This window comes from Rattus rattus, chromosome 5 (genome assembly GCF_011064425.1).
Source record: "Rattus rattus isolate New Zealand chromosome 5, Rrattus_CSIRO_v1, whole genome shotgun sequence".
Lineage (NCBI taxonomy): Eukaryota > Metazoa > Chordata > Mammalia > Rodentia > Muridae > Rattus > Rattus rattus.
The window spans coordinates 149,244,007-149,388,185 of record NC_046158.1 but is presented as its reverse complement, the minus strand read 5'-3'; the positions used below and the strand labels follow the sequence as shown (position 1 = coordinate 149,388,185).

At 51.1% G+C, this 144,179-nt stretch overlaps 2 protein-coding genes across 6 annotated transcripts in view; both read right to left on the bottom strand.

Moving 5' to 3' along the window:
- Positions 1-26,271: 26,271 nt before the first annotated feature.
- Positions 26,272-131,884, bottom strand: Atp9a (ATPase phospholipid transporting 9A (putative)). The gene is made up of 28 exons (XM_032904735.1): positions 131,753-131,884; positions 102,259-102,403; positions 98,870-98,983; positions 97,896-98,004; positions 82,244-82,302; positions 80,629-80,680; positions 78,486-78,580; positions 71,647-71,727; positions 70,012-70,087; positions 65,164-65,240; positions 64,250-64,410; positions 63,846-63,988; positions 62,088-62,200; positions 57,457-57,669; positions 54,007-54,168; positions 46,295-46,387; positions 45,624-45,707; positions 44,597-44,767; positions 42,013-42,111; positions 41,069-41,158; positions 40,814-40,958; positions 39,941-40,005; positions 36,362-36,517; positions 33,119-33,183; positions 32,126-32,234; positions 31,387-31,444; positions 29,640-29,843; positions 26,272-26,737 (listed from the first exon to the last, which is right to left on the bottom strand). Exons 1-28 carry the CDS (start codon positions 131,818-131,820, stop codon positions 26,601-26,603), a joined length of 3,144 nt encoding a protein of 1,047 aa, XP_032760626.1. The 5' UTR covers positions 131,821-131,884; the 3' UTR covers positions 26,272-26,600.
- Positions 131,885-139,326: 7,442 nt separating this feature from the next.
- Positions 139,327-144,179, bottom strand: part of Sall4 (spalt like transcription factor 4) — a 15,960-nt gene continuing 11,107 nt past the window's right edge. For 2 of the 5 annotated variants that reach the window (XM_032902468.1, XM_032902469.1), the window contains exons 2-4: positions 142,506-144,179; positions 141,870-142,156; positions 139,327-139,770 (exon numbers count right to left, since the gene is read on the bottom strand). The exon at positions 142,506-144,179 is cut by the window's right edge and continues 696 nt beyond it. In XM_032902468.1, the coding sequence (XP_032758359.1) occupies positions 139,327-139,770; positions 141,870-142,156; positions 142,506-144,179 (2,405 nt within the window). The remainder of the gene's footprint in view (positions 139,771-141,869; positions 142,157-142,505) is intronic. The other 3 variants (XM_032902470.1, XM_032902471.1, XM_032902472.1) reach the window with 3 other exon arrangements.

Here is a 144,179-nt window from a genome sequence, read left to right as displayed (position 1 = left end):
TCTGCTCCACCTTCCCGCAAAATGTCAGCTCCCCCAGGCCGGGGCTCTGGCTTCACCGCCTGGCTGTGTCCTCAGCACTGGGAGAGAGGCCTGGCCTATGGCCTGCCTCAAAAATGCTCGTTGAGTGAATGACAGAGGGCCAGCTTGTCTCGTCTGTTTTGTTTACTGGTCATGAGTCATCTTCCCACCAGACTAGGAAAATAGGGGCCTGTATGTCCTCCTCGGGGCTTGGCGAGACTTCTAGAACGGGTGGTCCCTGCTCTGTAGTCCTATCTCATGTCTACCTCAGAGCAACTCTGGCAGGCTCTCCCAAGCCCGCCACACACAACTCATTTAAGCCTTTCATAACTCTCTCAGATGAAGCCTCCTATGAACCCACCTATTGCCAGAGAGGAAACTGAGGCACAAAGCCCCAAGGTCACCGAATGGTAAGCAGCAGACCGTGAGGATGTGGGCAATCTCGGTATGGCTCCAGAATTACACTGCTGAGGCCAGTGGATATTTGTTGACTGAATAACTGACAGCCAGCTAGGCATGACTGTGTAGTCAGCCACCTGCTCAGCTGGTTGCAGGGGACCCCAAACATCCACGGCCCAGGTGTGGCTGGGTGAGATGCTCCTGGGGCTGGCAAGGAAGAGGGAACAGGCGGAGGCTGTCCCCGGGGGAGGACTTCCCCAAGCCGTGGGATGGAAAGGTTCACCTCATCTGGAAAGAACTCCCCGTTCTGTGGCTGCAGCCTCGAGTGAGGTGTCTCCCCAGCCCACTCCTTGCAGGACGCATTGTCTTGCTTTTAATAGTTCCTCTAATCTGCACTTGGAGCGGCTCCTGACTGACTATTCCCAAAATAATCCTCGGTGCCACTTTTTCCAGCTCGAAAATCCTGAATATTGCTACCCTCCCCATCAGCCGTCGGTCCCAGGGTCCCCAGGCAGGAATGCGACCCAACGGGAGCTTGCCGAGGGATCTTGGAGCGAGCCTGGCTGCCCCCGCCAGATCATGGGCTGCTGACTGTGAATTTCCCCCCTCCACAACTCCAGCCTGCAGAACTGGGCTGGGACAGCCCGCCAGCGGCAGCCCTCCCTCGGAATGCCCCGGGCTCCCCCTCTGAGAGATGGGAAGATTTTCCTAGAAGCTGGAGACTGCTGCAGAGCTGACGTGGAGGGAAAGGAAACTGGCTCGTGGTCAGCTTGCCTTTCTCTCTCCTGCCGTGGGCAGAGGAAAATGGTGACCGGGGGAATCTCCTTTGCAGAGACAAGAGACTTGGTGGGGGGCTACAACGGGGCCTCATGTAGCCCAGGCTAGCCTTTAGCTTGCTACATAGAGCTATGGCTGACCTTGAACTCCTAATCTTCCTGCCTCTACCTCCCTAGGGTTGCAGGCGTGAGCCACCACACTAGGTTTTTGCAGAGATGGGAGCTGAACCCAGGACATTGCTATGCATGCTTGCTTAGCTTGCAGTGGAGGACAAAGCTCAGCAAGGATTTCTTAGACTGAGGTGTCTAGAACTGGAATTTCATTTTTTGAATATTCGGTGCTCTGTGGAGCTTCTGTGTGTGTGTGTGTGTGTGTGTGTGTGTGTGTTTTCATTCAATAAACATCCTGGCACACCTCCAGGAGGCTAGGCTAGACTGGGGATGCGGCCGTGAGTAAAACAGGCAGCGGCTTGGCCCTGCTGAGCTGGCAGCCCAGTGGGGGACACCCAGAGGAAATACACAAACACTGAAGACACCACTGTGCCCAGAAATGGCCACAGAGGGGAACAAGAAGACAGAGCAGACTGAGAAAGAGGCGGCCTCAATCAGGGGGTCTGTGGGGTCACAGAAGCCGAGCTGAGCACTGCCGTGTGAGGCCACGGCACAGCCCATGCAGACATCCAGGGGTGCATGGCCTGAGGTTGAGGAAGTTCTCTCAGAGGCCAGGAGCAGCGTTCGATCCTTCATTCATAGGATGAGTTCCCCAGGTGCTCCATACAGCGGGAGAGAGGGGTCACAGGCAGCACAGTGCAGGGTTCTGCTGCCTGGGGAAGACTTGGGGAGCCTCCCAACATGTGGGGTGGTGCGTAGCCTGGTGGTGGGGGTAAGAAGTTCTCGTCACAAACAGTAATAACCACCAAGCTTTCTTATGCAATCACACTGTAGTTTGATTTATTTTAAGCATTTGGGCACATGAACCTGTTCAATCCTGAGCCTTAGAAAGAATAGGTAACAAAAAAGGCCAAATGAGTTGTCCCAGGTCGCACGGTAAAGGAACCAGAAATCCAGCTCTTAAGAGGGCAGGCACAGCCTTCACTCTCCCTCCACTCTTCCTGGTAAAGTAGGATTTGATGGTAGGAGCCATTTTGGACCATGACGTAAAAAGCACGTGAAGGAAGGCAGAATAGAGGCCTCTGGTGATCATGGAGTCTCCATAGCAACCCCGAATCTCCTGCCCAGACTCTGTTGTAAGAGAGAAATAAATAAGCAATTTGTTTAACCCACTGCCATTTGGGGACTTGACTAGGACAATTACGGCCACGATTGCACCAACATGGGTTTTATCTTAAGAGTCCCGGGGAGGCATCAAGGAGGGTGACACTGAAGGATGTGATCAGACATGCCAGTGACAGGAAGGCAGCCAGAGTTAGGGTTCAGCCTGTCTTCAGGGAGGCTGGCCTGAGTAGAAACCCCAACACTGGCTCTCCCTAGGTTTTGGGCCCATTTAACTGGTGTATGCCTCAGTTTCCCAGTCAGCAGAGTAAAAGTGCTATTGTCCAGGTAAACAGGCACATTGGGGGTTCATAATGGGGCTTCAGATAGCACAGGCTAGCCCAGGAGATGTCTAAGCGGGGAAGTGCTTGCTGTGCAAGTACGGGGGCTCAGGTTCGGAACTCCCTACAGCACCCACTTAGCAAGCCAGGCATAGCTGCTCATGGGCGTTACCCCATGCTGGGGAGGTGAAGACAGGAAGACCCCACCGCTGGGGTTCCATGGCCAGCCCGTCTAGCTGAATCAGTGAGCTACAGGTTCAGTGAGAGGCCCTGTCTCAAAAAAATAACAGGAAGAGTCATAGAGGAAGGTGCCTGACGGTGACCTCTGACCTTCACCTGCACACACACACTCACGTGAACACCTATTTACACTACCGCCAACACCTATCCCTTTCCCACATACAACGAGGTGCCCACTAGGCGCTCAGAGGTCAGGGAATGTGGGCTCATGAGGTGTCTAGGCTTACGCCCTGCACTGCAGAGCTGACCAAGCCTGCCCTGAACCCTGCTCTCAGCAGTTACTTGGGAGAGCCCGGCACTTCCACCAGGCCAAGGACACAGCCCGAGGTGACCCTGAATAACACTACCCAGAACCTGGGGCACCTGCTCACAGAAGGAGGCCTGGGCTGAGACCAGACCATTTTGCAGAACACTGTCTCTGTAGTCTAGCCCAAGATATTGTTACTGGGGGGAGCCACACAGAGGTGGGCGGGCACCTCACTGAGCAGCGTGCTGCCTCCCCACGGGCCCCTGGAAGATAAGAAGCCATACTTCCCCAGGATGCACTCGGAACCTCCTGCCAGTTCCTCTACACTTGGCAAAATATTGCTTTGTGGAGCCAACCCTGTTTTTCCATTAATGAAAGTATTTTTGGGTTCCCAGCAACAATGAGTGACTGTTACAAAAGACGTAGACCCTTCCAAGGTAAACAGAGCCTTCCCCAACCCAGGCTGGCTGCTCAACCACTGAGCTGGGTGCAGCTGTTCTGGGCTCTGAGCCCTACTGGGGTCTGCAAGGGCCAGCCTGGGGCCTCCTAGCCTGATGAAGACCCAAAGCCAGGATGAACTATTTAGGGTACCCTGGGATTGTGAGGGCCAACACTCTACCCTGGCCAGTGCCTCCAGTTGACCGGTTAATCTATACACATGTGGGTTAAGGTCTTGCTCTGACCCCAGCACTCCCTGACAGAAAAAGACTAGTTTTTATCCTGTGGTAGCACAAACCCACAAAGCAACAGGCATGGAAGAAACTTACTTCCGCTCCCTTCTGATGAGTGGATGGATGGGTGATGGATGGATGAGTAGGTGGATAGACGGATGGGTGGGTAGATGATGGATGGATGAGTGGGTGGTTAGATGGATGGGTGGATGGATGAGTGGGTGGATGGGTGGATGGGTAGATGGTGGATGGATGGACAGGTAATGGATGAGAGGGAAAGTGTATGGATAGGTGACTAAATGGATGGATTAGTGGGTAAATGGGTAGGTGGATAAGTGGGTAGATGGATAATGATTAAAAAGAAGAGTCAATGGGTAGATGGATGGGTAGATGGGTGAATGGTTGGGGGATGGATGGATAGATGGATGAATATGTGGGTAATGGATAAAATGAAAGGTTAATGGGTTGGTGGATGGATTGATCAATGGTGGGTTGGTGAATGGGTAGGTAGATGGATGGGTGGTAAGGATGAGAGGAAATGTCAGTGGGTGGGTAGGTAATGGATAGGTGGAAGAATGGATGGGTAGATAGGTGGGTAGGTGAGTGGGTGTGTCCATGAGGGGACAGGTAGGTAGGTGATGGGTGTGTCCATGAGGGAAGATGGGTGGGTAGGTGAGTGGGTAGGTTGATGGGTAGGTGCATAGGTAGATGGATGAGTGGATGATGAACGGATGGAAAGATTGAGCCCGTGTGTTGATGACCATATTAGCAATCTCACACAGTAAATCTCTCACTTTGAACTCTTAGGGGAACAGTAAACACTCATTCTCCCTGCAAGTCAGCCCCAGCACTGCTTGGTTGAACTGAGGATCCTATGACATACTGGAATCAAGATGGCAGCCAGGCAATGGGCCTCTGAGGCTTGCCGGTGGCCAGAGGGTCCTCTTCAAGGTGCCTCCTCACCCTCCCAGCGCACCTGTCCTCCATGTTGCTTGAGTGTGCTCACAGCATGGCAACTGCTTCTCAGTGAAGGGAAAGAGCAGCTAAGTAGGCTGAGACTTCACCAATCATGGGGGTCTCTCCTAGCACATCCTGCTCCTTAGGGATGAGTCGCTGAACCGGCTCCCCCATGGCCTCCGGAAAGGAAAAGTGATCAGCAACTTACCAGTGTCATTTCACATCAAAACAGCAGCCCCTCGATAGACCAGAAAAGACACCCCAGACCCAGAGTATGCATCAAGAAGGCCCATTATGTGAAAACCTGGAATCGTCTGGACTGTGAACAATCAGACCTGCGCTGGCAGGGAGGGTGGTGATCACCCGAGAGGGTGACTGGGAGCAGATGTGCTGTATTGCCTCTGAGACATCTGTAAGGACACAGGCCTTTGCAATGCCCATTACTTTGTCTGTGAACTAGAATTTAGGAGAGTTGGTCTTTTAGAATACCAGTATCCTGGCTTGGGGGGGGTTATTAAATATTCCCTCTTATTTCTTTCTTGTTTAGCTGTGCTGAAGATGGAACCCAGTAGGTCTAACATGCTCGGCTAAAGTTCTATCACTAAGCCACGCCCCCATCCCCTTCTGGGAGGACCCTACGCAGCTGCTCTGCCATTGAGCCACGCCCCCAGCTCATCATTGGAGATTTACAGGCGACCACTCTAGCTCGGAGCCACACCCCAAGGCGCTCACTGAGAGATTCTAAGCTGAGCTACAACCACCTCGTCCTCTTCTATTTCTTCAACCTAGTCCTGAGCTCCTACACATTCTAGCCCACTGCCTGTTTTTTATAAATAGCTTGTTGGAACCCAGGTATGTGTTTGTTCACAGGCTGCTGTTCTCAAGCGGCGGTAACGAAATGGGAAAATAAAGAGGTAGCAATGGCGCCCATGTGGTCTGAAACAAGCACTTACCAGCTGGCCCTTCCCAGAGTGCTCACTGACCCCTGGCTCCGGAGAGCTTAAGGCCCATTCAGATGCATCTGTTTTGAGGGCCGATCCATGCCAACTTCTTAATCTCCTCCTAAACCAGCCCAGCCCCAGCCCATGTGTGGACAGCAACTTCTCCCAGCAGGGGACAGATGTGGGCAGATCCAAGTCCTCCCACAGGGTCCCACGACAGCCCCATTTGGGAACCATTTAACGTGATCTTACATGTGCCCACCCTTTGATGTAGGAGCCCTGAGCCGAGCTGGGAGATAAAGGAAAAGGGCCTCGAAGCGGAGGGGTACTGGCAAGGGGCCAGGCGGTAGGTACTTTAACAGAAATTCTGTTTGCCTGCTTGCAACTTCTTTTCTTCCTTTATCCCCATCCCCACCCTGTCACCTCAGAGCAACCTACCAACCAGGTTCTCGAACACTGGTTTTTGTATCAAGTGCCCATTCGGTATGTGGCAGATATTATAACCCTGCACAAGAGCGAAATGAACTAAAATACATGGTGGGATCCTCCTCACGAAGCCGTGGGCTCCCTCCCAGCTGCCTGCCTAGACTTAGAAGTCCAGGCTTGAAGGAGGCGACCAGGCCATGCTCCTGATAGATGCCTGCTGAGGGAGTTTTGCCTCTTTGTGTAGTCATTGTTTTCGTCTCAACCCCATGCCCCTTCTATAACCCCTGCTTCCAGGTTTACTAGGACACAAGGCCGTTCTGAGACCCTATTTAAGGGGTTCGGGAAAGGCTGACTCCACCCCTTCGGTCTTAGCGAATCAGAATCCAGAGTGACTGGCTCCAGCCAATAAGAATAATCAGCCCTGGGGTTGGGGGATTTAGCTCAGTGGTAGAGCGCTTGCCTAGTAAGCGCAAGGCCCTGGGTTCGGTTCTCAGCTCCGAAAAAAAGAAAAAGGAAAAAAAAAGAATAATCAGTCCTGGGACTGGGGACGAACCTTATTCGGCACAAGATCATTTCGTGCGTAGGGGTTTATTTGTCTCGTTTATTGAGACAGGGTCTTCCTGTGTCGCCAAGGATGACGGTGACTGCTCTGCTTCCAACTTCCCAGTCCCCATATTACTGACGTGGGCCTTCTTACCAGGCTGAAGGCATCCCTTGTTCACTTTTTTTTTTATTTTTTTATTTTTTTTGGTTCTTTTTTTCGGAGCTGGGGACTGAACCCAGGGCCTTGCGCTTCCTAGTCAAGCACTCTACCACTGAGCTAAATCCCCAACCCCCCTTGTTCACTTTTGACACTTTCCAATGGTGATCTGTGACTGAGTCTCGGCACGAGCATATCTGTGCAATGGTTGGGATGTATCATTATACATCACTATGCACATGAACGTCCCATTTAACTAGATGCCCCGGGTTCTACCCAGGATCCCACCAGTGTGGACCACGTGTTCAAACTTGAGCTCAAGCCCAGCCCAGCCCTTCAGCAAAGGCATAAGGGTTTCCAGGGCTCTGTCACCTCCATGGTCCAGAGGCTGTCTGGCTCAGGACATGATTTGCCCTCGGTAAGGACTCGGTCCCAGCAATAAATATCCAGGGCCCGTAGGCTTAACAGACGGCTCAGCGGTTAAGAGCACTGGCTGTTCTTCCAAAGGACCTGGGTTCGAATGGCAGCGACCACATGACGGCTCCCAACTGTCTGTAACTCCAAGATCTGACCCCTTCACACAAACATACATGCAGGCAAAACAGCCATAGACATTAAAAAAAAAAAAAAAAAAGATTCAGGACCTGGCCTCACAGTAGGAAATGTCTACATGGCCACCCTGTGGCTTGGCTCTTAGAAGACCTCACAGGTGCAGGCTCAAAGCCTGCGCTCTAGCAGTCATCTACAGGGCAGGAGGGCCAAGAGAAGGCCTGGCTCTCTCAAGTTAAGACTTCCCACACAGCCCCTGGGGCCTCTGGCTAAAGGCCAGGGCCTCTGAGCCATATGTCCCACGGAGAAAGGGAGGAGTCTGCAGGCAGCAGAACAGAGGACTCCTACCCCCAGGCTGGGCAGATCCAGCCTCAGATAGCTTGGCGGAAGCTCAGGTCACCTAGAGCAGGTGCCTGCCTCCCACCTCCGGCTCCCTGGCCTTTCCCAGGCCCTAGTCCCGGTGGCTCTTCACTTCCTGGCTTCTGTTTTGTTTTCTTGTTTTTCTTTTCCTTTTTTTTTTTTTTTTTTTTTTTGGCTTTTAAAAAAGTTTCCTTTGTTGTTACCACTTAAAGTAAATAAATAAATAAAGCAAACGAACAAAGAAGCATCTGGAAAGCTTTGAGGGGAGCGGCACCAGCTCTGAGGGCCGCCCAGCCCTCCCCTGGGTCAGGGCCCTGGAGCCTGGGATTCCCAACTGGCCCCCAAATGGGAGGCTCTTCTGTTCTCCCAAAGGCCAACTTCCCCTGGAGGAAGTTGATCCATCCGCTAGGGCTGCTTACACACACACACACACACACACACACACACACACACACACACACACCACCACCACCACCACCACCACCACCACCACCACCACCACCACCACCACCACCACCACCACCACCACCACCACCACACCACCACACACCACCCCCCCCTGACCAAGAGGCCAGTAGATTCTTAGGACCTCCTACCTCCTGCCCAGGGCAGTCAGGTCCGCCTCTCTTTTCGACCCTGGAAGTGGATGTTCTAGATCACAGTTCCACCCATGACCTGTCCCCAGTTCCTGCACTCCAGGCGGATCCTCCCTCCTCCTACGGCTCCCATCACAAGCCCACTCCCCACTGCTCAGCAACCCTCCGTGGCGCCCCACCGTCTCCTGCAGCTGGTAACTTTCAGGCTACTGGGGTCTATTATTTGTTTCCCAGCATGCCTTTCTTTCTTAGGGGGCGGAGCATGTAAGCCACTTTCTGTGCGGTTCTTCCAGGTATGGCGCAGGGAATCTCAGGTATTCAGCTCTGGGTTCCTGAGGTTTGGAGGTTTACTCAATCCAGCTCCTAAAGTGGCACTTCGATGGATCCGGGCAGGAGCGGCAGCGGGTCACTTTGTCACCCCACGAGAAGATGCCACTTAGGAAAATCCGTGTAGAAGAACCAGATGAGGCTATCATTTCTTGCCCCTCCCAAGTCCCTGGATGTGGCTTTGCCTAAAGCTGGTTCTACCCATTGACTACATCCCTGACAGCCAAAGGATTCCTAATGGCAACAACCCTCCCTCCACAAGGGGGTTTGCCTTGCTTCCCAGCTTTACTCTGACCTTTTCTCACACCTCTAAGAACACTGCTTCTTGACCAGTGAGTAGAAACTGCCCTGTGTTCTGACCCCTGTGTCTTTTGTGAGTGCCCTACTCATGTGACAGATACGCCAAGGATGACCTCGAACTTTTGATCCTGTTTCTCTACTTTCTTGAGTACCAGGAGTGCCGGCCCGCACCATCACCCCAGTTTATGCCGTGCTTGAAGTGGAGCCCTGAGCCTCAAGCACGCTAGGCAAACACTCCACCAACCACGCCCCACCCTTGGCTGACAAATCCTCCCTGAAGTCCCTGTGACTGAGGACGTCACAGCTTGCTCTTATATCCCTCCTTGTGGACAGGCGTTGGGTGGACGAGCGGCATCACCGCTTAGCTCTGTCTGGGCAGTGCCTCCCCTAAGCAGACCTCGGGTCCCTCTGGACTCAGCAACCCTGCCTAGTGCTTCAATACGCATGCGCACCATGCCCTGACTTGAGTGCCTGCTGCAAGTTGGTTACCCCCTCTTCTTGCATCAACGCCCTGCTGTTCTCTATGGCTTGCTCCATCTCGCTTTCCCTAGGGGCTGAAGTAAAAAGACCTTCACCTCCCTGTGGCTCCTCAATGTCGTGTGACCAGGAACCCCATGGTGACTCGGATTGGATGTGTAAACAAGGCCTTTGAATCCACACCTAGAGGTTTGCTGACACCACCGAAAAACCCGGTGAGCTCTGGTTGCTGATGGGGTTGAGGCGGGGCAGGGCCCCAGAAAGCAGCAGATAGAAACCCAGAACCAGGAGACAGTAGTACCCCTGATACAGCCATGCCTGAAGCTGGAAACGGCTTTTTGCAGAAACTAATAAAACCCTTAGTGGTCCTGCCTTCTGTTGCCTGTACCGCCTTTGTCTGCCGGCATACGCTCTAAGTCTTCATGTGTGTGTTAATCAGAACATATATGTATGTTAATTCAGAACATACCTGGTGGTCACTAGTTGCTTCCTTATCACATAACTGTGGACAGGGCTGCTTCTCAGCCTTCTCACGGGCCCTCTCCTACACCCCAAACTCTTACACCACCTGATGCACATCCTAGCGAAGTCTCCTGCCAACAGCTGGGCCTCGGAATACTTCGGGGTTCCCTTGAATGCATAAACTAAGTATTCTGTGTTTGTCACCCCTTAAACTGCAAATTCGATCAGACCAGATAGCATCAGGTTGTCGAGGGCCAGCACAGGGTCTCTCCCACACACTCAGGTGCTCATCGGACAGCCACAACTTAGGAACCAACTACAGGGGTGGGAAACCAGGTTTCTCACGTGGCTGAAGCAGGTGCAGCATGGCTGGAAGCTGGTCCGCTGGCTGAGTTCAAAGACACTCAGCTTTGAGAAAGACCTGGACAGACCCCTCCTGTTCCTGCAACTTCCCTGCACTATTCGAATCATTGAACAAGATCAGAAAGCCCTACCCAACCGTGATTCATTCCCCAGGACCCTGACCACGCCCTGAAGCGAATGTCAGATTTCACACATTTAATGAACCCCATGCTTGAAATCTGTGACCTGTAAAATCTGATTTACACCGCCATTAAAACCCTCGGTGTCTACAAGAGAATTTGAGACGTATGCTGTGTGCGCAGAGAAGGAGCCTTTCTTCCCCGCAGCTCCCCGAGACGTTAATTCACTGCACAGCCTAGAAATATTCCTAAGAGCCTTATTTCAATTACAGAATTTCTTTCGGCACCTCAGATTTACTGGCTCCAGTTTGCAGCAGGTTACACAGGAGTAACAAAGCCCGACCACGCAGCCGTTAGCCCCGTGGAAGGCAAGTGGGGCGAAGACTGAGGGGAACTACCCCGTGAGGACAGAACACAGTTCACCTGGCACAATAATTAAACCACGCCTCAGCCAACACCTCGTGGCCATGGCGGGGCCGCAGCCTCCTTGATTTATTGCTGGTAACACCTGGCGTGGGTGCACAGTTTTGTCTCTAGGTCCACAGTTCCATTTAGACTCTGTAGTTTTAATTCCATGGGGGTTGCTTCACGGTTGGGTGACCGGTGAGCTCCACTCAGTCGCCCCAGGGAACCGTGAAAACACAAAGCAACTCTAAGTAATATTCTAGAATGAAGATCTTGGGGGCACCTGGACACCCTTTTCCCATTGGCTGAGGGTTCTGACCTCAATCAGAAGCAAGGCCGCCCCACGGCCTGCCCACTCTTGCAGAGCTGAACACTAAGGGCCACCCTGATTGGTCCACGATGTATCCCAGCATTGACCAATGAGTGGCAAGAGGACTTTTCAAAGCCAATCGGGCTGGTCAAGTGGCTCAACGGGTAAAGGAGTTTGCTGCTTTAATCAGAGTTCAATTCCTTCCCGAACCCAATACAGATGGGAAGAGAAAACCAACTCCACGAAGTTGTCATCTGACTTACACATGCATGCCATGGCACACACACACCCATATTGCACATACACAATAATAATAATAATAGTGATCATAACAATAACAATAATACATTTTTAAAGTTTTCAAAGCCGGGGCTAGAGAGCTGGCTCGGTCATCTTGTAGAGGACAAGGTTTCAGTTTCCAGAATCCACATAGCAACTCACAACCGTCTAGACCTTCCGTTTCAGGAAACTAACACCCTCTCTGACTTCTGCAGACACCAGGCACACATGTGGTGCACAGACACACATGCATCCAAAAGAGCCACATACAAAAAAATTTTTTTAATCTTTAAAAATTCATACTTTAGAAAAATTTTCAGAGACAGTGAAAGGAGCGGCTTATAAGAATGTGCCTTCTTTTACCCAAGGTTCTCCCCGGGGATTGGGAGAGCCACTGGCCGAAAACCCAGCGGCTGCCTTTGACAGGGTGGGGACTGGAGCCTATGAGACCGCAGGCTGCTGCAGACTTCAGTGGCAAAGCCAGCATCACCACAACAGGGGACCAGAGCATCCTTCATCTTCGCCCCCAAGGGAAAGCAACCAAGCTCTTCAAGGACCCTTAGTCTATGGCAGCTGGTCTAGGGGGAACTGCTAATAAAGCCCCTTACCATGTGACCCAAGCTTCAGATTCTCACACTCTGAGAACAATCCCAGTGGGGACAAAAGAGTCTCCAGGGTCTGGCTGTGGGGGAAGGCACATCCCCTACCTGCTTCTCCACTGGTCCTTGCAGCCTCTCCCTCCTCCACAGTCCCAAGCAGGAATTCCTGTTGCTCTGGTGCAGGTTTCTGCTTTATGCAGCCAGAGCTGCGACCAGTTCAGACGTGACATGTGTGAACTGTAGCCACCAAAGCCACTGGGTGTACACCACATGGGTGTACAGTGGCCACCAAAGAACAATTTACTGGATCACTGGCTTGCTCATTCAGCAACCTGGCTTATACAGCTCGGGGCCCAGCTGCCTAGGGATGGCACCGCCCACAGTGGACTGGGCCCTCCGACATCAATTAACAACCAAGAAAATGCCTCACAATCTGACATTTCTTGAGGTGAGGTTCCCTCTTCCCAGGTGTGTGTCAAGTTGACAGCTGAGACCAGCTACATCTTAGTGGACAGTGACACCCCAGGACTCGTCAGCATCAGTCACAGTGTGACTTTCTAGTCCTTAGTGCTCTGAGCTCTCCTGACCCAGGACAGTAGCATAGGCTTTTCCCTTTGCCTGGACACATTCCTCATCTCCACGATACCCCTCTGATATTGCTAAAAAGCCACTTCCTCTGGATTGTCCCCCATAACTACCAAGTCTTTTTTTTTTTTCTTTTTTTCTTTTTTTTCAGAGCTGGGGACCGAACCCAGGGCCTTGCGCTTGCTAGGCAAGCGCTCTACCACTGAGCTAAATCCCCAACCCAACTACCAAGTCTTAAATAGCCTCCCCCATCCCCTACCCCAGACTCAACTCAGGTCAGTCTCCCAGAGGTACCCTGACGTCATCTTGCTGTGTAATTGCTATTACCTAGTTTATTTTCTTCTTGGTGTCACATCTACTGAAGACTCACTATGCACTCTTGCTCCTACACACCAGGAATCCCAAATGTGTCTCACCGCCATCTTCACATCTCCGTGAATGATGCTAAAGCCAGGTGCCCCCTGCAAAAATCAAATGAAGGGGTTGACCAGGAAGTCACAGGACTCCCCAATGAGGTGGGGAGGTTGAGGACGGCCACTCAGAAGGAGAGGCATCTGGGCAGAGACCTGAGGGAGGCTTGCTGCCCTCATACCCTTCAGATGCTCTAGCCTACGGGGGCAGGGCTAGAACTCTCGCATTCCCAGAGCCTGGAAGCTTCTCTATACCCAGAAGCCTTCAATAATGCTCATACAGTAAGTGCCAAGCATTGACTTCAGACAGCCCAGGGGCTGTCCTCCCCGGAGTGACGGCACTCCGAGGTGACTCACAGTGCAAGGCATGTGTCCCGTCCCGAGGTTGGCTCTGTTCGTAATTAGAAGGTGGGAATAGCCACAATGACAGCAACTACCGAGTGTGGCAATCCCTCCAGGGACCATGTTGGGTATGGAGGCAAAGATGGGCCCCAGAGAATTCTGGGAGACAGCGAGATGGAGCATCACTGATGGAATTTCTCAGCCTCCTGAGACATGCCAAGGAATGCAGCTGACTGGCAGAGGAGGACGTGGCGGCTGTCACCAGCGGCCTTGAAGCTGTGCCAGGGGATGCTGCTAACCTCCCCAGCACTGGTCTTTACCTCAGAGAACACGGACCCTCTTCAAACCACTCTGTAGGACGAGCACATTCATGCAGCTACAGTGGACAGTGGGACAACCGGGACCCACAAGCCAGACAGAGAAGCAAGCCGATCCAAATTAAAACTATCACGAGACACCACAGCATGGCCTCTAGGGTGGCCCAGCTCCAAAATATGGGTGATAAAGAGGATGAGAAGAGAAACTACAGGAAGGGGTGGGTGGGACTCACATCTGAGAACATCTGTATCTGGAAGCAAGAACTCTCTTGACACTTGACAGTAAGAAAACAGTCTGGTTCTGGGGTTTAGTTTTGTTGTTTGTTTGACAGGGGATCGTCCGGTTTGGAACTTGCCATCCTCCTGCCTCAGTCTCCCAAGTGCTGAGAGGACACCATGTCCATTTACAATGTTTTCAATGGACGAAGGAGACACCTCATCAAGGGAAGATCTGCATGGCTTTCAGCTGAGAACCAAAGGTGCTGCATTTTCTTCCTCAGGTAACACACACCTGTTAGGATGGGTGGAAACCAGGGCTTTCTGGAGCAGCGTTGTTGAGAGGTCTATATCCACACACCATAGGGTAATGTGAAATATGTAAACCGCGGTCAGGGTCAGTAGTTTCGGGCAAGCTTATAGCCTTGTACAGTCACTGCAGAGGAAACTCAGTGCCCATCCACTTCCCTTGATGACTAGCTGCTTCTTTCCACAGATCTACCTCTTCCGACATATCATGTAGTATACGCGGGTTCTTCCACGTCTAGCTTTGTCTACTCGCATTGTTTTCAAGGTCCCTCCCTATATAGAATGCACCATGTTTCGTTACTTTTCATTGCTGAATGGTATTCCATTGTATGGACATACCACATTCCATTTACCCTTTGGTTAGTTATGAGGACTGGCATCATTCCCACTCTAGGGCTCTTACGGATATTGCTACTGTAAACATCTGCAAAAACCTTTCTGCGTGGATGTGATTTGGTTCCTCAAGGAGGGCCATTAACTGCTGGCTCTATGACAACTCTGATTTTAACCATTTAAAGTATTCCTTAGTTCACGGTACACGACTTCGATCTCAATGGAACTGCTATTTATTTAAAAAAAAACTCTGCCAGGCCCATTTTCACAGTGACTCTTTGCACTCCAGCCCAGCCACATGTCGGGAGCTAGGCCCTCTGGAGCAGCTCCGAAATTGCCAAGCTGGTTTGTAAAGTAATGGGCGCATCTCACACCCAGGAGCAGAGTGGGAGTCCTCACTGCTCCACATCCTTGCCAACACTTGCCACGTCCGTTTCACTTTAGCCATCTGTGAGTACAAGGTGGAGTCCCACTGAGAAGGGGCAAGCCATTTCCCCCTATGCAGTTGAAAACAACTGAAAATATTGTCAAAAATTTTGAGCTCCAAGAGCGAAGGGAACGTCTTTGGCCAGGTCGGGCCTGTGTGTTCTAATTTCTCCAGTATATGAACACCTCTAACATACAGGAAAATGTCAGTTGTACTGCAAGGCTCCTTGGACCCCCCTATCCCCTCCTGCTCTACTACTGTTCACCCACCTGCCATCCCTGACTACCTCAGAAACTGGGCCTCACTGAGTAAGGCTGCATTCCCAACCTTATTGCTATCTAGGTGTAGCAATGGGGTCGTTTGACCAAGGCGTTGGCAGAAATGACCCATGGCGGAGACTGGAGAAGGTCCACATCTCAGAGAACACCCATTTCCTTCTCTGCTTCTCTGCTGCTGAACCGTCAGAGACTCCCACAACCATATCAGATCACAAGGTTGATGGCCCAGCTTGGGTGTCTGTGGTGGTCTGAGTGAGAATGGCCTCCCTATACCTGAATGCTTAGTCATCACTCAGTTGAACTGTTTGGGAAGGATCAGGAGGTGTGACGTCATTGGAGGAAGTGTGTTACTGAAAACAGGTTTTGAGATACCAAAAGTCCACTCCAGGCCCAGCCTCTCTCTGCCTGCGGCTTGAGGATCAGGAGGTAGCTCTCCACTACCTCAGTAAGTTGCTGTGGTCATGGTGTTTCTTCACAGCTATGCAACCGTGACTAAGACAGTTTCCAGTGACAATCCAAGCCTGCCCTGCTCCCACGGACTTCCTAATACCAGACTTCTTTTACATAAGACATGTTCCAGGTCACTTCTGTTGCTGTGATAAAATACCTTGGCAAAAGGCAACATAGAGGAGAAAGGGTCACAGTTCCAGGTCACAGTCCATCACTGAGGGGAGGCCAAGATAGGAACTCAAGAAGCTAATTGGTCAAGAGCAGTAGGAATGGGTTACAGTCATACCACCCAATTGCTTGTTTGACTCAGCTGGCTTTCTCCATCTTACATAGTTCAGAACCTGCTGCCTAGGGAATGTGCCTCCCATAATGGACTGGCTCTTTCCATATTAATTAACAATCTAAATAAACAATCCCCCATAGACATGCCCACAGGCCAGCGTGATCTGAACAATTGTTCGGCAAACCTCTCTTCTAGGTGGTTCGAAATCGTGGTAAATTGACAGTTAAAACTAACCAGCTCAGGGAACCGGTCCCATCTGATTTGAGTGTGTTGTTAGGGAATTTTCTATGATGTCACGGCAGGTATCTTCCTCTTGGGTATGTCTTCTTAGTACTACGTGAACTTGTTTTGCCTTCGATGTTTGCTCATCTACAGTGAGGCTTGGGATACCTGCTCTGTGAGGTGCAGGTGTTTATGGGGGAATGAACCCTGCAGATGTGACATAGGACAGAAAGGTAGAGCCCCACTCAAGCTCCTTCGTCGTCCCCCCCCCCACCCTGCTCTCAGTTCCACAATGTAATGCCTGAATCGCATGATTTAAAGTAGTAGCATGGTTTCCTGCTGTGCATATTTCACTAGACTTCATAAACCCCAAACTAAGCAAAGGAATAGTGTCAGGGAGGTTTGCGGAGTCCCTGCCCTGGGTCAGACACTAGCAGCTAAAGGATGACCTGGGATCCAGTGCCCCTGTCCCCTTAGGGAATCCAGGAGCAGAAGTTAGAGACAGAGCTACCGTCCCCGTGTGGGCATCAGCCAATCCGTCCCCATCTCGCCTCTCAAGCTTTGGAATTTATTAAACTCAAGCAAATTTTGCCTTCTGTTTTATTAATGAATGTTTTAATGTAGAAAAAAAAAAAAAACGAAAAACTTTGAAATCCTTTTCCAGTTTGATTATTTCCATGCGGTCTCTCCCAAAGCCCTGAGTACACAGATTCTTTGAAAGGCAACTTTTCTGTGGTCACATGGGCCTCAGCCCTGCTGGGGACTGTGCCCCAGCTGGGTGCCCAGACAGCCCAGCACGCCAGAGGTGAGGAGGCATCATCTACCTTGGAGCAAAGACTCTCGACCACAGGCTTGATAACCTGCAAAGCAAGGCAGATGACGTTCAGAGTCCCAGACAGATAGAAGCCAGTTCTGACAAAAATCATGGAGCTTTGGGGGACTCGGGGGTGGCGATGTCTCTGTCTACCCACTTGAGCTGTCTCTGAAAAGAACCTTGGCGTGTTTACACATCCAGCCCTGTCGCCTCATTCCTGACTCTTAGAAGGGGTGAGGAATCGAAGCTCAGAGAGGTCAGGCAACAAGGCCCAGGTCCCTCAGATAAGAAGTCAGGGAAATAGCTGGGGTTCTATCAAGCCCCCTGACCTCTGACCCTTGCCCTTTGCCTCCTGCCCCCAAGGCCAGTGTGCCCCCAGTATAACACTGATTTATTTCCTTTATACCGCTGTTCCATCTCACTAAGAAGTGTTGTATTGCGTGTGTCTGGGGAGCGGGGCACACTTGTACACATAAGCACACACATTCACATGCTTCTGGGTGGCCCCAGCAACACCGGTGTCTTCCTTTATGAGACAGGGTCTCTCACTGAATCTGGGGATTGCTGATTCTCCTAGGCCGGCCGGCCAATGAGTCCTGGAGCTGCCACCTTCTTCCGCCCTCCCCCACAGCGGTTACTCCACGTCTGCGGCTGCTGTGCACAGACAGCTCGTACCAAGGTTCTGGGGGACCAAACGCAGGTCTTTAAGCTTGCACGGCAGTCGCTTTGCAGACGGAGCCAGCTCCCCAGCTCCAAGGCAGGGCTTTGGCTGGCGCTCCTTCCATCAAGGCTGCCCTAGAAGAGCAGGAGGCTCTGTGTGCGCTGGCCCAGCTCTCGGAGGCCCTGGGCCATTTTCTCTAATGCGCCTGCTGATGAGCTGCCTGGCAATGTTATGCTAAGTTATGCGCATACAAAGTGCCATCTTAGATTCCAATTACCAGCAGCGTCTTTGAAGGATTCCTGCCTCATTTCCAGGGCAATCACCCACCTCGGTGTCTCTGGCTGATGAGCTGCTCCGGGCCAACCGACTGCCCGGCCCAGCCCCCGTTGGAATCCACAGGGTTCTGGGTGTCATTAGCGACTCCGATTTGCCTCTTTACGAATCTGTTTCATATATAAGGACAAACGAAGACACATTTCTGCCCGTCTTTAGGACACTCGCCGCATTCTTCCCGCAGCCCGCTCTTCTTCCTTCGGGGAGGGAGGGGGGATCTGAACTCGGCCTAGGCGCCGGAGTTCTGACCTCACAAGGCTTTGCTCTCGAAACTTGTCCCCAAATGAGCACACTGGGGACAGGGGCACAGGGGTTGGGGTGTTCCTCTGCATGCCCTTCCTACACACCATCCTTAATTCCGAGCGGCTGATCCTCTGCATCACAACTTGAGAAAGAAGTCACCTCAGCCCCCTGCCACCCTGGTTGCAGGCTGAGCAAGGCTCTCTTCCTGTCGTTTACCTAGAAAGCAAGTACACGTCTCTCTCTTCAGAACCCTCGATTTCATAGTCAGCCAGGCTGGCGTGCAACACCCGGTATGGGCAGGACAGCCTGCAGAGATGGTCTCCTGTGAGCCCCCTGCTTAGGGGTGTGGATGGGACAGGGGGGGGAAGAAGGAAACCAGGACACAGCTCAAGTGCAGAAGGCTATGTCTGTAATGATGTAGACCTCCTTGGCCTGAAGGCCAAGTTCTGTGAGCCCCATGATTCTCTCCTACTGCGGGCCTTTCCGACGTGCCTAGTGCTTCCTACCCCAGGACCTTTGCATATCATTGATGGACACGCTTCCCTGCAGGGCTTTCCATGGCTCCCTTCTTGCCAGGTCCAGGTAGCTGATTCCCAGCAGCCCTTCTCTGCCCCTCATCACCTCCCATCCATTACACTTTGCCTAGATCTGTCTTCTTTACTAAGCCTCATCTCTACTAGGTACTAGAATTGCATGTCCATGGATCATGTGCCTGTACACACACATACACACACACACACACACACACACACACACACACACACACACACACACACACACACACACACACACACACACACACACACACACACACACACACACACACACACACACACACACACACACACACACACACACACACACACACACACACACACACACACACACACACACACACACACACACACACACACACACACACACACACACACACACACAGAAAAAATGGCGCCATCCCTCCGAGAACAAGATCAGTGTTACCTCACACACAGTAGGTGCACTATCCACACAGGGTAGAAAAACTGTACCAAAACTTCAGCATAATTTATCCACCCTCCGCCCCCTTCTCTACTTTATGCCAGACTTCCCAGTCTTCCTCCAAGGGAAGATCCTCAGGGGCATAACCCAGCAAGAGACAGTCTCAGTCTCTCTCTCTCTCTCTCTCTCTCTCTCTCTCTCTCTCTCTCTCTCTCTCTCTCTCTCTCTCTCTCTCTCTCTCTCTCTCTCCTCTCCTCTCTCTCTCTCTCTCCTCTGAACTCAGAACATCAAGTTCTTCATATGGACAGATAGAGCCCATAGCTAAGAAAGGGACCTGGCTCGTGCCCAAGCCCAGGTCGTGGGTGACTTCATGGTGACTCAGTTACCCTGAGTTCTAGGGGATTCTGTTTCAGAATCAAACCTCAACGTGGAGAAGCGGGAGGAGCTCCGCCCTGGCACCCACTCCAGCAGTCGAGTCTATAAAGATGCTATGGAACAGGTCACTCACAAAAGGGGGGTGGGGGCGGGGCAGGGAGAAACCCCAGCCCTGTGCTTTGAAGGAAACCCGATCTGGTACTTCGTGATCCTCCAAAAATTCACCAGCCCCCCGAAGTGCTGAAACTGCCCCTCCAACCGCAGCCACATGGGGATGAAACCAAACCCCACGGAAAGATTTGACTTTAAAAAAAAAAAAATTATGCAATGTTTGGGTGAAAAAAAATTGGGGAAGTAAAAGGAGGTATCAGAGAAGGGGGGGAAAATAACCGACTCAACTTTTTCCCAGAGCCCAGCAGGGTTATTTCTGTCTTTTAATGATAGATTCCCCATGGCTTCTAGGGTAGTTTGGAGAGGCGCGAAGGCGGGGCCCGCTAGGTTATGTAACCCATTTAAAGTCAGAAATTAGCAAGGCCTGAATGAATCCTGTTACTGTATTCCGACTTCTGGAAGGCCTGGGGCCCGACGGTTCTATTTTGAGGTGAACCAATCCATCACTCCTAGGTCACCTCACAAACACCACCGGGCCGCCTGTCACCCTGCAAAGTTTCATAACAAAAACAGCTGAAGTGCTCAGGGTATCGGAACATTGTGTCTCTAAACCAAATCGCCCCGACGGGGAGTTGGCATGGCTGCCAGATGCCAGTGGCTCAGAAATGCAAATAGTTAATACCAAATTAATATTCACCGTGGCCCGTACCCTCCCCTCCCCTTCCCAGCCATATATAATTTTAATGACCCTAAGCACAGCAAAATAGTCTATACACCAACATGAAAAGAAATGTCTGTTTTTAACGCCACCAAATAAATTCTGGAGGCTTGAAGGAAGCGGCTGGAACTTGGGCAGCGCCTCGCAGGGCAGCCAATGACTGTCAGTCCTCATGCGCCCCCTGGTGGCTGAGATGTGCAGGGGCAGCCTGGACAGTAGTATCCCCTTGCTAGTGGGTCCTGAACTCTTCACTTTAGGTGCATGGGACCACTTTGCCCAGGGCAAACATGCCAACAATTAAGTCGCCATTTTCTATCTGACACATAATGAAGAATGCCCTTCCCGGGACCAAGCTGCTGACTAAACTGGCCGTCTGGATATTAGAACGCACTTCCACAGAGGGCCGTTTTACATTGTCATACAGGCGGCAACCTGCCACGAGCCTATTAAATGAGGCTGTGCAAGTTCAGCAGCCTTGTCATTGGAGGCTGGGGACAGAGTGTGGGGTGCCCTGTGCGCCCTGACCTCTGCCTCCCAGGAGCCAGGAACTATTCACCAGCTAAGCCTCTGGAGGGTATCTTCTGATAATGTCTCACAGCTCCCAGGGACATAATCTCCCCTGATTGGAGACTGGATTATGCTAATGAGATACTAAATTCTTTGTTTATAAACCTCCCGTGTATGAAAACAGAAACCTGCTCCTGAAGCTCCTCTCCTTCAACAGAAAACAACAACAACACTCAAAAAACAGAAACCCTGTCATGTCGCCTGTTGAAACGTGAAGCTTTAGACTTTTTCCTTCATTCTTTTTTTTTATCCATCAGGTTTGAAATCTGCTCTGTCACACAGTGAATCATAGTGTAGGGTAAGAATTGATGTGCATGGAACATGGTGGTGCACACCTTTGATCCCAGCCCTTGGGAGGCAGAAGCGGGTGGGTCTCTGTGAGCTCGAGGCCAGCCTGGTCTATGAAGTGAGTTCCAGGCCAGCCAGGGCTACACAGAGAAACCCTGCCCTAAATAAGTAAGTAAGTAAATAAATAAATAAATAAATAAATAAAGCAAGCAAGTGTGTGTGTGCACACTAACTAGTATTTGAATAAATGCAGGTGCGTGTGCAGACATGTGTATGTGTGCATCTGTGCGTGCAGACCAGGAGCTCACATCGACTGCCTCCCTCCATGTTTTTACTCTATTTTTGAGATAAGGTCTCTCACTGAGCTCACTGATTCAGACTGGATGGCCAGTGAGTCCCAGTGAGCAGTGTCTGTCTGTCTGCCTATCTGTCTGTCTGTCTCCACATCCCCAGTTCTACAGTTATGGATGTGTACCACTCTATCTGGATTTTATGTGGGTACCTGGGGTTTGAACTCATGTCCTCAAACTTGCACAGCAGCTGTATCCCCAGCCCCCCCAAATAACTTTCTAACTGGGAGAAGTTATTTAGGTTTGTTTGGCCGTGAGAGAGGCACACAACAGAAGCAGGGTCAGACCTGCTTCGTGTCTCATCACCTATACAGTAAAACGACCCCCAAAGGCAGAGAGAACACGGGCTTTATCGGACAGCAGGAACAGGCTATGCTGGCAAACAGAGAGGGATCGCACGGACAATAAGCCGATCACACGCGTCACCACAGAAGCAAGAATTCGCAGCGTCTGGATGTCCCTGCTAAATAAATGGAAGCACACTGAGCTCAAGTGTCTCCAGTCAGCAAGCAATGTCCCAGTGAGCACCTAGTTCATCGCACACACGGCAGTCCGTCGAGGGAGGCGTGAGGTCCTGGGTGAGCGAGCCTCTGGTTCCCCAAACTCAGTGCTGCTATTCTAAGTACGACCGGCCCATCTCACCCACAAACACAGCAGTGACTGACACAGCCCAGCCTGCCCTCAGGAACCTGCTCTGAGCACATGGAGACAGCAGGGATGGAGAGCGGGAGAGGCCCCCATGATGTGACCTGAGCAGGCCTCTGGCTCTAGGTTGGAGTGGTGACCTAGTATCCTAATGGAGTCTCCTTCCACAGTGATCCCCACCCTCCAAGAAGTGGATAAAAGTGTTGAAAATAACCCAAGATCATAAAGGCAACGAAGGGTGAGAAACAAAGTATACTGTGTTTATGCAGTTCCCTCCTTTCTTTCCCAAGTGAGAAGAGGCCTGAGGGAGGCGGGATGTTTGCGTTACGCTCACGGGGCGCACGTAGGTACATACGTACGCTGGTGCACATGCATTTGCGTGTTTGTGTAGAAGTCAGAAGTCAGACTCTGTGCCGTCCCCCTAGCTTTCTGAGGCAGTCTCTCACTGGGACCTGGAACATGATCACTGGGTTAGTCTGGCTGGCCCGAGAGCCCCGGGGATCCTGCTGTCCCCAGTGCCCGGATGTATGAGTTCATCACCATGCCTGACTTCTGTGCCTCAGCTCAGATACAGGTCCTCACGCTGACCTGCCCAGTTCCCCAGCCAGAGAGGCGGAATTTAAAGGAATGAAAACCAAGTATTTTGGAAATACTTACTGCTCTTCCAGGGGACCCGAGTTTGGTTCCTAGAACCCTGTAATTCCAGCTTCAAGAGATCCAGTATCTCTGGCCCCTTCTGGGTATTTACATACATATATACACGTACACGGGCATGCACACGCGTGCACACACACACACACACACTTAAAAATAATGTTGAAAAGAAAACCAACTATTTCTGTAAACACTGGGAATGGTATCACTGACTTATTCAAGTCAAATGCCAAAAATAGTTCAAAACAATAGCTGTGGGTCTTTGCACACGTGTGCATGTGTGTCCACGTGTGTGGAGATCACGAGACAACTTTCAGGAGTTGTTTCCCTTCTTCCACAGTGTGGGTCCCAGGGATCAAGCTCGGGGTGTCAGGCTTGGCCGAAGGCACCTTTACCCACTGAACCATCTTGCTGGCCCGGGTAGGGATCCTTGTTAAATGGGATGAAGCAGAAGAATGTGTAGATTTGAAATTTTGGCAAGACTTTAAGATGCTGTCCTTGAGGGAGCCTCTCTCCCACCTTCCATCCCCCCAGGAGACAAAACAAATCAGAACAAAACTACGGAGGGGAAAATAAGCATGAACTTTGCAGTGAGCGCAAAACTCGAAATACATTAAAAAGCATCGGACACACCCCAAATTTCAGGAGTATGGGAATACAGATGTTGGCAGAGAGGCGCTGGTGTAGAGGTGTGGAAGAGCAGCACAGAGGCTTTTCCCAGTGGGGAGTGAGGCTAGGACCCGTGGAGCTCTCAAAGGTGAGCCCAACAGTCTGCTCTGTGCTCACAGTGTCCCCAAACAGAGACAGGGTGTCCCTGCTTGCCTAGTACCCTAACAACTCATGTGTGTGCATGAGCTCTGAGCACGGGTATGAGACAGACATAGGGGCTGACTGCTCTCCACATCTTGAAGGAGAAAGAAGAGAAACTAAGGCAAACCTGCTTGTCCTGCCCAAGGCCATCATCATAACTAGACAGATAGAAGGCTCTTCTCAGAGGAATTGCTAGGGCCGTCTGGTGGAGCTATTCGTATTCCAAAGGGAGTGACTGCACCCTGAGGCCCTCTGACTGCAGGTTAAATGCTGTGTTGGGGACACGGGACCCTTGGTGTTCCCAGGCGAGGGTGCCAGTGGGATGTAACAGAAGCTCACTTCAAATGGATGGACCAAGGAAAAGGCCTAGCGAGCCCTACTGTTAAAAGGCTGCAAACAGGGGCTGGGGATTTAGCTCAGTGGTAGAGCGCTGGCCTAGCAAGCGCAAGGCCCTGGGTTCAGTCCCCAGCTGCAAACACAGGCTTCCACCTCTGCTCTTTTGCCATCTGCTCTCTGGGTTCTTGGCTGAGGTGGCAGTTTGATGTGTGTGGGAAAGAGCTGTGGTCCTTTGGTCGCCACCTGGCCCCTGTCTCTCCAGGTCTGAGAATGCATATGACATCATGTTTACAAGTCCTCAGCTGCTCAGGGACATCCAGGCAGTGGTGCTACCAAGCTGCTGATCACACGGAAGCCCTGCAGGGTTTCAGTCCTTCATGCTGTTGACCACCTCCCAAGAGAATGGGGCCTCACAGGGGACATCGTCCAGTATCCGAGATGTCAGGCATCAAGTGAGGTTTGAAGCGCTGGGTCCATCCAAGGGAGGAGCGGCCCCCTCCAACTGACAGAGGCGGCCGTCCTTCGTGCAGGGCTAGGCCCAGGTTTGCAAACACAACACGGATTTATCTGAAGACTTCCAGTTTCCCCAGAGACTCCTAGGAGGACAGCTCGGGACACTGGCGAGACACCCTCCACCCTGAGACACGGGGTTGGCTCCACCTCTCTCAACACTGGGGTGACGACCTCATTCCTGAACCGTCTGTCATTCACGTGTCCTGACCCATCTTCCCTGGATACCTCTGCTCTCCACAAGGAGTGGCTACAGTGGAAGGGAAAACATCACCAAAGCACAAGATCTTCAAAAGAAGGGAGGTCAAGAGGTAACTGGACGTTTTTAAAAGAAGAGCAAGATACAAGGTCCGATGTCCAATGCGCTAAGCCAATGCTGGCCGTGCTGGTGAGGAAGACCCAACTCCTGGCCTCCCCTCAGCCTCCTCCAGGGAACTGCTGCTCATGAAGGAAGGGCAAGCTTAGGAGAAGCCTCAGCCTGTCAGCTGGGTCCGCCCTCTGTGATTCCCCCTCCCCTCAGGAAAAGGGCTGCTGGGGAAGAGAAGGTCCTAGGGCCCTGACCTCTCCACCCCGGCTTCAGAATATCTGAGTCACAGTCACCATGTTGTCTAAACAATGAACAGAGCTCTTATCTCGCTGTCGACACATTAAAGGGCTGTCCGGCTGCTACTTCCACTTAGAGCAGCTCTGCTCAAAGTGTCCACACCCGCCACTGGCTGTCAGCAGTGGGGTCACGCCGCTGGGACTGTTTTATGAGGTGGTAGCGATAGTCGACTCAAGGGCGGCTGCAGGCTGTCAAAGTGGATGGAGCCTAGCGGCCTAGCGTGCAGCCACCAGCACCCTCTCTCCCTTCTTCTTAGCCTTTCTTCCTCATGCCAGGGGTCCCTGCAGCTCCATGGGTGGGGCTGTCTGAAGGGACTCAGCTTCTCCCTTCTGAGAGGAGGACTTCAGGACAAATCTTCAAATCGAACCCTCTTCCTCCTCCTCCACCTACACAGACAGCGTTGTGTTTTTACTTTTGTGTGTGTCTGTTTGTGTGTGTGTATGCATATGTGTGTATACATGAGCATGCATGAATTTTGTGTATGTGCCTGTGAGTTTTGTATGTGCATGTGTGTATATGTGTGCGTGTGTGTATGTTCGTGCGTCTATGTGTTTGTGTGCATGTTTGTGTTAATGTATGTGTATGCGTTTTTGTGTGTTTTGTTCATGTGTTTTTGTACATGTTTGTGTTTATGTGTGTTCATGTGTGTTCACGTGTGTGTCATTATAGCAGTTTCACTACAAACCCTGACTAGCCTGATACTCACTAAAGAGTGAAGGCTGGCCTCAAACTTGCAGTAATGCCCCTGCCTCAGCCTTCTGAGTACTGAGATTCCAAGCATGCACTGTACCCAACTTCTGAACTTTGTATTTTCTGAAAACACTTTTTCTGTTTTGGAGATAGGGTTTATGGGGCCCTGGATAGCGGACTGGAACTCCCTCTGTTTGAATTGGCCTGAAACTCACAGGTCTGCCTGCCTCTGCCTCCCGAGTGCTGGGATCAGGCAAGGCAGGCGCCTCTTTAAGGGCAAGAGCGACGTGAAGAGTGCATCCGTGGTAAGACTGTTTAAAAATAAAAAGTCTGCAGCCTTCGAGACAGAGACTTTATCACATGACAAGAGGTTCAAACCATAAAGAAGCTTGCACAGTGACCCACACAAACCTCAGACGGGCCACCCAGTCCCACGTCTTCACCCTCAATTCAGCATAGCACCCAAGGTTCTGACAGGTACAGCTCTCAGGCCCCTCCCTCCCATTCTGTCAAGTGTTACAACCCCGCTAGGTGCCCAGTCTCGCCTCAGTAAAGCCTCATGTGCCAGCCGTGACTGCGCCGTCCACCTGAGGTGGCTCATGCGCCTGGAACTTGACCTCCTCCAGGGAGAGCGCAGAGACCGGAGGCCCTGCTGCCGCCTTGCAGCTTATGAAGTGAGCTTGGAGTAGCTGGGGGGGGAGAACCGTCTCCGCAGGTACTTGAGGACGTAGAGGGGGAGACAGCTGACCAAGGTGATGACGGACACCTTCCAGAGGAACGACAGGGTAGCAATGAAGTAGACATCTGTAAGTAAGAAGATGGTCGTGACAGGAGCATTCTGCAAAATGTACACGAGGCCACCAAACAATGCATTCTGTGTCCCCCCTGTCCTATGTTCTCTTCTGCAGAGGGCCTGCCTCTTCCCTCTTCTACCTGCCCCCCACATCTGGTGAAATGTTAACTTTCAACAGCCAGGAGAAGGCCCTTCCGGAAGACATTCCCACAGGTGTTTTTGATTCTAAATGACAATTAGTTTCTTCTGAGCCCCAGAGCACAGAGAGTGACATCCGATGCATGGCTCTGCTCGTCGGTGGCTATACAGGCTCAGTGACACCACAGAAAGTCAGGAGAGGAATCCCCAGGGCTGGGTGGGCAGAGGCCACTTGGTGAGATTGGGCTCACTCGGAGCAGGGCGCTCTGTCCAGTGCTGGACATGGAGAAGTCGGGAGCTTTGGGGAGCTTGGGAGTGGGGGGACCTGTGGACGCCACACAGGGCATTCGGGGACAAGCCCTTCCTAGTCTGAAGCACAGCGTGGAGGGAAGATGTCGCCAGTGAAGCACCTACTATGTGCTGGGCTCAGGACCCACTGCTGTACCTTTTTCATCTTCCTGTTCAGCCTCCAAAGCCACCTGAGGCTCCCCAGGCAGGGACCACACTTCCGCACTCCCTCAGACCCAGACCCTCAGGCACATAGTTAAGTGCTCAGGAAGCCTCTCTGAACAGACACCAGTGTCCACTAGCCTCCCTTTCCAAGGCGATGTTCTGTTTACCTTCACTGGAGGCTTCACAGGATATGGTGGGGTTGGGAGAAGAGCCTGAGGCAAAGGCGGAACTGGGAGAGTCTGAGTATCCCAGTTCTCCTCACGATGCCCCCTTCAGTGCTACCCATTAGCTGTGTCTGCTGATGACACTGAAATTTAATGCAGGGTTTCCCTGCCCTGGTGGTGGCTGTCTCCCATGACCCTCCCAAAGGCCACTGGCCTCCTGCAGGCCTCCCCATTTCCCTGTAACCAACTGGAAAGTCTGAAGGGGTAGAGCTGCCATAGGAGTGGGGGGCAGGGAAGAGGCCTGGGAGCTAAGCTGTGCCCCGATTATCAGACGTGCCCTAGGGGCGTCTGAGCACGTTCAGGTCCTACTCGAACCATCTGGAAGGCAGACTCTCCCGATTGGCCTTCTGGGATGACACCGGCCCCTGGGACTTCACGGCCCAGAGGTTTGAGTCCGCCCTGGCTGAGTGGCAAGGGGGCCCAACAGAGAAAATGTTGGGCTGCTGGAACTGGATCCACTCCAGAATTGTACTGGGGGGAGCTGGCGACGGGTCTGGGAAAGAATGGGACGGAGCCAGCCTGGTGGCTCGCCATGCATGGGTGAGCAGTGGCTGAGCTGACCCAACCTTGAAGTGTCCTAATGCAGGTGTGAGCTCAGTATAGAGCAAGCATGGGCTGGCCCCTCAGGTCGGCATGTCTGCTGCTGTCCCCCCACTGTCCAAACTGCCCCACACTTCCCTTCCCAACTGTCCCTATGCCCATGCTGTCCCTGCTCCCCAACACTCCCCTCTACAACCTCTGTCCTCCCCATCCACTTTACCTGCTGTCCTGTGCTGTGTCTCCTCTTCCCCGTGCCCCTCCATACTGTCTAATCTATGAACTCCTGGGGTACAGTTCACTTGGGGTCCACCTGGGTCCCTCTCACTTCACCCTCGTTCTCTCTCTGCATCTTGGATCCCATCAGGTGCCCACAGGGTGTTCCCATGTGTCCTGCACCCTCTGACCAGAAGGGGCACTTGTCCTGCCACCGTGGCCCAGGGCAGGCACTCCTAGTGTATCAAATGGGCTGACGCCCACTGCTGGGAGCTGGTGTCACAGCTCTTACCCAGCCATGACAGGAGTAGTTCTCATGGAGCCTATGGTGGCCCCTGAAGAGCAAGATCAGGACTACTGAGGCAGAGGAGAGCTGCCTGGGGCATGATCAGTCCAGGTTTCCCGGGTGCTATTGGGCCACACTGCCCTCACGGGCACAGAAGGAATTTCTGATTGAGGTTTCACAGGAACCAAGGGGCTCTTGATGCAAAAAAGTAAAAGGAAGGAATAAAACTTTGAAAAGTCCAGCTTAGCCAGGAGGCTAATGAGGATCCATTGCCTTGGACCCAGGAAACTGCTGTTATTTATCTCTGAAGGCGTTCTAGACCCCGGGGACAGCCACTGGAGAGGCGCAGCAAACACAGCCATCTCTTCGTACCAGGGAAGCAGGGCAGGGCACAGATAGACTCCTTGAGGGCTCTGGTCCTCAGGAAGAAATGAACCTTGTGGGCTGGAGAGATGGCTCAGTGGTTAAGAGCACCGACTGCTCTTCAGAAGTCCTGAGTTCAATTCCCAGCAACCACATGGTGGCTCACAACCATCTGTAATGGGATCTGACGCCCTCTTCTGGTGTGTCTGAAGACAGCCACAGTGTACTTATATAGAATAAATAAGTAAGTCTTTTAAAAAGAGAGAAATGAATCTTGTTTTCATAAGCCTACACATGCTCTCTGTATGTGCCGGGGAGACGGGCAGCAGCAAGCTCTGAGCATACACTTGCTAGATTTTGCTGATGAACAAACCACAAGTCTGTGTGTTGCATTCACATAGTCTGGATGAGCAGTGAGTCAAATCTGAAGGCACGGAGCCCACAGACAGAGCGGCCCACTGTGCTTGATGAGTTCATCAGAGACCCCCCTTCCTAAGCCAGCCGGCTCTGTGGAGTTCAAAAGCAGGCATTTCCCAGATGTGGCAGCGCACGGCTTCAATCCAAGCATTAGGGAGACAGAGGCGGGGGGCTCTCTATGAGCTTGAGGCCAGCCTGGTCTACACAGTGAGATCATCTCACATAAAACAAGAGAGGACACGTCTGTCCTGAGGCTAAGGTTCGGTCGGGGGGTCTTACCGATGAACTCGTGGAGGAACACCAGGGAGGCGATGTAGCAGGCCAGGCTGAGCAGCTCGGCCACTGTCATGAGCCAGTGCCACGTCTGGATAGTGAGCGCCACCATCAGTAGCTCGGTGAGGATGAGTGACGTGAAAGAGATAGCCACGATGTGTACAAACTCCGACTCGAACAGCAGCAGCGCCCCGTACATGATGGTGCTCCCTGCAAACACCACAAGCAGCGATGTGGGGGGGAGGGGTGGACCTGCTACAGGTCTGACACCCAGGGAGCTTCCTAGTCCGAGGCGAGGGTGGGAGGGGCAGGACCTAGGGACAGAACTGCACTGTCACCTGGACAAGGGACTCAAACAGTAAAAGGAACTGCCAAGGAAATTAAACACCAAGCTTCCTAAGGGGCTGTCTTTATGTTCATGGTCTGTTTGCTTCTGAGGTGGGTTTCATGTAGCAGAAGCTAGCCCTGACTTTCTGATCCCCCTGCCTCCACCTCCCTCGTGCTGAGATGTCAGGAGTGCACCACACCTGGCTCACGTCAAGCTGGGGATTAGATCCAGGACTCTCTTTGTGCTAGACAAGTGCACTGCAAGAAAGCTGCATCCCAGTCTGTGACCGCCTTTACAAACACGGTGAGGATGCGGAAGGTGAGGATGCAGGAGGTGAGGATGCAGGGGGTGAGGATGCAGGGGGTGAGGATGCAGGGGGTGAGGATGCAGGGGGTGAGGATGCAGGAGGTGAGGATGCAGGGGGTGAGGATGCGGGAGGTGAGGATGCGGGAGGTGAGGATGCGGGAGGTGAGGATGCGGGAGGTGAGGATGCAGGGGATGAGGATGCAGGAGGTGAGGATGCAGGAGGTGAGGATGCAGGAGGTGAGGATGCAGGAGGTGAGGATGTAGGGGGTAGAAGGGAGGACCGCTTACTGTCTTTTGATTGATATATGCCTTACGCTCTGACACAGCTTTAAACATCAAAGAAATGTCTCCCTGACAGCTTCATCCCCTTCAAACTCCTGAGCCCTAAACATTTTGACTATGTCACCCATATGGATCAAAACAGGAAGGACCCAAGCCAGCAGTCATGTTCACTAGTAAGTTACTGTGCTCTAACACACACACACACACACACACACACACACACACACACACACACACACACACAAAACCAGAATTCTGAGAGGAGAGGGGAGAAAATGAACACAAATGGACAACTTAGATATTCGTATATAAAAAAATCACCATAAGCAAGTCCTTCTTGGATTTTTGTCTGTTTTAGTTTTGTAGAGAGAGTGTGTGTGTGTGTGTGTGTGTGTGTGTGTGTGTGTGTGTGTGTATAGATGTGTGCAGCATGGTAGATGTGTGGGGGTCAGAGAATAATTTGGGGAGTCACGTGGGTTGCAGGGATGGAACTCAGGTTTGTCAGCTTGGCTGCAAGCCCCTTTACTAACTGAAACTTCTCGCCAGTCCATAAGCGAGCACTTTGTTAGTGGACCTAGGCATGTCCATTTATCTTATATTCCATGTGCTTACCCGGAGGTTAGGACTCAAAACCTGTTGTGTTTGAACATTTTTGGTTAGGGGGAACTGTTCAGGCTTCTCTCTGGCTTTACCAAGCCAAAGTGTGCTGTGCTGCGGACCCCTGCTGTGCTGCGTGCCCTGCTCTATCTTAGGTCTGCTTCTCTCTCCATAACCGCCCCCTCCTTTCAAAGTCAAGGTTAAACAAAGGACAAGTTAGTTCTCCCACTCTGACCTCACCTTGATAGATGCTGATTAACACCCAAATTAAGAACGTCTTGTAGGACAGTGGCCGCCCCTAGATGAGAAACAGGAAGAGCACAGGTTAAGGCGGAGGCTGGGGCTCTACCACCCACTACCAGCTTTTATCACAAATACCCCTAAAGCCCCCATGTCTCCCCACCCCACCCCGGCGGTGTGAAATAACCATGCCACCTTTCAAAGAGAACCCAGAGTCGGTATACACCTGTCCTGCCAGCTATGCTAAGGACACGAAAGCAGGAAGGTTGTGGGTTCAAGACCAGTCTGGGCAAGTTATCAAGATCACTAGGAAAGAAAGCTGGGGTGGGGCCTTCTTCAATCCCAGCTCTCAGGAGACAGAGGAAGGTGGATCTCTGTGAGTTCCAGGCCGGCTGTGAAAGCAGCGTGGCATTAGGTCACTTGCCTAGCCTTCTCGAAGCCCTGGGCTTGTACAGAACAAAACCAAAACAGCCGGAGGGAAACCCCGCACTGCAGACAGGAAGCCCCTGCCTCTCCAGGAGCACGGCTGGCGGCTACAGAGCGGGTCTGGTGACTTCAGAAGCACAGATGCTGGCAGTTCACACCGGCCAACCCCGCAGAACCCTACACCTTCCACCCCAAAGAAAGGCCGCCCCTATGCCTCTGCCCGTCAGACAGGAGGAGCAAAGTGAAGGAAGAGGAAGAAGGGAAGGCGGTGGGAAGAGGTGAGGGAAGAGGTGGAGTGGGGAGCCTGGGGAACCTTGAGGAGGTCCTTGTAGAGCTCAGGATACAACATGGCAACTTCCGACTTCACGTCTTTGTCCAAGACCAGGGAAAACACGGGAAACATGGTGTAGATGGTAGAATACCTGGAGGGGTGGTCACCACAAGACACTGCTCACCACCCCACCCATGTGGAGGGCACCGCCTCCCTCCTGCCCGCCCGTCTACTCCAGCCTGTCTACCATGCCCAGCTCTTAGCACTGGAGACTCCAGGTATAAGATAGAGGTCGGAGGTCACGTGTTCTAGTCTCTGTCACTAAACAAGAGAACTGGGCGTGTTACACACAGTGCCAAGGAGAGTGGCAGGATGGGGGGAGAGGGAATAAGGTGTGTGTGTGGTGTGTGTGTGGCGTGTGGTGTGTTTATTCGATGTATGTATGCATGTGTGTGTATGTATGTGTGTAGTATGTATATGCAATGTGTGTGCATGTGTATGTATGTATGTGGTGTGTGTATATGTGGTGTGTGATGTATATATGTGATATATGTATGCATGTATGTATATGTGTGGTGTGGTGTGTATATGTGATGTGTGTATACGTGTATGTGGTGTATGTGGTGTATATATGATATGTGTGTATATGTGGTATGTATATGTGATGTATGTGTGTGTGATGTGGTGGATGTGGTGTGTGTCTGTGTATTGTGGTATGTGTATGTGGTATGTATGTATGTAGTGTATGTGATGTGTATATGTATGTGCGGTATGTGTATATGTGTATATGTAAGCGGTGTGTGTGCACATGTGTGTGGTATGTATATGTATATGTGAGGTGTGTGTGAGCATATGTTTGTGGTGTGTATGTGTGTGTGTACAACTATGTGCCCCCATTTGGTGAAGGTGCAGAAGTATTAATTCAAGGGGCCTCAAAACCAGAAGCCAACGTACCACGGAGACTTCCCACGTCTCTCCCTGAGGGATGTTTTCGGGACGACAGAGAAAGTGAACTGCCTGCCAGCAGTGACTTACCCGATGATCAGGAAGCCTTGGTAGAGAGGAACGGATGCAAAGTAGAACACGGAAGAGAAGACGGCCTGCGTGAAGGAGGGAGCGGTGTCACTGAGAGTCATGGGGGGTGGTTAGTGGGTGTCACTGAGAGTCACCAGGGGAGCGGATGTCACCAGGAGTCATGGCACTGGCCTCACCCACGTACTATCGTGTGCCTGTTACAGGGGTCCCTGCGGCCCTCACAACACCCTAGGCGGTCTGGACTATTCAATCATCCCCATGAGAGGCCCAGAGAGGGTCAGGGGCTGGCCCGAGAGCACACAGCTCAACTGTGAGAGGCCAGAGGCAGAAGCGAGCACCCACAGCCAGACTCGGCCTCTTCTGTGAACGTGGTGTCCTGTGTGCTGGGGTTGGGAAGGCCACACCCAGGTCCTGAAGTCACAGCAGGCCCTTTGGGAGTCAAGCCAGGTCCTACCTGAGGAGCCTACGTTCCCAACAGCTCAGAATTACAGCTTGCGAGGCGTGTGCCCAACAGGACACTGAAGCCAAGCTGGGGACACAGCTACCCATGTTTCCACAGTGGCCATCTTAGAGGTCAGGGTGGAGGACACTACAGTTTGGAATTTGGAAGAAATTGTATTTGAATTTATTTTTGCAAGGCTCGGGATCAGACTGAGGACCTTGTACCTACTGGGTGAGCATGAGACACCATCACCGAGCTGTGCCCTCAGGCCACACGTAAGAAAAAATGTTTTATCAAAGCGTGTGACTGACTAGTGTTTCAAATGAGAAAAGGCAGTAAGGACTTTTAGCAGCTCTCACTGAGTGTGTGCTTCTAACTTTGGCAAACAGTGCGTGCTGGGAAGACCTGCTGGGGAGGCCCAGTGCTTGCTGATGCCTCCTCGATCCTAACATCTACACATTAACAGAGGGCTGTGGTTTCCAGGTCCTACCCCATAGGGCAGCAGGTCTCAACCTGGAGGTCACGACCCCTTCAGAGGGCCCCATATCAATCTTTGCATTGTGATTCCTAACAGTAACAAAATTACGGTTATGAAGTAGCAACAAAGTAACGTTATGATCGGAGGTCACTGCAATACAAGGAGCTCTACTGAAGGGTTGGGAGAGTTGAGAGCCACTGCCCCAGTACAAGCCCAAGGAATGCTGGGAGTGCTGAGTGAAGGCTATTTATAAAGATTTAGCCGGGCCACGTAGGGTGGTGCACGCTGTGATCCCTGCATTTCTGAAGCAGAGGCAGGGAGATGGAGGGGTCAAGGACAATCTCTGCTATATAGTTTGAGGCCAGCCCAGGATGTATAAGACTCAGGATCAAAAACCAAACCAAGGGGTTGGGGATTTAGCTCAGTGGTAGAGCGCTTGCCTAGCAAACACAAGGCCCTGGGTTCAGTCCCCAGCTCCGAAAAAAATAGAAAAAGGAAAAAAAAAAACCAAACCAAACCAAACAGAAACAAAAACCAAACATAAGACCCTTAGCACCAAGAGAAGCTTTGCGGCAGGCGGAAGTGCCTCTCCCCGCACTGAGGAAAGTCCGCTTGCTGTAGTACTGCTGAGCACCACAGCCCCTGGCAGCCTGGCTCCTCAGACACACTTTTACAACCTCATCGTGGGGGAAGTCACCTTCCAGCGGCTTCTCATCCGGCTGCACTGCACGGACGTGCGGACCCGGAGGTTATTCTGAACATTGGCCTCAGAGCCCCTTCCCATACACCAGTCATAGAGCCTACACGTAGACAAGGGTGCTCACAGGAAATAAATACACTCGGTCTTGTTCATCAGAGATCATCGTGGCAAGGTGCAATGTCACGGCCAGGGGCTAAAGCTCCTCACAAGCACAGGGAAGAGGGCCAGCCTCGCTTCAGAACCTTCCAGAACCTTTGGGTGGATGCCAACGGGAATGCCTAGGTACTGCAGATGCTGGCCCAGCTGTCTGCTTTTGTGTATGTGCTCAAGGACATGATCATTAATCTCCCAGTGATTAAAACCACAGCCCGGCCTAGGCCCGTTGGTGAATTAGCATAACTGTCTGATGATGAATTAGCATAAATTACGAGGACAGATGCAGCCTGGAGATCCGCAGCAGCTGTGTGGCTTTAGAACGTCTCCCCCTTTCTGCACTAGGCCAGAGGGGAGCATGTGAGGCAGGACAGGCACCTCTCGCATGGTGAGCCACCTTCCACGTACGGCCACACACCTTTCCTACAAACTACATTTATGTGTGCGTGCAAGCATGCGTGCAAGCATGCATGCGTGCCTCTATTTAGTGTGTACGCACACACCTACGTGCCTGTGAGCTCTCTACAGAACTGGGATGGAGGTCAAAGGGCAACCACGGGAGTCAGTGCTCTCCTCCTACCTTGTGGTCTGGGACTGAGCTCATGTCATCGGGCTCGGCAGCCTGACCCACTCCGCTATCTCCCCCAGGCTGCCTAATGTTCGGGAAATGCCCTGCTTGGGTTTTACCGATGATGGTGAAGGTGCCTTCAGCTTCAACTCTTGTTTTCTGAGTATCAAGTTCAAGGAGGCAAGGCTGATCCTACCACTTCACTTCACTGGGGGTGGGGGTAGGGTGTCAGCTCCTGTAGAGGGGCTGGGGTAGGAAACCCTTTTCCTTCGAGGTTTGAGTCTGAAAGGCAGGCTGTGTTGCAACCTCCCTAGGATGAACGGATCTCACGCTGATTCAACCTCAGTCTTCCCACCTGTAAAATGGGCTCGGCTAGTGTGAAGCCGACGAGAGATCCCGACTACACTTTGCCAATAGCCAAGGGTATAGGATGCACGAGAAACCAGGGGTGGTGGCATGTGACTGTAGGCTGAGGCAGGAGGAGCACATACTTGCTCACATGCTAGCCTGGGTTACTCGGCAAGACCCTGTCTCAAACGCATTTATTCTTCTGATGTGGCTGCCACCCCTCAGTCCTTGCCTGTGTACATGGAAAACAGGAGCCAGAGCACTCATTTGACCGTAACCCCGCCTCTCCCTCTGGGGAAGCAGTGGTGAGGTGGGGGAGCCCGACTAAATGCTGTCGGCTGGAGATTTAGACTGGCCAGGTGGGGCCTGCACTAAAACCCACTGTCCAACTGCTGGGCTTTCCATGACAATGACTGTCACAAGCACCTGGGCACAGGGCTAACTGCCGCCCACCTGGGCAGTGCACCCGTGTGCACCCGTGGAGAGGTGACTCTGGGAGGAACCCGGCGTGCACCCGTGGGGAGGCGACTCTGGGCGGTACCCCGGTGGCGCACCTGCATGGTACTGATGCAGAGGCTCCTGTGGATGACGAACTGGCTGAGAGCCGCCGAGCGCTTGTAGCTGTTCCGGCCGTGCACCATGAGTAGCCGGCCGAGATGCTTGAACTGGGTGATGGAGAAGTCCGCGGCCAGCGAAGCCTGCTTTCCTTCCTGCAATCCGCACACAGGGGTCAGGGCGCATTTCTCTTTTTAATTGAAACAACAGGACATGACAAGGAGACCTTTGAAGGCACGCAATGAGGAGACTCTCTGGTTTCAGGCTGCACACAGTTGGTGGTCCAAGCCAAATTTGATTTAAAAAGAGGAATTTACTTAAATAGGAAACATACTAAATCACGGATAGCTGTAATTTGGAGGTCAGATGAATCTGGTATTAAGTTCGCCCTCCCACCCCTCAGTGTCTAAAGAGAAGAAGCAAAAAAAAAAAAAAAAAGCATCCAATAGGTGCTTTGTAACATTTGGGGCCCTGAAGGGTAAAACGCAGGAAAAGCCTGATGCTAGTCACAGTGGCAGAACATTCTGGAATGATTCTGCACGCTCGTGCACGTGGAGACAGCTCACAGTGCACTCACACAGTGGCGTTCAGGTTTTTAAAGGACAGGCGTTAGACACAGGTATGGATAGAAGGGATGTCGGTGCCTAACCACGAGACCGGAAGATACAAAGCCCCCACCCCACCCGTAACACTCTTGCCACACGGGCCACTCAGAGCGAGCTGACCCAAGGGTCTGACGTTCTGAATACCTCAGAAACATCAACGGAGGGCCGGCAAGATGGCTCAGCAGTCAAGAGCGCTTGCCGCCGAGCCTGATGATCAGAGCTTGAGCCCCAGGACGCACATGAGGGAAGGAGAGAACCGAGTCTCACGAATCGTCCTCTGACCTCCTTGCACGCTGGGCCATGCACACGCATACGCATGTACTCACATCCAAATAAATAAGTAAACGTAGTCTGTATCAATGGCATAAATATCAAACACTCCTCGAAAAGAGATCAGAGAAGTGTTTTACATTAAAGAAGATTAAAGAGACACGAGCGCACGCTAATACGGGGAATTCGGGGGCCTTGATTATTTCCTGGAGCTTCTTTTGTTCTTTAAGCTACAAAGACATTTTAGGGACAATTGGGCAAAATGCCCATGAATCATTAGGTCAGCGTTACATCTGAGGCCTGGGGGTGGGGTGGGTAGGAGGGTAGAGCACAGCTGCCATGCTGATGCAGGGGGATGTTACTTCTTAAGGTCCCTGCTTAGTATTTAATGTGGAACGTGTGCAATCTACTTTCAAAGGGTCCAGAGGAAGAGAAAGTGGTCGTCAGGGCAGCAGAAAGGAAGGGAAGGGCGATGGAGCTCACTGCCAGACTGCAAATTTCTCCAACAAAAGACATTTAAAAATATGTACAATTAGAGTATATGTGTGTGTGTTTGTGTGCGTGTATGTATGTGCATGCATGGATGTGTGTGCATGTGTATGTGTGAACAGCTGTGTGTGTGCATGAATGAGTGTGTGCATGCATATGTGTGCATGTATGTGCGCACGTGTATGTACTTTGAGTGTACAGCTATGCATGCCCATGCATATGCATGCTGTACGTGTTCTCAGGCATGCATGTGTACGTGTGCATGTATGAGCAGTCGAGTATGTGTACTTGAGTGTACAGCTATGCATGCCCATGAAGATACATGCTCCCTCCAGAGCAGGACACCGAGCATCTCCCTCTCCCTCTCCCTCTCCGTGCACTGACACAGGGCCTCAGTGAACCAGAGCTCTCGGGACCCACCAGTCTCCATCCCCCAGTGTTAAGATACAGGTGCACCCAAACTTGCTCCATGTTTTATGTGGGTGCAGGGGATGTGACTCCAGGTCCCCGTGCTTGCAGCACAAGCTCTCTCACCATGGAGCCACACCCCCAGGTCAAGGAGGCGCTTTTTCAAAACAGAAAGCCACAGCACTGAGTTTCGCTGGACTGGGAACAAAGACTTTAGGCCGGGCCCCAGCTCGGATCCCCAGCATCCAGGGTGAGTTCCGGTGCGGTAAGCAGCGTAAGCAGCGTGCTGTGCTGCCGAGGACGGTTCCCATGAGCCCCGAGGTGGTGACTTAAAAGCACAGGCAATACGAGATTTCAAAACACAGTGATAAACTGGAGTGGGGGTTAGAAGCGGGAGCTGTCCCGTCTGCTGGAGGAAGGAATCCGAGGTAACAGATGAAGCGAGCTGAGTGATGGAGTGGGCGGTGTTTTTAATTTAGAAGTATACAGGAAAATGATATACACACATGGGTAAAGTCTGTGTAGACAGTACCCATGACAAACTCCCAGCACCAGCACTGCACAGAAAGGACTTCTGGAAGACTACCCAGTGCTGCTAGTTTGGTGCAGCTAAGAGGCAGTGGGGTGAGCCCAACTTATTTATTTCCACTGTGCTAAGTACTCGCTGCTTTTAACCATGAGGCCCAAAGGAATCACGGCGTAGCTTTTAACGGAAGGGAAAACGTTTGATTTGTATATAGCAACCAATAAAAGGATTCTCCGAAGCACAGGTGTCTTTAGAAATCTGTTTTATCTTTAATTCTTCGTGTGTGTGCATAGGGGCTGGGTGTGCGCGATGTGTGCGAGACCACGTGCGCCCTGAGGACAGAAGAGGGCTCCGCATTCGCTGGAGCTGGGGTTACAGGCAGCCATGGGTGTGAGCGGCTAGGTGTGGGTGCTGGGAACCGTAATAATGCAGCAGCAGCAGCAGCACACTCCTTTTGGTTTTCTGAGATAAAGTCTCGCTCTGTGAGCTGCGGTTGGCTGGGACTGGCCGCAACTTTCTGGCCTCTATGCTATGAGCACTGGAATTAGAGATGTGAGCCACCACAGCGGGCTCAATTGTGCTTTTTTTTTTTTTTTTTTTTTTTTTTTTTTTTTGGAGCTGGGGACCGAACCCAGAGCCTTGCGCTTACTAGCAAGCACTCTACCACTGAGCTAAATCCCCAACCCCTCAACTGTGCTTCTTAAACCTACACTTAAGAAATCTATACAGGGCTGGAGAGACGGCTCAGTGGTTAAGAGCACTGACTGCTCTTCCAGAGGTCCTGAGTTCAAATCCCAGCAACCACATGGTGGCTCACAACCATCTGTAATGAGATCTGATGCCCTCTTCTGGTGTGTCTAAAGACAGCTACAGTGTATTTATAATAAATAATTAAATGAAATCTGTACAGATTCTGGATATAACGTCTCCCCCAGGAGTGTGGTGGGACAAGCCTCAGAGAAGCAGGAGGAGTTCATGGTCGCCCTCAGAGCAGCCCACGGTACATAAGACACTGATTCACATAAAAGAATGAAGTAGGGGATTTAGCTCAGTGGTAGAGCGCTTGCCTAGCAAGCGTAAGGCCCTGGGTTAGGACCTCAGCTCCCGGAAAAAAAAAAAAAAATACAAAATAACAAAATAGTAGATAGTCACACAAAATTTATACACAAAAATTATTGTGCTACTGCCCAATAAAATCATTTAAAAGAATAAATAAAAGAATGAAAGAAAACTGACTAGGACCTCTCGCGAGGGAGGCAGAGTGGACGCCCCACACTCACCTTGCCCTCCACGCCCACGCCGCAGTCTGATTCCTGGATCATGCTGACGTCATTGCCTCCATCCCCTGTACAGCACACAGAACAGAGGAGAGGTAGGAATGTGGAGACGTGAGAGAGACGGCTCACACACGGCGTTCTCAGAGTTACGGTCCATGTCCTCCTGTCCTTCACAGAGTGTGGCCTCTGCCCCGCACAATGTATCCAGCCATCCTCAAAAGTGTGTGTGTGTGTGTGTGTGTGTGTGTGTGTGTGTGTGTGTGTCAGAGACTGGGTTGCCAGGCTCAAGCAGTGGCAGCCGCCAGCATCTACAACCACGCAGGCCTCCTCTCAAGAGGAGTGTGCATAGCTACTGCCAGTGGTAAGTGGTCCACAGGTGTCCCCAGTCACACATGGGTGAGAAGGCTGCCACCATCTTCCCCATCCTGCTGAGGTGCAAATGAAGGCCCAAGAGGGTAAAGGAAGCCACTGAAGGGATAACCTGTCAGTGACCATCAGGTTGAGAGAGAGTTGAACCCGGATCTGAACTTCAGCATGGGGTCTACACCTCTCTGGAATGCCACGGCCATCTGCCACATGCAAAGACCCTTCCCTTTAGGCACATTCGTCTCCTTTCTTTCAAGGGACAGACTAACAGGAGCCACAGAGGGGACGCTAGCATCTGCAACCTAAGCCAAGTCTGAACTCACAGCAGCAGGACTCAGGCGTCTTGTGAAAGGTAAGCTCAGAGCATCTTCAGGACAGGATGTCACAGGACTGGGCCAGCAGGGCAGGGCCTCAGGCGACTGACTGCCACCACCCAAGCAAGCCTGACCACTGCCCGGGCAGGCTCCTCCTCCTTCCTAGGGGCGCCTCCTACCACCCAGGCGAGCTTACCTACTGCACAGGTGAGCTTTCCGGTGCGTTCCTGGAGCAGCCGAACGATTTGGGCCTTCTGGGTGGGGGCGCAGCGGCAGCACACCACGGCCGGGCACTGGCAGGCCAGCTCCATGAACTCATACTCATAGTACTTGAGGCAAACCTGGGCAAGAGGTGAGGGCGCGAGCAGGGGTTGGGGGTCAGCCAGTGCTGCCACCTGCCTGCAGCCAACAGCAAGAAGAGGTACCCCACTCATCAGTGCCCAGCGCTGACCTCCAGAGAGTCTCCAGAGATGACCAGGGCACAGTCGTGCTTCCTGCGGAAGGCATTCAGCTCCAGGTGTGCCTCCCCGCGGTTGGTCACCTGAAAGGGGACAGAGGTGGAGAAGGTTCAGCTCCCTGGAAATGGCCGGACAAGATGAACACTGGCCTCTTAGAGCTGGTGTTGGGGCAACGTCCTTCTGTCCCGTCACCAGCTAAAGGATGCTGTGGGCCCGGGAGCCTATTGTATGATCTAATCCTTTGCCCCTTTCCAAGGACTAAAACCTTCACACAGTCTGATGGGACAGGGGTACTGTGAGGACACCCTGAATTTACTCTCAATCTGGCACCTCGGGGAGACTGAAGCCAGGACATGTTGATCCTGTCAGGAGTTGTTCAACCACAGCAGCCCTGGGGCCCAGGCACCTGTATCACTTTTTTTTTTTTAAACCATTTAGTTATTATATATAAGTACACTGTAGCTGTCTTCAGACACACCAGAAGAGGGCATCAGATCCCATTACAGATGGTTGTGAGCCACCGTGTGGTTGCTGGGAACTGAACTCAGGACCTCTGGAAGAGCAGTCAGTGCTCTTAGCCGCTGAGCCCCCTCTCCAGCCCCTATATCGATTTTTACCACAGATGCTGCTATAGGCTTTGGCCGGCGTGCTTGGCTACTGGCAATACCAAAAGCAGGTCTGGGACCTAACTTTCTTCTGCTCCCCGAGGCAGAGCACAACCACTGAACAGGGTGGGAGCACGGCAGAGTTCAAAGCTGCGTGGGGGAATTCCACAGCGCTAGCTGAAGGAATGGAGCTTGCCTGGGTCCCCCAGCCCTGGTGACCTACACAACCATCCGAGGGCCCCAGTGGCTGTCCCTGCTCCCTCTAGAGGCTCACTCCAGGTTACAGGACAAACACAAACGTCACCCCGCAGGGCCCCAGCACAATGCTTTACCAGTCGGAAAACATGGATGTCTTGGTTTCTGGTCACCAGATGTGCGTTCTTGGCTGTGCACGTGGCTGTCTCCAGCTTGTCCCCTGTTAGCATCCAAACCTGAGATCACAGCAGGCAAAACGAGGGTTGGGGCTCTGAAGCTGGCCTGTCCCTTGGGGCAGTGAGGCTCCCAAGACCACCAAACCTCCTGGGATGCAGAGTCCCTGTGATCCCCAGGGACAGCCCACCACAGGGCTGGGGGATACGGGTAGTGGAGCAAAGGCTGACTGACGGAGAAAGAGCCAGTTGGAATGGAGTGGGGGGGGGCACAACTATCATCCTAGCACTCAGGAAGCTGAGGCAGGAGGATTGCTATGAATTTAGGGCTAGCCTAGGCTACATATCAAGAACACCCACTCCCTCAAAAACAAAACCAAACAAAATAAAAGTAAACTATTGGCAGTAGACACACTGGTAAAATGTCTGTAAACCCAGCAGTCAGGACAGAGGCAGGAGGGTTGTGAGTTCAAGACCAACCTGGGCTGCATCTCGAGAGACTACCTCAAAGAGCAAAACAACTAAAGTGACCTGCTGCACAGAGGCTGGGTTGGTGCCAGGAAGAGCATGAGCAGTGAGGGATGACCAGAGGGATTACGTTCTGGAAGAACGGACTATCTGTGCCCCCACAGAGCCTGTCTGTCATGGGAAGACAGGAGGGATCCAGAGGGAGGCTCATGGTCTTAGGTCCCTACCTACCTCCCTCTGGTCCCGACTGATCCTGCTGGCCACTTCCTTACAAAAAGCTTGCAAGCTGGTGCATAGGTGCTGATCCACAGGGAGGGAGACAGACAGACAGACAGACACGCATGTACACACGCACGGTGTGAGGCCGGCCCACTACCCAGTGTCTGCTTGCTACTGTGGGACCACCATCTCCTCGCCCATCCCTGTTCTTTTGAAGATTTATTTTTATTTATGTGTATGAGTGTTTTGCATGTGTGTAGGCCTTTGAACTATGAGTGCCTGGTGCCCTCAGAAGCCAGAAGAGGGCACAGAGTCCCCTGGGATTGAAGTTAAACTGCTATGTGGTTGTTAGGAACTGAACCGGGGTCCTCTGTAGGAGCGGTCAGTGACGTCTGGGACCCCCAAATGACAGTGACCCTATAAGATTACAATGGAGCTGAGACCCTCCTGTCGCCGAGTGGCACAGGAGCCAGTGTGATGTCAGGACCCAGCACACTCTAACGGGCACTTGTGCTACAGTGGGCACATTTACTGCCATCTGTCACGTGCGGCGCTTACTAATTGACTGTGTAAGAACACAGCTTAAGTGCCATGCTATGGTCCTGTTAGAGCACCTAAACTTTACAGAGAGTTTCCTCTGTGGTCAGAGGTAGTAGCTTCATCCATCTATGCTGTGTCTACTGACAGGCTGGCGCGAGGCAGCGAGGCAGGTAAGAGCGTCTGCTGTGTCGGCACCACAGAGGAAGCTGTGTGCAGCCCTGCATGCCTAGAACCACAGTGCTGGGGTCAGGGGAGTGGCAGAGACAGGAGGGTCCCTGGGCTTGCTGGCGGGCAGTCTGCCTCCAGGGTCAGTGAGAGACCCTGTCTCAAGAGAGTAAGGTGGAAACTGACTGAGGAAAAATGCCTCAGTCCTCCCCCTCTGAGTCTACATACTCATGGGTATATGCACCACACACACACACACACACACACACACACATACACACACAATCACACACAGACACACACACCACACTCACACATGCACATATACACACACAACACACATACATGCACACGTGCATGCAGACACACATGCCACACTCATATGCACATATTACACCACACACACACACACACACACACACACACAGGCTGGAGCTGGGGCTCACTGGGTTGAGTGCTTGCCTAGTGAGGTCCATCCCCAGGACCACATAAAAAACAGACACACAGGTACAATCCCAGCACTTAGGAGAAGCAGGGAGGGTCAGGAGTTTGAGGTCAGCCTGGGCTACAAAGGTCCTCTGAGCAATGACCTGGACCTTCAGAATCAAGTGCACTCTCAGGCACTCCCTCAAGGGCTCACAGGTCCTCAGACGCCCTCTACTGGCCCTGTGGAATAGTTGTCTGGATTGTTTCCACCCTTAGCAGCTTAATACAGAAGTTTCTCTGCTCTTGCGGGCTGGGCGTCCCTTTCACACTGGACCAGAGCAAGACCTGCCACTAGCCGGTCATTCAGTTGAATCACACTGTGCAGTGGAGACAAGGCTGCTCGAGGGACTAGGAGACAGGTGCCCCTGACCTTCAGGGAGAGGTCTTGTGGGGAGGCAGCCAGGGAAAGCATGACCATGTAAGGCATTCCCCCAAGCCAGGCCATCAGCGGTGGGGCGCTCTGGTTTCCCCTCCCGCCTTCCACCTCTTCTTCCATTTCTTTGACTTATCCCAGGCTGGCCCTGAACTTGAGATCCTACCACTGACTCCCACGGGCTGAGGTACCAGGCGTGCGGTACCAATGACCGGCCTTCGGCCCTCAAAGTCTCGCAGAGTGTTGCGCTGCTGCGGGGTCACTGCCTGCCGAGCTCTGTGTTACGGGCAGCCCTACCTTGATGCCGGCATTGCGCAGCGTCTCCAGCGTGGGCCTGACGTCGGCCTGCAGCTGGTCCTCCACGCCTGTCAGGCACAGCAGCTCCATCTCCATCTCCAGGCTCTCGATCACCGTGGCCACCTTCAGAGAGCGGTCATGTACGCTCAGCTTGGCCTGGACGTAGCGCGCCTGGGGAATGGAGAGGGGGAGGCTACAGCACGCCGGGCAGCGCCACCCTGGGGTCACCTGGGCCTCTAAAAGGTGATCACCAGCCTCCTGAAGATGATAGACCTCCCCAACCTGACCTGCTCACTCCCTTTATCTGTGAAGCCAAAGGGAAGCCCAGCCTCCCTTCACGGGGCAGAGTGAGCAGTCGCAGCACGTACGCATGGAAGACACCCGATATCCGATGTGTTCCAAACACACTTGAGGGACAGGGACAAGCCAACTGCTGGGGATGGGCAAAAGAACCTAGAAACCTATCCATAAAGTGCCCACGCCCTGGCACTCATGAGTGTCACTGTGGACCAGGTACCAGGGACACAGGCGTTAGCCAGACGAGGTCCTTCTGCTGGGACGAGAGAAACGCCAGCAGGACAGAGTCGGAGCACAACTCTTAACCTGCTTATTTTATAGCTCAAAAGTAGTCGGGTGGCTCATGGTTCAAATCAGTCGTCTCGGCCCTCGGGAAGCTGAGGTGGGAGCATCCCAGGCCAGCCTGGGCTATAAGCAAAACCCTGTCTCCAAACAGTAATGAGACAGCGGCAGGGCGGGAGGTGAAGGTCAGGTGATCCACTTTCTGACACAGCCTTCTGACACAGGCTGGTCAGACAAGAGATGAGCGGGAAGTGACGGATAAAGTGAAGAAGGCGGCCCCATGCGGAGCGAACGGCGTGTGCAAAGGCCCCCGAACTAACGGGGAAGCTGGTGGGCTCACAAAGACCAGGAGGCCGGAGTGGCAGAGCGAGAAGCTGTGTCCCTAGGAGAGGGGACTAAGGAGGCAGGTCGGGGATGCAAGGCGAAGAAGGTCTCACGAGCCACTTACTTCAAAGTCTTGGTACTGCTCCTCTGTGAGGGACTTCTTGGCCACCACCAGCACGCGCAGTCCCTCCCGGGCCATGTTGCCACACTGCAAAGAGACGGTGATCAGCGGGGAGCTGTGCTGAGGCTCAGGTCAGAGACTGCTCTGGGGAAGTCCATCACTGCCTTCTTTCCCCTAGAGCTGTAGTCCCCAGAGCCAAGCTTCTAGCTTGGAGGGGCAATGGGAGACTGAGCCTCGTACATGCATGGGTTTTCTGTGGTCAGCACGGTGTGTTCCAAAGCCAGGATCCACGCTGTATGGTTACACACAAGCATGGCTGGCTGGCTGGCTGGCTGGGCTGCCGATGCTCCTTTGTGCAACCCCAAACACGGTGCCACAGCACATTTCGGACGGGCTGACCATGATAAAGTGCAGCCCCATGGGAGACACAGCTGGGCCTGCTGTTCATCAGGGTGCCCCTCCTGGCCCTGTGGGCATCTTGTCTGCAATCCCCTAGGAGGAGACGTCATTGCTGAAGGGTGGGTGTGGGCGCTTGCCTGAAGCTGAGGGTTAACCTGCTAACATCCAGCAGCGCACCTCCCTCCGAGGTAGGCAGTGCTGCAAAGACCCCCTCACTGGCCCCTGTAAGGTTCGGCCTCCACAGTACAGGCTCCCAAGACCCTTCCTCAACTCACCTCCTCCTCCAGCCAGTCATTGTACTGGACAATGCCAGCCATGACGACGTCCGCTCCCTTCATGTAGAAGGTGATCTCTCCGGTGGACTCATCCTGAAAAGAGGGACAGGAAGTGAGGAGCTTTCGGGCAGACACCAGTCCCCCGGGTGTCGTTTGCTTTCTGTGACAGGCGGTGTGCACATCGCTTTAAAGAGCCCCACACTTTTAGATGGTTTTTGCTTGTTTTTTCTTTGTTTGTTTGTTTGTTTTGTTTTTTTTTTTTTTGTTTTTTTTCGGAGCTGGGGACCGAACCCAGGGCCTTGCGCTTCCTAGGCAAGCGCTCTACCACTGAGCTAAATCCCCAACCCCTGCTTTTTTTTTTTTAAATATATATTTTTAATTTACTGATTTTGTATGCATGGGTGTATGTCTGAGTACTACATCTATGCCTGGTGTCTTTGGAGACCAGAAGGGCACACTGGGTCCCCTGGGACTGGAATTACGGACGGTTCTGATCTACATGTGGGTGCTGGGGATTGAACTCATGTCCTCTGGAAGAGAAACCGATGTCTCCCCAGCATCCCAGAGCTTTTACACTTGGCCAAAGATAAAACATCAAGAGGGCGGGAGGGGTAGCTCGCTCGGGGGCAAAGGCCACAGAAGGCAGACGCAAGCTCAGCTGGGAGCTTTTGGAAAATGGCTAAGTGATAAAGCAAGATCAAAGAGAGCCCAGACTCTGTTTGGGAAGCTGTTGCTGACTAGAACTACCCGCACGCACGCACACTCACGCTCGCAGCGGCTTGTTTCAATTGTACCCGTGGGCTGTGTAGCTCGGCGGGGACGGACTGTGCTCCATAAACAATAGGAAGACAGAATGCACAGATCCGGGTCCTGCACAGCTCAGCACAGTTTGCTTTCGGGGTCAGCCTGGACCTAGCAGGATGGTAGGCAGGGATGGGGCCTCCACCAGCAGCATCCAGGAGTGGCCCCTCGTGACAACACATCTCTCCAAACACCAGGAAATGTCCCCTGGGGAGACATCCGATCTCTCCACACTGAGACTGTCATCGAGGATGCGTCAAGTCCCTTTCCTGGCTATCCTGGACTCCTGTGCCCACAGGTCTCAGGCTGGACACACCACAGAGCTCAGCATGAGAAGGAGCACACCGACAGACAATGCCCTCTCATATCTTGGTTCCCCTGACTCTAAGCCTTGACAGGCATCAAACACTTGGGCTCACACCCAGATTCACAACAGTCGAGATGGGACAGACACCATCATCTGCCACAGCTCTGTGGGTAGGCTGCAGAGAGGCCCTGGGTGCCTCCCCAGAATACCCAGGATGGCCACACAATGAAGAACTCATCATCGTGCTCCACACTCCCGCAGCTGAGGTCAAGGTGCCGGCTCTCAGTAATGCTGGAGGGCAGAAGGCGGGGACGCTGGACGTGAAGAGCGCAAGTACCAACACCTTGTGCACGTCTTACTACACGGGAAAGCCCCACAGTGCTGCCTGCAAAGTTGCCTCTGACTGAATCACAGGAGCTCAGGAGAGGCCCTGTGGGTGAAGGGCTTGCTACAACCACAAAGACCTGAATTCGGATCCCCACAATAGATGTGAAAGAAAGAAAGGAAGGAAGGAAGGAAGGAAGGAAGGAAGGAAGGAAGGAAGGAAGGAAGGAAGGAAGGAAGGAAAAAGGCAGGCAGGCAGGCAAACAGGCAGGCCAGCCATGAGGACTTGGGGCTGCAGTCCCACACTAGGAAGGCAGACAGTCCTGCTGCTTGCCGGCCAGTCCTTGGGAGCGAGATGATGATGATGAATGATGAGGTCCAAGTTCACTGAGAGAACCTGTCTCAAAAATGAGGTAGAGGGCAAATGAGGCCGGTTAAGGGCACCAGTCCAGGGCCTCCACATGAGTGCACGCACATGTGTGCACATTCACAAAGAAGATGGGCTCCCCGAAGTTAGCTAAGGGTGCGGCTCCCCCTTTAAAAAAAAAAAACAAACCAGGGGCTGGAGAGATGGCTCCATGGTTAAGAGCACTGGCTGCTCTTCCAGAGATCCTGAGTTCAATTCCCAGCAACCATGTGGTGATTCACAGCCATCTATAATAAGATCTGATGCCCTCTTCTGGTGTGTCTGAAGACAGGGACAATGTACTCACATAAAATAAATACATCTACGAAAGGAAGAAAAAAAAAGAATCTTGGAGTGCCCTTTAACCACAGTCCGGCTATCAGAGCAACACCCGGATTCACTCTCTTCCTCCAGCCAAGCAGAGGCATCTACACTTTGTGTACGGTCAACTGCACGCTCAGCCCAGGAAGGATAGCCCGCAGGCCAGGAGAACATGAAAGCAGCGTCAGGAGTTTTTAATCCCTTCCCCTTCCTGAGAGTGGTGCTTAACACTGAGGCTGCAGGAAAGGCTGCCCCCACCCAGCTTCCTCCACCAGAGGGGCTCTGGCCAGCTCCACCATTCGGTCCAATATAAATACGCCAGACATTATCTCCTCGGTGTGAGTCATCCCCTCCCACCCAGTTCATGCCCAGTTTACCGTGTTCCCATACTGTGGTGAGACAACACCATAAACACACAGAGGTGGGCTGCTCAAGTTGTGTTGCCCTGTCCCCTCGTAGCCTATCTGGCACCTGGTTACGGGCCTCATTGATTCAATGGCAATGGTGTCCTCTGGCAGTGATCCACTCCACGAGGGAAGCAGGGAGTTGAACGGGACATCTTGTACAGTGAGGGACACCCAGTTCCTTCTGAGAGCTGTACAGAAAAGTCCAGGAGCAGCAGGCTTCCCTGACCTTCCCTGACCCCTCAGGAGGCATGCTCTCAGACAGAGGAGGAAAGGGGGACTGTGGGAATAGGCTGCGAGCACACGGAGCTCACGGTGAGCTTCTCACACCAGCCTGAGAGGCTGGACGAGCAGATGACATTAGCCAGACACAGTTGGAGGCTCACGCCTGTCATCCCAGCTCCGAGAGGTGGGAGGCTGACGCGGGAGGGTTGCTGGGCCCGTGAGGCCAGGCGGGGACCCAGTAGGAGGTATGTGACAGGCCCGTGACTACAGCACAGAAGAAGATGGATTCTCAGGTTCTGTACGACACACACATACGGCTAGGTGCCACTAGATGCCAGCAGCATCCCCATTCTTGGATTGTGACAGCTGTAAAAGTCGCAACTTTCAAATGTCACTACAGCGAGAGGCACTGCCAGGCAAGCAAGCATGGTATGGTCAGTACAAAGTAAAGAAGCCATCCCAAAGCCAGCAGTGGAGGGACAGGCAGGCGGGGGTGGGACATGAGTTCACTAGCAGGTATTTTCCAAACGCCAAGGCATCCTTGAGAAGATATATGCTCCTGGCATTATTATTGATAACCAAAGATGAGAAACAGCCTATTCAGAAGGAGAAGTGGGGACCGGCCAGATGACTCAGTGGGTAAAGACACTTGCTACCAAGGCTGACAAGTTGGATTCCTAGGACCTGCACAGTGGAAAAAGAAAACCAATGCCCACAAACTGTCCTCTGACCTTCACAGGTACGCCATGCAGTTTTAAAAGAATGAACATTCACGGTTAATAACCTAAAACGCACAGGCTGGAGAGAGGGCTCCACAGCAAAGAATACTTGCGGCTCTTGGAGAGAACTCTGGTTCGATTCCCGGCATCCACATGGTGGCCCACAGCTGCCTGTAACTCCACCACCCTCTTATAAGCTCCAAGGGCACTGGGCACATTGTATACGTTATGTAATTGCGAGCAAAACACTCTCACATGCAGAATAAAATACACCTTCTTAAAAACAGAAAATATCTAGAACAGACACGTATGCACACATGTAATTTAAAAAACAAATCAAAAGAAGTAAATGAAACCGAGGGGTATCTTCCCATCAGAACTCCATGTACATTAAAATCAGCAAAGGTGTCTTGATGGCAGAATAAAATGCCTACTGTGTGCATACACATAGACACATAGACACACACACACGCACGCACGCACATTTTAATAAGGAGACAGCGAGCTAGCTTGAGATAAAGCTACAGGTTAATTTGATCAAACGTATATTGGTATCTACACTCATGTGCTTAAGAAAAAGACTGAAATGAAGGCCCTTGGTGTGGTAAATTGCTGGCCCCAACTCATGGCGATCCTCCTGCCCCAGCCTCTGAAGTGTGAGGATTGCTGGTGTGATCTGTGCCTGGCTTGACTTCCCTTCTTAGAAGACCCTTAACTGTGAAGGCTGAGCCTTTTAAAAACTGAGTGTTGATTAGAATGATGGTGATGACATCTAGGCAGGGTGAGGGCCGTGCTATCCTCAAATAAAAGCCAAGACTTGGGAAGCCAACGGGACTCTGTACCTTGCGTGGGAGGTCACGGCCACTGCTCACAGAGTATGATACATGTCTGGGAACAAGATTCCGTCACAGCTAAAGGAAGGGCGGTGTGTGCGGCTCCGTTTGTTCTCAGAGCGGGCCTTTGGGGACTATCTGATGAGTCAACTCTCAAACGACCTCGGCAGAGTCCACGGCCCTTAGAACTTGAAAAATACTGGCTGGAACCAAGTGAGAGTAGCTGTGGGCAGCGCTGACTAACTCCGGGAAATACCCACCATTCAGTGGCTGATATCCTCGAGCTCAGACGTGTCCCGGAGCCCCAAGGGTCAGGCCAGGTGCAGCCAGGCCTATGCCATGCTCTGCTGTGCAGCTATGTGGGAGGGAGACACCCTGCCTGACATTTCCCAAGGACATGTGTCCCACAGGGTCATAAATCCCAAGTGGCATCTGGGATCTAAGTCAGCTCAGATGAAACAGGACGTTTCAGAGCACACCCACGACGTGTCAATGGGTCTACAGAGAAGCGGGTCACGGAGCCACTGCATCGTCATGGTCCCCGGACAGAAGCAGCCCCATCCCCAGCTCCCTGGAGATGTGCTGGGCCCACAACTCTCTCTTGTCAAGAGAGCAAGGCTAATGGGATGGCCCGTCTCCTGAGATGGCTCCTGAGGGTGGCTTCCGGCTTGCTCACTCTCTCGACAGGGTGAAGCCAGCTGACGGGGTGCTAACCCAGGGAGAGGCCCACAGAGCAGTAGCGAAGGGCGGCCCTCTGTGTAACTGTCAGCAAAGGACGAAGGCCCCATACTGCAGCCCACTGAAGCGGTGGGTAAGTGAGCCTTGTCCCAGCCTTTGAGACACTAAACCAGAGGAGTCCCCTACCCCTCAAGCTATACCCAGCCTCCTGGTCCTCGGGACCTGTCAGAGAACACAAGCGTTGTGCTTTAATTCACCTGTGGGGCAAACTGGTAGCACGCACAGTTAACACAGCACCCCAACGTGGACCGAGGGCCATGGGCTTCTCCATGTCCTTCCTGTCCCTTCTAGCTCTAAGCATACACTTGGGAGCCTGGCAGCCCGGGGCTGAACTCTGACCTATGACCTCCCTGTGTGAACTCAGGCTCTCTCCTTCAGGCTCTCTATGCCTCAGTTTCCTCTTCTGTTGAACGCAAATCACACGACTAACCTGTAAGCTTATGGTTAGTGAGACCCCAGTCAGCTTACGCCAGGCCTGCCTAGCTGCTACCTGTGACTGTTATACTGTTGTTCCCCTTACCGTGGCCACCTCACTGTTAGAACCACCCTAATGGCCACCACTCCTGCTGGATGCTGACAGCCTCTCTCCCACTGCTGATGGCCGCCTGGCCACAAGCCCCCCACCACCACCCCTACCCCCGAGATGCACCTGCCTCTGCCTCCCTCACTCGGGGACTGCGAACACACACTACCACACCCAGCCTTTTCACAGGGGTTGTGGGGATCAAACTCGTGTCTCTGCACAGTGAGCACTTCGTCTACTGAGCCAGTCCCCGGCCACAAGCTTCAGAATTCTTTGTGCATCAACAAAACACACCATGAGCATAAGATTCCCCACCTGGCTCAGTGTGTAGTCAAAATAAAATGACACTAAAAAAAAAAAACAAAAACAAAAACAAAACGATGCCTGAAATCGCCTGAGGGCTGCTGTGCGCAGTAAGTGTAGGTGAAGTTCACGTTAGCATTTGGGGATCGTCCCTCAGCTAGCCTAACATCTAAGGCAAATGTCCCATGCTGGTCACAGATATTCTGTGGAAAGAGGAGTCAACACTTATAGACATACAATGAAATACTACACAGCCACAAAAAAGGAAAGACCAGTATACACAATAAAATAAATGCACCTTGAAACCTGTTGGGGGGGAGGAAGCAGAAGGCCATATACTACACAATTCCTTTTGCAGGAAGTGGACAAAACAGGTAAATCCACAGGAGCAGGAAGCAGACTGGTGGTGGCAAGGAGCTAGAACAGTAAGGCAGCTTGACAGTTGCAGGGTTTAATTCTTTTTTAAAGTTCTTTCTATCTATCTATCTATCTATCTATCTATCTATCTATCTATCTATCTATCTATCTATCTATATTTATCTGTGAGTGTTTTGCCATCATGTATGTCTGTATAACATGTACATGCAATGTGCTCAGAGGCCAGAAGAGGGCGCTGGATCCCTGGAACTGGAGTTCCAGATGCTTGGAGCTGCCATGTGAGTGCTGGGAGCTGAACTTGGGGACTCCAGAAGAACGGACAGTGCTCTTAACCACTGAGCAGGCCCTCCAATCTGTTCTTCTCTCTTTTTCTTTCTTTCTTCCTTCCTTTCTTTCTTTCAAACTATAGCAGCTTTTAAATGATTATGGAGGTTTGTTTTTTTAAAGATTTATTTATTTATTTTATATATATGAGTACACTGTCGCTGTCTTCAGACACACCAGAAGAGGGCATCAGATCCCATTACAAATGGTTGTGAGCCACCATGTGGCTGCTGGGGTTTGAACTCAGGACCTCTGGAAGAGCAGTCAGTGCTCTTAACCGCTGAGCCATCTCCCCAGCCCCAGTGGTTATGCTTTTATCGGTTATTCTATGCTCTGTGATTGTTTTCTTGCACACTTGTTATTGGGAGGCTGGGTCTCGCCCTGTATGGCACACTAGTCTTAACTCTACCGTGATCTCCCGCTTCGGCCTCCCAAGCCCTGAGTCGCAGATGTGAACCCGATTGGGTTTTATCTATGAAATACGGGAGGCAGGCTGGGGAGACAGCTCCTGTTCTTTCCAGAGGACCTGAGTTCTGAGAGGGAGGGAGAGGGAGGGAAGAGAGAGGAGAGACAGGGACTGGGAGTTTGACTCGCTTTTCGTATGTGCAGTATGCTAGACTCCCACATATCAGAATACACAGACAGAGAGCAAAGGAAAACTGTGAGGACCAACAAGCTGGCCCAGCTGGTCAAGGGGCTTGCTGCTAAAAGCCTGACGGTGTGAACTTGAGTCCGGGACCCACACAGTAGGAGAGAACTCCTCTAGGTTGTCCTCTGACTGTTACACACAGAGAGCACTTTCTTCCCTGACTCCTGCTCATACTTGTTAAATAAATTTAAAATGTACCTTTTTATGACTGAGAATGAGAAATGTCTCACTGAGAGCTCCTGATATGTGCACGCTCAGTGCTTCACAGCCAGGCGCGCCGTAGGCTGCTGGCTGAACTGCTGTGCCCACCGAAAGGGCTCGTTTTCTTCCTGAGCAGGGAATCACACTCCCTCGCTAGCCTGGGTGTCAGCAATGAGGCCCTGGCAAGATGTAAGGCCCCCGATGCACACTGGGGGGTGGAAGAGGACGCTGAGGGGCGGGAGAGGACCGGACTCACCCGCACGATGATGCCCATCCGCTTGCTCTCATAGGTGAACGGGAAGACCTGCAGGATGGTGAGATTCAGGATCTGGTCACCAGGGGTCCTCAGCTGCATGGAAGACTGGTCTCGACCCACCAGCGTCAGTCCCACGCTTTCTGTCCACTGGACCAGAGCCACCTGGAGATAACAGGGCATGGAAGGTCAGACACCCAGCACCCAGCACGTGAACACCGAAGGAGGAGGGAACATGGGGGCAGACACTGCCCTGAACCCCATTACCACACAGTTATCTCAGGAAAGCTTTGAACCAAGCCTGCTACCCGTATGGGCAAGAAAGGGCAGGGTGGCGGGGGGGGGTCTGCACCCCTGTCTTTTCTTTGGCTGGGTACACGTCCATGAGACATGTTCTAGTCTTTAGTGGGGTTGGGAAAGGAAGGAGAGTGCAACCGTCTGGAGCATTTGCGGCTATCTCGACTTGGAAGGAGATTCTACTGGTAGCCTGGAAGCATAGCCCAGGGACCTCGATGATGACTGCATGCATGACACAGCCCCCCAAAGACAGAGCCAGGGAGGACTGGTCCACCAGCCAGGAACACAGACTCCCAAAACTTCACGGAACTGCCCACAAGTGAAGGAGAAGTGGCAAGGGCCAGGCCAGGAGGCAACCTATATCTTATCTGAGTCAAAAGTCCAGGGCACTCAACTCCTGGAGGCCACTCCAGTCTCCCTGAGCCCCAGGCAGGCCAGATCTACCTTAACAGACTCACAGGAGGCCCAAGGGAGAATGCCAACCCCAGGCCAGTCAGAAGCCCTTCCCGAATCATGTAAGTCTGTGTTGCTGGGACCCACTGCCATGTAGAAAGTTGACGGTCTCTGAAGCTGAGAAAAAAATTCCTTCCTGCATTAAGGCCTACATCTCCAGGGTCCCAGTATCTACTGAAGACCAGCCTTGTGGACTGAATAATTACTGGGTTTTTGGACCATCAGTGGGGAGACAGCCAGCTGGACTAAATGGATGCGAGCCTGCGAGCCATTCTAACAAATCCCCTTTCAGTATAAATGTATCCAGTTCTGCAGGGCCATTCTAACAAATCCTTTCTATACCAATGTATCCAGTTCCGCTCCCTGGGAGAGCCCTGACTACACCTACAGCCTGGAGGGAAGTACACTGGCGACAGGATCAGACAGGAGCCGGGTTGCTGCGCCTTAGACTGATCTGATGTCTGAGACCTGTCAGACACCTGTCTGACCAGCAGAGCCGGGCTGTGACAGCTCCACACTAACTCACAGCCACTCGACTGCTGGCAAGGCACAGGCAACAAGGCAAAGGGCTTTCCAGGGCTGGAGGTGGCTGGGCTGGCAGAGTGTGTGCCCCGCCCAAATGCATGAAGCCTTGGGCTTGAGCTCTAGCACTTCATAAACTAGGCATGGTGGGAGTGCCTGTAATCTCAACAGATAGGAAGATCAGAGGTTTAAGGCCAGTCGCTTGAGGGAATCTTGGGCTGCATGAGAGCCTGGTGGTGAGGAAGAAAGGTGCCTAGCTTCTCAAAAAAGCTTAGTCTTAAGGGGACAAGTCTTTGGAGAGGGTTGACTTGGTAACTGGTTAAACTAGGAAAGGAGACACTGGGTCATCTGCTAGACACTTGGTCGCCCACTGGAAATAAGAGGAACCAATCGTAACTGTCAGACCCTCACTCCCTCAGGGTTTGCTCCCTGCTGAGCCTTGCTGATGCATGTGGAAACTTTTGTTCTTAAGAAAAAAAAAAAACACTTTGGCCTTTGCTGTTTGGTCAGTGGGCGGTTGTTTTCGTCCTGAGAGCGTAAAGTCGTTTTTCCACTGTTCTTCCTGAGTTTTACCCGACTTGGGGTATATATTCTGTGAACGTCAGTAAAGCTTTGGCATTCTTGTAGCACGAATGACCTGAGTCTCTGTCTTTTGTTAAATCCCCCAGGCCTACGCCCGGTTCTTGGTACCGTGGCGGCGTGGGCGCTGTCAAGTGGAGGTCCCACCGAGATCGGAAAAGAGAGGAGGCCCTGATGGGATGGTTCCAGGAAGCTGGCCGGCAAAGTGGAAGGAACGTATTGGGCGAGTGGCACAGAGTGACAAACCAAAGGTAAGTTTAGTTCACAGTAAGTAAAAGGGTCACGCCATGGGAACCTCGAGTTGCACATTACAGCCAACAGATCAGAAAAAAAAACAACTTCAGAAAAGACTAGTCCCTGGTTTGATCATATACTCTATACTTAAGTAATTTCAAGCAAGTGAGTTCTCAACTTGCAAGATCCTATCCTCAGGGAGGGAAAGGAATGGCTCCGAGGTTAAGAGAACTTGAACCAGGTTCGAATCCTGGCACTCACATGGCCACTCGGAACCATCTGTAACTCCAGTTCCAGGAGACATGGAGCCCTCTCTTCTGGCCTCCTTGGGCATTGGACACACATATGATGTGGACGTGCATGCAGGCAAATGCCCACACACATTTTTTTTTACTAAGAGAATTCACTCCTATCTTTAGACATCTTGACTCGGATGTCTGATCCAAACCGGACATCAGATCTTAGGCTTGGTTTCCATTTGTGGAGATCAGATCCTCCCAGACTGTGGAGGGCTCCCAGAGACTCAAATCAGAAACTTGGAGAAACAAGACGGCGTGAATCCCGTTGAGAAGAACGGACGACGGGACCGCCTTGGAACACCCTCCCACAGGGACCCTCAGCAGACCAGAGGCTGACAGGCTGGACCTGAGGCTTCCACAGCTGGCAGAGCAGACACCGTGCAGAGTGTCAGTATCTCAAACTCAAACTCAAACGTCATCACACGCCCACACATCGTCCTGGTCCCCAGTCACAAACTACCAAGAAGAAAACACCGTCCCTTCTCACAGCCCAAACACCGGAGGGTCCCAATTCTGCTCCTGAAAGAAGATGAGGTGCAAAGGACCGAACCCAGTGAGCTGCAGAAGCAATGATGTCATCACAACAGTGGAGCAGAGCCCGGCCCTGCTCCCCATCCACCCCCTCCACTTACACAGGGTCCCCACGCTTGTTTTGAGTATCAGTGGTCATGGACAAGCAAGGCTTTCTGGGTTGAGCTACCCCACACACGGCACCACACAGACTAAGAAAAGTCTTCCCCAGGGAGAAAGTGACAGGTCTCAAAGGTAGATATCCCAGGTATCCCTTGACTTATGGCTCGAAAAGGTTTACACAGTGCTATATCCCAGCCACCATGGGCCACGGAGCCCTGGTACCTTAGAGGCCACACCAAGCTCAAGCTACATGGGGCACTGTCTCCAAAACCAGAAACGGTTCTGTAGTCAGAAGCCAAGTGTTGTGAGCAGGAGGGACCGAATCGAGAAGGCCAGGCCCGGGGCGAACGCAGATAGTCAGGGCCACACAGACCTGTGCCTCCGGTCCAGGGAGGAAGGAAATGGCGTGGCTAAGACCCTCCCCAGCCAGGGTTACCTCGTCTGGGCTGGATGCCTGGTACACACGGCAGGAGTCCTCAAACTGCTTCTCAGCCTCCGCCTGGTCGGTCACGCCGTTGCACTCATACACGGGTGTCACGTTGTGGCAGAGCGCGATGGCCTTCACGGCCTCGTGGACCCGGCTGCTCATGGTCCTTCGGACCTTAGTGGTGACTGTGGGGCCCTTCTGAGCCGGTGGGTCCTGGGACGGCTGTGGAGAGGAGCAGAGAGACAAAGGGTCTGGACATGGTACGGTAATGGTGGTGAGTGTCCCCCTCCTGCTGTTCAGCCCGTAGGACTCTTGGCTTCTCCATGCTTAGGACCCTGGGTTCATCCCCAGTACAAAACAACGAGGCAACCAAGCAAGGTGGGAAGCAATTGAGGGAGATGCTGAGGTCAACACACACACACATCATGTGGTTTAGCGTCGGACTGGCCAAGCCCATCTCTCCAGGCTCCAACACCATCTTCCCTCCCTGCTCCACTCACACTGACAAAGTTCTCCCCACCTTGGAGCCTCTGCCCTTCCACTACCCTCTGCCTGCAATCCCGTTCCCTCTGGAATTCTGCAAGAGTGGCCTGCCCAGTCTCACCACACAGGTCTGCATTTGCAGGTAAACTCAGAGAGGCCCTAACGCTCTCAGCCCCATCTGCCCCTCACAGCAGACAATGCTTGCCATTCCCCTGTGTCTCCATGTCCTGTCACCCACCAGCCCCAAGGACAGAGGCTGTCAGTGTGAGTTCATCATCATTGTATTCCCAGCAGCCAGAGCCGACAGGACAGGACAGGACTGGTGTTGCCAAAAGAATGAGTAAACAAAGTATCTACTTCTGCACTCAGGCACAGCACGGTGTCTGCCCAGCATGCAGGAAGCCCTCAGTCCCATCCCCACCATCCCATAAAGTGAGGTGCGATGCACCTGTCTTCCCATCACTGGAGAAGTAGAGCTAAGAGAATCACAAGTTCAAGGAGGCTAGCCTGGGCTACATTAGCCCCAATCTCATGTAAATAACAAGTGCACAAACAATCCCTAGGGCAGGGAGAGCACTCAGCATGATTCTCCTCTAAGACAACTAAACGCTAAGGCCCAGCAAGATGGCTGGGTGGGTCAAGGTGCTTGACAACAGAGGCTTGACCCCCAGGAACCTACAGAATGCAGAGGACAGACTCCTGAAGGTTGTTCTCTGACTTCCACACATGTGCCCTGGTACATGTACACACATGTATACCTCACACAGGTATTAAACCATTGTCCTGTGACCTCCACACATGTGCCCTGGCACATGTACACACATGTACACCACATACAGACAGATATTAAGTCAGTGCCACTGAGCAGCTCAGAGTCGCCATGCTGGACCAAGGGTTGCCCATAACAGCTAAACAGGAAGCTAGGAACACTTGTGGGGTTCCTGGATCCCACATTCCACTGAAAGCATGTACACCCAGCAGGATAAAAGGCATGTGAGACTTTACAATGCATGATGCTTAACACCTATGACACATGGTTCGCCCAAGCCAAGAACACATGGCCCAAGAAACAAGAAGGTGGCATCCATTTAAATTTTAATACTATTTTTAGTAGTGGCTGTTAAGACTACTCCTTGGATAATTAGACAATCACTAAGTTATTCTGGTCACTGTGCGGACTCACAGGGCTCTGACTTCCTGCTCTGTTAACCTCTGGTGTCAAGAGCACACCAGTTGCACTTCCAGGTCAAAGGGCACAGCGTTGTAACGGTAATTAGAGCGAGGGATCAGAACTCCGGCTTCTACAGCTCATTAGCCGAGTGCTTTTAATTATGAAGAGTTTTAACTTTAAAATTATCCGGGGGCCTGAAGGTTTGCAGAGACGCTCCCTCTGCTGGAGATGACACTACCGGTCTGTAATTTACGTCCTAGTCAAGTCAAACTTTCAGTTTTGCCCACAGCCCTGGGCACCTGGCCTGGATTTACTTCAGATCGGAGTCAACAGTGAAGCCTCTGGTGAGGCAACCTCTGGGGCTGGAGAGCGTGAGCAGGGAAGGCCAGGGCAGGGGCAGGGGCTGAGTGAGGGAACTCATCAGATCTCAGGGTGCGAGGCTACCTCAGTGGAGCCAGCAGATCCTACACTGGAGCCAGCGCTTCTGCTACTATTCGGGAAGAGGGATGACTACCAGCTGTTGGGGGCTGTGCTCTGGGAGACCCTCCCAAGCCAGGCCAAGAGAACCAGGACAGCCGGGAGTCCCACAGAGGCCGCCAGCCCCAACCAGAGAAGCAGTCCTCCCGAAATCAGAAGGTATGGAAGGCGGTGGACCACGCAGTCCACCTCCATTTCCTACCTTCCCACACCAACGTCCTCTCCACTTCCCGGTAAGATGTCTCAGGGTAGGGAAGAAATGACCGTGAGGGGAAGGGAGGCATGAGGGTGCATGCCACAGCATGGGTGTGGAGGGCAGAGAACAGCTTGTGGGCGGTAATCCTCTCCCTCTACCACATGGACCCCAGGGATGCAACTCAGGTCTCATCGGGCTTGGTGGCGGCGACTGTGTGTGTGTGTGTGTGTGTGTGATATGTGTATAGTGTATATGTGTGTATATGGTATGTATGTGTGTGTAGTATGTGAGTGTATGTGTTTATGATTTATGTTTAGGTGGGGAATGGGGAGTATATGTGTGTGTATGTTTGTGTATTGTGTGTGTTTCAGTGGGTGTGTTATGTGTATATACGTCGTGTGTGTGTGTGTGTGTGTGTGTGTGTGTGTGTGTGTGTGTGTGTGTGAGAACAGCTGCATACCCTCATACGGAAGAGTTTCACTCCTCTGACCGTGTTCATTGGAAGCCTCTGCCTCACAGACCCCGTAACCCCCACACATTTCTTCTTGCTTAAAAAATACCAAGGGAAAAACAGACACAGACACAGCACACAGGCATAGGCGAAAGTTCTTTCTGACCTGGAGAAAACTCCCCAGTTCCAGTCTTCCTACGGACGGAGAAAGGCAAAAAACGCCAGTGTGCGTGCGTGCATGCGTGCGTGAGCACGCATGTATGCATGTACTTAAAATATGTGTGTCTTGAAACATTGGAGGAGCTGGTGAGGTGGCTCAGTGGGTAAAGGAACCTGAGTTCCATCCCTAGACCTCATGGTGGACAGAGAACCGAACTAATGCCTGCAAATCAGCCTTGACATCTACATGCTCACTCCCCACCCCCCAAAAATAAATAAACGTTTTTAAAAGTTTAAAGTGTTATTGTATAGGTTTTAGATTATAGTTCAGTTTTTGTAACGGTATTAATAATCAAGCCGGGGGACTTCCTCCTCTCTCCCTAGCCTGTAGGAGTTTTACCTCCTGATGAACTGGCTGTTTGCGTCTGTTTGCTTGGCCTTGTGGTGATAATCTAGAGTTTCCCTTCCACAGTGTTTGAGACTACCACTCTCTTTATGAGGTGCACTTAGCTACAACCGTACTCTTTACGCAGCTCACCTGGGCGCTCGTAAACCTCCGCCTGTAACTGGACGCGCAGAAGATAAACAAAGGTAGGATCCCGGCTCCTTCTGCAGGAAGGACGCGTCAAGGACCGCACCTGACCAACTCCCATCTGGTAAATTCCACGGAGGTCCTAGGGTCAGGCTTGCAAGTCTTAGGGAGAGGTCAGTGTTGTGTGAATTTCCGAGGTGGGCTGTCAGGTAAACACACACTGGCCTTCCCTCTCCGTGGCCCGTGTATCATCTTGTGAACACTGCCTTGTGGCCGGCAGGTTACACACCAAAGCTCTCGAGAGTAAGGAGAGACTGAGCCTCATCCGGCTGTGCTCCGGTGCCTGCTCTGCCCTGCGTGGTCACCGGGTTCGCCTGCTCAAACGGGTGTGCAGCCAACAACCAGGGCTTCCAGCTCTGACTCGAATTATCTGGTTTGGGGCTGCAAATGCCACCCTTAAAGACTGAGGAGGCTCAGCGCACGTGGCCTGGTTCCCAGAGCCCACATGAAGAAGGAAACAAGACCAAAACCAGCGAGATGGGGAGGCAGCGTCAGGGGGACCACGGCAACCTCAAGGATAGGCTGGTCTACACTGGGAGTTGCTGGCACCCAGGGGTACAGCGAGGCCCTTTCTAAACAAACAAACAAAGCAAGCCAGCAGGACAAGGCCCGAGGAACAACGGACATGCCGCAATTCGCCAGTTCTGGTGACTCCTAACTTTACTAAAACTTGCTGAATTTGTACCTTTCAACATGGCTGAATGTTTTGGTATATAAAGTCTATCTCAGCAGTCATTCAAATACGCAAAGTGGCTGGGCAAGCAGATCTCTGAGCACAAGGCCAGCCTGGTCTACATAGTAAGACCCTATCTCAAAAACAAACATACATACATACATACATACATAACATAACATAACATACATGTATATATAGGAAGTCATCTGAGCCTGGAGTTCAGTGGGTAGAGAGCTCGCCTAGTACACACCAAGTCCTGCGTTCAATTCCCCAGCACCACATAAGCCGGATGTGGAAGTACAGACCCTGTAATCCCAGCACTTGGGCCGTATGTGTGGATGAGGCAGCCATGGACATCTGTGCTCAGGTAATGAGTTGTGGCTAGTCCGGGCTAAGCCAGTTAGTTAACACCTACAGCCACGGGCAAAGCTTTACCTGGGTGTAGATGCTGAAGATGTGACTCTGCACTTCGTCCATCGAGTCCAGGCCGTAGGCCACCGTACCCAGGTGCAACCGCTTGAACACCATCTCGTTCTGAGTCAGGGTCCCTAGGGCACAAGAGGCGAGTGTATTCCCTCCTCTCTCTGAGAGTCAGCGTCAAGTGCTTTCCTCACGGAGGAGATGGGAGAGGGACCTAACTCTTCTTTTGAAAAGAACATCCTAGTTTCGTGGGGAGAAGACTGTACCCACTCCCCGGGGCTGTCAACCAGGGGTGCTTGACTGTTCCCTCCATTAAGACGGTGGTGGCGTATGGCATACACTGGGCCCATCAGGCCCAACAGGAAGAGACACTGATAGGTGGGCAGACACACATGACCCCCATGCCAGCCCCACAGACACTGCTCTGGGGGCCTGGTGCTGACAGGCCTGAAGCCTTGCCATTTCTCTCCTTGCTGAGTCCTGCCTTTGAGTGTTATGGGTCAGGAATAAAAGAACCCCAAAGGCTCGACTGTGGAGGGGTGTGGTCCCCAGCTGGTGGCACTGTGGAGGGGTGACGGCTCAGGAGGGCACTAGCTTTATCACTTTCTCCACGGATTAGCCGCTGCTGAGTTAACACTGAATTGGGGTGGGGAAAGGGGAGGGGGTCCTCCACCTGGTATACTTCTGTCAACTTCATACAATCTAGAATCACACGGGAAGAGAGTCTTGCTAAGGAACTGTCTAGATCAGGATGGCCCATGGGTATGTCTGAGGGGACTGTACTGATTACTAAATGACACAGGAGGAACCAACCCACTGTGGGAAGCACCATTCCCTAGGCAAGGAGAAGGACGCCAGCTGAGCGCTAAGAATACGCGTGTGTGCACATATTCTCTCTGCTCCTGACTGTGGATGTGCTATGACTAGCTGTGTGTAAGTTCCTGCCTTGGTTTCCCCTGCCTGAGGCTGTGACCTGGAACTGTAAACTGATCAGACCCTTTCTCCCCTAAGTTGCTTTTTATCAGCATCTGACATAGAAACAGAAATGAAGCCTATAAAAATAATTAATAATAATAATAATAATCCACTTTTCCTTCCTAGCCTTGCTCTCAGAAGGACAACTCTGAGACGAATTATTTATTAATAAATGCCTTGGCCACAAGCTTTGGCTCCTTCCCTGACTGCCTTGTAATGTATTTAACCCATATAAACTATTCCGTCTGCCACAGTTACCTCTCCCTCAGTAGCCAAGGCCACTTCCTCCCAGCATCTTCCCAGCGTCTCCTCTAGTGTCTCACTCCAATCTCTCCCTGTCTCCTTATTCTCTATTTCCCAGAATCCTCTCTTCCTGCCAGTGTCCCGCCTCCTATTTCCTGCCTCTCAGCTCATTGGCCATCAGCTTGTCTATTGACAGGTGATGCCTATTAAAGTCTCTCTACAGAAACCAAAACGGAAGTTTATCTTGTCCCTGGATCCTTTCTCTCTGCTTCCTTGTGTCACCATAGACCTAGATGGATGGGGAGCCAGATGTCCAGGGACAGGGCTATCTAAAGCCAGGAACCAAAATAAAGCCTTTCTCCTTTAAGTTTGTTTTCTTGCTGAGCACTCTGGCTGTCCCACACGGGTGTCCCACCACTGGCACCAAACACTCCCTCTTCATCCAACAGTGAGGGGGGAAGACAGCAGCCATCACCTCTCCCACCTCTAAAGGGAGGAGCGAGCTGACTGGAACCCCACCCACCCGGCTCCTGCTGCCCCTAAGAAGGTATTCACCCGTCTTATCTGTGAGCAAGTAGGAGATCCGGCCCAGCTGCTCCGGGATTGTGCTGGAACGGACCACAGTCCCAGGGATTTTGGAATCCCTGCGAATCACCCAGCTGTACACGATCTTGCCCATGTCCAAGTTCACACGCAAGCTGGGTAAGAGAGAGCAAGAGTTAGCAGAACATCTCTAAACCACACAGACGGCGGCACGCGTGAGTGTGCACATGTGGTCAGAACCCCACAGAGAAGCAGAAGACTTCACAGGCCGCACAGCCATTCAACACAGAAAGAGAAGCTTTTCCTCTACTTTGCTGGTCCTTGGACAGGCAAGACCCTGAGGGATGACAGTACTTGGTCCTTGCCTGTCCCCAGCCCACGCTCAGTGTGCTGATGCCCGCCCCGCCCCAGCTCACCTGATGGGAATGATGTTAGAAAACAGGAGCAGGAAGCGGATGATCTGCAGGTACCAGCGGCCGGCGAAGTGCTGCAGGGCCACCATGACCAGCGACACCACCACCAGCGCACCAAACAGGATCTTGGTGAGGCAGTTCACCTCCAGGTCGAACAGGCCAATCTGGGGAGGAAGCACAGGGTGCAGTGGATCATGGTGCAACCCAAGGCCTGGACGGAGAGGAAGTCTGACTTCTGTGAGCCAGCTTAGAGACCGACATCACTGTAGCAACTGCCTGCCTGGGGCTGGGATATAACTCGGTTGCTGAGTGCTGGTCCAAAGCCCAGGGTTCCAGTCGAACGACAGGAAACGTCTGTGTTTGCTATCATGTGTCTCAAAATGCAACAAGTGCCCCAAATCCATAACATCATAAAAATACGGCTCGGCAAAGGGCTCAGACTCCAAGTCAGCAGCAGGTGTAAGAATGATCTTGACTGGAGGCTGGGGACATAATCCATTTGCACAGACCTATACGGCAAACCTTTTCAGAGTATGCTGCTTTGTTTTGTAGACAAAGTCTTGCTCCTTATAACACAGGTTGGCTTTGAACGCTCTCTAGCCAGTGATAGCCCTGAACTCCCAATCTGCCCCTTCCACCTTGGGAACGCCGGGGTGACAGGTTTGCACCCACACCCAGCTTACAACACAATGACAGAAAAGACAGAGGTGGAAGGGGACTGGGAGGGTCACATGTGTAAGAGGAGAACAAGATGAAAGATGTGCTGTGTGCTGGCACTCGCGAGCACGCACACACACACACACACACACACACACACACACATCTGACAATCGGCTTGTGAAAGGCAGATTTTGAACTCAGTCCCTCCCCGCCATTTCCCCCCACTGTGTGGATCAGCATATGCTAGTCTCACATACCTTACTTCTGGGATCGGAAGTATTCATGACACTCCGCAGCTCTCTGCCAGTGTAGAGAACAACACCCACAACCGTGCCTGAAGGGGGGAAATCATGCCCAAATGAAAAGGGGGGAGGGGAGGGAGGGAAGGGGAAGTGGGGGAGGGGGAGGGAGGGAGGAAGGGAGGAGGAGGAAGAAGGGGAACAGGGGACAGGAGAGGGAGGGGGAGAGGAAGGGAGGGGAATGGAGGAAGGGAAAGGAGAGAGTGGGGGAGGGAGGCAGGTTAATAAGCCTATCCCGCAGGCTTGAGGACACTTTTCCCATCCAGGAACATTGAAGATACAGTGTTTCTATGGCTACCTACAGCTCTGGGCAGGGCTGGCCTATGGAAGCAGCGCCCTCTAATGGCGGGTGGGTCACGGGACAGGTGTTTATCTCTTGTGCCTCTAGCCTTAGAAGCATCCACAAACACCTAGAACATTCTATCTGTGTGGAAAACCTAAGCGCACCTTCCTCAGTTCCTGGCGCATTCTCTTGCCCAGCTGCCTTCTGCCCATCTACCAAACTCGGCCCCTTAGAGGAAATTCCTCCCTAGAATCTCCTCCCCCTCCCCCTCCCCCATCTTCCAGATACACCAAGCAAAGCCCTCACTCCCTCTAAGAGGAAAACATATTATAGAAGAAACAGAAGCAGTAACGTGTGTACAAAAACACTCAACCAAGCGCACTCTCAAAGGTGACTGTCATCTGGTGTTGGCCAGAAAGGGGAGAGATGGACACGTTGGGGGCTAGCGTGTAAAGTGGCACCATCTATTTTGACGGAAATTTAGCAGCACGGTCCAAGTGCAACTAAAAATGTTTAGAGCCAGATGATAGGGAAGTCAAGAACCACCTCCATCAAGGCGAGAGGAAGACGCTACACCACCACCCACCCAGCAGAGGAAGGGTGTGGAGAGAGGACACCGCTGTGAGCCCTGTCAGAGCTGAGGGCAGGCATCCAGTGAAAGCTGAAGGTGAGGAGAGTTAGGCCTGCTGGGAAAATCTGAAAATGAGCATCGAGTTGGCAGAGGCAAACTCCTGCCTCTCCCTTCCCTGCCCCTCCCCTTCCCCCTCCCCCTCAGGACCACCGTTGCAAAGGGGTTTAAAGACATCTGTGAGGGGGGGCCCTCTCCACGAGGCAGGGCTGCAACAGGACAAAGAGCAGAGTCTAAAGTGCTCGTGCACGCCTGCAGTGAGCCACAATGAGGTCCTCTCAGAGGCTCGGCAGATGGCTGGGCAGGGGGCTCTGTGCACGGTGCTCAGCAGATGGCCTGCTTTGGGGAAGGAGGGCACCCCACCCTCAGCCTGCTGCTGGAGCAGGTGGTTGGACAGCAGGACCTTAGCCTGAGCCAAGCTGAGGTGGCTCCTCCTATCCTACACAATGTCCCCCTGCCTGGACACCCAAGCCCAAGGGAAAGGACATTGAAAAGGTGCAGCACCCAAAGGGTGTACCCTTATTCCAGCCAGTCACGGGGGGTGTCACCAGCATGGCTCCAATCACCCAGCAATTCCATGTGCTTGGCACCAAAGTTCTGTTCCAACAGACTGGAACCCCTGCTCTGTGTGGCTATGACCCAAGGGAGAGGCACAGTCAGGAGTCCACTGCTGTGCCCCATCTGGTCCCCAGCCTGCCTTCCAGAGCAAGTCAGCCATCATCTTTTTATTAAAGAGTTTCTGTTTTAGAGATAAGATCCCATGTAGTTCAGGCTGCCCTCAAACTCACTCGATAGCTAAGGATGACCTTGAACCTCCAATCTTCTTTCCTCTACTCCCAAGTGCTGGGATTACAGGTGTGCACACCACATCTGTTGTATGTGGTGCTGGGGATCAAACCCAGGTCCTCATGTTTGCTACGCAAGCACTCTGCTGACGGAGCCACATGTCCACCACTGAGACCATGGCTCTAGCGGCACGGCTGTTCCACAGAACCCTCTCACGTGTGCCCTGCACACGATCCAATTTCTGGCCTCTTTCTGTGTCCTCTCTTTCTCTTCCTGCTTCTTGCTCTCCCTGTAGCCTGCAGTCGGTAGTCCTGCTGATCCCCTCAGCCTACCCTTGCTCCACTGAGCTCCCAGAAAGTAGTGATCCTGCCTGATTCCTGGGTTATTTTGTATCCCATTTATTTCACAAAACCAGACACATGCCAAGCTCCCAAAGGGAAGGTCTAAAATAGTCACAGTAACTCAGCATTGCTACAAAATATCCCAGCATGCATGGATCTGGGGTCAGAGCACATGAGCCAGATTGCAGACCAGATGGGCATTATCAGACACAGGGCACAGAGCCCGCGAGTGACTGTGTGCTGGTCACGTGCCAAGACAAGATCACACCACAGACTCAGGAGACAACCCACAAGCCAGCCCTTTGTTATCCAGTCTGTGAAGCAACAAGCTAGAACTCGGGGCTCTGAAACACACGAGCTGCACAGCCCCAAGACTCCCCGCTGCCTTCCATCACCTGGCAGCAAATATCAGATTGCCATGGCAACTGTATCCTCTGCAGATGGATGGTAGCTAAGGCAGCTGGACATTCGGTGCAACCTGGTGAGCTTTCCTAGTCTTTAAACTGGCACCGGATAACAGTGGGCTGGGCAGCATCGGGACAGGGGTTCCACAAGGGACACAGTAAGAGACTCCCTTGCAGGCTGAGTCCAGCGCCACAAGGAAACAGCCTGCGTTCAATTTTGTGTTCACACCACAACCTGAACACAGTTGTCTACCGGGTGGCATACAGGAAAACGGAGGCTGACGAGGAACCTGGGAAATGCCCAGTTAATACTCACTCTAAACATTCACCTGCTGAAGGCCCGGCAGGCAGTACACTAGAGCACAGAATGCCTGCCTGCTCTCTCTTCCCCATCAACACAAAGAACACAGATCACGAGGTCCCGTGAACTGCTTGAAATCTGTCTCCAAGATCCCAGTGTGTCTACACTCTTCCCCAGAGATGGCGCTCCAAGGCTGTGTGACCCTGAGCAAGAGGTTTGCCCACTCTGAGATTCGGTTCCATGGTCCATTAGATGTCTTTATTTCATTTTGTAAAACCAGGACTAGAGAAACAGCAGAGCTCTGTAAAGTGGCTGCTCTATAAAAAGTCTTTGACACTGACTGTCTCCAGGCAACAGAAACTCAACAAAGACCTGCAGAGCGGGAGGACATGCTGGACTGTCACTCTGCCCACCTGCGATGGAGCCAGGAACCACACGGTAAAAGGAGAAGCCCTGAGCTGCCTCTGACCTCCATAACACTACCAGTGTGGAGCACGCTGCTCCTAATTCAATTCCCAGCACCAACATGGCGACTCACAACCATCTGCAATTCCCAGATCCAGAGAATCTGACGCCCTCTTCTGGCCTCACCTAGCAAGTGTCTTTTTAAAAACAAGAAAAAAGAAAAAAGGAATTTGAAGAAATGCAGAAGAAAAATATAAGGACTATGAGGAAAACTGTGCAGAAACAAAGATGGCTGAACCCCCAGGCAGCCCTGGAAATGGCAACATTTGTTACGGTTTTTTGTTTTGTTTTGTGATTTTTGCACTGGCTGTCCTAGAATGCAGACCAGGCTGGCCTCCAACTGACAGAGATCCCCTTGCCTCTGACTCCTGAGTGCTGGAATTGATAATCTGTGCCAACAAGTCTGACCTTGGTTTTATTTTTAAAGACAAAGGCGGGAGGAGAGAGGAGGGGAGGGCTGGAGAGTTGGCTCAGAGGTTGAGAGCACTGACTGCTCTTCCAGAGGTCCTGAGTTCAAATCCCAGCAACCACGTGGTGGCTCACATCATCTATAATGGGATCTTGTGCCCTCTTCTGGCATGCAGGCAGAATGCTGTATACATAATACATAATAAATGTCCTAAAAAAAAAAAAAAAAAAAAAAAAAAGGAGGTGGGGTTCACTGTAGCCCAAGCTAGGCTTGAACTGGTAAGCTCCAGCCATGGCCAGGAGAGCTACTGTTGTTAAGGATAGAAACAGAGCGTCACAGAGCGTCGGGCTGCAGAGATGCTCAGGGGTTAAGACTGCCTCTCATGCAAAGGACCTGAGTCCTGTTCCCAGCACCCCCTCAGGTGGCTCTAACTGCCTGTGACTCAGCTCCAAGAGGGTGGATACCCTGTTTTGCTCGCATATCCACAATTCATGTAAATAAAAACTGCAAAGGAAAGAGAATCTTAAACTTAATCAGTTCAATCATCAAAGCATAAAAACGTCTCAGGGTCACAAGGATCCACCAACGGCTTCAAAGCAGAGGCCTCTTAGGATCACAGGAGCAAAACAAGGGCCTGGGGGGCTCCTGGGGGAAGGGGGATGGGGTGGGGGCGGGCAGGGAGGACATGGGCTGCTGCATGTCCTGTGAAGCCCAGGACACTGCGGCCAGGCCTAGGAGGCCCAGGAGGACAGATTCTTCAGGACCAATCTCTACTTCAGGAAATCCGAGGGCCTTGCAGACTGTGGTGCAAATACAACCTCCCTCTGGTGTTTTCAACACAAAGACCTAGCCTTCCCAGCACTCTCCTGCCTCTGTCCCAGGGTAGAGAAGAGAACAGTCTCCTCAGACACGGCTTCCAACCAGAAGACCCACACCACTTCAATTTCTGGTACTAGGACGTCAACCGAAGTGACGATTATGAGCCTTTCCCAAGTAGATGCTTTAGAAGGCCCATGGGCCACGCTAAGACACGATCAGATGTCACCTCAGGGCCCCAGAAATGCTGGACCAAGTGGGAAACTCCATTTGACTGACAGCTCATTTTCCCAGATGACAGGTCACGAATCGAATTCCAGAAGGACTGCCGTCCCTGTTCAAACAGCTCCCACACTCCTTGGCCAGGTCTTACCTGAGGCTATGACGGTGCCGGCCCACAGCGTGTTCTCGATGCTCAGGCTCTCGCTGATCGGAGGGTCACTGTCTTCCTGAAAAGACCAAACACACATTCGCTGGGTCATCCCTCACTTTCCACGGGGATGAGGTCGGGGACCCCCAAAGACATCGACCTCCCCCGGTGCTCAATGCCCGATGATGGTCAATGCCCGATGGTACGCAAATCCTTTCCGCTAAGTGGGGGGTTTGGTTTAGAGCTATCAGGGGTCACAGAGGCTTGTCCAGCATACACAAGGCCCTGGGCTCCATCTTTAGCATCACACAAGTACCACACACACACACACACACACACACACACACACACACACACACACACACACACACATATTAGGTGGCAGTCTTGCTTACGTGGTATCATGCAGGGTTCTAATCTCCATATTTGAGAGGCTGAGGCAGGAAGGCCCTAAACTCAAGATCATCCTAGATGCCTAGAGAGAGACCTTGCCTCAAAAAAAAAAAGAAAGAAAGAAAAGGCAGTTTTTGGTGGCTGGGGGCGTGACTTTGTGCTAAACCGTTTGCTGAACATTCAGGAAGAACTGGGTTTGCTTCCCCACACCAGAAATGGCAGTTTTTGGCATGGAACTAACACAAGCTGATTCATATAATTACCTTTTTTTTTTTTTTTTTAAGATTCATTTTTGCAGCCAAGTGCTGTTGGCACAAGCCTTTAATCCTAGCACTTAGGAGGCAGAGGCAGGCAGATCTCTGTGAGCCTGGCCTACAGAGTGAGTTCCAAGAAACCCAGGACTACATGGAGAAACGTTGTCTCAAATCCCACCCCTGCCTGCACATACACACACACACACACACACACACACACACACACACACACACACACACACACACGAAAGACACACACACAAGATTTATTTTTGCCCAGAGTGTTGGTGCAACTTTGACGACAGAGGCAGGAAGATCTCTGTGAGTTTGAGGGCAGCCTGGTCTACAGAGCAAGTTGCAGGGCTACACAGTGAAACCCTGCTTCAGAAAAAGAACACAGGCCATTTAGCTTTTGTTCCAAATTTTAATATTTAGAATATTTATATTCTAAAACATAGCAAATTCAAATTTACTTTCTGTTATCAAAGACTTGCAAACAGTTTAAATTCAAAGCTGGCACACAACACGGGGCTTGGTTTCTTTGTGATCTGCTGTGACAGGCTGGCTATGAACTCCCAGCGGTCCTCCTGCCTCAGCCTCCTGAGTACTGGGCTTGTAGGGCCATGCTAATACACTGCTGGCACAGAGGATCTGCACGACAGAAGAGGACCTGCCCGTCTGGAGAAGACAGGGGCTGTGTTTAGACATAAGCGCTGAAGCAGATGGCAGGCCACACCTGCTGCTCAGTCAGGAGAGCATTCCAGCTGTGCTGTCCCCAAGCAGATGGCAGACAACACCTGCTGCTCAGTCAGGAGAGCATTCCAGCTGTGCTGTCCCCAAGCAGATGGCAGGCCACACCTGCTGCTCAGTCAGGAGAGCATTCCAGCTGTGCAGACCCCACAGAGAAGCCACTGTCAGACTTCAAGGTCTGGTAAGAAACCTCAGACAGATACAGCACTGTGCAACCTCGGGCACTGTCAGCTCCACTCACCCTGGTGAAGGTCCCCAGGAAGTTGTGAATGTCGATGTTGGGCTCTTCAGCGTACACATACGACCGAATCTGCAGGAGGTCCTGTTCCGGAGGAAAAAAACACATCGTTAAAAACAGCAGCCAGGAGCCAAGATTTCAAAAGCAAACATATTGATTTCCCAAATAGGCGCTCATGCTACAGAGCACCGGAAGTGAGAAAACCCTCCCTTGGGCCGGTGTAGGAGTTACCTTGTACAAACCCCACATTCCCTGTACAGACATCTGCTGACCTCACCTACCCAGCCCCGGTTACATTGCAGTGAGCAGCCAGGGCAGAGGACTTGGGTGACTCAACCCCTGACCTGCGTGGTGTCTCATCCCAGCGGAACCACCGCTCCCTTCAACAAGAGGACAATAAGCAGCTCCTGTGTGAGGCTCTGAGAAGGACTTGAGGAGCCGCACATCCCTTATGATGGTGACTAAAAACCAGACAGAAAATAACAAGTGCTGGCAAGGACGAGAGAGACAGCACCGCCTGTGTGGGCAACAGCCTGGGCTTCCACAAGGTATTCCACAGAAAGTTACCACAGGCTCCTGAACTCCGTTCCTGGGTGCACCCGTAAAAGAACCAAAGGCAGGCCCTCAGAGAGACGGGTGCTCACCCCTGTGTATTACTCATGACCTCTGAGAGAGACAGAACAACCCAATGTCTGTCACGGAGGAGCGGATAAACAAACGTTGGACACCCTCTCTGTACACGGCACTCCAAACAAGGAAGTGACCCTGCAGCAGGCTGCATGAGGTGATCCTTGAGGTGAAATAAGCCAGTGTCACACACTCCCACACAAAAGACAGCACATGATTCCAGTCGCACGGGGGTCCCTAGAGTAGTCAGAGACAGAAGCAATGGCGCCAAAGGCTAGAGCGGGAGGACATCAAGAGTCTTTGGAGATGGACGGGACGCTGTCACGTTTCCTCAGTAATGGGAATGTGTCTAATGTCCTTATATACGGGTTAAGATGGTAAATTTTAAAGAGAGAGGGGAAATTTTGTGTGTGTGTGTGTGTGTGTGCGCGCGCGCGCGCGCACGTGTGTGCACATGTGCATGTGTGTACACCGTGTGTGCATGCCCACAGGGGCCGAAAGGAGGTTTCTAGGAACTGAACTCGAGTCCTCTGGGAAGCAGTAGGAGCTCTCAGTGGCTGACCCATCTCTCTGGCCCCAAGGTAAATTCCGTATTATGTGTGTTTTACATTTTTTTTTTTTCAGACAAACAAGGACTCAACTTCCTGTAAGAAACAGGATGAGGAAGGCGGGAGAGCTACAGCATGGGAGAAGGCGGCTGTGTGAGACTACAAGGATGGGGAGGGCGGTCCTGCCCCTCTGAAACAAAGAATATGGGACCTGGGCAGGGGGAGTGGAGAGAGGAGAAGGTGATGGGGAAGGCCAGAAGTAGCCATTCGCCATAGGAAGAGGGAGTTTATTAGATCTATTCTCCTTATTTTGTGCGTGCATCTCCAGATGGGACATGTCTGCCTGCCTGTCTGCCTGCCTGTCTGTCTCTGTGTTGCCGGATATTTGATCACACTGCGACTGTGTTATTTACTGTATTATCTGTGTTTTTTACGGTTTGTTGCTGTGGTGTTCGGTGTTTTGCGGTGTGGCTCAGCCCTTGCACACTCTTTAATCCCTGTGTCTGAATGTAGGTAAAGCTAGTTTGTAGAAGGAAGCACCCATGTTTGAAAGTGGTGTCTGATTGAGTGGCAAAGTGACCACTCGATCAGAGAAAGATCTGACAGAACAGGATGTGCCTGACTCTCAGGAGAGGACAGGTGCAGAGAGGGGGAGAGAGAAGAAGCCCTCTTCAGCCAGAGGATGAGGAGTCAGAATTAGAACAGATTGCCAGGGTTAGTAAGAGGCCAAGCAGAGCAATTCAGTAAGAAACTGAGAGAAAGCCAGGTTGAATCAGTCGGCTTGGAGAAGAGTTTGAGCCAGGACAGCTGAGTTGACCCAGCTAGACAGAGCTCAGAAAGGGCTAGAAAGGGTGAGCATATTCAGTTCAGAGGCAGAAAACATTCTAGGTCTAGATAAGATTGTGTGGAGGCTAGACGCCTCCAGGACTAGGTCTAGGATGGAGGCAGTAAGTCTCCAAGATGGCATTTACTTCGAGCAAATTAAGAGGTAATTTTACATGTCCATCTGTCTGTCCATGTCTATCTGTCTGTCATCTCTGTCTCTCTCTCTCTCTCTCTCTCTCTCTCTCTCTCTCTCTCATGCTCGCTCTCATGCACGCACATGCATGCACACACACACACACACACACACACACACACACACACACACACACACACACACACACACACACACACACACACACACAGTGACCGCCTGTAGGAAACGATTCTCTCTTTGGACCCTAGGGATGTAAAGAATGACAGCAAGCGCCTTACCACTGAGCCATCTTGCCTGCCTGCTGGGGATTTATCTTAAACTCATTGTCTCAAGCTTTCGCTGCTGAGATCTGCTCTGAGAACTCAAGTTCCTGGCCTTGGTCAGTCGCCCGCTAGCCACAGGTACAGCCTCGCACACTCAGCCACCATCACCGACTGTTCCTGTAGCCTCGCTCTCCCAGCGATCAGTCAGCTGCCCATCCCAGCTATGGCCCTGCAGACTTGGTGCAAGCCAGAATCTCAGCTCCTTCACAGAGCCATCGCTAGAACCCTTGGCCCGGGCCTCTGTCCCTGTCGTGTGCCCAGAGCCAGCACTGCAGCCCAGAGTACATTAAAATAAGATGTGGAAAGGGCTGGGTCCCATGCCTGCCCTGGTGGCCCTTACGGTCATCATTGTGCCCAGCTGTCCCTCACACGTATTCATCTGATGTGGCTTCTCCCTCTCCTCCTCCCTCTCACCTCTGTGAGAGCATGTGTGTACCAGGTGCACACGTGGAGGTCAGAGGGCAGCTCTCTCTCCCTACCCTGTGTGTCCCTAGATTGAGCTCAGGTCATCAGGCTTAGCAGCAAGTCCTTTACCTGCTGAGTCATCTCACTGCTAACTTCCTCATTTTAACAAAAAAAAAATCTTTAAACGAGACCGAGAGCCAGGCTCTTGCAGGCTGAGGCCACCCGCTAGGTCCTCTCTGGGCCAGGCAAGGCACAGTGGTTGTGTTGCCTACAAATCATGGCTCCTGCCGGGAGCTGCTCTGGGGTTCCCCAGCCTGACCTCTGACAGACGCTTCTTTAATTTTTCTGGTTTTGTGGTGCCGAGGACCAGGTCTGAGGCATACACATATGCAAGCGCTCTGCTCAGGGCTACCCTGACTCTCACCCCTTGGAAAGCTTCTTCCTACCCACCCCCACTTGCTATTTCAAGGGGACACAGAAATGGTGTATGGGGGAAGGGAAACAAGAGTTCTCCTACTGAATAGGTATTGATTTGTTTGCTTATGGATTTACAGACAGGACCTTACGTAGCCCAGGCTGACCCTCAACTCACTATTTAGGCCAAGGATGACCTTGAACTTCTGATCTTCCTACCTCTACCTCCTGTGTGCTGAGATTTGAGAAGTGGGTCACCATGCCTAGTGTATGTGGTGCTGGGGATCGAACCCAGGGTTTCGTGCATGCCAGACGAGCAGTCCACTCCTTATGACAATCCCAGCCCAAGCCACCTTATGCTAAACAACACACGTGGAATACAGCCCAGTGTAGTCACCTAGCACATGGGAGACACTGGGCTCAGCTGAGATACAGAGAACTAAGCAAACCGAGCTACGGAGTTATAAGAGGTCTGTGGATGCTGCTCAGGGACGGAGCACCAGGCTAAAATCTTCAGGGCCCTGAACACGATTCCTAATACTGCTGTGCCTGCCCAGTGAACACATGTGAACACAGTCCCTAGTACTGGCCATGCCTGCTGAGTGCTCACACTATGAACACAACCCCTAATAATGCCTGAGCCTGCCAAGTGCACACACATGTGAACACGATCCCTAATGCTGCCTGTGCCTGCCAAGTGCACACACATGTGAACACAACCCCTAATACTGCACATGCCTGCCGAGTGCACACACTGTGAACACAACCCCTAATAATGCCTGAGCCTGCCAAGTGCACACACATGTGAACATGATCCCTAATAATGCCTGAGCCTGCCAAGTGCACACACATGGAACACGATCCCTAATACTGGCCTGAGACTGCCGAGTGCACACACGTGTAAAGGAAACTGATGCCTTGTGACAGTCTTGCCGGATTATACAAATGTAAAACACTAATAATAAATTTTTAGTGATCTCTGTGACAATTTGAATGATTTAAGACTGGGCATGCCGGCACTTAGGAGGCTGAGGCAAAGGCAGAAGGGTCAAGAGTCTGAGGCTGGCCTGCACTACAAATTACAGTCCTGAGTTAAAGCAGAAAAGAAAAGGAAGGAAAAGAAAAGAAAAGGAAAGGAAAGGGAAAGGAAAGGAAAGGAAAGGAAAGGAAAGGAAAGGGAAAGAAAAGAAAAATAGAAAGTAAATAGTTTCAAAACAACCAGGCTTTAAGAGGACTGGGGACGGCACACAGCAACTGGAAGGGTCTGGTGGCCCCTCAGCCCTTTGGGCAGGCTGCCCCAGCCAGGAGACACTGTGGGTCCCAGGACTGATAAGCAGCAGCCTAGAGAGCTCCTTGTACTCTGAGCTGGGAAGGGACCCACAGGTCCTAAGGCACACATCCCTAAGCACTAAGAAGGACCTGGGAAGATCAGCATCGCTTCACAGAATCCCCTCTGGAGAGAAGACGGGGTGTCTGGGAGAGGCTAGGGAGCAGGGCTTCTTCTCACTGCTCCCCTCGGCCTGCCTAGGTTCCGTTCGGTTTTTAATCAGGAATAGACTGGTGCGTTGCCGGGGAGACTGGCCCTGCTGGATTTCTTCACTCCTGATAGAATTCTTTTCACTCTTAAAAATAAAACGAAATGCTACACCACTGCTCCTCTTGACTCCCCAGGCCCAATAAGGCGATTACTGCCTCCTGAGCCAGAGCCAACAGCATCTTATCTGTTTCTAATGTCCCCAGAGCAGGCCTGGGCCAGCAAAAGGGCAAAGTGATGTCTATGAAACAGGAAGCGCCTCCGATCTGAGGTCCAGAACACTGCCTGCCATCTTTGCTTCCGACCCTGGCACCAAAACCTCCCGGTCACTCTAAGGATCGGGTTCCTTTCTCCAGGGAACTCCAACCAGGAAACAGATCACCCTCTCACAGGCAGGGAGGCTGCCCGGGCTCTTGGAGCACAGCCAGAAACTCACTCTGGCGTTTCTCATTTAAAATGACCTGAATGCGGACATTTGTGACCAGTGAGTGTGGAGGACACGTTTATCTTCCTGGTGACATCACTGAGATGAGGCACCTGTCCCTCCTCTCCTCTCTGAGACCAGCAAGAGTAGCGTTCCACTTAGCCATTCCCGATGCTGCGGGAAAGCTGGTCTCTGAACGTTCACACTGCATTTGGCATGGAGCAGTGAGAAGGCTCAGTATGCAAAGGCGCTTGCGGCCCATCCCAACATCGTGAGTTTGGGCCCTAGGACCGGCATGGTAGAAAATGACAACTGACTCCACAAGTTCTCCTATGACCTCTGCACATGTCCTGTGGTATGTGGGCATGCACGCTTGCACACGTGTGTGCATACACACACAAAAAAAAATAAAAACAAAGGAAGAAAAAGGAAAAAAACCCAATACTAGGTAAACCCAAAATCAATACAGGCACACATAGGTTAGGAGACACTTGTGCACAGAGCCTGTGTGCTGGGCCGGCCGAGATAACTCCTGGGAAAGGGCATCTCTCCTAGAGGAAACTACAATCTAAGGTGGCCACACTTGAGCAAGGGGATGGGGGTGGGGGTGGGGGAGCCACTGAGGTCAGAGGAGAGATGGCGCATGGGGCTGAGGGCAACGGCAAGGTCTGCTGCGTCTTGGTCAGTGTTCTGTTGCTGTGAGGAGACACCATGACCATGACCAAGGCAGCTCTTGTAAAATGAAAGCAGCACTTAGCTGGGGGGAGGAGGTGGGGATACGGCACACACCGTAATGGAGAGACATCTGGGAGCCACATCACATCCCAACCCAGGAAGGCTGAGAGGGACTGGGCTTCTCCAACAAGGCCATGCCACTCCAATAAGGCCACACCTCCTAATCCTTAACCTCAACCTGCGAGACCTCTTTAGGGGTTGTGTATAAGGTTTCCTGAATATCAGATACTTACATTTACGATTTATAACAGTAGCAAAATTAGTTATAAAGTAGCAACGAAATAATCTTATGGCTGGGGGTCACCACAGCATGAGGAACTGTATTAAAGGTCACAGTATCAGGAAGGCTGAGAATCACTGATACAAACTTTTTTTTTAAAACATATGTGACTAAACTGTAGCCATCTTCAGACACACCAGAAGAGGGCATCAGATCCCATTACAGATGGTTGTGAGCCACCATGTGGTTGCTGGGAATTGAACTCAGGACCTCTGGAGGAGCAGTCAGTGCTCTCAACCTCTGAGCCATCTTTCCGGCCCTGACATAGACACTCTTAGCAAAAGGAAAGGCTTTTCCTTACAACCCAGCAAACTGGCAAGGTCACTCTCAGAAGTGTTCACTCCTCCTGTGGGGATGGGGCGGCCTTTGGTACAACCAGGTAAGTGGAATCAACAGGGGCTCCAGGTTCTCCAGTTCCCCTCCAGCCCCACTTCACTTGCCGCCACCACTGCCACCACTGCCACCACCACCACCACCACCACCGCAGCCCTGCCTGACCTCCAGGTACATCTGAGTGTGAGAACCAGGCTGGGATCTAGTGGCCAGCATACGGTTCTTAGAAACGCTACTCACCGCGGCTGTGGGGAGCCTCTGTGTGCAGGCCACGGGGAGCCGAAGCTTCCAGTCTGTCTCTCCATCCAGCTGATCCGTGCGCAAGAAGCAGGACCCTGCGGAGAGATTGGGGCAATATCTGACATCTGCGGTTCAGCTGTGGAGCTAGGATTCCCTCAGCAGCTCTGGGCAGTGCCTGCTGTAGTCCTTGAAGAAACGGCCCGCCAATGACCGGCGACTCCAAGGGCAAATAAATCTCTGCTTCCCACCCCCTCTACGAGGTCTGGGTTCAAATCCTCCCAACCACTCACTCCCTGTAAGATAGGGTTAGGCCCTGGACGTTGTACGTTACGGAAAGGAGATGTGCAGCCCCTTGTAACAGTCCAGCAGGGCGATGGGACAGTGGCCAACACAGCGTGGTCACTCCAGGGTCATTCCTAGGTAGGGGTGCAGGAGTTCCCAGACCCCTCATCAGGACTGTTTTGTCAATTACTGGCTTTGTATCTCAGAGCCTCGGATTCTGGGGAGAGTAGGAATGGAGCCGGTAGGAATCTCCAGGGGTTTTGCAGTGACCAAAAAGCTGACTTGGCTGAGGACGTGGCTTTTGAAAAAACCATGCCAGGGCCTGATCTAGCCATAGAGTGACCCCACTAACACAGAACCCCTCAATCCCCAGTGCTTCAGAATCCCACGTGATTGATAGATGACTGATTTAGAGACAGCTTCTGATACCCCAGAGTGGCCTTGAAGTCACTACACAGCCAAGGACGACCTTGAACTTCTGATCCTCCTGCCTCCACTTCCTGAGTGCCTGGTTGACAGGTCTGTCACACAGCCTGGTTCTATGCACAGCTGGGGATGGAATCCAGGGCCTTGGGTCTGCTGGGGAAGCACTCTACAAACCCTAAAGCCCTACACACCATCCCTAAAGCCCTACACACCATCCCTAAAACCCTACACACCATCCCTAAAGCCCTACACACCATCCCTAAAGCCCTACACACCATCCCTAAAACCCTACACACATCCCTAAAGCCCTACACACCCTCCCTAAAACCTTCTAAGAAAAGCTCTGTACAATAAAGCTTCTTTTCAGACATAAAATCTCAAGCCTGCAGCATTTGTGGTCCCACAAGGGACGCTGCAGAAGATAGGCTTGCACATTCTAGGGACAGGCACCTTGGGCGTGTCATAAGCTCCTGGACATCGGGTCAGACAGGAAGTGAGTCCAGGTCATAGACACGCAGTTACTTCCAAGCCTGAAGAGCCTTCCGGGTCACTTCTATGCACGAAGGCTGGGGAGAGGGTCCAGTGGGTAAAGTGCTTGCTGTGCCAAGTGGAGACCCAAGTTCAGATCCCCAGAACCCACATAAAATGGGATGTGGAGGGTCATGCACTCCGGCCCTTCTTGCTTTAAGAATGGAACGGAAGCAGAGACGGGGGAAGTTCCAAAAACTTCCAAGGGCTGAGGTGGAACACAGAGAACCATGTGAGTTTTGTGTATGATTTTTTGGCCTTTTTTAAAATCAATCAATCAATCAATCAATCAATCAATCAATCAATCAATCTCTATGCAATCCTCCTGCTTCAGGCTTTAGAGAGCTGGGATTACAGGCATAAATCACCATGCCCAGCTTCGAGGTGCTGCTATTAAATGTTTACTACATCTCTTTGCTGTTTTTCTGTGGGGGAGGGTGTTAATTCACAGTGCAGACGTGTATGTGGATGGAAGGACAACCAGTAGGGATCGGGTCTCTCCTTCTACCACGAGGGTCCCAGACTTTGCGATCAACAATCCTGGAGACGAACGCCATACCTGCTCAACCCCGTCGCCGGCCAAACTTCTTGTTTTGTTATTTTATTGTAAGTTTGAGGTTTTGGCTTGAGACGTGGTCTCACTGTAGGTCCCCAATGACCTGGACTTGTTACGTAGAGTCTGGCCTCGAACTCCCAGACTCTGCCTCCCAAGTGTGGGATTGAACCGTATGACACCATACCCAGGCAATTTTTCTGGCTTTGATGACCGAAATTCATGGGCCTACAAGCACCCCTAAACACTTTGAGTTGGGAAGAACCCGTCTACAGAGATGTTCCCGTTCGCCTGTGAGGCCCCACAATGGCATCTACCCTGTGACCTTCCTGTCCCCGCCTGTCATGAGCTTACCGTTTTTCTCTGATGTCCTCAGGAAGATCATGTCGGCAGGGACCCGCTGGTTCTGGGAAAAGGAAGGAAACTGGTTATTTTGACAGCCACAGGCAGGGTCCCCCCTGTCCACTGTTCTTTTAGGCCTCAGTCATGGCTAGGCAGAGGGCTGCTTTGTCTGCAATCCGCAGGACCTTGCATGCTCTTAGCCCTTTACTAATGACCCAACAACGAGTCATCTGTTAAAAAGAATGCCTATTCCTGGGGTTCCTGAACCCTGCCTTCAGCTCTGGAACCTGCAGCCAGAGCCACCCCCAGGCCCACCCTCACCCCATCTACATGCACGGAAGGCAGACCTGCAAGCGCTCTCTACTGCCTCTGCCCCCTCCGGCCAGTTTTTCTCCTCTTTCGTGTGTACACATGCGAGTATGTGTTCGTCTGTGCGTGTGTGTGTGCATGTGCGTGTGCATGCATGGAGGACAGATGTCCTTGGGGTTTTGATGCTGTTGTTTGCCTTTTGTCTTTTTGGGGAGTTTTGGAGATGTGATCTGTCACTGGCCTAAAACCTGCCATGGCACCCCAGGGATCCACCTGCTTCTGCCGCCCCGGTGCTGGGATCACCAGCGCCACTACACCCAGCTCTTTTCACACAAACTTCAAGTCCCCGTTCTGGTGTGGCCATCACTTTAGTGACTAACCCCATGGCCCTGTCCTCTTGTTTGGCTTGCAGCAGGATGTCAGGAAGTAAAGTTGTGAACGGTAACTAAGGTCAGGTGTGATGTGTAGGCCTTTAATCCCCACAGAGGCAGGCGGACCTGTAAGTTCCTTGGTTTACACAGTGAGACCTCATTTCAGAAACATATAATAAATAAATAAATAAATAAATAAATAAATAAATAAATATAATTAAAAACATGGGGGTGGGGGCAGCAGCAGCCTATGCAGCTGTGCTAGGAAGAAATGTGACAGAGGGGCTCTGTCCCCACGCACTCCAGGTTCTCTCAAGTTGACCTTGAGTGCTTGGACTTAACCATCTATTGAATTGGCGCCATTCAACTCCAACCCAAACGGGGTAAGACGGGCTCTTTTTTGCTGACCAAATATGGTCTCCAGACTCCCCAGACCCCACCCCCAAACCTCTCACCTTCCAAATGCAGACAGTAAACAGGTGTGTCAGTGTCTGTTTAAGTGACAAACATTAACACAGACATTTTACCACTCTCTGCACTCTCTGCCCCTGCTCCCCATAAAATGGCTGGCAGGCCCCGTGAGTCAGGACACACAGGTTAACACTGTGACAGTTAAAGGTGAGTTCAATAAATTTTTTTAAGTGTCAATGTGACAAGCTGTCTTATAGAAAAGACATCATCATTAAGTGGGGGGGAGGGGGACACGGAGCAGAAAACCAAAACCATCCCAGCACATGGGTACCTTCGGGAAATCTTTCTGTGTTTGTCTCAGGGGGATGGAAGTTTTTCTTCCCAAGGCAGAGATGTCTGCTAGCATCCTAAAGAATTCCTTTAGGATACTAGCAGACAGTCCACCAGATGCACAGAGCACAGCAGGGCTCTCCCACTCCCAGTGCTCCAGCTCCCACTAATGCCCAGCCCCTGAGAAGTTTCCAGGCTCAACTCACCTTTTCCACAAGGATGAGATCTCCCACCTGGATGTTTGAACTCTTCACCTTCACGGTCCCTGCAAAGCAACAGACCAACACATCACTGTCTTGGACCATTTAGATTCTACTAGGCAGCAAGGCACGCGAGTGCCCACATCCCTCCTCTCTCTCGCTAGGAGGAAGTCTCCCTGCGGCTGCAGTGGCTTCCGGAAGCCCGGTCTCCGCTTTAACAATGCACCAGGAGAACTAAGGCTCTTGAGGAAAACTGGGCTGCTGCCGCCATAACTTACCATTTCTAAATCAACCAGTAATGGAGTACAATTATTATTTACCAATAAGTTACATAAATCATCAAGATAAAATGTACAGGACTGAGGAGACAGCTCAGTGGGTAGAGTCCTTGTCACACAGACATGAGGACCTGAATTCCATCCCCAGAACCCACATAAAAGCTAGAGAGACATCTGCCACTCAGAGCAGTTGCTGTTCCCTCAAAGGTCAAGTTCACTCCCTACCACCAGTCATTCCAGCTCCAGGGGGATCTGGTGTCCTCTTTGGCCTCTTCCATCACCTGTAAATCTCTGTCTCTGTCTCTGTCTGTCTCTGTCTGTCTCTGTCTCTCTCACACACACACACACACACACACACACACACACACACACACAAAGCCTAAGCCAGGCATGAAGCCTGGTGCTGCACACCTTTAATCCCAGCATTTAGGAGCTAGAGGCAGGTGGATCTCTGTGCTCGAGGCTAGCCTGGTCTAGAGAGGGAGTTCCAGGACAGCAAGGACTCCACAGAGAAACCCTATCTTGAGAAATCAAAAGTAAATAAAGATAGACAAAACTTAAAACAAACAACAACAAAAGCAGGTATTACCCTCCTTTGCCTGTAACCCCAGTGCTGAGAGACAGCAGGAGTTCCAGCCTGTCATCAGCCAGCAGGCTGAACCAGGACTTGCTCACCAAGCCAGCTTAGCTACCTCACTAAGCTCCAGGTTCAGCAAGACCCTGTCTCAGGAGACTCCGGCAGTGAGAGCAGAACCTGCGGTCCTCCTGCGCACACTCACCAAACACCATCTGGAGCTCCCCTCCTGTGTACACTCCCCAAACACTACCTGGAATTCTCCTCTACAAAACTTCTAAACCCTGATACAACACATGGACCCCAAATAGCTATGTGGTATTGCTGGGAGGAGGCAAGATCAAGCCTGACCCTGTTTAATACAAGAGTAAGCACTGAAAGCCAACAGCAAGAACACTGCCGCACAGAGCAGAAACAATGTATCACTGAGGCTCCCAAGGGCTCAGCTGGTGTTCCCCGCTAAGCCACTTGAGTTCCATCTCCAGATACACAAGATAGAAGGAGAACCAGTTCCTTCAAGTTGTCATGGTACCTGCCCACACGCACGCGCACACGGGCACACACACACACGGGCACACACACACACACACACACACACACACACACACACACACACACACACACAAACTGCTTTTTCTTTTTTCCTTTCTTTAAGGCCATGAATGGTGGTTGCCAGCTTTTTAATACCAGCCCTTGGGAGTCAGGAGGCAGAGAATCTTAGTGAGTTTCAAGACCAGCCTGGGCTACATTGTGAGATCCTATCTCAAAATAAGCCAAAAAAAAAACTCTGATTGAGGGTTAAACCATTCCAGAGATGGAGAAATTACAGGTATGGGGCCCAAGAGAATTTGAAATGGAGAAATTAGCCTGACCCACTCTTCCTCCTCCACCAGGGGGCACCAACACCACCAGGCAGGGAGGTTTAGCGCTCTGGTGGACTCCAGGCTTAGGGCTGGGGCTCCGGTATCAAAACCTCAGTGTCACACAGGTATCTGAAGCCCTGCCCTCGGCTCCAGTGAACTCTTCCTCAGGAGCTTCATCCCAACTCTACCAAACTTAAAGTCTTTGTGTCATTAGCAGATATATGCCACTGGTCTAACTTTAATGGCCACACCTGGGTTCAGATCTTCGCCACCAATGGTTAAGCCTAACTTCCTGCTAAACCATTGCCTGGATCTGTGAGCTTGACAGAGAACAGGCTCTCACAGGCTTGACAGGGATTCCTTCTGTCAACATTGAGATCTAGTTCTAAACCCTTCCCACCTTTTCTTTTTACAATAAGCACGAGGTAGGCTGTTTTCCCAACTAGAGACAAATACATATAGACATATTTTTATACACACACACACACACACACACACACACACACACACACATTATATTCATAGCTAACTGAACAATTTTAAATGCCCAGCCCCACAGTCTTTTCCTTCCACATCCAGTCCTGAATTATGATCAGTGTATTTAAACTCCCTCAGGCCATCTGCTCTACCTCGGCAAACCCTTTAACCCAGCATGTCCGCAGTTACTAGGTCTTCCCAGCAGGTTAATCCTTCATTGCAAGCGAGCCTACTGTACCTGGCCCAGCCAGCAAGAACTCAAGTGGACCAGAGGGCCACCTGCATTGCTTAACCAGGGACTGTCACAAGGGGGTGGTGGGGAGAATGGGCCACAGGTCAGCAGCTTCAAGAGACCCCCAGATAGGAGAAACGGCTCATCCATGAAGAAACTGGCTGCTCTTCCAGAGGACTATGGTTTTATTCCCAGTACCCACATGGCTAACTCCATCTGCTAACTCTACCGTGTTAACTCATGGTTACCCATCTGTTAACTCCAGTTTGAGGGGATCTGACACTGTCCTCTGGCATCCACAGGCACTGCGTACATGTGGTGCACAGACTCACATGAATGCAAAACATCCAATAAAATAAAATAAAAATAAAAATATGTAAACGAAGAGATCCCTAGATCCACACCTGTTACACCAGCACTGGGGCCAAGCATTGAATGTGTCCTTCCCACCTCATCCATGGTGGGTGGCGGTGACAGTGGTGTGGCATGTGCATGTGTGTGTGTGCATGTGTGTGCATGCACACGTGTGTGGAGGCAGATGACAACTTTCGGGAGCTGGTTTTCCCCTTCTGCTCTATGAGTGGTGCAGAGAGGACATAATCTGTTTGAGCAGCAAGAGCCTCTATCCATCGAGGGCCTCACCAGCCCCATTTCATGAGGCACTGAGGGAGGAGGAGAGAGGCCAGCAGTCGATTTAGAACCCACAACCCCTAAGCAAGTGTGGAGTACTGACTTCCAGGAAGGAGGGAGAGAAAAGGGAAGAGCACAAGGGGGAGCAGAGGACGAACGGGAGGCAGAGAAACAGGAGCCGAACGCATGGGAGCAGCCAGGGCAGGAGCTGAGGATCCTTACTGGAGGGCCAGCAGGGTGGCTCAGTGAGTAAAGGTGTCTGCTGCCAAGCCTCATGATCTGAGTTTGATCCCGGGGACCCACATGGTAGGAGAGAAGTAACTCCTAAAAGTTGTCCTCCAACCTCGGTACACACACACATTACACACACACACACACACACACACATTACATACACACATACACACACGTTTACATACACATTACACACATATACACACATTATATACACAAAACACAAATACATACTAATATATACACACAAACACACACATATACACACTAATATATACATACACCAACACACAAAAAAACATACATATACACATACATATACACACATACATATTACACATATACAAAAACACACATATTACATACACAAACACACAAATACATACCACACACATTACACACATACACACAAATACATACATTACATACACAAACACACAAATACATACCACACACACATTACATACCCAAACACAAATACATTACTACACACATATATACATATCAACACACACATTACACACAAACACACATACATATACACAAACACACACTACCCACATTACACATATACACATACAGTATACACATACAAACACATGCAAACACATTACATACATATACACATACATTATACAAACACACAAATACATACTACACACACATTACATACACACATATACATACATATATACACACCAACACACACATTATACACAAGCACACACACACAGCTCTTAGTTCTTAAATCTGACCATGGGATCGTCACTGTGTTTTGTTCTGAGCCCTGACTGTTCTACAGCTGGCTCAAGAGGAGACAAAGCTTCCTCAGCTTCACTCTGAGAAGTGAAGACCCAGAACCCACCCTTTCCCCTTCTGGGACCCTATACCCAGCATCCACCGCTAGGCCTTAAGACTCCTCCATACACACACTTATTATGTATTTATTCATTGTGCGTATCTGTAGGTACTTGTGTGCCACAGCATGTGTGCAGAGGTCAGAGGGCAACTTAAAGGTACTGGCTTTCTCCTTCATGTGGACTCTTAGGGCTGAACACAAGTCATCAGGATTGGCAGCAAGCCCCTTTACTCACTGAGCCAGCTAGCCAGCCCCAGGCCAGTTTTGTTTGTTTGGGGTTTTTTTTTGTTTGTTTGTTTTTTTTTTGTTTTGTTTTGTTTTCCTTCAGTGTATTGTTGGAGACTCCAACAGAAACTGGAGTGAGATTCTTGTGAAAGTGACATGGAAAATTCTCCAGACACAGTCCTGATCATTAACCAGCTTCTGATAAATCCACCCCACCCACTTTCATCAACTCACGGCAGCAGGCTCCCAGTCGGTGTATAACAGGGGACAAACAGGGCTGGGGATTTAGCTCAGTGGTAGACCGCTTACCTAGGAAGCGCAAGGCCCTGGGTTCGGTCCCCAGCTCCGAAAAAAAGAACCAAAAAAAAAAAAAAACAGGGGACAAACAGCCAATGAGCACAGCTGTTTATTTCCACAGCGCTGGCCCCCGAGCCTTTCATAAGCAAACCGACAGGGCTGAGGCGGCCTTTCATGGATGACAGCCCCAGAATAAGAGCAGCCTGTCTCTGTGGCAGGGAGACGCCAGATGTTTCCCTGGACTGAAGCAAGTAAAGGACGGAGAGATCTGCACATGGTCCACACCACCCCCACCCCCAAAGAGGGAAAACCATCCTTAAACAAATTCCAGGGCACCGGTCTGCGGGGGCCTGGTTTGTGACCCTGAACACCTCGAGTTACAATTCTATTTTTCATGATGAGCCCAGGGCAGGGGCTGCTGTTTTGGGCCGGCCTCGGCGCCCTGGCTAATGGATTACTCTCTAATCTAACTGTGGCAGTGACAAGCTGTAAATTCCACTCGTGTGTGTATATTTCCTGGGGCTGACATCAAAACACCTCTGAGGGGGCCAGAGTTCAGAGGCCTAAAGGTGAAGTTTTCATATTCAAATGGTGGCAGTTCCAAACCAGGAAAAGACTCACTTGAAAAACAAGTCAAGGTTGAGAAGTGTGGTTGGTCATAAAGTACCTCTGTTTAAACCAGTAAAGAACCAGAGAGACAGACAAGAGAGACAGAAGCAGAGACAGAGAGACAGAGAGAGACAGAGAAAGAGACAGAGAGACAGAGAGAGATACAGAGAGAGAGAGAGCTAGAGAGACAGAGAAAGAGACAGAGAGACAGAGAGAGAGCAATTGATTGATTTTAAATATTATTAAGTATATTCAGGTTGTAAGTTATAGAGACATTTCAATAAATATATCTATTGGTTGACAATATCCCCAAAAGACATATAGGCTAACGGCCTGGGAACAGGAAGTAGCTTTTGAGAGAAATCAGCAGTGCAGCGGGGCTCCCGAGGACCCGTGGGGAAAGATGAGAACTCCCCAGAGCGATTCTTTGCCTTCCACGGTGTGCCGGGCACGCCTACAACCACACGCACAAGAAATAAATACATGCGTGTAATTTGAAAAGATTAACCGTACCATTTTTTTTTTTTGGAACTGGGGACCGAACCCAGGGCCTCTACCACTGAGCTAAATCCCCAACCCCTAACCGTACCATTTTAATGTGAGATGTTCAGGGTTTTTTCACCAAACAATGGCTCTATTTACCAATGAACTATAATAAGGACTGAACATTAGCAAAGAAAAATTTCAAGTATTGCTCTCTGCATCTGTGTGACCTCACGAGAGAGTCTGTGTTCAGTCCATCTTAATAAAACTCAACTGAGGAGCTGCTGGCCTTACTGGGGTGGGGCTGGGACAGATTCTTTCTAGGCTTGGGGAACAGCATCGGGCCCAGTCCTGAAGGATCTTTGCAGGGCTTTCGATACCTTAACATCAAGAGGCCAATCACCAGCCCGAGACATGGCTCAGCTGGTAAAGCACTCGCCATGACAGCCTGACAGCCTGAGTCTCACACACACACACACACACACACACACACACACACACACACACAGACACCACACACACACACACACACACCCCATCACACATAATACAAAAACACAACACACACACACCCCACAACACACAAACACACACACCCCAGACACACACACATATACACACACACAAACACACACACTCACACACACACACACCCCAGACACACACACATACACACACACTCACACACACACCCCAGACACACACACACACACACACACACACACACACACACACACACACGCCACGCACGTGTTTGATTGCTTAGCCCACAGGCCCCACACTATTAAGGGGGTGCCTTGTCAGAATAGGTGTGGCCTGTGGGAGGAAGTCACTGTGGCATGGGCTTGGCCAATCTGTCAAATCAAGATGGAGAACGCTCAGCTCCTCCTGCACCATGCCTGCCTGGATGCTGTCATGCTCCTGCCTCAATGATAATGGACTAAACCTCTGATCCTGTAAGCCAGCCCCAATTAAATGCTGTCCTTAGAGGAGCTGCCTTGGTCATGACACCTGTTCACAGTGATGGAAAACCTAAGACAAAGTTTTAGGGCTGGAGGGATGGCTTAGTGGTTAAGAGCACTGACTGCTCTTCCAGAGGTCCTGAGTTCAAATCCCAGCCACCACATGGTGGCTCACAACCATCTGTAATGGGATCCGATGCCCTCTTCTGGTGTGTCTGAAGACAGCAACAGTGTACTCATATATAATAAGTAAATAAAACTTTAAAAAATAAAATAAAAATAGACACTGGGCAGAAGGGATGGCTCAGAGGTTAAGGGCACTGGCTGCTCCTGGAGAGGACCTTAGGTGATTCCTAGCACCCATTGTGAGGACTCGTAAACACCTGTAACAGGTTCCACACAGTTCCAGGTTATCTGTGGCCTCTTCTGGCATCATAGGCACTGCCTGTACATGGTGCACACACATGCACACAAGCGAAACAACACCCATAAACAACATTATAGCCCAGTGAGGTAGCACTTGAGAAGCACATGGGGGTAGAGCTATGTGAGTTCAAGGCCACCCTGGTGTACACAGTGAAATCCTGTCGGTGGTGGTGGTGGTGGTGGTGGTGATGATGATGACAAGTTTTAATTTAAAAACACATAAATTCACATTCAGTCATTAAACACATCTATATCCTGAAGAAAAGCAGGGCTTCAGTGATGATGAACTGAACAAACTCCCATTAAGGACTATACCCCTTCACACTGACTAATGGCAGTGGAGCGGGACCCCTAAAGGGAACACTCAGTTAGAAGGGAGCACCATTGGGCAAAGCATCAGGAAGACAAACACAAGAGACTCAGATAAACTAAAAGATGCATCTGCAGAGGAGGATGAGCTCTCTGGCCCTAGGCACTCTGTAGCTGGGCTAACAGTGCTCGCAGGAGCACACAGAGTAGGAGACCTGAGGGAGACAAGGGACGGAGAGAGGAAAGGGACATATTTAGTATCCAGCGTGACTCTGTGTGCGGGGCGTGGGCCTCTGGCTCTGAGCTGATGGCTTGCCATCTGCCCAGATGTCCCCAGCAGGCTACTGTGCTCATTGTTTCTGCTTGCACTTTCTTTCAAGGCTAATTACCTCAGCTTCATTTAGCCCTTCGTGCCAGGAAGGCAGGCCCATATGAAGAACTGTGTACTCATCTGTGAAAATCCAAGTCCCAGCCCCTGTCTCTCACGCCCCTCACAGGCACATAACCCTCTCCAGCCCTTGCCTCTCACCCATCACATGCACCCCTCCCCTAAGAATCAAATTTACTCTAGAAATATAAAATTAAATTTAAAAGTCGAAAGAGAAATTCATTTGCTTGGCCTTTCCTGACCCAAACTGAATCTTCTGTTGCTGTTCTGCTCTCCTACTGTTTGAGACGAACTAAAATCTTTTTGAGAAACTGGCCTCTGCTGGGCCACCTCCCTCACATCTCTCTCTGGCCTCATTTCCTGGAACTTCTTGAACACTGCTGGTTAGAGAAGACAGTGTTGGTTTGTCAGGGTTTCTCTGTGTAGTCCTGGCTGTCCTGGATCCTGCTCTGTAGAACAGGCTGGCCTCAAACCCAGAGATTCAAGGTTCAAGGTTATCCCTGAGGCCAACCCAGGCTATATGACCCTGTCTGAAAGTAGGTAGGCAGATGATTGATAGATAGATAGATAGATAGATAGATAGATAGATAGATAGATAGATAGACAGACAGACAGACATTGTGTGTGGGGGGGGGACGACCATCCTGAAGATGACTCCTGGTTTTATTCTTTGGCATACATACTATGTGCACTCTTGTGCGTGTACACACACATGCATGCACACATGCACACGCATGCACGTACACATGCATTTTAAAGCCTGAGATCAAGAGGCCTCAGTAGCTCTAGCATTAGGGCTGCACACTGGAGCAGCTGACCTCATCATCATACACGCCAAACCCTCCCTTGCCTCCTGCACAGTGGTCCTGCCTCTAGAGGAGCCTCACCTTCAGGCAGGCCTGGGTTGCAGCCCCTCAGCTCTGCCCTTACCTCATCCCGCTCTCTCAGACACCATGTCTCCCTGCCATCCTAGAGCCTCAGCCAAAGCCTGAGAAATGGGTACAAAGAAGAAACTCTCCCTTCTCTCCCTCTCTCCCCCACTCACCTGCAACAGCTCCCTCCTTGGAGTCACTTAAAACAGCTGACAAGGCTTATGTACCTGGTGCCTGTCTGGCTATGGCTGTGTGGGACAGCGGTGTCCCAATTCCCAATCTGGACATCTTTTCAAAACATGTCACTGCCCCCTCTCCCAGTGGCACGCTCACTCAGGAGTTCACGGAAGCGACCTTCCCAGAGGCTCTGGGCCTCACTGGGTCTGCCCTATGCTCAGCCTGTTGCTATTTTTGAAAACTTTTTTTTTTTTTTTTTTTTTTGACAGAGTCTTATCTAGCAGGGAGCTCCCTAGGTAGATCAGGCCGGCCTCAAACTCACAGATCTGGAGACAAAGGCACGTGTCACCATATCTGGATTTTTTTTACAATTCCCTACCAGGGCTAGCTGAGCATACACCTGGTGCAGGCATGAGACTGCCATTCAGAAGGTCCCATACTGGGTTCAACGCTCCAAGAGAACCATCCTGAAACTCCTTTTGTTTTTCCAGGGCAAGGTGGGGTAAGACAGGGTCTCCCGTGGCACAGTTTGGCTTTAAACTGGTCTTGAACTTCTGATCCTCTGCCTTCTAACCACCATACCCAGTTTTGTTTTGCTTTTTAAAATCAAGCTCTGCCTGTTACTCCCAACTGGTCTTAAACACCTGAGCTCAAGGAATCCTCCTGTCTCCCAAGTAGTTCGGTGTTGTGGATTGGTTCTAATGTTATTTGTGTTAATTTGACCCCCCAAATCACATGGGAATCTGCACGTCCAGAGGGTGAGGGTCCGTGCTCCCAGTTGGCTCTAATTAGTAAATTAAGTGGCCAGCGGCCAATGGCTGGGCAGAGACACAGAGGGGATTTTTAGATTTCCCAGGCAAGGGACCAGGAGAGGAAGGAGGTTTTAGAATTGCCATGAGGGGAAAACAGGAAAGTAGGATTTGAGAGATGGAGAAGAGAGAGCCAACAGCCAACAACCTGTGTGACGAAACCTGGAGGGCGTGGCCTGAGAGGGCTACCCAAGTTAGAATATAGAGTGTAGTAAGTAATAATTCAGGAATATTGGAGGGGAGAGTGAGTGGGGAGGTTTGGAAGTGCCCAGTCGTTGTGCTGTTCAAAGCTGTTAAAAATAAGGTCGTGTGTGTGTGTGTGTGTGTGTGTGTGTGTGTGTGTGTGTGTGTGCACGCATGTGCACGTGCGTCTTTCATTCATGAGTCCAGAGCACTCTGGCACAGCTACCGGCAGGGAGCTTAGAACAATTTAACTCACCACCACTCCAGCTCGGGCTGTAGGGTTAAGAACAGCATCTGCCTATGATTTCCTTCAGGTCCAGGTACCACACCTGTCTATGTGGCTTGCCTCTGAGCTCTCCCCCACGGGCTTCTGTTCTGGGTGCTTATTCCCTAGAGTGTGATGCTATATGGGAGTTGGGGCCTGGCTGGAGGAAGGATCACTAAAGGCTGGCCTTGGAAGGTGACATCTACCGTGGGCCTGCCACCTCATGTTCTCCTCCTGATCTCCCAGGATATAAAGATGCAAACAGCCGCATCTCACACGCTCATGAAAGCCTTGTTAACCTGGGAGAGGCGGCAGCTCTAAGCCAAGGTCCTTCTTTCCTCTCCTCAGTTGTCTCTGTCAGGTAATTTGGTCAGAACAACACAAATCACCAATACACCTGCCTGTGAACCACTCTTCCCCCTCCCCTCCCCCCACACGCACTTTTTGTTTGTTTGTTTTTTTTTTTTTTTTTTCTTCAGAGACTAAATCTTACTGCATAGCTCTGCCTAGCTTGGAGCTCACGATATAGCTCAGGCTGGCCTAAAACGCAGAGCTCTATCTACCTCTGCCTTCCAAACGCTGGTACTAAAGGCGTAAGCCACCATGCCTGGCCAAAACTGGATCTTACAAGCAGACCAGGCCAGACTTGAACTCCCTACTGAACTACCTTAGCCTCCCAAAGGTGTGAGGTACCTCACAGGTGAGAGGTACCACAGCTGCTGAAACCCTCACTTAACTCTGACCACAGGTCTTGTTTTACTTCACCAGGCCCTCTGCTGTCCTGTGAGACTCAGGCTGGGAACGTCTTCCAGCCTCAAACTTCAAGTCCCTTATTTCCTCACTAACACCTGAACCCCACTCACCATCCACAGCACGGCCTTTGCTCAGCTCACACCAAGACTCCACACGAGAGAAACATTTACAGCAATGCACCAGGTGGCGTCTATGTGAGCCCTGGTGTACTCACAGCTGGCAGGACCTGTCCACGAGGCAGGGACAGGGCAGAGCTCAGGCCTTGGAGCCATTACTGCTGATGGTGAGAATCCTGCTAAGAAGCAGGAAAACTGTGTAAAGAGGGGAAACCGAGCCAGGCACTGTGGCACTGCCTCTAATTCTCACACTCTGGAGGATGAGGCAGGAGAATTTTGAGTTTCGGGACAACTAGAGCTACAAAGTAACACCTGTTCTCAAAAGAGGAACAAGCCAGATGTGGTGTGGTTTGAGAATGGACTCCAAAGGCTCCTGTGTTTGAAAGCTTGGTCCCAGTTAACGGAACTGTTTGGGAAGGATTAGGAGGTGTGGCCTTGCTGAAGGATGGGGGGTGAGCTTTGAGGTTTCAAAAGCCCACACCAGGCCCAGTCTTGCTCTCTCCATCTCCCTGCCTCCAACTTGCAGATCAAGTGAGTCCTAAGTGGCACGTCTGCCTACCAGCTGCCCCATCTCAACCATGGTGACCACCGATTAACCCTCCGAAACTGTGAGCAAACCCTCAACTGAATGCTTTCTCCTCCCAGCCACAGAACAGCACCTAAGACCCCGGGTAGGCAGCATATGTGGGGCAGAGGCAGGGGGATCTCTGTGAGCTGTAGGTCATCCTGATGCACGCAGTGAGTTCTGGGACAACTAGTACTATGTAAATAAAATAAAATAAAATAAAAATAAAAAATAAAAACGTAAAAAGCAAGGGGACACATACAGACACAAAGGGATCAACAAGGGTGAGAGAGGACAGAGAGAGTACTCGAGATCAGTAAGATGAATACATCACACGGGTGTAGACACGTAATAAACCCCTCCATGTTGAATAAATACAACCTAATAAGACTTTAATACTTGTATAAAACTGACCAGGAAATGACATCCAGTGTGGGTAAGTAGCATGGCCTGGAATCTACTGACCAAAGTCTGAGCAGTATGCTGGGTGTGGTAGCACATGCCTTTTACTCCAGGCCTCCAGAGGCAGAGGCAGAGGCAGGTGGATCTCTGAGTTCAATGCCAGCCTGGTCTACAGAGAGAGTTCCAGGTCAGCCAGGGATACACTGAGAAACCCTGTCTCCCAAAACAAAAAGCAAACAAACAGGTTGACTATGGGGACTCCATGACATGGGGACTCCATGACAAGGGAAGTCCACAACAGACACGGCTTTCATTAGGTTGCCACCACACTGGGTGGGGATTTGTGGTGATGCAACTGTCTGGGGTTGAGGGGTTGGGGGTCACCCAGGCTCCTGTAAGTAAGTAACTATCCCCTGTGCTCAGTAAGCAAGCCCAGATAAACTCACTGGGATTTCCCATGATGAGGGGTCACGGAGGTGACCCAGCGGGTGAAGGCACTGGCTGTGGCTAGGACACTCACTGGAAGGAGCTGCCCTCTGGGCCCGACTGTGCAGGCCCACACGCATGACACATCCTTAGTGGAAGGAGATCTGAGCGGGGACTCAGGTGCTGGCCCTCAACAGCAGTGCTGCCTTGGAGGAACCATTAACTTAACACTGGGGAGGACCGGCTTCCTGACTTTCCCCTCCAGCGTCTATCAGCCGGCTACCCCTGCCTGAATCTCTTTCCAGGCTCACAGTTTCTTGAGAACTTCCGAGACAAACTGCAGAGAGCCAGGGCCTGGGCTAATGTTCAAATGTGCGTGTTTTCCCTCTGCTGGTGCACTGGTGTGGCAATGGTGGCTGGGGACAACAAAAGGAGCACGTTTTCACGCTAGAACCATCTGCCAAGTCTTCTTAGCATCTTTTCAACAGCTGGGCGAATCAAAGCAGGAGTTAGAAACCGTGCACAGGGGAGGGGCAAAGAATCATTCACCAGAAATATGAAAAGCACAGGTCGGCGAGAGCCTGGCTGGCTGAATGGAATCTGAGGGCCATGCTCTGAAGAGAGCCACTGTTTACCTCTGATGCCTTTGTCTGTCGCCGAGGGTCTGTCTGACTTTACCCTAAGAACGTGTTAGCAAGATATACAAAACCCCAAAGAGCCCCGAGGAGGGCTCTTCTGACCAGCCACACGGAAAGCCACAAGCTCCCTCCTCTGTAAAGACCTTGGGCCCTAAATGCAGTAGCAGTGCCATCTGAAGGGGTTTCCAATCTAACTCAAATCTCTCCTCGTTCCAGGGACCTGAGCTTTTCAGACCACCAACTTGCAAAACGACTTCAAACAAAATACAACATTTCCTAAGCATGTCACCCCAACGTGTTTAAGGGAGGAAATTCTCCTGGGGTCTCTGACTCCCAGGGACAGGCTGCCTGCCAAGCCCACTGTTCAAAAAATAAAATCTCAAAATCTCTCAGGCGTCCAGCTGATCTCTTTCACAGCTCCTGGTTTCCTGAAAACAAGACCCTTTGATTGGCTCTCTCCTGAAATACCTCTCCTTGGCCTAGCGGGTGGTGGCTGGGCTTTAATCCCAGCACTTGGAAGACAGAGGCAAGTGGATCTCTGAATGCACCCTGGTCCACAGAGTGAGTTCCAGGATGGCCAGGGCTACACAGAGAAACACTACATCAAAAAAAAAAATAAAAATAAATAAATAAAAATTAATTAACCTCACCAACATCCTCTCTTGGTAGAGCACACTTGAACCTGCTGCTGCAGTCAGAGCCACTGGCTAAGATCAAGCCTGGGCTAAGATCAAGCCTGGGCTTCTCCAAGGTGAATGTGGGTGGGGTTTTGAAGTTCTGTCATTTAAAGGTGGGTCAAACAGCTCAGTGGGTACCTTGGGTATCCACTGAGTGGGTACAACTTCCATCTTGGAACCAATAATAATACATCAGGAGAAGAGCCCTGACTCCTATAACATAACTTGTCTTCCAAACACATGCACACACACATGCACTTTTTAAATATAATAAAGTTGAGAAGACTGGAGCTGAGGTGGCTCCAAGCTCAAGACTACTGGGCTCCTGCAGAGGATCTGGCTCAATCCCAAAGGCTCAGGGGACTAATAGCGATGTGTGCACAGGCAATATACATACCCAAACACAGAAGGTAACAATTTCAATTTAGGGCTGGAGAGATGGCTCAGCGGTTAAGAACACTGACTGTTCTTCCAGAGGTCCTGAGTTCAAATCCCAGCAACCACATGGTGGCTCACAACCACCTGTAATGGGATCTGACGCCCTCTTCTGGTGTGTCTGAAGACAGCTACAGTGTACTTATACACAGTAGATAAATAAAACTTTAAAAAAATTCTAATTTAAACAAAATTTTAAATATATAATAAAATTAAGGTTCCTGCACGTGACATGTGTCCAGCAAGGGGTCAGTAATGAGGGGCTATTTGGTCACATCTCCTTGGGTGCAGACTTACAACTGGCCACACTCCCAGATCACGGGTTTACGACGCCTGCAGAGGGGCGTGTCTCCACAGGTGTGGCTGCTGCCTCTGTGTAACCCTTAGGCTGCAACGCTACCTTTGGGATGGATGGATGGATGTTTGTTTGTGTGTGGAGGCCAGAGAACAGCATCGAATACTGTTTCTCGGGACCAGTCCTTATTTATTTGCTTATTATCCATCCATCCATCCATCCACCCACCCACCCATCCATCCATCCATCCATCCATCCATCCATCCATCCATCCATTCATCCATCCATCCATCCATTCTTGTGCGTGTGTTTGCCTGCATGTATATGTGTGTACCACATACAGACAGTGCCCATAGAGGCCAGGAGAGAGTGTCAGATTTCCCGGAACCGCAGTGACAGGTGATTCTGAGATGCCACACTGGTCCTGGGAAGCGAATCTCTGTAAAGGCCCTGTCTTCAGTGCTGAGCCATTTCTCCAGCCCCCACCCTGTATTCTGAGACAGTCTCTCACTGGCCTAGGTCTCGTCTATTCAGCTAGGGGAGGAGGTCAGTAAGGCCAAGGGACCCACCTGTCTCCACCTTCCTGACCTTGTGGGGTCACAAGCACACATAGATGATATAATATGTGATATGTTATATGATATAATAATAATCACTCCTAGAGTTTTACATGGGCTTTAAGGCTCCAACTCAGGTCCCCCGGCAGGTCACTGACTGGCCTATTTCCCCCAGCTCCTAAAAGATGGGGCAAGCAAGTAGACTCAGCAGGAAAAGGTTTCTGTTACCAAGCCTAACAACCTGAGATTGATCCCAGGGAACCATGAGGTAGAAGGACAGAAATGGTTCCTGAAAGCTGCCCTTTGACCTCCACATGCACACCATAAGACACTCAGAGTCTCCCCCATACTCCAACACACGCGCAATAAATACATATAAAATTAAAATACAGCTGTTGAGGGATCACGTGACCAGGAAGCACCTTCCCTCCCTCTCAGCAGGTAAGGTGAATGGAAGGGGGGAGCCATCGAGCCAGATGCAGCCCAGGTTAGCTGACAGGACTAATTCTCAGAGCACAGTGCGGGTGGCCTGAGCTTGACCTCTGGTTATCTGAGCAGCTGTCCCAAGCCCGGACCCAGGACGCTCCTCCCACAACCATCTGCAGCACGTGATAAAAGTTCTAAGCATGCCGGGAAGCTCACCTCGTGACGTGAGCCGGCTGTAGATCTGGGAGTTCATCTCCTTGTCACGAACATAGCATCGGATCTCCTCCACTGCCTCACGGATGATGGTGACAGCCAGCACGAAGCCCTGCGAAGAGAAGGGACGGGAGTGAGCCCTGCTGAGACCAACCGTATTCTGCTCATTCATACTTGGGACGGAGAGTAGGACAACAAACCAACCTCCACCTGTGAGAGCCGAGTCTGTCTTCACCCTGTAACTCAAATCTAGAGCCACACCACAGAAAGCAAGGCCGGTGGGAAGGCCCTGCCGAAAGAGCGGGTCAGAGAGTTGACAGCTGAATGAATGCCCGGGAGTCCTGACTGGGCTCTGCCTCAGTGTGGTCTTCATGGTTCCTGAACTGCAGCCTAAATGCTAAGAGTGGGATGCCCAGGGCCTGGCGAGGTGGTGGTTAAGAGCACTGACTGCTCTTCCAGAGGTCCTGAGTTCAAATCCCAGCACCCACATGGTGGCTCACAACCATCTGTAATGGGATCTGATGCCCTCTTCTGGTGCGTCTGAAGACAGCGACAGTGTACTCACATACATAAAATAAAAAGGGTTTTTTTTTTTTTCTTTTTCTCGGAGCTGGGGACCGAACCCAGGGCCTTGCGCTTCCTAGGCAAGCGCTCTACCACTGAGCTAAATCCCCAACCCCAAATAAAAAGTTTTTAAGAGTGGAATGCCCCAGCTGGAGAGATGGCTCAGTGCTTAAGAGGACGGACTACTCTTTCAAAGTTCATGAGTTCAAATCCCAGCAACTACATTGTGGCTCACAACCATCTGTAATGGGGGACAACTACAGTGTACTCATATATAATAAGAGTGGAATGCCCCAGTCTATTGGCTTAAGAGCGACAGGTCACTTAAAAGGCCGCTGCTCAGGCCCCGAAGCCCAGAGAATGGGAACAAAGAACCTTCTGTCTGTCCACAAACCCGAGACCAACCTACTCACCAGAGGAACCCAGTAGGTGTAGAGAGCGCCAAGTCTCATCTCGGGGACAAACTGGGAGCAGGCAAGAAGCAGGAAGTAGAAGTTGAAGAAGTATCTGAACTGACTGAACAACACCTGGGAAGGAGAACGGGGACATCAGCATCCTCTTCTGCGGATGGTGGAGCTGGAGGGGTGGGGAGGGGGCACCCCTGCAGAGAGTGCATGCAGCTGACGTGCTCCACCTCCATGCAAAGTCTAGACAGTTCTGTTCGGTCTCGGAAGGCAGATGTGGGCAACAGAAGCAACGGCTACACAGGCTGGGGGTGTGGCTCAGTGGGTATTGTCCACAGCTGTCATCCCAGTCCCCATCCTGTGTGCTCCCCTCGTCCCTACCCCTACCCTGCCTCCTGCACATATGACATCTGGGGTCCCAATCCCAGCACAGCATAAGCTTGTACGTGTAGAGGTCAGAAGGCAGCCAGCAGGAGTCAGCTCGCTCTCCCCTCCGTGTGGGTCAAGCTTGAGTTGTCAGAACTCAGGCAGCGAGTGCCTCCACCCACTGGGCCACCCTACCTGGCACTCACCGTAGCAGATCAGGTTTTTATGTTTGTTTGTCTGTGTTCCTTGAGTGCAGTCCTGGCTGAACTCTAACTCACAGAGATCCCCTACCTCTGCTTCCAGGGGTGCTCACCATAGAAATTTTTCTTTCATTTTTAGATTTGTTTTATTTTGTGTTTTGCCTGCGATGTATATCTGAGTGCTACATGCGTGCTCAGTGCTCATGAAGGCCAGAAGGGGACAGTGGATCTCCTGGAACCGGGGTTATGCATGGCTGTGAGCTGCTAAGTGGGTGCTGGGAATTGAACCCAGGTCCTCTGCATGAGCAGCCAGTGCTGTTAAGACCTGAGCCTTCCTGCCAGGCATGGTCCCCTCTCCCCACAATAGAATTTCAACAGCACAATGGAAGGCAGGGGAGAGACAGGATCTGTCAGCATTGTACCAGGGATGGGGAAGGGGCCGCCCCTCTCTGAAGAGCTTTCAGGTAACTAAGAGTTGCTGAGAGAGGGAGAGGCACTGGTAAGACGTCCCAGCTCCTTCCTGTAAATAACCCTAATGAGGTTAGTGAGTCACCAAAAGAAAAAGGAAAGAGGCCTGGGAGGAGAGAGGATTCTATCTGGGGACAGGAAGAACCGGTGGGAATGAGAGGGAGACGAGAGAGAGGGCAAAGGGGTGAACGGGACTAAAAGACATTATATGCTGTGTATAATATATGCTCATTTAAAAACAACGCATGGCCAGGTGTGGTGGTGCACAGAGCAGGCTTTTGATGCCAGCACTTGGGAGACAGAGGTGGGCAGGTCTATCTGAGGTTAAGGCCAGCCTGGTCTACAGAGAGAGAGAGTTTCAGGTCAGCCAGAGCCAGAGCCAGAGTTACACAGCAAGTCTCTGACTCAGGGGAGGAGAGGAGAGGAGAGAGGAGGGGAGAGGAGGGGGGGAGGGGAGGGGAGGGGACAGAAAAAAGAGAAGAAAAGAGAAGAGGAAAGGGAGATCCCTTCACACTGCCCTAAATTCCCTGAGCTATCCTGCACGCACTCTGCGCTCACACTCAGCTAGCTCCTGCTTGCCCAAAGCAACCACCAATGCTTAAAGCGAAAACTTTAAGGGTTCTTTGGAAAGTCAGTTGTGCTGGACGGTGTTTTGCTGGGGTAACAAACACATGAAAGAGTGTTTTCCTAAAGCAGATGTGGATTAAAAAAAAAAAAATAAGTCTGACTCATGAGGAACGTTCAGCTGAAGCCGACACAGGAGAGAGGATGTCCTGCTAAATCACGTGAAAGGACACACGATGAAGGATTCTTTGCTAGCGACGCACGTGCACTGGTCCGCCTTACACTGTGTAGCTGAGCTGCGTTTTTTGGGACTCCATGGAGAGAAACGCACCAAAAAAAACCTTCTGGTGGTGTGCTGCAGTTTCTTGCCGGGCTGATTGACAAAGTGATGTCAACTGAGACAGACACACGTAGAGGTAGACACGTGGAGGACATGTGGTGTTTAGAGGGCACTCACAGTGATGGAGGCCGAGCTTGGCTCTTGCTGAGGCTGAGGCCTGGCTGTCTAGGCAGTGCCACCGCGGCTGATTCGTGTTTGCTATCCCGACTCTACTAAACTGGACTGCTGCTGTATCCATGAAGTGTTTGTGGGTGGATGGAGCTGCCTCTGCTGACCTTTGAACTAAACTGCCGATTTCCAGACAGCACAGATAGGAGCTGCTCCAAAGAACCTTTCCTTTTTTTTTTTTTTTTTTTCTTTTTTTCTTTTTTCGGAGCTGGGGACCAGACAGGGGCCTTGCACTTGCTAGGCAAGCGCTCTACCACTGAGCTAAACTCCCAACCCCCAAAGAACCTTTCCAAACAGGTCCACTCCTCCCCCCATCCTTTCTTTCCCACTTCCTCTGGTGGGTGGTGGGCTAAAAGGGAGGTTAAAATGTTTAAAAACCACCATTAAAAATAGGTTTAAGGGGGGTTGGGGATTTAGCTCAGTGGTAGAGCACTTGCCTAGCAAGCGCAAGGCCCTAGTTGGTCCCTATTCAAAAAAAAAAAAAAAAAAAAAGTTAGAAGTTACAGACGCTCATCAGTGGCAATGAGTCTGTCCATGGCTTCAGGTTCATGCAGGATGGAGGGCAACTGTTAGGGCTCTGGAAACATTTGTGGGCATGCGTGTTTACATGTTGCCGTGTGTGTGCACATGTGTACAAGTGTGCAGGGAGACCAGCAGTCAACACTGGTGTCTTCTGCAATCATTCTCTGCCTCTTTTTTTTTTTTTTTTTTTTTTTGAGACGGGTCTCTCAGTGACCTCATCAAAGCTCAATGACTGGTTAGACAAACTACCCACTGAGTGAGCCCCAGGAATCCCGTCTCCTCCCCGAATGCTGGGATTACAGCTGTGTGTCACCATCCCCTGGTTTACCTAAGTGCTACACATGCAAACTCAGGTCCTTATGGTTGTACCAAGTTCTGTCCCCAGCCCTCCTCAAACATTTATTTATAAATAAATAAATAAATTCCTTCTCTTGATGGTAGGATTAAACTTTTCTCTCTGTGCTTTTAGTTCCCATACCTCCTGAGACTCGTCCCCAATGTTGCAGTGATGCAGAGAAACACCATGAGCCCCACTGATGATCTGTTCTGCCATCCTGACTCCTGACTCTAATGCTGTCTCCCAACGGTGAACCAGGAGTGGTCCTGAAGACAGGGACATCCCTTGCTGGTGCAGGTCAGGGAATAGAAGGGTCAGTGATGAACAGAGCAGAGAGAACACTCGGGACCTCTACCACAGGGACTAGAGTCTGCTGACACTGGAAACACAGCATAAAGCCATGGTGGAAAAAGAAAAACGTGGCTGCACCTACCCCGGGAAGAAACGTGAAGAAATTGTACTTCTGGTTGTTGATGACATTTCGAGGGTACCGCTGGTCCCTCTTCTCGGGGTGTCCCAACCAGACAGTACGGGGCCTGGGCTCCCCTCCACCGCAACATCTCAGCCACTCACAGCACCTGTGGGAAAGATCAACCCACAAGATCAAGGCCACGCCCATGTAATTTTTAAAGACCACGCCCATGTTATCAAGGCCACACCCACATCTAAGTCACACCCACATCCTCAAGACCACGTATGCACATCTAAGTCATGCCCACGCCATCAAGGTCATGCCCACAAGTGCCCAAGCCAGAGATTCACATCAAGGCCAAACCTACACCATCAAGGCCACACCCACACCATCAAAGCCACGCCCACATCTGTCCACTCTCCTCACAATGCTCTTCTCTAAAGGGTTCTGGCCCGGGCAGGGCCACAGCCATCCGATCTGGGAGTAACAGTCAACCTTCATTGACCTGAGAGGCAGTGGTCCAAGGTGCTGTGCCCCTGTGGTGGTTACTTGAGAAGATTCACCGTGAAAACATGCCCCTGGGCGTGTCTGTGAGGAAGGTTCTAGATGGTTGGTTAGAACCACCCTAAACATGAGCGACAGCAAGAGCGCTTGGACAGCATCATGGGCTCCCAGACTGAACAAAAGGAGAAATCCAGCTGAGGGACAGCCATTTCCTGGTCTCTGCTCCCTGACTGGACACAGTGGGCAGCTGCCTCACTCTCCTCTGCGATGGCTTCCCACCAAGAGGGACTGAATGTAAAGCCTTCCTCTCTACGCTGCCCGGGTCAGGTATTTAATCACACAGTCAAGAAGTGACCAATGCAGCCCTGGGGCCCAACATTATTTCCAAGAAGCATTCACTTAAAAGGAAGACACATTTAAGTCAAGATGCCTCCTATACCTCGGTGAGAATTACGATCTGCACATTTCACAGACCAGAGCAAGGGGTGCAGAATGAAGCCCACAGCCAGGTCCGACCTTCACCCGTGTGGATCCCGTCCCTGCGTCCCTGCTCAACCGAGACTTTTAGGTAAAGGACAGTAGGGGGTGGGGGGTGTTCCTCTCCGCCCCCAACCGTTCTCTTTTTAGTAAATGTTAAAGGCACAAAGCAGAAAAGGCCATGTCTCTGTACCTAGAGAACCTGGCGATGGGCCAATAGCCAGCCATAGGAGCAGGGCCTGTGTGCCTGCCACTCCTAGGCCAGCCCTCCCAAAAGCACTGGTCGCTGGCACCAACCCTGACCCCGGGTCTCACAGAAGCCGAGGGAAAAGGACAGGCCCTACCACCAGCACGGTAAAGCCATGGTGAGAACCTGTCTCAGGAGAGCTTGCAAACAGGGGACTTGACAATCACAACCCCCTAAGGCTACAGTGAAGCCGAGACACACACACACACACACACACACACACACACACACACACACACACACACACACACACACACACACACACGATGTCCACTCCAATCTCCTGCACAGACTGGGAGGAGGAATTTCCCAGATTGCCGGCCCCTGCGATATCACCGTGCGAAGTAAAACCAGCCAGATATAGCTGCTGTGACTCACATAATGGCCGGTCCGCTGTGGACCCTCCTTTACCCTTTCCTCCTGCAGGTCGGGACCGGGTAGGATGCTGGGGAGCAAGAGCTAAGCCCACGGGGTCCATGTGTAGCGGGACCCGGAAGCGGAGCCGGCACGGCGAGCTGCCTGCTCAGACGCTCAAAATTTCCATGATGAAACACAATGCTCTTTCTTAAAAATAGCATCCTCATTCCGTGGGGCATGCTGGGATACGACAGGTGCTATAGCCGGTAACTGCTGCTGGCCACTACGCTGTTCTAAGGCCAGAAGCCACACAGGAAGCCCCGAGGACTCCACGTTCGCCACATGCCTGCTGGCAGGCAGTCACCACACTGGCCATGGCGGGGGACACCAGGGGAAGCCCTGTCACCTGACAGGGTGGTTAGGAAGCTAAGACAGAGGAGGTGGGGGGGAAGATGGAAGGGAGGAGCAGAGGGAGGCAGGAGACTGGACTGACAGGCGGCAGAGCACTCCACGTGCAGAACACTCCTGTACTCCTGAGTCTTCCACACCCCTTCACCCTGTATCTACAGGCTGATGAGATGGCTAATCGGCTGCACAAGCCTGACGGTCTGAATTCGATTCCCAGAACCCTCAGTGAACCTCCTCCTGAGAGTCCCTCGACTTCCACGCTCACGCCACACTCCCACAGAGGTGTAACAAAAGGAGCGGAGTCCGTGGAAACCCACTGTGTCACACAGCTAATGGGACGTGAAAAGAGCATCTCTGTTTACTGCTCCTGCAAGTTTTTGACTTGTTTTGATAAGAGGGTCCGAGTATCAAGTAATCAGGTTGTTATTCCTTAGCAACCTATAGACGTGTCTCTGTCTATCTGTGTCTGTTTATGTGTGTGTGTGTGTACCTGTGTGTTTGTGCCTGTGTGTATGTGTCTGTGTGTGCCTGTGTGTGAGTGTGTGTGTGTATCTGTGTGTGTGCCTGTGTGAGTGTGTGAGTGTGTGTGTGTCTGTGTGTGAGTGTGTGTGTATGTGTGAATGTGTGTGTATGTGTGTGTGCGTGTCTGTGTGTATGCCTGTGTGTGAGAGTGTCTGTGTGTATGCCTGTGTGTGAGAGTGTGTGTGTGAGTGTGTGTATATGTGAGTGTGTCTGTGTGTATGCCTGTGTGTGAGTGTGTATGTGTGTGTGTATATGTGAGTGTGTCTGTGTGTGTATATGAGTATGTGAGTGTGTGTGTGTGCATATCTGTGTGTGTGTGTGTGTGTGTGTGTGCATGTGTACACAAAGAACCAAGATGTTCACCCCAGCATTCACAGTGTCAACCAAACACCAGCAGTAAAAGCCAACCATTGCTCAGCAGGACACTGGTTCAAAGTTTCCAGAGCTCATACATAAAACGGACTTCACGTCAGCCTTGAGAGCTTTAAGCATGAAATAGTTCTACCGTCAATTAGTGCTATAGAGCAAAAGACTAGAGCTGGGAAGATAGTGTAAGTAAAGTGCCTGCCTCGCAAGCATGAGGACCTGAGTTCAATCCTCGGGACCCAGGTAAACAGGCCAGAGATGGGCGTTCATCCTTCTCTGCTTCCTGACTGAGGATGTGATGTGATGTGATGTGATGTGATGCCTCATATTCACCAGGCCTCCTGATGTCATGCCTTCCTCACCAGGACAGACCGCACCCTTGACTCATAAGCAGAAAAAACAAAAACAAAAACAAAAAACAAGAAACAAACAAACAAACAAACAAAAAACCGCTCCCCTTCCCTCCTCTTAAAAAAAAAAAAAAAATCCAAGCCTGATGGTTCGCATATTGTCCCAGGATTGGAACGACTGAGACAGGCAGGCTCCCGGGCTTCAGGATCAGCCTGACTGCTTGCCAAGTTCCAGGCTCTTGAGAGACTTGGACAGCTTTGGTGTTTGTGTTTTGAATATTGTTTAGGTAATTGGCTAGGAGACTAAATATTTTGTTTTTCCAGTCAATTTCATTATGGTAAGGATCCACCCCAGGAAGCCCATCGCATACAAAGTACCAAGGCAGAGGAGCGCTGCATCCCTGTAACTCACCCACAGGAGACCCAGGAGAACAAAGCGTGCTCAGGGTCACGACTTCCACACGTCTTTGTCAAAACAAACCAAAAGCAGTCAGATTCCAGGTTCTGAGAGTACCAAACACTAGGATAAGATCCTCTACTTTTCCTTTACAGTCCCACTACTAAACCTGTCCCTAGGAAGATGTAAAGTCTACCCCTCCTCCCAGGGTCCCAGAGTTTGCTCCGAGAGACCAGCGAGTTTATTGGGCCTGCTTAGAACGTGGGTGAAGGATTCTGGCAGGAATGTGGGTGATCCCAAAGCCGTCACATGGAACGGTCTGTGCCCAGCATGGTCATATGATGTATCCCCTCGTGAATCAATCTTCCCAGGTTATATATATACTCCAGCCACTCCCCAGAGGCCATGTGCAGCTGGAGCAAAACGGTATAAAATGGCAACATACTCAGGACCCTTCCTGCTCTTTCCTTCTATGAGGTAGTCTAAGGCCAGACAGTGATGGCAGCACGCGAGGCTGATCTGAAGGAGGGACGGCTGCTGTGCCGCAGGACCACATTCAGGGCGCAGTAAATTAAGGACCCTGAGTTAACTGAGTGTAGAACGAGGGAGGCCAAGTCTAACCCCAGTTATCTTGCTTGTCCAGTCCCTGGAAACAAAGTTGCGTATTTATTTCAACTCAGATCAGTTTGCCTTTCAGCTGAACTGTATTTACTGGCTGAGAACGGACGGGGCAGGTCATCACAGTTCTGTGTCTGGGTTCAAGCACAGGCCATCCTGAGTACTCACAAGCCAGGTCCTCAGCTGAACCGTGAACACTTGCAGTGACCAACACAACCAAGTTCTGTGGTCTAGTGGAGGGAAACAGCAAACCCTTCCCCAAGCTGGGCGCTTCCGGAAGGATCTACCCTCCTCCTCCTCTTACAGGCCACCACCGATGACCCAACAAACCATTCCATAAAAGCCCAATTTGCTGAATGTGGGAATTCACTGGGCTTAACTATTGTTGTGGGTTTGGTTTATTGCTTGTATTATGTTAATTGGGTTCCCAAAATAATTACAAGAGAATCTGCCTGTAAGACGATGTCGGTCCCTGCCTCCAGTTGTTCTAATTGGTAAAGTTGCCACTAGCCAATGGCTGGACAGTGAGATGGAGGTGGGACTTTAGATTTCTCCTGGCAAGGGAACAGAGGGAAGAAGGATTTAGTACCCCCATGCCTGGGAAGCAGAAGGATCAGACTTGAGACCTGCAGAAGGAGGAGGTTACAATCATGTAAGAGCCAGGGACCCTTCCACTGGGTCTAAGGCAGCCAAGATGGAATCCAGATTTTAGTAATAACTCGGGAGCATTGGAGGGGAGGCATTAACAATGTGGAAGTTTGAGAGTGGCCCAGCCATTGAGCGGATAAAGGCATATTAAATATAAGGCTGTGTGTGTGTGTGTGTGTGTGTGTGTGTGTGTGTGTGTGTGTGTGTGTGCGCGCGCGCCTTTCATTGGAGAATCCACAACATTGGGGGGGGGGTATCAAGGAACTCACGCCGCAGCTGCAGGAGAAATTAGAGGGTTAATCAACTGCTGCTACCACCACAGAAGAAAACAGACTTCTAAGTTGTCCTCTGACCTCCACACATGCGCTGTGCACGCACAAAATAAACAAACGCAAACACACACATCCTAATGGTAAAAAAGCAATCATCTTGTTGCTAGGCAGAAAAAGATGCCGCCGTGGACCAGAAGGAGAGGGGGGAAAGAAAGGGAGGGAAGGAAGGAGTGTGAATCAGATCTTCAGGAAGCGATGCCACTGTCCAAGCACACAAAGACACCAATCCAGATGAGGGTGGTCCTAGTGAGGGCCTGGAGGAGAGCACACAGACCCTCAACATGCCGTAGGGTAGACTCGCACATTCTCCACAAAACTCACTAAGTTCACGTTTCCACCCACTGCCGGATGCTGGCGCATCCCCTGGTCACAGCTGATGGAGCCCATTAGGACTCAGGGACCTGCCAGCATCCCCTGCTGTCCCTGCTTCACTGAGCAGCAGAAGATGACAAGGAGCCGACACCTGGCTGATCTGGACCCAAGCCAGGCTCCCAGGACCTGTGGCTCCATTTCTCTTCGTATTTTCTTCTGCTTGTGTGTGTGTTTGATTCACCATCTATTGTGTAGCCCAGGCTTGACCTGAACTCAATCCTCCTGCCTAAGCCCACACCTGGCTTTTGCTCTGTTTTGTTTAAGGTATCATGCGTTCCGAGATAGCCTCAGACTCACTACATAATTGGGTATGGTTTTAAGCTTCTGGTCCTCCTGCCTCCACCTTCCAAGCGCTGGGATTATTAATGTGTCGCCCCCGGTCCCCTAGTTGATGTTGTACTGCAGATCTAATCTGGGGGGTCTCACAGCTACACATGGACTCCATAACTACACTCCCAGCCCTGCTGGGATGTTCTTTAACACCTAAGGGAACTCACACCACCACAACAAAAACTCTATCCACATTCTACATTGACTGGGGGATGGGCTACCTTTAATAATGAGACACTGAGGGACGAGCACAGTCCCACAGTGCTGAGCTTTGTGGGCGGGGTTAGGTGTTAAGCCAAACACACACACCCGCACACGCGCACATACACAGATGCACGCACACGCACGCACCAAGTGTCAACTCCAGCCCAGGTTAAGAGTAACAGTGGGGCTTTAGATACTCGTCTGATTCCCAGCTGGCTTTTGTGAAAGATAAGATCTGTCTTGCTTAACTACTTTGGGAATATGGAATTATATCCAGGGTTAGGAGAGTACTTTGCGCAGCATAATAGGAATTCAATTAATTATAGGTTTTTCCCACTCCTGGGCATATACCCAAAAGATGCTCCCACATATAACAAGGACACAGGCCCACTATGTTCATAGCAGCCTTATTTATAATAGCCAGAGCTGGAAAGAACCCAGATGTCCCTCAACAGAGGGCTGGACACAGAAACTGTGGTACATTTACACAGTGGAGTCCTACTCAGCTATCAAACTAAAACAATGACTTCATGAAATTCATAAGCAAATGGATGGAACTAGAAAATGTCATCCTGAGTGAGGTAACCCAATCACAAAAGAATACACATGGTTTGCACTCACTGATAAGTGGATACTAGCCCAAAGGCTCAGATTACCCAAGATGCAATCCACAGACCACATGAAGCTCGAGAAGGACAACCAAAGTGTGGATGCTTCAGTCCTTCTTTGAAAGGGAACAAAAATACTCATGGGAGAAAATATAGAGACAAAGTGTGGAGCAGAGTCTGAAGGAAAGGTCACCTAGAGACTGCCCCACCTAGGGATCCATCCCATATACAGACACCAAACCCAGACAATATTGCTGATGCCAAGAAGTGCTTGCTGACAGGAACCTGATACAGCTGTCTCCTGAGAGGCTCTGCCAGAACCTGACAAATACAGAGGCAGATGCTTGCAGCCAACCATTGAACTGAGAATGGGGTCCCCAATGGAGGAGTTAGAGAAAGGACTGAAGGAGCTGAAGGGGTTTGCAACACCATAGGAGGAACAACATCAACCAACCAGAACCCGCAGAGCTCCCAAGGGACTAAACCACCAACCAATGAGTACACATGGAGGGACCCATGGCTATGTAGCAGAGGACGGCCTTGTCGGGCATCAATGGGAGGAGAGACCCTTGGTCCTGTCAAGGCTCAATGCCCCAGTATAGGGGAAGTCAGGGCAGGGAGGTGGGAGGGAGGGGGTGGGTGGGTGAGGGAGCACCCTCATAGAAGCAGGGGGAGGGGGATAGGATAGCAGGTTTCTATTTATATATATATCCAATAAAAGAAAAAATTATAGGCTTTTCTTCTTGTGTGCGTGTTTTCTGAAAACAGAATCACCATGTAGCCCTGGCTGGCCTCAACTTACCATGTAGACTAGGCTGACCTGGAACTCACAGATATATCTGTCTTTGCCTCCTGCACCACCATGTCTGACTATAAGCATTCTCAGGTTTACTTCATGTGTGTAAGGACACTGTGTACCTGGTGCCGGCTGAAACCAAAAGAGGGCACTGGGTCCCCTAGAAGTAGAGTTACAGGTGTGACCTGACATGTGGGGCCTGGGAACCAAACCTAGGCCCTCTTTAAGAGCAGCCAGTGATCCTACCCTCTGAGCCTTCCCACCAGGCCTAGTTTCTTACTCGCTATGTTTAAAGATTTGTTTTTAAAAAAAGAACTTTTTCACAACTCTGTCATCTGCTGAGAGCAACAGCTTTTCAGCCAGATAAAAGGGAGCAGCAGCAAGACGGCTCTGCCGGAGAAGCACTTGAAGATTAAGCAGAAGAGCTCAGAGCCAACTGTGGAAGGAGGAACTGACTCCCAAAGGCAGTGCTCTGACGTCCACATGCACACCATGGCACATACATCACCATCACCATCATCATCACCACCACCACCATCACCACCATCACCACCACCACCATCACAACCATCATCACCATCACTACCATCATCACCACCATCATCATCACCATCACCACCACCATCATCACCATCACCACCACCACCATCACCATCATCACCATCACCACCATCATCACCACCATCACCACCACCACCACCACCATCACCACCATCATCACCACCATCACCACCACCACCACCACCATCACCACCACCACCACCACCATCATCACCACCACCACCACCACCACCACCACCATCACCACCACCACCATCATCACCACCACCATCACCACCATCACCATCACCACCACTACCATCATCATCACCACCACCACCACCATCACCATCATCACCATCATAACGATAAGATAAAGGGACTAGAGAGAGATGGTCCAAGTGTTGAAAGCACAGAAGACCCAAGTTCGGTTTCCAGTACAAATAAATATCCTGTGGCTCTCGAACTGTATCTCAAGTTCCAGGGGATCCCATACCTTCTTTTCAATCCCAGCACTCTGGAGGCAGAGGTAGGAGGATCTTTGTGACTTCTAGGCCAGCCTTGTCTACATAGCAGGTTCCAGGTCAGCCAAGGCTACATAGAGACCCTGTCATAAAACAAAACAAAAAGAAATCCGCTGTGGGGCTGCAGTGCCCAATAGTTCAGACCCAGGAGTTCTGACCTCAGCACAGCAAGAAAATTGTGTGTGCACCTACAGATTTCTACAGATGCGAAAACAGATGTGGATTTTAGCAAATGATTAAAAGTATATTCTAAAATGGCTGGAGGGGCCGACTGAGGAGTACAGGGTGATGAACAGGGGCTGATGGGAACATTAACCGCGAAGGACATACGCTTCTGCACCTATGGGAACATTAACCACGATGCACATACGCTTCTGCACCTATTCTTTTTACGTGAATTAATTTAAAAATAAATAAATTAGAAGCTTGGGCGGTATGATCAGGCAGGGTTCTCATTCAGCATCTATGGGGTTCTAGGTTTTGTCCTTAATAATGCAAAATAAATCAAAGCCCACCATCGTGGCTCACAGCAAGCTCACAGGTCATTCCTTTCTACGTGGCAGGCTGCCAGCTGTGTCTGAGCTGTCTGTGTTGATGATTAACTTTCAAAGGCCTTTCGCATGCCCAGGGCTCCTTCCTCCCGCCCCGCACTTCCTCCTTGATCTAAGCCCATTTGGTCACAGGTTGTAAAACAGGTGTAGCATGCAGCCCGCAGCCAGCACCGGGCACAGCGGGAACCTAGAAAGTGCCAGCAACAGCCGAGTGTGGAGAAGCGTGAGTGTGATCTCAGCTCATGAGCAGCAGACACAGGAGGGTCAAGAGTTCGAGGCTAGCCTAAGCTACACAAGATCATGTCTCAAAAAATAAAAACTGAAAATCCATTTCCAGGGCTGGAGAGATGGCTCAGAGGTTAAAGCCCTGACTGTTCTTCCAGAGGTCCTGAGTTCAATTCTCAGCAACCATGTGGTGGTTCACAACCATCTATAAAGGGATCCGACGTGTACCCGCATACATGAAATAAATAAATCTTTAAAAAAAAGGTCTCCTGGATACCAAAGTCATCAATTAGAACATGGTCTGTACACTTACTAAGTGTAAGTCACACACATACCAATGAGTCCTTCAGCCTCCCGGCAGCCATGTGTGGCTGCCAGCCAGCCCCTCTTGCCCGTGAGAAACAATTTCTCAGAAAGTCTGAAATGGGAAGGACAGGTGGCCATGGCCCAGGGTTCCTTCATACCATCATACTGTGAGGGCTGCCTCTGAGCTCCCAGACTGGCACCCTGGAAGGAACTGAGGGGCAGAAGCAGGTCCACACCAGGTACTCCCAGCGGCAGTTCCTCTCTACTAGCTCCCACCTCCCCACGGGAGTTAACACCTACTCTGTACATCATGGTGCCAAGTTTCAAGGTCCATGGATGGATGCTACACACGTCCCCCGTTCCTTCTTGAATGAGCAGCTGCTTGAATACCACCATGGGAAGGCTGAGGCAGGAGGATCACTACAGGGTCAAGGTGAGGCTGACTGCACAGTGAAATCTTATGTGTCTTAGTTAGGGTTTCATTGCTGTGAACAGACACCATGACCAAGACAACTCTTATTAAGGACAACATTTAACTGGGGCTGGCTCACAGGTTCAGAGATTCAGTCCATTATCATCAAGGTGGGAGCATGGCAGCATCCAGGCAGACATGGTGCAGGAGGAGCTGAGAGTTCTGCATCTTCATCTGATGACTGCTAGTGGAAGACTGGCTTCCAGGCAGGTAGGGTGAGGGCCTTAAAAGCCCACACCCACAGTGACACACCTACTCCAACAAGGCCACACCTCCAAATAGTGCCACTCCCTGAGCTGAGCATATATAAACCATCACATTCCATTCCCTGGACCCTGTAGGCTTCTTCAAACACATGAGTCTCTTGGGGGCCATACTTAAACATAGCACAATAAAAAACACATTTAGTCCAACTTCAAAAGCCCCCATAGTCTATAGCGGTCTCAACAATGTTAAAAGTCAAAAGTTCAAGATCTCTTCTGAGATTCATCCAGTCACTTAACTGTAATCCCCAAAGCAAGACAGGAAACCAGCTGGGCAAACTCCAAACTCTGCATCTCCACGTCTGACGTCAAAGTGGTCTTCAGATCTCCCACTCCTTTCAGCTTTCTTGACTGCAACAAACTTCATTCTCCTGGGCTGGTTCCACTCCCTGTTGGCAGCTTTCCTCAGCAGATAGCCCACGGCTCTGACATCTCTGTAATGTCTTGGGGTCTCCAAGGCAACTTTAAACGTACAGCTTCTTGTTTCAATGTCTGGGATCCACACACGATGATCTGGGCTCCTCCAAAGGGCTGGCATCACTTCTCCAGCTCTGCCCTCTGTAGCACTCTAAGCTCAGGCTGACACCACTCCACTGCTGCTGCGGCTCTTGGGGATCATCCCATGGCACTGGCATCTCCGATGCACTGGCGTCTTCTGCTGCAACGAGGCTTCACCAATAGCCTCTCACAGGATCTCTTCATAGTGCCAGGCTTCAACTCCTTTGCGTGACCCCTTCAGTCCTGGGCCATCAACTACAACTGAGGCTGTACCTTCTCCAATGGCCTTCCATGGCCTCTCACAGTGCCCAGCCTCAGCTTCTCTCTGTGACCCCTTCACACCTTCAAAACCAGTACCACCTGGGAGATTCTTACACATTACCAAGCCGAGCTGCAGCACGAGGTACACCCCTGGCTATCTCTGGAGCACAGCTTCTTTGAGCTCTCAGAAAGCACTTCTAAAAAGGTTTCACCTCAGTGATGCTGGTCTTTTCTTAGTTACTGCTAATTTCTTAGCTCCGGCTAGCCAGCATCAACTGTCCTAGTAGCCCCTTCTATAACTGGGGTCAGAGCCACATGGCTGAGGCTGCTGAGTTCTGCTGCTTGCTGGAGCTAGAACATGGCTCCCTCTTATTCTATTACCAGCTTTTCTGTTTCCAGTTCTCTCACTGCCTAAGCTCGGCTGTCCTGGAACTTGCTCTGAGGACTGACCTTGCACTCAGAGATCTGCAGGGCTCTGTCTCCTGACTAAAGCTTTTCTCTACTTAGAACTTGCTCTGTACCAGGCTGGCCTTGAACTCAGTGATCTGCTTGCTTCTGTCTCCTGGAATTAAAGTCGTGTACCACCTTGCCTGGCCATTTCATTGCCACTTTGCCTCAAGATCCAGATAAAAAAGCCTATGCCCTACATGTCTGGATTGCAGTTCATTCCAGATTAAAAGTCCAAGTGAAAACAATAACCAAGTAATAATAACACCTAATAGGATATAACAATTCTTTGTTCAATGGCAAACGCATAAACAATACACTAAGCTGGGTGGGATCTTGCCACCAAGTCACCACTCCCTTAATCCTTATCTCCTTGAGCACAGGATTCAGCTCCATTCCACTTCCTGGTGTCTTTTTTTTATTTTATTTTATTTATTTCATGTATGTGAGTACACTGTCACTGTCACTGTCTTCAGACACATCAGAAAGGGACATCAGATCCCATTACAGATGGTTGTGAGCCACCATGTGGTTGCTGGGAATTGAACTCAGGACCTCTGGAAGAGCAGTCAGTGCTCTTAACCACTGAGCCATCTCTCCAGCCCCTGTCCTGGTGTCTTTATTACTTGAACCATACATTTTATATTTTTCCTTTCTCAGCTCGATTGTTCAAAACGCTCTTCATGAGACTTAATCAGAGAATGAAGTCCCTGCTGGGCTTTTTTAAAGACTTCCTTTGTCGATGCAATTAGTATAAATCTCTCTACCTTAGCCTCAGGTAGACTCTTCAGACAAGGGCAAAAAGCAGCTACATTTTTTTTTTTACCAAAATATCACAAAAACAGTCTCTAGGCCATGTACTGAAACCTCTTGGGCCTGGTCTGCACAGTTCAAATCACCCTCAGCAACAAAGTCTTCCATATTCCTACTAGGATAGCCTATTAAGCCTCACTTAAAACACTCCACTGCTTTCCAAGTCCTAAGTCCCCAAATCCATATTCTTCCTACAAAAGCATGGTCAGGTCTATCGCAGCAATACCCCAGTCCCTGGTACCAACTTATGTCTTGGTTAAGGTTTCCATGGCTGTGAACAAGCACCATAGCCAAGGCAACTCTTATAACAACTTCTAACTGGGGCTGGCTTACAGGTCCAGAGACTCAGTCCATTATCATCAAGGCAGGAGCAGGGTGGCATCCAGACAGGCATGGTGCAGGAGGAGTTGAGTTCTACATCTTCCTCTGAAGGCCACTAGGAGAAGACTGGCTTCCAGGCAGCTAGGAATGAGGGTCTTAAAGCTCCCACCCCACACCCACAGTGCCACACCCACTCCAAAAAGGCCACACCCACTCCAACAAGGCCACACCTACTCCAACAAGGCCACGCCTCCAAATAGCATCACTTCCTGGGCCAAGCATACACAAACCACCATATCATGTCCCAAAGAAAAATAAAGCACAGCCACAGCCAGGTATGAGGACACAAGACTTAATTCTAACACCTAGGAGGGAAAGGCAGGGGGGAATCCTTTTGAATTCCAGGCCAACGAGGGCTACAAAAAACCCAAACTGGGTCTGGAGAGATGGCTCAGCGATTCAGAGTCCTTCCTCCTGGTGTAAGGAACCAGAGCTCAGTGACTAGCGTCCCCTCAGACTGCTCGCAGCCCTCTGTAGCTTCAGGTCCAAGGGCCCCGACACTCTACTGATCCCCTGGAACCAGGCACATGGTGCACATCCATACAGGAAGGCAAAACACTTGTAATACAAATAAGCAAAATAAGCAAGATCTCCTTTTGGGGGGAGGTGGGTTCCAGACAGGATTTCCTTTTGTAGCTGTCCTAGAAGTGGATCTGTAGACCAGGCTGGCCTTGAACTCACAGATGCCACCTGCCTCTGCCTCCTGAGTGCTGGGATCAAAGCCTGTGCAACAGCTGCCTACTTTTTTTTTTTTTTTTTTTTTTTTTTTTTTTGTAAATAAAAATCCCAAAGGACAACCAAGCACTGGGTGCTGCTAACCTTGGCATTTTCCAGAGATGAACTCACCTGCTCCAGGTCATGGGTAAGAGCACCCGGTCCAAACTTCCACCACATAGTCTTGTTTGCATACAGTCTCTGAGGCCAGTAGTCAGGCCTTGGGGAATGGCCACCTCACGGTGAACTTTCCTCTCCCTTCCCCTGTTCCCATGGAGACCAGCAGCAAGCCACTGCTGCGGTTCAGCTGCAGTGTGGGTGGGGCCTTGTCACGGAGAAGCCTCAGCAAGGCCATAGGAAAGGCTGCCAAGACCTATACAGTCAGGGGGCCAGTGAGTGACCATAACCCCAGCACTTAGGAGGATGAAACAGGAGAATCGGGAGTTCAAGGTCAGCTGTGGCTGCACGCTCCATTCCGAAACGAAATGAAGGCCATAGAAATGCCGTGCCTGTCTCAGGAGGGAGGCTGCAGCCAGGAGGCAGGCCAGGAAGGCCTGAAGTGAGAGTCCACTTTCAGGAGGCAGACACAGGACCCTGGGCGCCCGCTATGCTACAAACCCCCCTTTTGAGGGAAACCAGACGTGACTGCGCCCAGCCCTTTCACTCACAGCACCTTTCACTCACACCTTTATCCCATCCCTGATGGAGACTTTGGGACCAGCCTGGGCTATGTAGTGAGACCCTATCTCAAAAAGACCAGACTAGACTGACTTAGTTTTGTTCACTGGACACACACATACTGAATGAATGGTCACAGATTCCTAAACACACTCAACAGGCCACAAGTTAGCTCACCCAACTGGAGAAGGCCATCAATCCAAGTCCTAACCCTCAAACATGCGGAAATTTAGGCTTTTGTGGAACCTTCCAGAAACCCACATTAAAAAATAAATAAATTAAATAAATAAATAAATATATATATATACACACACATATATATACATATGTGTGTATGTGTGTGTATGTATATATATGTATATACATATATATATATATATATATATATATATATTCAGACCCCTCGAACATCTACTGACTTGAGAATGTGGTCAATAAAAATCCCTCCAAAGACAAGGTTCTCCACAATGGCTTAGCGAGTACAGGGGTCTGCCACCAAGCCTCGTGACTCACTAAGTCCCCAGGCCATGTAGACAGTAGGAGAGAACTAGTTCCACAAAGCTATCTTCTGACCCCCACATGAGGACCATGGTATACACCTACCCCCAACCCGACAAGACAGTAATAAAATGTTCATTTACTTAGACAGGCTCTCACTATGTAGCCCAGGCTGGACGCAAATCAGAGATCGGCCTGACTGCCTCCCAAGCACCTGGACTGAAGGTGTGTGCCACCAGACCTGGCACAATATAGATACGTGTGTGTGTGTGTGTGTGTGTGTGTGTGTGTGTGTGTGTGTGTGTGTGTGTTTTAATATAGTTTATCAAGATTATCTTCAATGCAAAAATTATAATGGACGCTAGTAAAAACAAGCGGATACAAACTCACCAAGGAGGCATCGGAGGGAAACAAACCTAAATGTTAATGGGAAGCCATTGCACTGCACATCCTCAGCTCACAACTTCAGGGAAGTCCAGCTCTGGGGATCCATTGCCCTCTTCAGTCCTGCACCACCACACACGGGCACTTGAGTGTATACACACACACACACACACACACACACACACACACAGAGAGAGATTATTAGAGGTTGAGCTCTATAAAGCTCTATAGAGGTTCACAAAACTCCAGTGAGCTGTGGCACTTGGGGAGCAAATACAAAGGCCCAGGATCCCGACCCTAGCACCCTGATCTGGTGACGGTGACCATTAACTACACCATTAACTTCTCTATAATGGGAATTATCACTTTAATACCCAGAGGGATGGAAGGGCTGCAATTTAAAAAATCCCACTGGGAAGCTTGGGAGCTGACCTACAGCCCTTATCTAAGTCCTCTGAGATAAGGAAAGGGTGAAGCCAGTGTGGTTCTGGGCTGTACGAGGTCTTCCTGGTCCCATAGGCCCTCCTCACTCTAGCACCACTGCACTCAGAAGGACATTCATGACTAAGTTCCCAAGGCTCAGCCATGGGTTAGCGACTGCTGGGAAATCTCGGTTATATGGTAGCTGTGAAGCACCAGCTGGGAGGGGAAGGAGGGACCTTCAACCACCAGGCCAGTGCGGGTTCAGGCTTCGATCTGAGACCCAGGGTCTGAAAAGAGTATAGCGACCTCACAAGGGCTATGGAAGGAAGGAGAGAAAGAAATGGGGGAGGGGGGACAAACAAAGGATGGGAGCCCAGCACAGGGTAAGAGGATGCAGTTCTTTAAGCTCTGTGAGCCTCGTTTTCCCGGCAGCAGGACGGCACGTAATTCCCCAGACAAGTCTTACACACCTAGGGCAGAACATAGACACCTAAGACTCCCAAGTTCACCCAAGCCTTCCCTGGCCACGTGATGTGTCTTGGTGCACACAAGCTGCCACCACCAGGAGTATGGCTCTGGTGTCCCCAGCACCGAAGTTGCCAGCCATGGAGTCGGTGCGCAGTAAATATTTACGGAGCGCTTGAATTCGTGAGTCACGGGGGCTATTTTTAGCCTGCGTGCTATGCTATAAATTTCGGTTGACTTTTGGGTGAGCGTGCATTGCGAGCAGATAGGAACGCCTTGGCTGACCTTCTGTGAGATGGGATACAGAACCAGGCGCGTCCCTGGCTGGGCTGCCTTACATGATATGAGAGGCTGTCTCCCTGACTCTTTCCCTCTTGTCTCTGGTGTCCCTGTGCTTTGGACCACAGAATTCAGAAGCATACTGGGAACAAACCTGTGAAAACGCAACGCTCTTCTTCCACAAACTAGAAACACTAGTGCCTTTGTTCTTTTTTCTTTCCAGTCCAAGGCTTGGTCCTAGTTAAGCACTAGCTCTGCCATTGAGGCACTGGGCCTCAACAATGTCATTCTGTTTTAGTCAGGGTTCCTATTCCTGCACAAACATCAGGACCAAGAAGCAAGCTGGGGAGGAAAGGGTTTATTCAGCTTACACTTCCACATTCTGTTCATCACCAAAGGAAGTCAGGACTGGAACTCAAGCAGGTCAGGAAGCAGGAGCTGATGCAGAGGCCATGGAGGGATGTTACTTACTGGCTTGCTTCCCCTGGCTTGCTCAGCTTGCTCTCTTATAGAACCAAGGACCACCAGCCTGGAGATGGCGCCACCCGCAATGCGCTGGGTCCTCCCCCGCCCCCTTGTCATTAATACAGAAAATGCCTTACAGCTGGGTCTCATGGAGGCATTTCCTCAAGGGAGGCTCCTTTCTCTGGGATAACTCCAGCTTGTGTCGAGTGGACACACAAAACCAGCCAGTACAACCATTTAAAATGTTGCTTGTGCAAGGCATGATGTGCACACTTGGCAATCCCGGCCCTCTGAGACAGAGACCACAGGACGGCTTAAGTCTGAGGCCAGCCAAGGCTGTAACGCAAGACCCTGTCTTAAAAGGGAAAAAAGGGGGACTTGGCGGCAGCATGTGGTGGCTGTCATCCGTAATCCCAATACTCTGGAGGATGAGGCAGGAGGATTACTCTCATTTCAAGGCCAGCCTAGAATACGAAGTGAGGCCTGTCTCAAAAGCAAAGCTGAAATGCTGGCTCCTCAGCCACCACGGAGCAGACGGAACACCATTGCCGTTTGCCTCTTGTGCTTCTATCTTCCTGCTGGGGGCATATGGTGCTAAGTCCCGCCTCTCCCACAAGCTAAGCAAGCGCTTCCCCTACACTTCTCTGTGTGTGAAGAGGCCCGCGTGCAGCACATATTTACACATAAGGCTGGCTTTTAATGCTTTGTTTCTGAGGCAGGGTCTTATATGTGCACTTGGCTGCCCTGGAACTCACTCTGTAAGACCAGAAACTCATACCCTTGGGATTCATGGAGATCACCCTGCCTCTGCCTTCCAAGGGCTGGGATTAAAGGAGGGTACCACGGCAACAGATGACAAAGAAAGTTTTGTTTGTTTTTTAATTCAAAGACTTGACTGTCTCAAGGCTAAAACGTGGCCGGTCCGTGGTGGCGCAAGCTTTCACTCTCAGCACTCTGGAGGCAGAGGTGGTTCTACGTCTGAGTTCAAAGCCAGCCTGGTCTACAGAGTGAGTTCCAGGACAGCCGGGGGCCACACAGGGAAACCCTGTCTTGAAAAAACGAAACGAAACAAAACAACAAAAAGTTAAAGTGTGTTCCAAGTCAATGGCCTCATTTTAAAGGGTGAGAACGGGGGCTGGAGAGACGGCTCAGAGCGTAAGAGCACTGGCAGCTCTTACCAAAGGCCAGGGTTCAGACCGCAGCACCCTCATGATGGCTCGCGGGCGCCTGGGACCCCATCTCCCTCCTCTGGCTTCTGTTGGCACTGCATACACATGGTGCACAGACGTACATGCATCTGATAGAACATAAAGTAGCCTCATCAACTTCAAAATGAAGTAGATAAACTTGAGCGTAAACACTCGAAAATGTTCTACTTTCTCTCATCAACATGAACATTACTCGTGGGGTGCAGATCACTACCAGCTCTGAAAACAGACACCACTTCTGCGAACGTGAAGTTTCGAGTGTCACCAGCTTGCACAGAGGGTGTGGCTCAGACAGCAGAATGCCCTAGAACCCATCTCCAGCCCCACAAAAATCCCGGAGTTGGTGGCGCACGTCTGCAAGCCCAGGGCTCAGGAGGTGGAAGCGGTATGATCAGCAGCTCAACACATTTTCACTGATTTTATTTTATATGAGAGTAAGAGGAGAAGGGACTGGGGAAAAGGGACAGGGAGGGGGGAGGCACACCGTGCTCAGAGGACAGCTCTCCTATCACCACAGGGGTCCTAAGGATCGAACTCAAACCTTTGGGCTTGGCTGCAAGCGCCTTTACCTGCTGAGCCATCTCCCCGGCCCCTGCTTAGAAGAAGCTCTTAGATCCGGACTGAACTCATCGGCATCAATTTAAAATAAAGTATTACTAGGAGCAGTGAGGTAGAACTCTGGCCAACATGGCAGCCAATGGCTGCTTTATGATGTTTCTGTGTTGTTGCAAAAGATCAGAAGTTTAGACACTAAACAATAAAAACATGTTTTGTTCAATTATGACCGTGTGAATCTAAGATCAAGGTAGCCGCTCTCGGTGACTGGGTCCCTCGATTGTATTTTCCCGTGCACTGTTGAGGTCCCCAAGGCTGGATCTAGCCCCTCTGACCATCTTTTTTTTTTTTTTTTTTACTATTTATTTATTCTATCTACGTGAGTACACTGTCACTATCCTCAGACACACCAGAAGAGGGCATCAGGTCTCATTACAAATGGTTGTGAGCCCCCATGTGGTTGCTGGGAATTGAACTCAGGACCTCTGGAAGAACAGCCAGTGCTCCTAACCACTGAGCCATCCCTCCAGGCCCCCCTCTGACCATCTTGTTCTATCTTTACTACATTTTTATGTGGCTATTTGTATATGGGGGGGGGATATGTGTATGGGGCCGCCTGCTTGTCACAGCACACACAGGGAGGTTAGGAGACAGCTCTTGGGGCCCCGTTCTCAGCTTGGGTCATCAGACTCCCCTTTACCCCTGACCATCTTAACAGCCCATGACTTGCTTTACTTTTATTCTGTGTGTACAGTTGTGTTTTATCGTAATGATGTCTTTAATGGCCTTCCAAATAAAGTCTATATAAAGTGTGGGGGATTTCTATATAGGAATCTGGGGTGGGGAACACGGTACAGCCTGTGCTACTTCTCGAGCAAGCCCAGAGAATATGGAGAGACCCTGGGTTAGAGTAGAAAGTTAGGGGAGAGCAGGGGACACGGCCCGGAGAAGCAGACCTGATCTAAACAACAATGCAAAGTAAGGCGTTTCTCCCCATTCTAGATTAAAAAGCCGATCTCACTATGGGGAACAGTGTCCAGATACACAAGGTTTGGCTTGGTTTGAAGACAGATGAGACACTTTGAAAACCCAGTGGAACAGGGCCACTAAAGGGAGTGCAGACTGCATGTGACCAGGGTAACTCTGCCCCATTAAGAGCCATTTACCAAAGCCGGGGAACTTTGCTGGCTGTCAACGCGTAGGGGTGGGGCAGTGCTGGAATCCAGTGGGTGGAGCCTGGGATGTCACCGCCCTCTATGAGGTCAGAGGACAGCCCATCAAACCCTGAGCATCTTTACCGCTGAGGATGAAGAGGAGAGCAGCTCACCCTGGCCAAGCCTGACTTCATTGATTGTTGCCACAAACTGCCCAGAGGCTACCAGACTCAGCCGCAGCAGGATGCTGTTCCCACTGCCTCTCCTCAGGGAGAGCAGCCAACGGCTAATCTCTGAGAGGCAAGAGGGAAGCTCGGTGTCTAGGGAGTCCACCTTTCCGGCTCTTGCTGGAAGCCTCCTTCCCTGGTGGCATTCCTCCAGCTCTCCTCCCCCACCCTCACGCCCTCTCCCTCCCTGTCCAATTCTGGTGAGAGAGAGAAATAAAGGCAACGTTAAGGTTTCCAGGCCTCCTCTGACTCCAGGCTCAGGGATCTACTGCTGTCATCTAGCCTTCGAAGACCTCTGCCCACAGGTGATGTCACACACACACACACACACACACACACACACACACACACACACACACTCATTTAAAAATTTAAAAATAATAAAAGATTACCAGTCTGGGATATAGTGCAAACAGGAGAGGGCCTGCCATGCATGAAGCAAGCCTTGGGATCCAACCCTAGGAACAAATAAACCAGCTGTGGTGGTGCAGGCCTGGAATCACAGCGCATAGGACCCACATGGAGGCAGAAGGGTCAGAGGTTCAAGACCATCCCAGGCTACATGCTAAACTGTGAAGCCGAAAATACCTGAAACTCCGCTACACGCATGCACACGTGAGGGCACACGCGCACACACACTCACACACATGTACACACACACAAGCACAAACATACATGCATGCACACTGCCAGACTTTAGCGGACCCTTTGGCAGAACGCAAACGTCTTTCAGTCTTTGCATGGTGAGATTTTCTCATTTCCTTCCAAGACCTCCTGGCTTGAACACTGCCCGTCTGTCTGGTGGGAGTCAGTTATCACAGGCCACTGTCCCTTGAACGGCCTCCTAGCTTTCTTTCAAATGACCCTTGTTTTCATGTACGCCAGAAAAAAGAGCCTCCCTGTCACCACCACGAGGAGAACGCGAATATCACTGGGCACCGCGGAGCCACACAGGTAACTCGGTTTCCCGGGGCCTGTCCTTGCACACCTGCGCAGGGCTTGTCAACTCACACAGATCACAGAACGGAAACCTGTAATAAAAACTAGCTTCCAGCCTTAATGTGAGGGGAGGCGCTTCACCTTACAGCAGCTTGATAAGCCTCGCTTGGTTGCTGCCCCTGAGTGGCTTGCCCTGTTCTGAAGAAAAACATAGGAGGATGGGGAGGGGGGAATGAAGAGATAGAGGAGGAAAACTGAGGTCAGGACTTAATATATGAAAGAATAAATTGATTTAAAAAGGAAAAACTAGCAGCATTCCGTAAAGGCAATACAACGGATCCTTTTTTTTTTTTTTTTTTTTTTCCGGAGCTGGGGACCGAACCCAGGGCCTTGCGCTTACTAGGTAAGCGCTCTACCACTGAGCTAAATCCCCAACCCCACCGATCCTTTTTTTAAGACCAAGTCTCAGGTAGCCAAGGCTAGTCAGCCTCAAACTCGCTATGTAGCCGAGGTTGGCCTAGAATTCCTGATCCTCCTGCCTCTACCTCCCCAGTTCTGGGATTATAGGTTTGCATCACCTGATTAAAACCAAACTTCTTCTTTAAAAACTAAACCAAAGCTGGGTGTCGTAGAAAACGCCTTTAACCCTAGCACTTGGGAGGCAGAGGCAGGCAGACCTCCGAGTTCAAGGCCAGCCTGGTCTACGTCGAGAGTGCTAGGACAGTCAGGGCTACTCGGAGAAATGCTGTCTTGAAAAACAAACAGCAAGAATAAAAACTAAACCAGAGTTCTTCTGGGCTGGAGAGATGGCTCAGTGGTTAATTAAGAGCACCGACTGGGGGTTGGGGATTTAGCTCAGTGGTAGAGGCTTGCCTAGGAAAGCGAAGGTCCTGGGTTGGTCCCCAGCTCTGAAAAAAAAAGAACCAAAAAAAAAAAAAAAGAGTACCGACTGCTCTTCCAGAGGCCCTGAGTTCAAATCCCAGCAACCACATGGTGGCTCACAGCCTCTGTAATGGGATCTGATGCCCTCTTCTGACCTGCAGCAGGCATACACGCAGGCAGAACACTGTATACATAATAAATAAATCAATCTTAAACCCAAAGCCCCAGGGGCAAGAATAGCTCACTAGAACAGCACCTGCCCAGCATGCACAAGGCCCCAGGGACAATCACTAGCACTGGGCACTGCTCCAAAGCTGGCATTCTGGAGATGGAACTGGAGGAAGGCTGTGGACTGTGAGTTCAAGGTCAGCCTGGAATCCCACCCCTACCCCTCAACTGCCGGCTGAAGGTGGAATCCGGAGAAACATGCTGGGGAGGCCCAGCTTCAAAATGAACAGCAAGCGAAGAGCAACGTCCACTTCACCTGAGGCAGAAGGCACTTCCTGTCTGTGACTCAATCTGAATGGCTACAAAGAGCACTCAGTGTTTGCTCTGAGAGCGGCTGAAGGCGCACGGGCTGCTCGGCAGTGGATTCCTTCCAACTGTGGCTCCAGTCAATGTCAAACTGCAGTGGTTCCTCTCTGTGGGGACCGACCGGCTCCGATGGTTTCCCCTCCCCCCTCCCCTGGGGCCCTACCTGGGCTGGCATTCACACATCCTCTGATATCCACAAGGACAGGCGCATCCGGTCTCCCTGAGTGCCAGAGGGAGGGGCTCTGTGGCTGGCAGCGGATGGCACAAAAGAGCTGGCAGAGGTGCACAGAGATCACTTCCTGATGGGCTGCGGCCAAGGCTTCTTCCCACTGTTTGTACCCAAGACCGCAGAGCTCTTCTAGGGACACCTCAACCCGAGTGGGAGAAGGCAACCAGGAGGGAGAATGGCTCTAGACTTCAGCCAGCGGGCGGGCGGCGGTGGAGTCTCCTCCCCAAACACACCCCAGAACACTAGGCAAGATGGCCACCCTCTTCACGAGGAACAAAGGAGTTTATTGAACACATTCTGGGTGTGAGAGCTCACAGCTGGGATCCCAGGGTAGCACTACAGTCTGTAGCCAGCCTGGGCTACAAGAGACCCTGTCTCAAAAGAGGCCAAAACTGGGCTGGAGAGATATGTCCACGAGTGGCTAAAGCACTGTGTCTGCCACCTGGCTCTTCTAGACGTGTTTGGTTTTGTTTGTTTGAACACAGCGATTGTCATGCTCACAGCGGTGGCACCTAACGCTAACCCCTAACCCCTAACCCCTATCCCCGCAGATCTCTGAGTTCCAAGCCAACTTGGTCTACAGAGTGAGTCCAGACAGCCAGCGTTGGTTATACTGAGAAATCGCATCTTGAAAGAACAAAAAAAAAAAAAAAAAAAAAAGGAAAACCAAACAAACAACCCAGAAACAGAGCTGCAATCAACTTCCAAGATGTGAGTGGCTCATAAGAGGCAAACCTATTCCCTTTCAGCACAGGAGAGGTTTAATGGGACTAAACTTCTCTTCCCTGAAGGATCCAGGGAGAGTCATTTCCCACCTTTTTTTTTTTTTTTAAAGATTTATTTATTTTATTTATATGTTAGTACACTGTAGTTCTCTTCAGACACACCAGAAGAGGACATCCCATTACAGATGGTTGTGAGCCACCATGTGGTTGCTGGGATTTGAACTCAGGACCTCGGGAAGAGCAGTCAGTGCTCTAACCACTGAGCCATCTCTCCAGCCCCATTTCCCATCTTCTTAAGGCCTCCCAGCCACTCGACACCTGACTCCTTATTCCGAGATAACTACAGGGCATCTTTAAAAAAAAAAAAATTGTTCTTTAAATGACTGATTTACTTTTCTGTTGCTGTGACAAAAGACCATGGCCAAGCAACTTACAAAAGACAGCGTTTAAATGTGTGCCAAGGTTCCCAAATGACAGAGGACAGCTTCCAGGAGTCACTTCTCTCCTTCTGTCACTGAGCCACGGAACTCACTCAAGTGATCAGGCAGGTGCCCTGAGCCATCAGTGGGCCCTCTGTCTTAGTCAGGGTCGCTCCTGCTGTGAGGAAAGTGCCATGAGCAAAAGGGAGTTAGGGAAGGAAGGATTTGTTTGGCTTACACTTCCAATCATGGCCCATCCCTGGAGGAAGTCAGGACAGGAACTCAAACCTGGAGGCAGGACCTGATGCAGAAGCCAAGGAGGGGCCCTACTTACTGGCTGGATTCCCCTGGCTTGCTCAGCTTGCTTTCTTATAGAACCCAGGACCACCCACCCAGGGGTGGCCCCACCCACAATAACCGGGCCCTCTCCCCATCAATCATTAGGAAAGTGTCCAATGGTGGACCTTACTAAGGCATCTTCTCAGGTGAGGTTCCCTCCTCTCAGATAATCCTAGCTTGTGTCGAGTATGTGTGAATATTTGGCGGGCAAGGATACAGGTGCCTATAGAAGCCAGAAGCTAGAATCACAGACCACTGTGACCCATTTGGTGTGGGCCTGGAGCACACAAAACTCTTGTCCTCTGGAAGAAGAGCAAATATTCTTAACCTCTGAGCCATCCTCCCGGCCTTTTGTTTTGTTTTGTTTTGGGGGGTGTCTCGTGTAGCCCACGCTACAGGGTGGATGAGATGACAAACTCCTGATCCTCCTGCCTGAATTCTCAGCGAGCTTTCTCCACCGCCATCCCCCCTTCACCCATTTCCTGAGAGAAGAGATTTTACTCTATAGCCTGGCCTAATCTAAAACTCATTAAATGGTTGAAGATAACCTGGGATTTATCCTTCTGTCTCCCAGAGAGCTATGATTATTGGTTTTTCTCCATCCTATCTGGTTTCACGTGGTGCTGGGATTGAACCCAAGGCCTCCCATATGCTAAGCAAACAAGCGCTCTACCCACTGAGCCACAGCCTCAGCACCAGTGAAGCCATTCACTGTTTCAGATACAGGCATACCGTGTTAGAACGTATACGACATAGAAGATGCATACGTGTTTATACCATGAGCTCTTCTTCGTCAGTCCACTTCCTACGCACAAAATAGTAGTCTCCAAATGTTAACACAGCAAACGTCAAAATCATCTTCATAAAACGGGCCACGAAAGCTGTGGTTTGACATGACCTGGTAAATCTTAGGTCAGCTGGAGCCCCAGCTCCTTAGCTTCCTGCAGTCTCACGCGTGGCCTCCCTCTGATGGAATGCTTTCTACATGCAAACAACAAAGTCCTGAATCTCAAAGGCCCTCTCCTCTCAAAAGAACACCCACGGGTTAGGCTGGGGACATAATTCAGTGTGTGGGTGCTTGCTTAGCACACGGGAAGCCCTGGACTCCATGCCCGGCACAGCATAAACTGGGCATGGTGGTGCATGCCTTTAATCGTAGCCCTCAGGATGCAAAAGGCACACTGTGAGTTCAAGACCAATCTGATCTGCAGAGCAAGGTCCAGGGCAGCTACACAGCGAAACCCTGTCTCAAAATAAAAATCAAAGGGCTGACTCAGCGGTTAAGAGCACCGACTGCTCTTCCAGAGGTTCTGAGTTCAATTCCCAGAAACCACATGGTGGCTCACAACCATCTGTAATAGGATCCAATGCCAGCTTCTGGTGTGCATGAAGACAGCGCCAGTGTACTTATATATAATAAATAAATAAATCTTTAAAAAAAAAAAATAAATATCAGAAGAGTAGCTTGGACACCCTATACCATCAGACCCAGGCAATGCCTGAGGCGTGTTAATGCTTACTGCATGGGCTAAGTCTCGAACCAACAAAACATATTTCATTTTAATAATTTCCACTTTAAAGTTAAAAAGAACCTATGGGGCTAAGGCGGTAACTCATAAGAGCCCTGGCGGCTCTTACAGAGAACAAGGGTTCATAACCAGCAGCCACATGGCAGCACACGACTGTCTCTGATGCCAGTCCCAGGGGAGCCAACAGATTCCTATGGCCTCCAAAAATCACTGCACACATGATACATGCAGCCGAATACCCACACACATAAAATAAACATAAGGAAGACAGGAAGACAGACAGACAGACAGACCTAGATTCAGAGAACTTAAAGCAGCTTTTCCAAGCTCTCCCAGCTGAGAGACAGCAGCTGCCTTGAACCAGCTCCTAGACTCTGTCCAGGCAGCCAAAGACCTTTGACATGGAATGCTGCTCAACCAGAAGCTAAGGTCATGATGTCATCAAATGGTTTCCAGCCATGTGGTGTGAATGTCTTGCTTCCGGACTGGACCTTTCCGACAGTCTTCCCCTCCTCCGACTGATGGCTCTGGGGCCAGCCAAAACCTCGGCACTGGAGGGGAATCTCTACGATGTGTCACTATATTTGTGTTTTCGTTTGAGACAGGGTCTCATGCAGCCCAGGCTGGTCTCAAACTCAAGAGTGAGCCGTCTCTCTCACAGTTTTGTGGGGACTGCCAGGACGCCCAGCAGAGACTGGGGCCACCAGTTTCCTCTCTGCTCACTCCACTGGCCAGTTATGATTGAGGAAGACCAAATTCTCACCTTAGGCTGGAGTGACGCCTAAGAAGATTGAGGCCATCTTCTGACCCCTACAGATACTCCACGCGCCTGGTGCGCATATACACAGGAAACATTCATAAAATAAAAGTAAGTTTTACAAAAAAATCGAGACCTGGCTGGCCTGGAACTCAGATCCACCTGCCTCTGCCTCCCAAATGCTGAGGTTATGGGTATTTGACACGGCACCCACTTTTGGTTTAGTTTTTAAAAGAAAAAGATTAGTTTTAACCAGACAGGTGGTGCATACCTATAATCCCAGCAGTGTGGAGGCGGAGGCAAGAGGATCAGGAGTTCTAGGCCAGCCTTAGCTACATAGTGAATCTGAGGCTGACTAGCCTTGGCTATATAAGACTTGGTTAATAAGAGATGCCCTCTTCTGCCCTGAGGGCACCGCAGATATGGTGCACACACACACACACAAATGTAGGCAAACACAAACACACACACATAAATGTAGGCAAAACACACACACATGTAAAATAAAAACAAACCGATCTTTATTTTTTATTTGTGTGTGTGTGTGTGTGTGTGGATATGTGTTTGCACACGTGCAAGCACGAGGGGGTGGTATATGTCTGAGTATGAGGGGGGGTGTTTATGTGGGAACACGTATATGCAAATGTTTTGCATATGTGTATGTATGTGCACCGAGTATATCTATGAGCATAGGGGCCTAGTGCTCATAGAAGTCAGGAGAGTACTTCAGATCCTCTGGAACTGAAGTATTAAACGGATGGTTCTGAGCCACCATGTACGCCGCTGACAGTAATCACACCTGGGTTCTCTACAAGAGCAACAAGTGCTCCTAACTGCTAAGCAGCCCGTAAACCAGACTTTAAATAAACGACTTATTTTATGTGTGTGGGTGGGTTCAGGGAAACACCAAGGTGCTATGTGGAGCTCAAGGTCCAGCTCAGGTCACCAGGTCCAGCAGCAAACATCTCTCTTCAGAGCCATCACCAGAGGCCTCACTCTGTAGTTCTGCCTACTCTTTTTTTTTTTTTTTTTTTTTTTTGGAGCTGGGGTCCGAACTCAGGGCCTTGCACTTGCTAGGCAAGTGCTCTACCACTGAGCTAAATCCCCAACCCCCAGTTCTGCCTACTCTAAAACTCTCTCCGTAGACCAGGCTGGCCTCAAACTCACAAAAGATCCACCTACCTCTGCCTCCTGAGTGCTGGGACTAAAGGCGTACGCCACCACTGCCACCCATGACTTTTTTTTTTTTTTTAAAGTTTTATTTATTTATTTCATGTATGTGAGTACACTGTAGCTGACTTCAGACATTACAGATGGTTGTGAGCCACCATGTGGTTGCTGGGAATTGAACTCAGGACTCTGGAAGAGCAGTCGCTGCTCTTAACCGCTGAGCCATTGCTCCAGCCCGACTTTTTTTTTTTTTAAGATTTATCTTATGTATTAAGTATACGTTGCTCTCTTCAGACACACCAGAAGAGGGCATCGGATTCCATTACAGATGGTTGTGAGCCACCATGTGGTTCCTGGGAATTGAACTCAGGGCCTCTAGAAGAACAGTCAGTGCGCTCAACCACTGAGCCATCTCTCCAGCCCCTCATGATTTTTTTTTTTTTTTTTTTTTTTTTTTTGGTTCTTTTTTTTTCGAGCTGGGGATCGAACCCAGGGCCTTGCGCTTCCTAGGCAAGCGCTCTACCATTGAGCTAAATCCCCAACCCCATGATTTTTTTAATATAAAATTATCTGCCCTACTCCTGCTAGGCCTCTGAAAATCAAAGCACATTCTATCCTGTAAACCAGCCGACTTAAGCGGATTGCTCAAACTCTTCTGAAATGCACTGACCCAGGCCCTCAACCAGGACTCCCATCTAAAGTCAGGAAGGGGCCTCTGGAAAGATACACAAAAGCTGGACCTGGTGGCAAAGGGACGTCATCCCGCCTAATCTACTAGGGTGGCTGAGGCAGGAGGGTCACAAGTAAGTCCCTCCTGGAGAGCATTCAGAGCCAGGAGAATTTCAGTGAGAACCCAACTCAAATAAAAGGCAGAAGAAGCTGGATGTCCGATACAGCTGAGTGTTTTACAGCGCTTGCCTGAGCCCAACCCCCAACACTGGAAAAGAAACAAAGACAACACCGTTTGCTAGCACAGGACCTCAGCTTCTTGTATCAGAACCCAAGGGCACTCAGGCACTTAAGGAAGGCCGCACAGCATTCCGCAAAGCCTATACACCTCCCCCCCTAGATTGTGCACGCCACCCAACGCCATGTAAATACTACATAATGGATCACACCGGCCCATGAAGGCATGCTGACACGCTCAGGATACAGGTCATTTCCATTCTTCACATTTCAGAAATCAGCAGGTAGCTGAATCTGTGAACAGAGGCCACAGATGAGACCCCAAGATTCTCATTTTATGGTCTTTCAGGGATGGCTTCAAGTTCCCCAGGTAAACACCTGCACCTGCACACCTATTAGTCAGCCCTTGTTTAAGTCAGATTTTCCTGACAATCACCAGGCACAGTCTGCATTTAATAAGGAGACACGAGTCAACCGTGGCACATTAGTCTGCTGATCTTACTAATTAAAATGTTTATTGCGGGGGGTGGGGGGTATTGGGGTGGGGGGTACTGGGGTGGGGTTCCAGGCAGAGCTCTGAAGAAGTGTCTTCATAAAAACACATATTCTGGGGGCTGGGGGTGTAGCTCAGTGGTAGAGTGCCTAGCAGGCTGAAGGACCCGGGTTTGGTCCCTAGCACCATCAAAACCCAAAACAACAAGAAAGCCAGCAAACACAAACACCACCCGCAGGAAGTATGGGGCAGGAAACGTGGGAACCGTCTTCCAGCACCTTCCCGCCCCCGCCCCCACCGTTTCCGTTTCCCACTCAGTAGAATTGAACCGAAGCCTCAGGGAAGCCAGGCACAAAGAGCCCACAAGATGGCAGCTGGCATGTCTCCTTCTTACACGGATACCTGGTTAGCAGCCCCACCCAGCTCCGGCGTACCGCGGCCCAGCCACAGGGAACCCCGGAGAGGGCGCCCCAGGCCCCGCCCAGCCGCATCGCCTCACCTGCGCGGCCCGTAGAAACGCACCTCCCAGGTCCCACCCCCAGGGGCTCCGATTGGCGGGTGGAGGCGCAGTCTGGGACTCTGCGATCTCTCCAGCCTGACCCCTGTCCCCAAGGGATCGGACCCGCCCGGGCCGCCAGCCCCTGGGGGGTCCCCCGCATGGCGGGACAGGCTCCCAGGGGCCGCGGCAGGTGTCCCCTCCTCCCTGCCCCCGGCCCGGCCACTCACCCCGCGCGCGGCCTACTGTCCACCCGCTTCTTGTGGCGCACGGGCTGCAGCGGGATGCTGTCCGTCATGTCGCCGCCCGCCGCGCCCCCTGCGCTCCCCGCGGCCTCCGCGCCGCCCCGGGGCAGGGGGAGGAGGCGCCGGCAGCGGGCGGGCCGGGCCCTGCAGCGCAGGGGCGAGGTCGCGAGCGCCGGGCCACGCGCGGAGCCGCCCGCGCGGCCCGACCGACGGACACAGCCGCACCATGGGCCCCGCTCCGCGCTGCGCCCACGCGCGCGCCCGCCGCCCGGGGCCGCCGCAGTGTCCCCGCCCCGGTCCGCGCCGCGCGCCCCCACGCGCGCCCACCCGGCCCACGCCCCCTGCCGTGTCCGTGCGCGCGAGCGCGAGCGCGCGCCCCGCTGCACTCACCCCACCCCGGGCATTCTCTCCTGCTCGCTCCGAGCCGTGTGCACACACCCCGCCCTGCTCACCCCACCTCCACGCCGCGGCCACCCGCACACACAGCGTGCCTGCTCTGCTGCACCCTGGGTCTCACGCTCGGGTCCCCCGAGTTTCCGGCCGGGGTCGGGGGGCGAAGATGGGAAGGTTTTCGGACCCCTACACACCCTCTTCCACCACACCCCTCGCTCCAGCAGTTTCCTAAATCACAATAACAGACTCAGCTGCGCCTTCACCCAAACACCCAGACACAGTCCTGCTCCACCACTGATCGCGTGCACAGGCTCTGCGTCTGTCAGTCTGTCTCTATCTCGCAAAGGAATTTGTGAAAATAAAAACACTCAAGGCGTTTTAAGAGCAGCCACCATTGCTTGACACACCTGCAACTTCAGCCCCTGTGGATGGAGACCCTCTGGTGGCCTCCCAGGGCACCTGCGCACTCGCGGCATACACTCAACACAGGTATTTGCTATTTTAAAAATCATGAAAACAAACCTTTAAAAAAATATATCAGGGGTTGGAGAGATGACTCAGTGGTTAAGAGCACTGACTGCTCTTCCAGAGGTCCTGAGTTCAATTCCCACCAATCACATGGTGCCTCACAGCCATCTGTAATGGGATCTGATGCCTCTTCTGGTGTGTCTGAAGACGGCTACAGTGTACTCACATACATGAAATAAATAAATCTTTTAAAATATCAGTACTTAAGATTGGCGAATCTGTTTTAATATAATTGTCAAGTTGAGAAGTGTTTTGTAGGGATTTAGCTCAGTGGTAGAACGCTTGCCTAGCAATTGCAAGGCCCTGGGTTCGGTCCCCAGCTCCGGAAAAAAAAGAGAGAGAGAGAGAGAGAGAGAAGTGTTTTGTATTTAAATAGGTATGCTCATTTCAACACTCTTTATTAATAAAATGTATTTCAATGTCAAAAAGAAATTCAATACATAGGAACCAAGTTTGGTGCCGTATGCCTTTGATCCCAGCGGTTGGGAGGTAGAGGCAGGCTATCGGAGTTCTGGTCTACAGAGCCTTGGTCAGCCAGGGATACACAGAGAAATGCTGTCTCAAAAATAAAAACAAATAAAAATTTAAAAATCAGCATATAGCGGGCCAGAGACATGGTTCATTGGTGATGTGCGTCAGTTGCACCTGTACAGGACCTGGGTTCGATTCCCAGCACCCTTGTACTGATCATTGTCGATAGTCCCGTTCCAGGGGAAATAATGCCCTCTTTTGGCCACTTCCGGTATTGCATGCATATGATTCAGACATAGTGCAGGTAAAAAACAAAAAAAACAAAAAACCAGTAAAAATACACAAATCTTTTTAAAAATGAGTCTGTATGTCAAATACCCCAAGATGTAACACAGTGTGACTAACATAAATGATGCCAAAATTGAGGAGCAGTTTCTGCTGATGTCTTCTGCCAGGGTCCCTGCCTTTTATAGTTTCTACATCAAGGAGGGGATCTGGGCAAAAGATACCGACCGAAAAACATGACTGAGATTCCAAAAAAATTCCCCAAGAAAGGAGGCACCAGAAATACCTTTGAGGAGAAAATGCCATCCTTCTACCAGCCGAGCTTGTTGGCTCGATTCTTCTTTGCTTATGGAATGGTACATCCCAGCCAAATCCTAGGTTTCATCCCCAATATCAAGACACTTGTGCATGTACACACACACACACACACACACACACGCACACACACCCCACCATATATGACATGACACATAGTCAGAGCTCAGTCAGTGCATTTAGGTAGACCCATTACAGTAAGAGCAAATCCTACCTCCTGACTCATATCTTTACATCTTTCCCCAACTTCTCAGACAGGGTCTCGCTATATAGCCCTAACAGACCTGGAACTCTAGACCAGGCTGGCTTCAAAGTAATTGACCTGCCTCTGCCACCCTAGTGCTGGCACAAAACCATGAGGTCATCGGGAACCAGGGCTGGGTTCCACACTCCAGCCATCAGTAAATGGGCCTCGGGTCACAACAGACAGAACCCTTTAGAGGACCAAACAAACACTGTCCCATACACATTCAAGCACTCCCTGGTCTCCTACGGCTACCCTCCCTGGGCCCCAACTGTAGCAAGAGTGGCTGGTCAGCCAGGATCCTGGAGGCTTCCAGCACCTTAGAGCTGTGAAACACCTCCCAGCAAACCCCACGCTCTGCATGGGGCCTATTTCCTCCTCTGAAACAGAGCTCAGGACAGTTCCGGACTCGGGCAGCCTTGGAAGAAGTATTAGTCAGCCATTAGCATTAGCAGGGCTAGTGTGTATGCAGGAAGAAGCACCATGTGGGCAAGGTTCCAGGGCAGCAGAATGTTCCTGTGTGTGAAATGGTCTCCATGGCTAGCCCAGGTTAGCCTCAACTTCCCAATCTTTCTGCCTCAGCCTCCTGAGCGCTGGAATTAAGTACAAGCCCCACCTAAAAGAAACACTTCTTAAAGGCTCCATTCTAATAAGACAAGGTCTCGGGGAGAAAGACATCCAAAGCCTTGGTATTCACTGGGCACGGTGGTGTAGGAACACTGAGGGCTAACTCCAATGAGTCGCAGGTTCTCCTGGGCTACATGGGAAGATTCTGTCTCAAAAAATAAAAAACAGGGGTTGGGGATTTGGCTCAGAGGTAGAGTGCTTGCCTAGCAACCGCAAGGCCCTGTCTCAAAAAAAAAAAATAAAAAACAAACACAGCCCTCTCCTTTCAACCAGCTCCGTGTCCTTGACTCCTGGGTGTCCAGAAAGATGTTTGAAGAATGACGTGATCTAGTCCGGCTCTGGCTTCCCAGAAATCAGCAAGGCCAGCTGGTGGGCTTCCTACAACTCAGGTGGCTTCCTCCGAGGACGGCAACCGGTGTGAACCGGACTATACCGGAGCCTCTTAGTTCAGGCCACAGTGCTTCAAGCTCTTAGCCGACTCTTAGCCGAGCCGTAGGCTGCAGGCTGCTTGTCTATGTAAGGAGTGCTGGCAGGAACGCAATGAGACAGAGGAGGTGGGGAACGTGGGGGTCAGGATGAATCAGAACTCTTTGTTTCTGGATCTGACATGTGAACTGGCTCAGGGGGAGGCACTAACTGTAGCAGGACAGTGATTTGCAACCCAAGCCCATGAGGCCCATGAGAAGTGACTACACAGAGCTATCCTCTGACACATGCCACTCTTATGGGTGCATACGAAGACACATACACACCAGACACACACACACACTCCTGTGCACACAACTCACACATGAAATGATAGATGGCCCAGCAGTTAAAGGTGTTTCCCACCAATCCCAAGGGCCGGAGGTCAATCTCCACAATCTAGGTCAGAGGAAAGGATCAGTTGCCACTGGGTTTCCTCTGAGTCGTCCCCCCCATACACACACACACCCTCGAGTACTCACACACAATAAAACAAGTACAACTTTTTAAAAGGTTTTGCATAGGGCCTGGTGGTATATGCTTTTAATCCCAGTCTTACAGGGCACAGAGGCAGGCAGGTCTCTGCGAGTTCCAGGCCCCTACTTAGGAGCTAATTTCATTTATTTATTTATTTTCAAGCCAGGGTTTCTCAGTGTGGGTCTGGTTGTCCTGGAACTTGATTTGTAGAGCACACTAGCCTTGACCTCGGAGATGTGCCTTCCTCTGCCTCCCAAGTTCTAGGACCCTAAGTTTGGGACATACCATATCAGTCAGTCCGAGTTTTAATTTCTAACTACCCAACCCCTCTCTTCTGTTTCTGGAAAGCAGCGCTTTTAGGGCCAAGCCGTGCACCTACAGAATCTAATCATCATGCAGCCCAGACTGACCTTGGATTTCCTTTCTTCCTTAATTCCAAGTGTGGGGATTATGGGTGTGGGCCCACACCTGACTTTAAACTACAATACTGTTGTTTCCAAAAAGTGTTCCAGGAAGTGCAGGGGACCCGGAGGAAGAACTCCATCTCACATTTCTCACTTAGGGGCCGGCTTGGAACAGTCCAGCCACTAAGATGACAGATATTACACTCAACAGGAAAGAAACTCTCCAGAGAGGGATCTTGGTCGCAGGAGACCGAGAGAGACAGACGGGATATCCTATCTTGTCCACTGGTCAGGATAACCTAGCTTTATTAGCTTTGAGCGCTTGTGTTATAAAGCACAGCCGTGTAAATGCAGATGGTCCCGCCAGCAGAGGGCTTGCCCTGCAGCCATCAGCCGTGCTTCCCATCAGTTTGTAAATTCATCTCGACATTCCTGATAGTGTGTAATTTAAATGTTCTGCTTGGCTTGAGGGCTGTAGGGTGGGGACGGCAGATAGGGCAGAAGTCCAATTTCGGAGAAGTTCATTTTTCCCCCTCATAAAAAGGTCAGATGCGTTTTTAGCATTAGAATGAATTTCCCTACCGAATTTTTAGTTACTGTGGATTGCTATGCTGGGGGCTGTTTTCCCCCTGGGGGCTTGATTCATCACTAAAGATACAAGCCACCCATCCCTGGACAGGCTTGCAAGGTCTCCACACCTCAATCCTGAGGATGACGTAGGTCAGTTCACTTGCTTTACTTTTCTGCAAAAACACCACTTTGTTTCCCAGAACCACCCAGATATGTCCCTTATGTAAAGCTGATGCTCTTAAACACTTTGTTTGGCTAACCAACTGCGGCTAGCAGTCTGTACAGGCAAAGCCCCTGAAAGGAATGGCACTAAAGAAAGCAACGGGGCTGTTATTCGGTTGGCTGCTATTCACATATAGACATAATGCCAAGATCACAAACTAGCTCCTTGGATACTAAGCGCCCCCCATTCCCATTGCCCAAGCAATGCCTGGAACCACAAGTTCCTAGTCACTTTCATGTGAACGCTCTGGGGTGTATACCCATTAGGCTGAAGAGTTAATTATTATTAATGGATAATCTTACAACCTGTGCTACATTGGACCCTGTCCCCCCCCCAAAAAAAAACAAAACAAAAATACCCGCCCCCAAAAAAAGCCACCTACCCCACCCACCATAAAGGGCCTACTCCGAGAGTTCTAGGCCAGACTGGATCCATGAGATCTAAAAGAAAAAGCGTGTGAAAGAGCTTGCTCAGCAGGCAACCTCTGCCAAGTCTGCCCCCAGTTCAATCCCCAGAACCCACTAGTGGGAAGGAATCCCACAAGTGATCCCTTGGCCTCCAGAAGCACAGTCTTCTGCAAGCGTGTGTGTGTGTGTGTGTGTGTGTGTGTGTGTGTGTGTGCGTGCATCCATGGTGTGCACAGTATATAATATAAACGTGTCCAAAGTTCAGCACAGGTCGACCCTCACCCTCACGCATGCCCCAGCAGGTCCAGAATGGACCTAACCACACACATGTTTGTCAGACTCTAAAATTAGTCAGGGGAATGCTAGGAAAACAGAACCTATCAGGAAAACACTTACACGCAAATCTGACGGAGGGGAAAAACATTCAGTTTTATTTCAGACATACAGCATCAGCAGGTAAAACTATGGCGTAGTCCACACATTCATTCACAGGGTGTGAGAAAGCCACAGCTGGTGTGTTCTCTGTAACAGGACCCACATCACAGTGTAAACAGGTGAGCAGGCGAACGCTTCATCACGGGGCTCACTTACAATCCCAGAAGGAAAGGCACGACTTGGCAAATAAAAAACAAAAACGAAAGCAAAAAAAAAAACACCCCAACAACAGCAACGAAAAGTCTTGGATCCTAAAATCAGGTGCAACAACTCTGAGGAAAAACACCGCTGAGAGAACTCTCCAACTTCGTTTGGCAATGGCATTCCACACGGCGGGAAGAATGTTCTTCCCAGAAACTGGAGAAGTCTCCCCTTCCTCATTAAACCATCGAAACACTGTTACAACAGCTGTTCAAAATTATTATTACACAAACAAAAATGTAATTTAAAAACAAACCAAAAACACAGAACCAACAGGTCCTTCTCGTCAGTACAACGCTCAAGGTTTAAGACCTGGCAATACTTGGGTGGTCACAAAAATAGCAAAATAGAGACTTTTTGACTATAAAAATAAAGATAATTGAGGTAGATAAATTAAAGCCCTCATATCCAAGACTTGCTGGTCTCAACTCTATAACCTTCACGATGGCAGGGGACGGGTGGGTGTGGAAATCTTCAGGACTTGGGATAATTGAAATAAACGAGAAAGGTTGGCATGTAGAGGCGTTGAGGAGACCCTCCTGGTGGCTGCTAGGAGCCTCTCCCTAAGAGGAAACACGCAGTTCTCCAAGGCAGCAGGCACTGAAGATAACCATGTAAAACCTCCTGAGGTGCCCACTCTGATGCCCATCCACCCCAGAGTCTGGGAAGAAGGTGGTTTGTGGGAGGTGGGGGGAGGGGGTGAGCTGGCACTCTCAGGGCTCTGAACTGTTAAAATAAGCAGCAGGATAAATGGTGGGCTCCCCAGGGACCAGGGTGGGTGGGTGTGTGTGTGTGTGTGTGTGTGTGTGTGTGTGTGTGTGTGTGTGTGTGTGTGTAGGGTGTCCTATCCAAGGTCATAAGGTTGAAGGAAGTGGGATAATCGAACGCCCTAAGTTTTCTGGCGTTCTTTTTCTATTAAAGTACATTAAAAAAAAAAAAAAAAACAGAAGATTTCTGAAGACAGGGTCGGGAGGCATAAAACCAGGTCCCCACATTTACCCGCATTAGTCACCACAGAAGGACACAGCACCCTCACCCCCAGGACTGGGTTAGAAAGTTGTCACTTCCACTGTGGTCCAATGAGTCCCAACTGTTTCACTTTGAAACAGGCGACAGTCTTTGGAAACAGCCATGAGGTCACACAAAGCTTCTAGTATACAACTCGTCCCAAGTTAACAAAACTATTTTTCAAAACTGGATTCTTTCCAAAATGTTTAAAAAAAAAAAAGTGGTTTGTTTTTTGTTTTTTTTTTTTAGGTTTTTTTTTTTGTTTTGTTTTTTTTGGCTTGGTTTTTGTTGTTTTTCTGTTTTTCACTTTTTCTCCATTTTGTTTTCATTCATTTTTTTTTTGGAAAGCAGCATAACGTGATTGTAGGATTGCCCAAGGGTATGGTCACAAGCCACATCACTTGCATATCAGGAAGAGTAGGGGGAAAAGGGAGATGGGCTGTTAAGGAAACTGAACAATGAAGAAGACTCTAGATCTCACTCCGGTGGCCTCCTCCTCTTCCTCCTTAGCTGACTGCGATCTTATTTTCCTCCAGAAAATGAGGAAACTGGTGTTTGGTCACCCCATCGGGAACGCCAGGCTTTTCCAGGTTCCCGCTCATGGCCCCACTCATGGCCCCGCTCCCGCCGGTCTGGGAGCCATCCAGCTTAGAAAGCGTGGGGTTGCTCACCACGGAGCTGGCCCCCAGAGACACAGGCAGGGTGGGGATCCCTCCACCCTGGATCACAGAGATCTCATTGGTCTTCATGGCCAGACCCCCATTGAGGACGCTGGCGTACTGGTTCCACGTGGCAGGGTCCACACTCACCGTGGGGGACAGGAGCTCCTTGGGAAACACCTCAGGTGCTCTCTTTCCCTCAGCACCCAGCGCGGCCATGGTGTTCTCTATGGCCAGCTTCCTGCCGCGGCGGGCGGAGTTATTGTTGGTCCCATGAGTCATGTAGTGTACCTGTTGGGGGGAGGGGAGGAAGGGAACACAGCACAGAGAGGGTTTTATCAGATGTCCTCTGCTTGTAGGCAAGCCCAAGTCACCTGGCTTCATCCAGGTCCAGTGGTGAGTGGTGGGAAGGGCAGCCTGGGCTACAATCAGATTTATATCAGTAATCCAATTAATAATAAAATTCAGGTATCTGTACAGTTAGAGAACATGGTCATGTGTGGGCACCACTACCCAGTTGATGCCAGTTAAGACCGTGGATCTGAGTTCAAGGATAGCCTGGGCTACAGAGGGAGCTCCAAGACAGTGAAACGGCCTTAATTTAAAAAAATTCTTTTTTTCTTTTATCCTTTTAAATTATGTGCGTGTGCATGTGTGTGCACATAGAGGCTAGAGACATCAGGTCCCCCAAAGTTGAGATGACTGGTGGTTTCGAAGCCATTGAACATGGGTGCTAAGAATGCACTCTGTGAGAGCCACTGAGTCATCCCACCAGCCCCCTGGCTGACATTCAAAAGCCCCCTCAGGTGTCAGGCTCACAGGCAATACATGTTCTCTAGGCTGTCTGGAGCCCCTTACTGCTGCCGGCAGCTGCTGGGATCATGTATGTCCGCCATCCCAGTAAGCAGAGTGTTGACTCCAGCATCGGCTGCCGAGGGAGACTAAGGCTCCTTCCTAGCCTGCTCAGAGCCCTCATGGAGAAAGGCACTCCCAACAGCCGTGCAGGGCCAACGAGCTCATTAACTGCCTTCTAAACTAAGGCAACTCCATTCCTAGCCTGATGTTCTGACCAACTAATTTTTGGTTTTGGTTTTGGTTTTTAAGAGAGAGGCAGGGCTGGAGAGATGGCTCAGAGGTTAAGAGCACCTGACTGCTCTTCCAGAGGTCCTGAGTTCAATTCCCAGCAACCACATGGTGGCTCACAACCCTCTGTAAAGAGATCCGATGCCCTCTTCTGGTGTATCTGAGGACAGCTACAGTGTACTTATATATAAGAGAGAGGCAGATTTCTGAGTCTGAGGCCAGTCTAGTCTAGAGAGCCAATTCCAGCCAGGGTTACCAGAAACCCATCTCAGAAAACACACACACAAACAAACAAACAAGATGACAGAAGAGACAAGAATCTCTCCTAGGGGTTGGGGATTTAGCTCAGTGGTAGAGTGCTTGCCTAGCAAGCGCAAGGCCCTGGGTTCGGTCCCCAGCTCCGAAAAAAGAAAGAAGAAAAAGAAAAAGAATCTCTCCTAGCTGAGACTAACATTTAATATTGACTCTCCCTGCCCACCACCTTTGCCTCCTAAGTGGAATCACCAAGGCTGGTTTAAAAGGCGACAGACATGCCCCAAGAGCTTTCTGATACAGACAGAGAGGCACTGCCAGCCCGGCTTCACCCAGCACCAACGTGCAGTCTTTTGGTAATGCTGGAGATGAGCCCAGCATGTCCAACACCAAGTGGTGGGAGCCATCCCACAGGGTGGTGAGAACTGAGCTCAGGTCCTCTGCAGAATAGGGATCCTGGGTGATTCACCACATCCAACCACTCATTAATTGCTCTTATAGAATCCAAGGTTGGACTCCCAGAACCCACGTGGTAAGCTAGCTCTAGAGACCAAGCTAGCTCTCATAAACAATTTACTTAAGTGCCAGAGAATCTTCCTCTGATCTCCATATGTACAAGGCTCTAATGTGGCACACATATACACACACATGCAAAACTCTCACACCCACAGAGAGAGAGAGAGTGGGAGAGTGGAAGAGAGGGAGAGAGGGAGAAAGGGAGAGAGGGAGAGAGAAAACAACAAGAGTGAGATCGTGCGAGCCCTCGTAATCCCAGTCAGGAGGAATGAGTTCCAGCTACCCAAGACACAAGTAAGACTTTTTTACCTCAACACTTAGGAGGCAGAGGCAAGAAGATCTCTGAGACCAGCTCAGTCTACATATAGTGCAAGCTCCAGGATAAGCTAGTCTTATTATGTCGGCCATGCTGGCCTCGAACTGAGAGAACCCTCCTGCTTCTGCCTCTGGCGTTGCTGGGTTTATGTTTTGAGACACACGAACCAAAGGATGTGTTCTGCGCACACAGAGGTCACACGCCAACACCTGTCGGGACCCACCTTCAGGTTGCCTTTTGTGGTGAAGGCCCGAGCACATATGTTACACACGAAAGGCTTTTCTCCCGTGTGCGTTCGCTCGTGGATCTGCAGGGCACTGGCGGACGAGAAGTTCTTCCCACACCGGGTGCAAGAGTGTTGCTTGGCCTGGCGGCGCGGCGGCTGCTGGGAAGCTAGCAGAGGCGTCATGCCTGAGGGCACAGTGGGGGGTCCCACAAAGGAGCCAGGTACTTCAACTTTGACAAAGGCGGGCTGTGCTCGGATAAATGTCGAGGGGAGGCTGGTACGGCCTAACGTGAAGAAGAAGGGGAGAAACACAAACTTTTATCATTGAACACCCAACTCACTGCTTAAATAAAGCAAAAGGGGTTAAGGTTCAAAGGGTTCGTGGGTTCAAGAGGAGGGGGGGAAATCAAGACAAAACCAGCATTCATATTGTACACACTCAGCCTACACGAATTATGATAAACAGAGAAAGCCTACTGGGTGCCGGGATAGAGGTAGTTAGTTATTAAGATTCCCGAGACCCAGAACAGAGTAATTGCCCTAAAGAAGCCGCCTCAAGTTCAACCTAGGCTCTTTTTTCTGATGACCTTGAGCCCAAAAAGGACATTAGGGGAAATCCAAAGCCCCCATCACCTTCGGTGTCCACGCGGCAGCTCTCGACACCCTCGGCCTTGTGACCGTCGGGAGACCGGGACTTGACACTTCCAGCTTGGCTATTGGCGGGGGACACTGCCTGGTAGCACATGGTCTCCGTGGCATCAGGGCTCCGGCTCGGACACTCCTGGTCACCCATGAGCGAGGAAGAGTCATTGGTCAGGCAACTGTCACCGGCCTCCAGAGAGCCGCTTTCTCGACTGCTCTGCCGTTGCAAGGCCAGAGCGGGAAGAGCCCCTTTCCCCTGAGCATCCAGGGGAGCCATCACAGGAAAGCCCAGGGAGGGCGACGTCAGATGGGTTCCGGGGAGCGGCGCGGAGACCGTCGACGGGCCACCGGGAACATCCTGGATACAAGCCTCCTCCGCTTCCATCCCTTCTACCGCGTCTTCCTGGCAGACACTGCTGCTGCCGCCGCCGCCGTTCTCACTGACGGCCATGGGCTCGGGAGCTGTGAAGTCGCAGGGACTCTCGGGCAGAGGCGTGTTGGGGATCTGGCCACCCATGTGCATCCGGATATGCTGCTGTAACATGACGGCGTTGGTGAACTTCTTCTGGCAGATGGGGCACGAATGCTGGGTCTTTACGGCCATGTTTGTTCGGTGAACCCCAAGATGTGTCTTCAGGTTGCCTTTGGTGGAGAAGGCGCGGCCACAGATCTTGCATTGGAATGGTCTCTCTCCTGTGTGGGTACGGTAATGCATCTTGAGGGAACTCTGACAGCTGAGGACCCGATGACAAATGAGACACTCGTTGGGGTCGGTGGTGGCCTTGTCTATGTTCTCCACTAGCTGCTGTAACTTCAGGGTCTCTGACCCTGACTCTGGGGCCCCAGTGCCCTGGAAGCCCCCAGCCCTTGGGGGATTACGCATCATCCCTGCCCCGAGGAGTGGAAGGCCCACCTCGCTTTCTGGAGAAGGCCCTGGCTGTATGTCGTTGGGCAAGGAGCCGCCCGTGAGGTCCTTGGGGTTAGGCCCTGAAGTGAGCTTCTGAGGTAGCCCTATGGAAGGGGTTCCCGTGACCGGGACAGGCTCAGTGTCTACAGAGAGACTTGACTCGTCTACAGGGATGGGGACAGGGAGTGCATAGTGAGGACTGGTGCTTGATGCCCCTTTGTCCTGGAATTCGGTGGCAAACAGCTGGGGGTTCGCCTTCACCTGAGGGTGTCGATGGAAGTGGACCTTGAGGTTGCCCTTGGTGGTGAAGCGGTGACCACAGACAGGGCACACGTAAGGTCTCTCTCCGGTGTGGGAGCGAAGATGAATCTGAAGGGAGCTATCGGTCCCGAAAACCTTGCTACAGTACCTACACTTGTGCTTACCGAGGACAACCTCGTCCTTGGTCTTGGCATCTAACGTGGAGGCGGAGAGGTTTTGGGGTTTCCCCTTTCCTTTCTTGGACTGGTCCAGTGTCACAGTAGAGAAGGGATTCTGCAGGAGCACAGAGCCCGGGGTCTGAGGTAGCAGGGCATTCGGGAGGCGGGACATGAAGTTGGGGAGAACTCGAGTCCCATCTGGCTTCAAGGCGAAGGGTGTGAACCCCGAGGACAATGAGCTGGCCGTGGAGGGGACGGCGGCATGAGGTAGCTTGGCTTGTTTCAAGGCATCTAGAGACAGAGTCGGGTTGGAGGCTTTCTGGCTGAGCAGGGCCACAG

Bases quoted from the DNA above. Each gene is read 5' to 3' on its own strand.
- Atp9a (XM_032904735.1), bottom strand. From the start codon at position 131,820: ATGACGGACAGCATCCCGCTGCAGCCCGTGCGCCACAAGAAGCGGGTG. The intron at 45,708-46,294 runs GTGAGTTGAGGA...GTCTCTTTGCAG, and splicing joins ATGACTGGCTGGAGGAGGAG to TGTGGCAACATGGCCCGGGA. The intron at 44,768-45,623 runs GTAAGTGGCTCG...TCCATTCCCCAG, and splicing joins AGCAGTACCAAGACTTTGAA to GCGCGCTACGTCCAGGCCAA.